Source organism: Styela clava, chromosome 5 (genome assembly GCF_964204865.1).
Source record: "Styela clava chromosome 5, kaStyClav1.hap1.2, whole genome shotgun sequence".
In the NCBI taxonomy this organism is placed as follows: domain Eukaryota; kingdom Metazoa; phylum Chordata; class Ascidiacea; order Stolidobranchia; family Styelidae; genus Styela; species Styela clava.
Window position 1 is genome coordinate 11841989 of NC_135254.1, and position 143486 is coordinate 11985474.

The following is a 143486-nucleotide window of genomic DNA, read 5'->3' on the forward strand; positions in this document are numbered from 1 at the left end:
GATGGCACTCTAATTTGATAATGCAACTGCAGATATAGCTAAGAAGAAAAGTCATATGAGCATCTTAAGTACTCAAACCCCACTGGGCTTGAGGTTGCAGTTATTGAATAAAGTCTCGGTCTGAAATGCCTTTCCTCAAACGTAATATATGACATTAGGCTTGATTCTGTGATACAAATTGGAAGCACCTCATATTGTTGAGCTGAACTGAAAAAACTGTGTCTGATATAAGCAAGTCAAGTTTACAAAAAAGCAATTGTCTTGCGACAAGTCAGCCGTATACCATTTAAAAGAAGTAAACTTTTAAGGTCCCAAAACACTGGAAAAGTTCAATACTTATATAAGGCACATTGACTTTGATGAGATATATTTTGCAATGGCGGTGATAACTACTGATTAAAATATATAGTTTTTTGAGTACGTTTCTCAAAATATGGTTTGAAATGATGTGATCAGTACTATTAGTTAACAAACAAACTATATGAGGTCAACACCAAAAATATCACTATATTACTTTGTGGTAGGTAATAATGAATCCTGTTTTCAAATCTTAAGATATAAACCCAAAAATAATTGTAAGCCTTGAAATGTTACCACCATTTGTGAATATAAATTTTTAAAACTATTTAAGCATTCGATTAGTGCAGCACAAAAACAAGCTGAATAAAAAAGTGAATCACCTAGATATGGACTATGAAGATGTCCTGAATAAAATAACCAAAATTAAATGGTTCTGTATCAGTCTTTAGAAACATACACAACGAATTTTTAGTGCAAGTATGGGATAAAAAACTGCATTGATAATTGTAATATCATTTCTAAATGAGCTTGTGTCTCAGCAACTTAACCAAATATAGAGTGGAAACATAAAAAAGCCATGACACAAAATGCCTGATCAGCAAAACGAGCACATTTTCATTGATTAGATACACATTTCCCTGAAATTATAATTTTGATGAAAAATATCATCATTTGCATTTGTTAGAAAATCACTTTGATAACAATCATAAAACGATTTTCATATGAAGTATATAAAATGTTTACTTACTGCAGATTATAATTGCGTTATCTCTAAAACATGAGGAAAATTCCACTACGAACATCTTGCATACTAACCATGTCAAAATGTAAATTCTATTAACTGAATTTGAGTGAATATAAGCTGCTTAAAAATTTCACATTGACTGCAAGGAAAAGTAGAGCTAAAAAAATATTCATTGTACAGTCCGAATACAAATTGCCATTATTTATTGTTGGATTTTATAGACCTATGGTCCAACGAGAGTCGTCAGAAGATTCTTGTAGTCTCCACTGGTATCACCCTGAATGAAACTGCCCAATGTTTTGCTATATGTACGCTGAAACTCTTGTTTGATTTCTACCATGTCAATCTAAAAACAAGAGAGCAAATATGAACTAAATGGTCAGAATACCTTTCCTTGTCGCAATGCCACATTATATATGATAGAATCAATTCATTTCCCACTTCACACCCAAATGTAAACATCATAAACGTTATCCCAAGACCTGCAGTTGTATAAACATTGTTTTAAAAACTCGTCATGGAGATATCAACAGGAAACATAGCTGCTCACTCAAATCTATTTGAAAATATGAAAACTTTTCCACATTACCTCGTTCAGAAAATGCAGAAATATTTTTAAATAATTGTACAAAATATAATCGGAAATTACCTCTGAACGAGAGACAACAATTCGAATCAGTGTGTGATCATCAGTTCCTGCACCAGACATAGATTTATAAAGTCTCTTGGCGAAGTACGCAGGTGCGCTACGAGCAGTTTCTACAACAGCTTTCAGCCCTTCCTCAATATCTCCTGAAAATTCTCCCTCAATAGATTTTGAAATATCTCTATTTGCAATCTGATTGAAAACAAGTTGATCAAGAACATGTTAAACTATTTTTACGAAGAGCCAATCTTCACAAAACAAAAAAGCACAGACTTGTTAAAAGTCTTGACATGAAATTTTGATAACTGCAAATCTAGAAATTGTTCATTGCATGAACTCCAAATTTCAGCTACAGTGCTACTACGGTATTAAAAGTACATTAATATAATCTAAAAAACAACAAGTCCTAATGGCACCTCCTCTGTTTATAGGACTTGATATAAGAATACTTGGTTCTGAATCAACAAGGTTTTCACAAGCAATATACCAAAAATATTTCCTACTTTGTGATACTCTATGAATGTCGCACGAAGTTGTGGAATACTTCTGGAACACATTATCATGTTGAATGTAGCCTCATCAGTTCCCCATTTCTTTTCACCAGCTTGATAGAGAGCCTGGGCATCAGCACGGGCCTTTCCTTGGTCAACAGAAGTCGTTTCGTTTCTTGATGCCTGAACGAATAAAAAAAAATTCAATTTCATAAATCTATGCTAGACAACATACTTCTTCAAAAATGACAAGGTCACCCAAATATAAGTTAATTTTGATGATAGACTTATAGATATAGATGGAAAAAGTTATATCAATTTTTTTTCTCTAATAATTCCAGTTTTATATGGCTATTTTTCTGAACATATTGACCCAAACTGATCAAGTACATCGTGTCGATTTGCATTGTGAACAATGATTGATACTATTCTTTACAGTCTCGATAGCTCTTGGCACTTCAGAGGCCATCTGTAATTTCGCTCAGATATCAGTTTTTATTGCTTCTGAGCTCCGAGTAAATCACATATCAACCTATGTCCAAATTACTCAGGTTTACTCACATTGCATAAAGACACAAGCAATCTTGAAAAATGTCCACTTGTCTCGCTCTTCAATGCTTTCTCCAAATCCTTCTTTCTCTCTTTTTTGAAAATTTCCTTAATCTCCTTTATCTCAGCATTACTTCTTGAAGTGAAGATTTCTATCAGTGCCTGAGTATACATCAATGAATATTTAATACAATATATAGGATTCCTATTATCAGCAGAACTGGAGAAGTTTTCGGTGTTCTGAAATTCTCAAAATAAAATAAGCCTCAGAAGTACAGTTCATAAATCACAAGATGAAATGTGCCTTATTTTCCAGAACCAGTTTTGTTAAACCATCAGGTTGTACCTTATTCTGTTGACTTAAGGTAGAGTTTGAATATTCATCCCAAGGGAGAGGAAAACTGATAAAACGACTTATTCATATTGTGAACTACGGGCTCTCGTCAGGTTACCTGTCCACTTCGAGTATGATATTAGCTAAAAGCTAGCCAAATATTTGTTTTTCAGATGTATATACTTGCTGGTGGAGGAAGCCGTAAACGACCAACGGTTATGTGAACCACCCTACAGCGGCAAGGAGTCCAGCAATCCTTCCACATATCAATATCCCTGAATGGGATTGGAACCTGCGAACCCACGCAAGGTGATTAGAGGTGCGGTCCGAGCATATTCCCAACGATCAGCATGATGCGTCACAACGCCAAAACCTAATGAGTTGTATTTCCTGGTATTGTCAATGGGCCATTATGTAACTCTTAGTGAATGAATGGTAAGCCTATTCATGGCTTGAAAAAGACATAGGGTTCAAATGACATCTGTTGTAAAAATAGACATTATCCTATGCTACTCGTATTATTACTTACAGATTCATCAGTTCCAATTCCGCTCATTGATCTTTCCAAACAATAGACATCATAATGTCTAGGTTTCATGAACATTGCCTTCACCAAACTTTCAAAGTTTCCACTCAGTTCAGACTTCAAATCTTTGATCAGATCCTGTTTATAGAAAGTTTCATAATATTATGATAAATAATTTATTGTCAACAAAATTCAAAGTCCTTCAACATGGTTTTCTGCTCTAAAATCATGAAAAAAATTTGAAAGCAAAAATACTTGTAGTACTTATAGATTTGCTTGCATAATTCAAATTTGATATCAATATCCAACAGGAATTAATTTAGAAATACCACTATGTGTCGCGAAGCTTCATTAAATTGTGGGATAAAGTTTACCTTGTTAAAATCAATCAGTACATGACTCATTATTAAGTAAACAATAAGGCTAACGTTTACAGTCTCGTCATCCTTCCTATAATTATTCTATTGTAATAACAACACAGGTCAAAAGGAAGTAGCAATAAGAATTGAAGAATTATGTACCGTTGACTCAATAAGTGCTTTTTCAACTCAACTGAGAGGAATATAAACAAATATAGATAATAGGTGAAAGTAAATATACCAGTCTGTATGAGCAAATACTTGAATATGGGTATTTCTCTTATCATATGATTATTGATTATCAGATGTCTATTCGAGAGATATTGGTAAAGGTGGCGGCTGACTGCCAAGTAAAACATTACTACAACCCTACGAGTGTTTTTTATTCACAGCATTCAATATCAAATCACAGAAACATCTGACAATATTAATTTCATTTTAATTGATTTGATGAAGATGAAGAAATTCAGGTTTCATTTTTATACAGATTAGAGTTTAATAAATAATAATAAATTGATAAATAATTAATAATAATTAGCAAAAAGTTACTTTTCCATAAGCTTGCTTGTAAGCAATTATGATGTCTTGCCTCTGCTTATTGTTGCGATGACCAATGACATTGATTATGGACTTTTCATCAGTTCCTTTAATAAAGTGAATAATCATTTATGAGCAAAATTTAAACTTTATTGAAAAATAATGTCCATTGCACATCAAAAAGATGGTATCATTATTGAAAGGAGATAGCAGAATAAAATAATATTACCATCGACTAAAGAGGAAATATTGATGGGATATGCAAAACTGGAAAGACACCAAGTTATTCCAAGACTAATAGTAGCTGCAGCTCCTTGTCCAAACCCTTGGTCAGAGTAAACCATTGAAACATAAAAAGTAAAACCTTATACAGTAGAATCACAATAGGATTTGTCTGAAACATTAGCCCATCGGAGGAATTACATAAAAACCTACCAATTCCTTTCATTGCTTTCCTCAGAATTTTTGCATCTTCTTCTGCGTTGAAGGAAGGATAAGCCTTAACTGTTCCGTGAGTTGCAATCGTCATTGCAGCCATTCCTGCCGCTAATTGTTGAGGATTACTCATCTTATGTGCTGGAAATATATAGTAACAGTTTTGCTTATTGAAACTATATAGGTGGTCAGAGTAAACCAAATTATTGTCAATTCGTAACAATTTGGATTTGGTGCAGTTTTTAACCCTTATATATTTTTGGTAAAATTCCATGCATTGAATTGAACATATAAATTATGATATTTAGTGTTTCTGTTGAACATTTTGTGAAAATATGAATTAAGCTCATTTACTTGTTACCACATTAATATGATTAAAATTTAACACATAAGCTATTAAATAAATGTACCACAACACAGCAAAATTCAGTTTGGAAATTTGAAATATCTCCATTTATCAGGAAATTTTATGCAATTTATAGGTATTGAATTGTTACGGTTATATCACCGAAATTTGGGCACTGCATTTCATCCATTCCAAATACAAAGGCAATGCAATAACATATCGATTTTATAGCACTTAGAGATTTAGACTAAAACAAAACAAACAATGAATCAATTTACAATGGGCTGAAATTTATTTATTGCTTGTATTCATTGGCATTAACATATCTAGCTAGTAGAATAAAATAAGTAGGAACGACACATTCCGACTTACTCAAGTTAACAAATCAGTAATTTAGATGTCTGCAAAAACCACGCACAAAATCTCAAACAAGAAAATCAAAACGAAAACTAAAAATCACATTTAACTGGCAAGATTAGTGACACTTTAAAAGACAACAGTTCTTGCAATAGTAAGTAAATTTAAGAGAAAGAAAAAACGATCACTGCTAATGCAAGAGCTGCACTCTTTTCTCAAGGTAATGCTAATAAGCTTAATAGCTTTAAACAAATATTATCACTACAAGCAAACATCACATAATGGAATTTTATCAATAAATGCTTAGTCTTATTTATTTAAACTAGTAATTAATGAAATTGGATATATTCACTCTAGCATGCTAATAGTTTAAAAACACTGAAACATGGAACCACTGCTGCACTGAGCAATATCTGGATATGCAAACAATCACATATTTTCATATAGTTAAATAAATGATAAAACCAAATTTTTGTTCAATCAAAAGTAGTAATAATAGTACCGTATATTCTCGAATATAAGCCGAGTTTAAAACTTCGAAAAAAAATTGCCAAACTAAGGGACCGGCTTATAAGCACATAACTCTGATCGAGCTTGCAAATAGTTATTCACCAAAGTATCATTCTTGCAAAACGATAATCTGAAATGCATGCAATGCAAAAAACACATTCAAAATGCAAAGTATTGTTCATTCAACTGACCTCACCTACCTTGTGGATAAGAAGAAGCCTGATAATCTAGAAATTATATTAAAACAAATTAAACAAAAATTATCTTGAGTAAATTTCCAAAATGTAACATTATTTATTTAACAACAATCACAGTAAGAAACTCCACCATAATGCTTCAAAATATAAAGCTAAAAGCTGACTAAAAAAATTTCCGAATTTTAAATTAAATCCAAGTTATCAAGTAGGTTTGATTCACTTTTACATTCCAAAACTAAGTCCCATGTGCAGACTAGCATATCATATTCACACACAATCTCCATAAAAATCGATACAACTACGTGACTAACAGTATCACATTCACATCTCATTGATGGATATGGATCAGTGATGCACAATATAAAACAAAAATAATTTCAATGTATTCTTATTCGAGAGTATCATAGCCACGTCATTGCCACACCTTATTATCTGGAGAATACTAAGTTATGTGATTGATAGTTTGGCAGTTATTATATATTAGGTCTGGATAAATCACTTGTGTTTGGGTCCTGGGTGGTTGGAATGTACCCGAATTTTACAAATAACATTAGGATATGCCCAATCAGTAAGGATCTGGTTTTCCCAAAGCCAAAATATATGTAAATAAAGATTGGCTACTCATGTCGTTTTCGTTTCACACAAACATTGGGAATGAATGAATTCAGAAAAAAAGATGAGAATGGTTGACTATTAAAATTGATAAACTGGTCCCAGAAAATTAGGATGGCTATAATGAACAACAGCATGCTCTTAAACTAAAAATGTGTACAAGTAGCTAATATGAATTATAATTATCTTGACTCTGATAGGATGAATAATTTAAACATTTAAAAAAGGTAACAAAGAATGTAGCGATGAATCATTTGTGATATGCACAATTAGATCATGTGATGTTTAGGTTTATTAGATTAAAGGTCTTTTATTTTCTTATTTTATACTAAACAATGTGGTTTGTTAAGACTATCATTGCAAAGCCAGTTTATTTTTTACGTTTGTTAATATTATTCATATTTTATACCACTTCTAAACTATGTTGTCAACAGGATGACCATGCCACAGGCAAATACAAAGTCATAACACCGGCATTATTATGCCACTATCATTACCTGTGGGCAAATCACAGTTACAATTATTGCTTCTTATACAATATCATACACGCAAGTTTAAAGCCTATTAAAATTGATTATTAAGTTGATGGCAATTCAAATATATAACTAGCGTATATTATCAAATCTTGGCAAACAATTAATAACACACCCACATCCTATTATTAGGTATGAATTTTGTCACATGATAATTACTATTTGCACTGCTGATTTAACAACACACATAATAATACAATCTAGTGATCATATGAGCATTGACAAAATGAACGCTTATCTTTTTACCACAATATGATTCTAGGATAATGAATCATAATATACATGATTCATAAAGAGGGCGTGGCATCAGTCAATATTAAGTTTATTACTTTGAAAGCACTATGGTACCTTAACATGATTACTGCCTCCTATTATGATACTAAAAACTCTGCTTATAAAAAATACTTATCAGTTTCTTAAGTCAAAATATTTTACAAGCTACATATCCTTGTTTTAGGCTGTCTGAACAAACACTTCTATTTTCATTTTGTACAAACTAAGCCTGCTAGGTATTCTACAAAATATTATGGCCTGAAAATGGACTCTTCACTTGAAAAATTTGCATTTTATAATACTGAGAGGTATAAGACAGCAGATCAATATCCATCAATCTATCACCACTATTATCAACTGAGCTACAGAGATATTAATTCGTCACAAAGTTGAATGGTTAATAGGAAAATGTCACATCAATCTTACAGAAATAAAGCCTGATTGGGTAACTGAAGATTTAATAAAATTAACTCCACAGGGGTCCAACAGCAAGAGACAATAAGCTGTTCTTTTTATGAGGCACCATGCCAAGTTCAACTAATTAAAACCACCACAAAAACCTCATTAATCGGTTATTTGGGATATTAAACAGCAAAACTGTCTGAGATAAGTAAATGTGAATAACCTACAGTGAACTTCGATAAGGGTAGAAGTGAAAAGAAGTATTGAAAAGGCGTGGTTTAAAAAAATCTCGTGATTTACTTGCAAAGTGCTTAATCAATCAAATTCTGCAAAAGCCTGCAATACCGCCCAGCTATTAATATACTATTATCAACGCCAATCAGGTCCAACAGAAATATTTGACATGCACCTCTCAGCCAAAAAATAAACTGTAAAAAGAATAATAAAAATTCAAACAATTCATAATTATCGTAAATTCTTTACAATCTGTGTTGTAAAATTAATTTCCTTGAATTCACAATGAATGGTTAATGTGAAATCTCTGTTGAAAAAGACCCATTTTAGAATATACTTGTTATTCCATAATGTATTTTGAATAGTCAATCACCACACAGTATTTTAACGAGAGTGATTTTCTTTCTGTTATTATTCTAAGGTGTGCTTTGTACTCAATCCCTGAAGGTTCATGAAAAACAGTAAGCAAACATTAAAGTCGATATCGGATGTCAGACATTATTTCTTAAACATATCTCTTATGGGGACACTCATGCACAAAAATAAGTACGAGAGATCAAATTTTTGAGTTTCTATGAACTTATTCCATAATTAGACATATTTTATTCATATTACAATAGTCATGGCAAATCAGGTATGGCGATACATTGAGCAATTAGAAAAGGTTTAACTGCACAATGTGTTACAGAATTGTTTGACGTTTATGAGAGTGTTAAAATTTTAATTGTGACAGATTAGTGTGAAATACTTTCTTTTACATTAGTGTGGAAGCAGCAATTATCTTATAGCCTACTTTCTGTGTGTTGTATTTCTGATTGATATTGTCCACGTTTTTAGTAATTATATTGACATAAAAAACTCAAACCAATTATCTTATATTGTTTACTGTGAAAAAATATTTTACAGCAAACATCCTAAATATTCAGATGATAAGAATGATATTTGTGATATAATTTGTCATGATGGAGAAGTTTCAAAATGAGCAACTGCAGAAATAAATGTATGAAAACGTTGCATCATCTGGTGATCTAATGATGATAAATTCCAGCGTCGATAAACCACCTGTTTTCTATTTTCACCCTATCATTCCGATATTATAATTAATAATATACCATATTTTCATTCCTGTCTAACATTTGAAACAATAAAATCCTGCTTTCCTGTTTAACAATGTCCCCAAAATTATTCACTAAAATTTAAAGTTGATCCAACAGTATCTACTCATCTTATTACAAGCCTTATTAACCAATCAAAATCAGAGATTATTAAACTTACAAAAGATTTTCAAACATATAGTTTAATATCATTTTTTGAAAAGTAATAACGATAGTAACAAATGCAATTGGAGGATTAACTATCCAGTTAGAAAAATATTCAAAAGTTTTCACATACCGGTAATCTATTTCAGTTTTCTAAACATGAATCTAAAGTAAGATCAGAAATATTCAAAATATAATCAAATACAAGCAATTCTGGATTAATTGGTTAATGGGTATTTTATCCTAAGATACTAAAACAAATTTTCTCAATAAAATGCCAATACCTGCTATGGGGCCACTGGTCAGTAAATTAACATTCTAAAATGGATACTTATTCCCAATTATTTTCAAGCTATAGAACACTAATATACACAGCATAATCAGTAAGGAAATGAACTTGACTAAATCTATACTTCAAAATACAGTACACATTTTAATATACAGAGTGAATTATGCATAATCGTTGATAAAGCCCAAAAAATATGTATAAATGCTTTAAAATGCTGCAATATTAGTATTGAAAGAACTAAAATGAAAAAAGAACTACTCTATTACATACTATTTCATTGGTATATCTCATGATGGAAATCATCGAAAGCAAGGGCAGAATATCTCATTATTATAAAAGCAAAATAAAAGTGAGTCCTATCTGAATAACTGTCCAACAAACTATATATGCTAGAACTAGAATATAAGCAAAGAATATAAAATACTACACAGGCCAAAATATGACGAATCGGAGATAGCTAGCTGTTTATCTGTTCCCATATCTCCAGGAATAGACTTTCAGATAGATGCAAATTCATAAAAAATTCATAAAAAATTCATCAACTTGGAAAGATGTAAAAAAAGTTATTCAGTTGTTGTAAGATTGAAAGTACCTTGCTAAAAAAGGCATTTTGCTTTATGACTATGAGGTATACAGTACTTCCAACTTTGTGATGAATTAGACTAAACTGATTACTATGGGATTGTTAAAAATGTGTTATGGATTATATTAAATATTTGACCAGTTTATTTAAACATGTTGCCCAAATTGATATTGACTAATATACATCTAGTAAATCATCAAGACTTTCTTTGTAAAAAAAAATCATTGAAAAATATGGTATAACGTATCCAAAATATGATATTTGCTTGAACAGCTATCAAAGATGGGATATGCTACAGAAAAAATCGCAAAAATTTTTTTAAAACTATTGGAAGCCTCTCACAACATGTTATGCATACAAAAGATCTAAATTAAAAAGTATAACTGTTCAATGAATTTCTAGTTTTAATGATTTCTCTGAAATCTGGTCTTCATAGCATATCTTTCTAAATGAATACAGCGACTTGACACGGCTTGTATTAAGTCTTTTTTTGTGAATTCGCATATTGGTATTCCATGTCCTAATGGAAAAACAAAAAATATAGAATTTTAATTCCAATCGATTGACTGTTTTCGTTTTTCCATCTAGGCCATGAATACCATCACACAAATTCAACAAAACAACAATGAATTTCTATCCTAGCTCTATATATACAAAACTATCTTACGGCAAAAATCTGTATATTGTTACTACAAAAACATTCACAACCAAGTATTTCAGCCAGAAAACATATAACTTTTCAAATATTTACCGTAGTTTCTAATTCGATGTCAACCACAAAAAAGAATATAATAGCCTAATATTCAAGAGAAATAGTAAAAGTGATTACTTACAAGGTCCTGGGGCTCCATACCCAGCTGGGGGGTGGTATCCTGCAGCAGGCGGGGCACCATAAGCTGGCTGGGCTTGAGGTGGATAGCCCGCAGCTGGTGGGTAACCCCCTGGTGCAGGTGGTGCACCATATCCATAGCCACCTGGTGGTTGGCCGTAACTTTGTGCTGCTGGTTGGGGAGGTCCAGCTAAGGCATCGAATCCGAGACCTGTGCAAAGTGAAAAAAATATCCGTTTGGATAAAACTTAAGTGACACTGACACTGACAGCAATTCAGATTTTATTAAACTGTCAATTCTCAAATACTAATTCATTGGGAACCAAAAACTGCACAATACACTATTCAAATTTGTGGTTTTGGACCAGTTTTGGTTCATAGAACTGTCTAAAATATTTCATGGTTAGTCAATTGTTTTACAGGTTAAAACATGATGTATATTCTACATAAATTTGACAGAACAAATAATAACAGATAAACGTGTGTAAATATAAATTATGCTTGAGCTATTCTATAAAATACCACAGCTTATTGAAACTCTTGGTCTATTGGTCTTGCCAAGACTGAAATACTATACAGGGTGTTTCAAAAGTAAGTTTACACTTTTAATTTTGATTAGCTTTTCAGGTACTCATCATAGAGCGTTCATTTCTTCAGGAAACATAGTATGGAGTAAAATTTAGGTATTGTGTTCCTTTTTCGACAAACCCCAGATAGGGATGGGCAATATGGAATACCGAATCCGGAGGATTGGAATCCCAAAGTATTGAATCCAACAGGATCCGAATCCGATAACAGGATCCGGTTTCTGCCTCTTCGGCGATTTTTGCGTTTTCCGCTGTACTATCTAGTTATCGTATAATAATAATTATTTGTGCTGACTGGTGATATTCCGATAAACTTATTGTAACAATCTTAATTTTTACAGACGTGCCTTGCTTCAATTTACATTATTAAATGATTTTCGTGACCAGCGAGTTTTGAGTTTTCCACAACAAAATGATGTAAACCAAAAGCCAGGCATCAAATGTTATGACATTATTTGCGATTAATTTAGATCCAATATTATTTGCAAATAGTTTTATTATTTTTACTAAACCATTTTCCGAAAAACGAAGTTATATCGCAGTACAAGGCATTTATTTTTCAATCCCGAAAGATTACATATTTTTGTTGTTCAAATCGACGAGTCTGTTTCTATCGTTCAAGATTGACATACGTTTGATCGAGTGTCTGTGGTATTTTAGTCAACGATAAATTTGAAAACCTATTGTTTAAGCAGGGCCAAGTCTGGGTAGATATATAACGAATTTCTGGGAAATGCCTGTTTTTACAATTTAAAATCTAAATCCAGCAATGTGCGAAATTCCCACTATTTGAATAGGTATAAAAATAGAATAGGATTCGGTATTCTGGATTCGATTTAACTATTCTAGAATAGTAAATTATTCTATATTGCCCATCCCTACCCACAGAATGACAAGGATATTAAACCAAGGAATGAGGTGCAAAATTTGGAAACTGGAACTGAAGTTGATGCACAAAGATCAGGAAGACCAAGGAGCGGACGCTCTCGAGAAAAACATTGAGACTCAGAGCTGAACTAATTCCAAATTCTCCGTTGAAGAGGCGCTGAGTTTGCTGACCGACTGGTCGATCGCGATCGGCTATTGGCCACCCTTGCTTTACACTGTTATATGGAAAAACAACAAATTTCCAGTTTCCCAAATAGCTACTTGAACAGTTATCACATCCTTATTAACACTTATTAAGATTATAAATACAAAACATAAGGTAAAAATAACCTGACGATTGTCCAGGTGGTGGATATGCCCCTGGTGCTCCAGGCTGAGGATAACCTCCAGCAGCTGGTGGATATCCAGGTGCAGGGGGATATCCAGGTGCTCCACCAGGAGCTGGTGGGTACCCAGGTCCCCCCGGCCCAGGTGGATATGCTGGACCTCCAGGTGCTGGTGGATATCCTCCTTGAGGGGGGTAACCTCCTTGTTGTGGTGGGTATCCTCCCTGTGGTGGATATCCTTGTGGTTGAGGTGGGTATCCTCCACCAGGAGGTGGTGCGCCACCCTGAAATAAAATGACATGACTGCATTATTGTAAAATTGATGGAAAATTTGAATAACCTACGTCACTACGACATAATAGGGCTTGTCAAAATATACGGATGGTCGTCAAAAAACGTGCAGATGATCATCAGAAATCGAGCAAGCTACGTCCTATACAGAGTCATACGCTCTCTCGTTTTCTCGTCAGAACAATCCAGATATCAGAGAGACTGTAGGCGTTCGTGAGTTCGTAATCAATATTTGCGATACTAAATTATGCTAGACCTGAATATATCTCATCTACTTGATACGATACCGAGAATATACAAACGTAGATACTGAAGGATTTCCCCGATTTAAAATCTTTAATTACCATATAGTTTTACCTTTATAAAATTCTCCTATACAAATCACCATAATATTGAGCTCCCATTTAGATAAATAAGCAATAAGGTAGATTAATTACCTGCTGATATGGGTATCCGTATGACATTTTGCTATCAACAGGCAATAGTACAGTCAGACAGTTGGGTGAGTTCTTTTTTAGGAGAAATTACTATAACTGTATAAAGCTGGCTAGAAAATTAATAAAAGGGTTAGTTAATATCCAATCAAACAAGGATCCCGAGTCACGGCTTAATAATTTCGCATATTCAACTGCTAAGATAGACACTCACTCACGTTTCAAAAGACGCCATTTACCGGTAGTTGTTAATAGGAATGGATTTTGGTGTGTTTGTGAAAGCTGGAAGGTGCAGGGTTTTCATTATCAGTGACTTTGTTATGTTAGCACTTGTCAGCACTGTTTAGGGTGGCTTACCCACTTTGCGGCCATGACCTATCTGCGACCATCAACTTCATCGATTAAATTAATGCCGAAAAAATTAACGAACCGCGCCGATATTTCTCACGCGTTATCGTCCACTTATCCCTCGTAGCTCTACGAAATCACACTAAAATGCGGCCACAAATAAAAAAGTTACGACCGAAAACCTGACCGAACAAAAAAAACGGACCATTTTACCATGTCGCCAACTACCCATTGTTCCTTCGAAAAAGGTTGAAAATCCATACAAATATAAGAGATAAAGAGATGAAACTTGGCAGGTGGGTAGAGTTGTGTTTCTTTTAACCATCTTTAAAGTTTCGCGTTTCTACCTTCAAAGGAGGGGGAGTAGGGGGGTGCGCATTTCCAATACGTCAATAATATCTTTGTCAACTAATTTGCGACCACCGTGTTTTTGTCTGTTTGATTGCTGTGATGCAGTGTTTGTTTATAATTTGAAGAATTTTGTTTGAAATAATCGTGTTCTTAAAATATATGACGGTCAGAAATGCAATTAGAAGCCCATTTTTTCATGCATGGCTGCGTATGCCCTAGTCTCGACGCAGCATAAACGATGTTCAAGGCTTGAAATCCGTGGTCGCACACTGGTCGTTCGGTCGCAAATACATCTTCAGAGTGTCGTACTTTGGTGGTTTGTTTAGCTTTAACCCCTGGTCGTAGAAAGTTAATTCGAAGTTCAGCGTGTAGAATAAATGCCAATGCACCTACGGTGAAAAAATTAACGGGTTAGAAATATTGGTTTTTGTTTTATAGCGGTTTGAATGAAATCGTCCGCAGACTGGCTACACCACCCTATTGGTGGATGACTCATTCCACCAACCACCAGACTGTCAGATATAATAGGATTTCAATCATGTGCATTTTCAGGGAGCACTGGCATACGGTACTCAGGCATTATGACATTACATTCTTTGTTCTTGTATGACATTTGATAGCCACCAATAAACATTACTGACAAATTCTGACTTTCAGACTTTATAAACTGAATGATTATAGGCAACACGCACCTTTCGGCTTTCACATACGCCAAAACCCATGCAATTGACAATAAAATGGGCTTGTCTACCTGCAGACCTGTCCTTGGGCACTACAGCACTAGGTTTTCTACTAGACTACCCTAACAAAACGGTTTATTGCGTTATGTTTGCGATTATTTGACCTTTGACTTATGCCAAAATATGCATCGTCGTCGTCGTTTTGGGTGACAGGACTGTGCAGAGAGTACAGTTATTAGTTCATTATATTACATTAGTCATAGGCTAGTAGATTTCGAAGATCATTTGAAGTTGATGTTGTTGCTTCAGCTGCCTCTGAGCGATTTTATGTTTCTGCTGTAGCCTACATATTTTTTTTAATCGAAACAGGTTCCTTATATGACTGTACAGTATGACATGTAACATTGCCACAGCATCTCTAATTACTCTGCTTGGGTTCTCAGGTTCGAATCCCATGCGGGGATGCATATGTGCAAGAGGATTGCTGGACTCCTCGTGCCGTAGGGTGTTCCACGTAATCGCTGATCAATTACAGTTTCCTCCACCATCCACAGATCCAGTCCATGATTCCAGAAACAAATACCGGTAGACTAACTAATCACATACCCGACATGGAATGGTAACTGGACAAGACAGGTGGTGGTTCGCCATAATACAGTAATAAGGTTAATAAGCCGTCTTATCGGCTTTCCTCTCCCCTGGGATAAATATGTGAATCCTATCTTATCCTAAATTTTTTCAACATCAGCATTTAGTCTAAATAACGTTTCGGTACCGGTATTGTTCCACTTTCAGACTTTACAAGATTGAAGTTTTGTACGGTACGGTACGGTACCGGTAGCTGACTTTCTTTCTGCCGATAATGTTTTTTAAGATACCTACCGTACCTATGTTTTACAGTTTTATGACAGCTGACAGAATGTGGTACCCTACGGTACCGGTATGTTGCTGACAGAAAACAAAGACACACTTTTTAAAACAATCAAATTTGCAGGGCCATATACGGTACCGGTACCGGTACCGTAACGGTATGAGGTACCGGTACCTGGTAGTCTCTGTTTCAGCTGTTTTTCTGAGATACGGTACCGGTACCGTACCGGTAATAAAAAAAACTTTGGCGTACAGTATCCAGTTACAGAGCTATAAAACATCTAAAGTCTGGAAATGTCGGCCCTGGTAAATCGTCCTCTTCTTCCCCAGCAAAGTGATTCCCAGCAACACTTAGCGCCGATAGCGGCACCTATCTTTCAAATTAGAACACCTCCATGGTACGATATGGTGTGGATGTTTCTCCGTCACAATTACAAATCAGCAATACGTTAACAATGACGAAACAAATGCAATTTATGCGGCCGCTCAGATACTTCTTTTGCTCAAACAGATATTTGAGCGTGATTGTAAACATCACAATTATTTGTTAGTTTTTAGTTTAGGCCGCGAGCCGAGGCACTGAAAAACGCCTAGAAAGTTGGGCAGCCTTTCCATAGCCCTGTTTAGTTATGCTAAGACGTTGTTAAAAAGTATAAGTAAGTTATTAAACACTTGTAGATCCTTACCGCGGATATGGGCCGTGAGACGAAGCCTTGAAAACGCCCAGAAAATGAGTTTCGTAGCGCACATTTGGTAACTAAATAAATTCTTCAGTTTTGTGTGAAGATGAACATACTGAACGCATTATAGCTTGTTCCACAATCCTGATGCGAAATTGAATATAAGAGGTTCCCGGAAATTCATTAACCATAAGTTTACAACACATACATAAGAACTATGCAGTTCGAAAGCCCTACAGCACACTAACACAAATGTATTCCTGTAACGTTTTGCCTGACCAAAATCAGACTTCCTCAGTCAATCATAATTTATCGGGTAGATTACGAAAATAATGGCATACATGTAACCAACAACAAAAAATACTCAATTGTGTGACAGGAGTCGCGAGTGACCTCGAGAGGTCTTCAAGCAGCGACACCAACAACGCTGATACACATTAGCGAATAAATTTTATGTAATAACCACAAGCAGTTTACAACAAGAACAGCATAAAAAGCTACATCCATTTTATAGAAGCTATCAAACGTATTTTTTTTTAAACAATGAAGTCACAAATTAACATCGTGTGCACGAAAACACAAATAAATCCGTTATTTCTCACATAGAAATTTACTGGAAAAGTCAAGAAAATTAAATGAATGTACAGTATGTACATAACATAGTGAACAGAAATATTACAATTAGTCTTTTTTTAGTTTATGTGGTTATGTATTTGAACAAAGGCAATATTATTTCTAGAAACAGGACAACGACACTAACAAATGTCCGAAAAAACAAACAGATAAATGATACTTATTAAATCAACTGCAATATCCAATTCACTTTCTTCTGAATTGTTTTCGAAATCCACTATCTCGAAAATCGACTTTTCCCCTATAAGGGTACTGTGATTTTTGCAGTCAATACGAAAACAAAAATCTGTGCAATTTAAGTTGATTTTGGCACACTCGCATAAATTATTTTGACTATTTTTCCCACACTTGCTTTTTTCCAACTCAAGAACTGATTTGAGGGCCACATGCTTCTTCAGTGAATCATTGTTGGATGGGAGAGTATAATCCTTGTGTTTGCCAGTGTTAAATAGACGTGCCCTGGCATCATTTACATTCTTCATATCCTTTTCATACAGTGAACAAACAAATTCCTCAGTTTTATTTATTAATGCCTCGTTGACCTCAAAAGATCTTCATAGTTGAGAAAAAAATGAATTGAAAACCTCAATGAAGTCTCCAACATGAGTTTGATGGGCAGTTCCAATTGCAGAAAAGTGCTAAAGTATTTCAATATGAATAGCCCATCTAAGTGTTTGCAACTATTATGATTCTCATATACCTTTAAGCTTCAAGACTTCTTGTTTAATACATTTTATAGCACTGATAGCAGCAGGGATTAGAGCCTGCGTTAGGTCGGATTGGCGGAACAGAAAATCATATTTGGAACAGCATAAGTGTAAAAATTCCCCTTAAATACTAACTAATACCTTGAATCAGTGGCGGCGCGTGGTCATTTTAACAACCGGGGCAAGCTACTGCGGGACCAAGTCACCCCCATCTACGGGGACAGGATGAGCGCTGTAAGTTCTCCCATCATTTTACGAGTATAAAAACCATTCCATCGGTAACAACCAATCGGCAAAAGCGACAATGTTTAACGATAAGAAAGTGTCTTTAAAACCGGTCCAAGTCAAGGGATTAATAAATATAGACATAGTTTATTTTGAAACCTCTTTCAAAAGGAAAGGCAATATTTACCCAGATAAATACAATGACATATTACCAGAAACTTCGGGAAAACAGACAAAACCTAAAATAAGGTTTAAAACGTTACTATGAAGAAAGGAAAGGTAATGCAAAGATAAGGACATGCGTCGCTCACTCATAGATATATATGCTGCTAGACTTCTACTGCTTGAACATATATGCAACACGCCGCGGTTTCTTGGAAGCAAAATGCTCAATAAGGCGCTGATTAAAGACATGCATCCCAGAAATAACGTCTCTGTGAATGGATAAAACAGCCAAGGAATTCAATCTATCTTGCTTCATTGTGTTTCTGAGATACGTTTTAATACGCTTCAGCGTGCTGAATGTTCGCTCTGCGTCGGCGGAAGAAATAGGCGTCGTCAAAATGATGTTCAGAAATTTTGCAAACGCCGCAAAGGTAGTTACTAGAGTGTTATCTATGAGGAACCCATAGAGCGCGCAAGTTGATGTGATGTTCAAAAAAGTTTGATTGGTGTATATACATCGCAATTCATTTTCCAATTTACCCACGTTTATCATGGGGTAAAATTTGGAGACAGTAGCCAAAAATGGATGGGAAATTAACGTGTAAATTTTGAAAAATTTTTGGGGTTCATCAAAGAGAACGCGGCAAAGTGTTCAGTGCGCAGACGATCGCCTATTTGATTCACCAGAATGTCACAGCATTCCTTTGCAGACAAAATCAAACGCTGCGTTGTTTGCCCGCGGCGTAAAGGAGCACTCCATGTGTCGTCGTATTTTATTGTTTCCCGGATACGAGATACAGCATCGCAGAAGTCTGAAATACACGACTGCACAGACGCTCCATCCATTAGCCTTGACTGCAATGCGCCGTATAATACATCCACGTGATAGAATATTGTGGAGAAAAAAGCGAGAAAAAATTAAAACTCACCATCTTCTAGTAGTCGCTTTAGACCTGCCGCCGCCCTCACAGAGCGTTCGTCCCAAACCGGAGAGCTCTGAATGCCATTGAAACACTCAATGAGCTCAGACCTATTTCGGACACGCCCTGCACCACGCGTGATTGGAAGTTCCAACGTGTTGGTGCACAAGCTGGGAGACGGCGGCTACATATCTGGCGAAGGAGGTCAGAGCGCTTCGGCGAAACGAAAAAAAATGAAGAAAACCCCGAAACATTTGCAAAAAACATACGGGCGGGAGGGGTATCAAGACACATATTTTTAATAACGAGGTTAAATTGGTGTGCATAACAATGTAAAAAATGCTCATGAGGAAAATCTTCTTTTATATAAACTTGAACACCATGTTTCGACCCACTCATGACTGCCGCGCCGTCATAAGTTTGAGCTATCAATTTTGACTTCGCGTTGTAAGGCTGTAACACTTCTTTCAGTACAGCCGATATCCCGCAAGCCGTGCGATCAACGATTGGTACAAAGCTGTGAAATCTCTCGGTAGGTTTAGCATCTTTCACAAACCGAAAAATCACAGCCAGTTGGGAAACGCACGTGATGTCAGTTGCAGTGGCGGCGCGTCAATAGGGCCAACCGGGGCAATGCCCCGGTTGTTTTTTCGGTATAATAAAAAATATTCGAAAAATACCTCAATATCGGTTGCACAGACTGTCTACACTAGCCATATTCTCCCGACATGGTTCATTTTTCGCTCGCAAAGCCTTCGCCGAACGTCGACGGGGCGACGCCGATTTTGCCCCGGTTGCTCATTGTATATCGTATTCTATCTTTTATCTTCCACTCGCCGCGTTTGTCTCGTTTGTTTTCTGTTTCTTTTACTACATCATCGGGGCTAGCCCCGAAATCATGATGACACAATGCCGACGTTTCTTACAACAACGTGTTGACATATTCACGCATTCCTTCTGGTTCGTTGGTTGCTTAAAGAGTTGATAGTTTCCTCGCCTTCGTTTTTGTCGCTTGTTTCGCTATTTGAATCAGTTAGACCCCTTTAGTCCATTTGCTTTCGATTTTCCACATTCCTTTTGAGCTCCTCACTTCTTTCCGGCTTCGCATTTCTTAGCCTTAGACCTCATAATGAATAAGGTTGATGCACTACTTCGCACTCCGTTTTCGCAGCTGCCGCTGGAACAAAAATTAGAGGTACAACGTCTTGGGCCTTATCAACCAAAAAATTGTTCACTGGAATAATCCCATGACGGAGGAAAGCGTCGGCGTACATTCTGCGCAGAAACTTGGTATAAAAAACACGAATGGTTGTGTTACAGCGAGGACGAAAATGCACATTTTTATGTTTTTATTGCCTACTTTTTGCTACCGCCCGTGACTCACGTTGGTGTAAATTTGGTTTCAGAGATCTTAAACATTTTTCCGAGCGTGCCAGGGATCATCAATCTTCTATGGAGCATCTGGACAATGCAGTAAAATACCGAACATTCGGAAATGTTAATATTGCAGCACAGTTGGATGAAGGACGCGCGGTTTCTATTCGTCGGCACAACCAAAACGTCGAGAAAATCCGTCATGTTCTCGGTCGATTGATAGATGTTTTGAAGTTCATTGGTTGTCACGAGCTGTCCCTCCGTGGGCACGATGAACGGGCTGGCTCTTCTAATAGAGGGGTATTTTTGAATATGGTGGAATACACCGCATCCCTAGATACAGTATTGAGAGATCATCTTGATGCCGCAACTGTTTCGAAAGGGACATCTAAGGATATCCAAAATGATTTGCTCGACTCAATGTATAAAATTTATTTACAACATTTGGCTCTGGAAATTGAGAATTGCCAGTTCCTTTCGATTCAGTCTGACGAGACAACTGACCAGTGGCGGCGCGTGTCATTTTGACAACCGGGGCAAGCTACTGCGGCCCATCTACGGGGACAGGATGAGCGCTGTAAGTTCTCCCATCATTTTATGAGTATAAAAACCATTCCATCGGTAACAACCAATCGGCAAAAGCGACAATTTTTAACGATAAGAAAGTGTCTTTAAAACCGGTCCAAGTCAAGGGATTAATAAATATAGACATAGTTTATTTTGAAACCTCTTTCAAAAGGAAAGGCAATATTTACCCAGATAAATACAATGACATATTAACAGAAACTTCGGGAAAGCAGACAAAACCTAAAATAAAGTTTAAAACGTTACTATGAAGAAAGGAAAGTTAATGCAAAGATACGGACATGCGTCGCTCACTCATAGATATATATGCTGCTAGACTTCTACTGCTTGAACATATATGCAACACGCCGCGGTTTCTTGGAAGCAAAATGCTCAATAACGCGCTGATTTAAGTCATGCATCCCAGAAATAACGTCTCTGTGAATGGATAAAACAGCCAAGGAATTTAATCTATCTCTATCTAATACGTTTTAATACGCTTCAGCGTGCTGAATGTTCGCTCTGCGTCGGCGGAAGAAATAGGCGTCGTCAAAATGATGTCCAGAAATTTGCAGACGCCGCAAAGGTAGTTACTAGAGTGTTATCTATAAGGAACCCATAGAGCGCGCAAGTTGATGTGATGTTCAAAAAAGTTTGATTGGTGTATATACATCGCAATTCATTTTCCAATTTACCCACGTTTATCATGGCATTGCGCCGCCACTGATGGTAAGGATATACAAGAGTTTAATATCTTACTTATACTTTTCAACACCTCCTTAGAATAACTGAACTAATAATAATGGAAGAAAAAAAAAACTATGGAAAGGCTACCCAACGCAACGCAAAAGCGAGCAGTAGTAAATCTGATGTTCATCCGACCACGGTGGATCCACCTACAGCTGTCTAATTTGTTGTTACGTCATGCAGAAGTCTGCGTTCATTGCCCCATGATACCGGAAAAGCAGAGAAAATAGGACAGATGGTAACACATATTTATTGTAGTAAAAGCGTCTTTTCTGTAAAACGTGCAACTTTTGGAAGTGGGAACAAGGCAATATTTGTTACTAAATTTCTAAGGAACATTTTAAAATCATTTTCAGATAGTTACCTTATGTGCGCTACGAAACTGAAAGATAAATGGCCTCGGCCTTGTTGTGTTTCCAAAAATAGGTGTAAACCAAATACAATAATTGGCATTATGTTTTCTAAAGACCTTCAGTTTAGTTGGAATAATCGAAAATTGATAGCGCAAATAAGTCAAGTTTTTTTTTCCAACTAGTAAAAAACAAAACAAAAAACATGCAAAAATTTAAATAAAAAATATAATTAAGGTTACTGGGCAGTTATCGCAGCAAACGCTGCGATAGACTAGCCTAAAATTAGCTATCAGTAGGCTACCTAAGCAACAGGTCATAAAAATGGTAGTTTTGGACATGTAAGCCAGTATGTATTCGCCAAAGTTTTGCAACGATAAAGAGAATCTCAAAGAGAAAGAAATCTGGAGAGAATCTCCCGGAAGTCAATGGTTGTGGAAACGTCTATACAATTTTCATATTCATACAAAAAATCTGTAATTCACTGGATAGTGGATACCAAAGTCAAAGTGACTATAACCCAAGTGAGGACATCGAGTGCGATGATTTTTTGCGTTTGTTTATATATTAAACCACTTATCACCTTTTCCGCAATGCGCAATCAAGCAATCAGTGTAGTTTTTCATGGCTTGGGTTTTTCTTAAAGCTTTCATGGCTTCATGAGTATTACTATCGTCGCAAATTTATTACATTCCACTCCCCACATTATCTTTGCATGAGATTGTAGGTATTGGTCATTATCAACGTAATTGTTGAAAGTACATCAGCCCGAAAGTTTAATACTATCGTGTATTTTGTTTAGGTTTGGCCCAAGCCGCATTTAAATTGGGCTTGTGTTTTGTGTGCGTGCTGATGGGCAGGCAAATGAGATACTTCTCATGTTTTAAACTTTTCATAGGTTTTGCTTGTCCTCCAGAATTCTCCATTTTTAATTTATGTTTGTTATGGAGTTTTCAAAATAAACTATCTATGCCTAATGCGGCTTCACTGCGCCCAATGCGCTGCTACTAATGCGCCTCACTAGGCGTAGTGCGCTGCTCCTAATGCTCTGCACGCAATGAGACTTTTATGTTACCACCACTGATGGTTCCGTTTGTCAGTTTGGCTGGAGATTCGTGATTGTTTTGAATTTTATTTGGGTAAGTTTAGTATTTTTTTTGCTATTTGTTATTAATGGAACAATACTGGTTCCGTGCAGTTTCGTGAAAGTTGCGATATTTATCCTATCATAGCTGTACGATCGAGGTGTAACTTATAAGTTAACACCCTGGGCACTGAACTGGAAATAGATTATAACGTTACTGGTGTATGGAACAATCATCTCTCTCGGTTCACGTTGTGTTGCCTGTTTTTCGTGTATGCTTGTAGCGAACAAGATAATAATGAAAGTGAGCAAAAATGGATATATCCGAGGACATTTCATATGCGAAATCGACTACAAGTACCATACTATTATCAATATCAGTTTTTATAGTCACTTTGGTGAATACGAAATGTACATGTCGATCGTTTTGTTGAATTGTTGTTGTTTTTTATTGCCGTGTTATTGAAAAAACGTACTGGACACAAAGGGAAACAATGGATCGATCTTTTCAGCAACTCATTTAAGGTCGTGAGAATTGCTCTATTGTTCGACACGGAGTGGCCTCCTCTAAATTTCAATTGCTTTTGTTGTTAGTTTTGTTGTTCTAGTTGCGTTGCTGTAATGTCTTATTGTGCCGCTGCGCAACTTGCAAAATCTACTGCAGGGCTACTCAACTGGCGGTCCGAATCCGGACCTTCCTAGTATTCTCTTCGGACCACCAAATTCTTTATTTTGGATCATTGGATGTGAAGGTTTCCTGTTATTAGATGACCTATAGTTTTGAAGGCTATTTTATGATATTTGCATCTGACTATATATATGACAAGAACTGTAACGCCATAATAAACAATGCGAATAGCGCTATCTTGATTAGCGAATACTTCATCAATCGGCCGAAGAAATGCTTGTTTATGACTGCCGAAATATAATTTCGGTAACGACTGGACCCCAGTAGTGTTGAAGTTTTGTTTACAGATTTCTGGTAAAAATAATTGAATAGCCCTGATCTACTGGATTAGTCATTCGGCCTAGAGTCGATGTAAAATACTGTCATTCTAGACTAGAGTCTAGACCAGATGTGAGCAAGGTTTTTGGACCAGGGACCAAAAAGTTTGCCCATTTGGACTGGCGGGCCAGGTGAGTGTAACGTAAAAATTCACATTTTATGAACAGAATTTCATTTACAGTGCTTCAAAAGTGGAAAACTAAATTTAATCCCAATCTCAACGAATTCATTAAGCTATTTTTAGATAAAACATCAAAACTTGGTTTTAGTTTGATTGTAGCAGCATCAGGTGGGCAAGATAGAACCACCCAATGGGCCTGATATGGTTCTCGAGCCGTAGTTTGCTCATGTCAGGTCTAAACAGTGAAGTCACAAGATTTTTTGTTAAATGACTTGTCAACCTAAATCAATCTGACCTGACACATATACCCCATGGATAACACAAGTACAAATCAAATTCAATGCTTGATATTCACATTTTTCGGTGTATAATATATTTATATAACAAATGATGAACTAGCAAACAAATTTTATTCCTCCTGAAGTATGCGCACCAAGATGGCGCACAACCTGAACTCAGGTCATGTACCAGGTTAGTGTTCAGGTTGTGCGACATCTTGGTGCGCATACTTCAGGAGTACCCAAATTTTTTCATCAGAATTGTGACAAAAATTTCTTTTTAATTATTCCTTTAAGGACAAATTTATAGTCAAGGTCTAGTTATGGTTTAGGAAGTATGCCGTTTCACGCATATTGTTGTTAAGTTTTCAATTTTCAATCAAATTCAGAAATGTTGACATCAGATGTGCATTGCTTCTCAAACCTGTTATAAAATATAAAGTCGAGAAAACTCGAACTCAATAGATTGTTTGTGATTTCGGTACGGGACAAAAAAAGTTAAATGGAACTTGGGATGTGTGTAGATGGCCCCGCGACCTCAACGAATGATTTGTGTATCGTCTTCGAGAACACAAAATACAAAAATGATATAAAATTCTCCTAATCATAAGTTCCGGGATGAATTCAATGATATTGTTCTGATACCAATTGGCGCACTCGATGGAATAGAAGATGCTATTTTTGTGAGCCATCTCACTTGTTTACCACAATCTCAATCGCATACCAAAGTGGAAACCCAATGGTGGAAAATTCTTACTATGAGTTACATATTATGTAATGAAACACAAGATTAAGCTTACCAGCAATAGAGCTTCGTAATCCGTCAAATATGATAGCTTTAATTGGTCCCGAATCTACAAAGTTCGTGTTTTCGTCAATTCGATTGGCATATGTTTCCAATCTATCTATAACCTTGTTAATAAAATCGGCGTCCGTTTTTGCCATTTTGGCAAGTCTTCTAGTTTCCATCAGTCCTGAAAACGTGGAAATACAAAGAGAATAAAATTTACAAGTTCCCAAGTTTAGTTCCTAAAATTTTCAGTCATTGCTCATTCTTGCCAGACTGCATTGTTTTAGCTATTGAGTTTAGCTGCGGTTGTCGATTTAGAATATATGTAATAAATAGAAAGATATGCGAAGGGCATTGTATTTCAGAATGATGAGATGATAATTTGTCTTTCACGGTGTGGATTATAATATTTTTAGAGGTAATACCCCATATAATGCTCCCAATTATTACTCACGTTTTGTGTGGCTATCTTCAAATATTACCACTTCGTTGCTCTTTGTACATTTTTTTCCCAAAAACTTCATCAAGACGTAACTCTAAAAGTGTTCAAACATGGAAAGCTTGAAAATCTAATTTATCCCCAAAATTAATACCGAAGAGTAACATATTACGATTGAGTATTAATACTTATTTCAAATAATTCCATATACAATTATCTCTTTGTGTTTAAAATATCTGGGCCGAATATGTAAATAATACAGTTAGAATAGTTGTGTTGTTTATAACATATTACTTCAACAGGAAAATCTTTACAGTGTATTAACCATTTCATCGTCGGTATTTCTTCAGGCGAACACACTTTGGTGACTTTTTTGCAGAATGATCTAAACATCGAAATGGGTAAATAAAGCTCAAAGTTTAGCAAAGACCAATCAAAACTGTTTATGATTTCAAATATTTCAAAATTTAAACCTGCATGGTTGATCCATTCCACAAGGCGAATAGTAAGCCAAACAGATGAATCTTTCGAGGACGTATCTGCACTCAACCTGAAATGCATGAACAAAATAAATTTCAGCAACAGTGTGGCTGTCTATAAAAACTCTATATAAACCATGGTGGATTTGATATGGTCTATCGAGGCAGATGAGTTATATTCCGATGATAAAATGTATAGGCCTACACCAAAAATGAATAAAGATTGGAGGTATATGATGGCTATCTCACCGACACGTGATTGGCGAGGTTGTCCATCCATTTTATCAAGTTTTGACGATAGGTATCATAAGACGTATTCCCAATTATTGTCCTTGTAGTATTGTAGCCAAAGTATTTGCACATCGGAACATCTAGTTTTTCACATTCTAGGTATTTGGTTGTAAAATTCATGTCTACATAGCAAACTTAATATAACAACCACAAACCATGATTGAAAATATGATATAACATAACACATTTGACGAGAAAACGATATGGAACATTGTTTAAAATTTACTTACGCCTTTCTGTGGTTTGTTTCGAATCGATACATTTCTATTGAAAATATAAAATAAAATACATTTGCTCACGTAATTTACTAAGGGCGTACTACTAAGACCAGTGAGGGTTGAATCCCAAATAATTTGATACCAAAAACCAATCACTACGATTTTTCTTAATTGCAAGTCTTGAAACGGACAGTATTCGACCATAACGAGATAAAAACATTTCAAATTATAAAAGAAATCACAGGTTTGGGTATTTGAAGGCTTGTCCATGGGAATGGGATGGGACAGCACACATTTGTATTTCCCATGAGACACAAAAACCGTATGATTTTCGGGGAAATGATGGTAAAACATTTCGTTATGGATTTCGTGTCCATATATTTGAGCATAGCCCTCTTGTTAGTTATGAAGACCAAAACATATTTAGCATTGCAAATATACTTCGTGAAGGGGCTGATGGACACATGCATCATAGTAAGAAATATACAGTTAACAAAGTCGGACGCTAAACCTAAATTTAACAATTTTTATTGAATATTATTATAATGGGAATCCCATGGGATGGGACAGGCATAATTGCTATGGGATGTATAAGGAATGAGAGAGAAAAAATGTCCCATGGACAAGCCTGGGTATTTGCTTTATTTATATATATTTGTAATGCTCCGTATTCAAAATATTTACCAATAAACGTTTTTAAGGAATACTCACTGTCTCGGAAAAGTTTTCACAAGACAAAGACGACGGCCACGTAAATCCGAAACTCTGCATTGCGCTGTAGCAGAATCGTTTAGCTTCTTCGCACATGGACCTGTACAAAAGACTTAAAAAAGTGTTCCGCTGAACAAATACAAGATTTCAGAAAAACTCTCTTAAATCATGTCGAGTAAATTAATCATCCAATACTCATACTTATCCTGTACTCGGGGGCGAGTCAAACTTTTCTGCTACCCGGGGCGTGTTCCTGATAATGATGCCTTTTATACTTAACTTGCAAAATAACTTGGGAGATAAACAAATTATAGATGTGCATGGTTATACATGATGATAATCAAATGTCAAATAATCGTGAAATTTTTGTATTATTATTATTTAAATCAGGGCTTCCCAAATATATTTTAAAATTTTTCACGGCCCGTGTTCACGCTAATTAGTTCGAAATATGCATTTTTGATATTTTATTGACACCGCTAATTCTTAACTTCTAGTAGGGCTACTCAAAAATAAAAAACAAACACACATATACTCAGATTAACGTTATTCGATATATTGGGTGCGAATGCTTTTTGCGACATAAAAGTTCAGCCGTGCCGCAATGTTTGTTTGTGTAGGCCTAAATGATGAATTACGATGTCTGGCCACCGAGGGCCTGGTCCTTATGCGGAATTGTTCACTCTTATTGATCAAACTTAGCATAAGGCAGCGGTTTGTGCGCACCAAACTATCAGGGAAAACACTAATGGCGCACCTCCACGAAAAATATGCTGCCGCAAAATAAAACACAATTTTGTCATCCTTAATAATATGTACTTTATGCCTTTTGAGGTTTATAAACATGTAGGCCTAAGGAATAAAAGCAAAAAGTTAACTTTTTTTCTTAACTCTGCCTAGTTTTATCTTTAAATTGCTTAATACTCACTCATGTACGATAACTCGGTTCAGAAATGAATAAACTGCGACCTACGAAATTGCAGCATGCAGGGTATCTGTTATCGTAACAATATACCCACGTAACAGAAAGAAAACACCAGAGAACGGTAAAATGAATTTGATTCATATACACATCATTTTCATTAATGAGAAACAATAAAACATTTAGAATAATAAAATATGTGATATGTTTCGAGGCGTACTTAGCAAATCGCCTTCCGGAACCGCTAGCTTAGTTATTAAACCCGGCGTTGTTACGCAAGCACACGAATCGGATCTTGCGATCAGAATATGCATTGGTATGCAAGCGCGATGATTCTACCGTGTTTCCCCAAAAGTTTCCCCCAAAAAGCCTAAATTTTAAAAATGATTTTAATAATATGAAGCGAAAAAAGATTTCGTCGATAGCGCATTTTTTTACCTAGTCCCATGAAAGTGCGTCGTTCCAATTCTGCTAGGCCGTCGCAAAATTTAGTGATGGTGTTATAATAAATAGGTTTAATTCTGAAAATTCGGGTTTCTGTAGATAAAGATTATTTTTCCCTGGTTCAAAAAGCGTTGCGCACCCCATCCTCCTTGCGATTTCGTATTTATATAAGACAAGCTTTTCTACCATGGCAACAACTACTGAGTCCTAGTCGATAGAAAGAAATCTTTTCTACTTTTTAAAATGTGAATGCTCAATAATATAAATGTAGCAGTTATTTTAAATGAAAACGTGGTATTAAATTAGTAAATAAAAACCGGTATTCATATTTTGTATATTAAAAAATCTCGTTATCATCTACATCCCCAAAAAATGAGCCCTAGTGTTCGGAAGAAACTATTATTAATCACTATTTCTAATAATTGTATTTCGAATCAAGAGTCTGTAAAAGTACAATTGATATAGTACTTTGTGTAAAATTGGTGTTTTCTTTGCGGCCTCTAGACATGCCTCTGCCTGTATCGCACTTTACTGAATTAAAAATATGACGTAATTTACCTGCAAGGATATATCACTTCGTGGGTTGGCGTACATTCTGGTAGATAGGAATAGCAGAGGAACTCTTGAAGATATTTGGAACATCCTATCTAAAAGTGAGTTATACATAAATAAACTATATAGTCAAATAGTTCCATCACGGGCACATAATGCATGTAAATATGAATTTCACATCACCGAGATCAACATGCGTAATGAGAGCACTTTGTCAAATATTGATGCTATTATATAAATGTACCAACTATTTTTCATCTTTTGCTAAATATTTTGAAATTAAACTATGTATATATATATGTATACGACTATATTCACACGGATTGCTCTACAGTGGCACATATCTAAAATTAGGTATAAAAATAGCTCAATATACAACAAATCTTCTATAACAGATTCTTAGCGACACGTGAATATAAATACCATACGATTTTGCCACTTCATTGCATTATCAATGAATTAAATATAAAGATCATCTGAAATACCTGTATTAAGGGATAAAACTGATGCAGCTCCAGTGTTGCGTCAGATTGCCGTTCAAACCTAGCAGTTGGAAAGCTGGTGAAGTTGTATTCCATGTTTCGGCACATAGTGGATTCAATAGGTTCACAATTTATAGCTGTTTATTTTTTATTTTAAACAGTAATGAAATGGATACAATGAAAATATTTTTTTTTTTAATGTCAATTTCACAGCAAATGAGAATTTTTAGATTCATTAAACAGTGCAGGCATAGAGAACACACGGGAATTTTTCCTGTGGTTTTATTTTGCCTTTTTTATTTCAAATCAAGTGTGATGTTATGTAAATTTGCGCAAAAATACACGTTGTTGCTATATACAAAATGGTATTTCATTTCGTGGTACAATCAATGAACTACTCTGAGTAGATAGTTTGAAATTCATTCCAAATCACACCACATAGTAAATTTGACGTAAAAACGATAAACCAAGATTGGAAACATTATTGAATTCACATATTTGCTGAAAAAAACTATATGAAACAATTGGCCAACAAATTTACTCACGTCTTGCAGTAGATTGTTGAGAATCGAGAGCTTTGCAATTCTGATCACGAGAAAAAGAATAGTTTACTTCGTTAAGTAGTTTTAATAAAACAACAAAAACTATCGAGCGGTAAATACCAATAAAAAATGACGTGATGTTTATTGAAAAACAATCACAAATAATCAATTGCGACACGTTTTTATTCGAAATTGCAAGTAACTATACCAAACGCGTCTTGAAGCTGATGGTATTCGGATAAAACAAGATGGAAACATTTTAATTCAAATTAGTTACAACTTTGGCGTATGCGCCGTGTTCGAAATATTTACTAATGCTAGTACTTAAAGAATACTCACAGTTTCAGAAAAGTTTTCACATGACAAAACCGACGGCCACGAAAATCCGAATTTTTCCATTATGTCTTCACAGCCTGGTTTAGCTTCTTCGCACATAGACCTGTACCAAAAAGAACAAAAACCTAATGTATAAGATCAGGGCAGGATTTACCATTTGGTGGGATAGACTGAAGCACAGTTGCCACAAACAATAGGTGTCTCGATATTCAATCCTGAGTCGTTTTTAAATTTCAGAGGCTTGTTTCAAATATAAACGGTTTGAAATTCTAAACTTATATTCATATTTTTTAAATCAGGTTAATAATTTGTGTCGTAATAATTTGCTTTTAAAAGAGTAAAAAATCGAATATGCTCGAATAAATAAATTTTATAAACTCAAATATACTAATTTCAACTACTTGAACAGTTTTTATCCTAACAATGACTTATGATTTTATGAAAGGAATAAGAAAATATTGATATTTAGATATACTAAAATAGCTACGCAACAACATATCTAAGCCCCGTAACAAACTTAAAGTGCCGGTTGAGTTACATTTTAATTAATTATGCTAATCCTTCATTGCACCAAACTGAATGAAAAATATGACTAAATTACCTGCAAGGGTAAATCACTTCGTGGCTAGCCGTACATTCTGGTAGATAGGTATAACAAAGAAACTCTTGAATGCTTTCTGAACATCCTATCTAAACGTGAGTTATATATAAATAGTTGTTACCAAGTGGTGGCTAATATAGTAAGTTACAAACAAAAAATTCTAATATTGCTCTATCAAGCAAACAAACAGTATGTAAATATTAATTTAACATTGCCAAGGTCAACATTCGCAATAAGAACACATTTCAAAAGCTGATGTTATTATATTATGTAAACAAATGTTTGCTTTGTGTCAAATGCTTCGAAACCAAGCTGTGTATATATAAGCCTGCAAATCATTTCGTGTATGGATATATATATTTATCATAAATACTAAGATACCTTAACCAATGGATAAAATTGATGTAACTCTAGTACTGCGTCAGCTTGTCTTTTAAATCGAGCAGTTGGAAAGCTGGTGAAGTTGTATTCCATGTTTTGGCACATTACGTATTCCACAGGTTCACAACTGATTTCTTAAATTGATTTTAATTTAAAATGCGAGTGAAATATTTACAAAATTAGGTAATGTTCTAAGTGATACAAAATCACATGTGCAGCAAGACTCTTGAATAGTTTAGAATAGCTATCTTCACTCTTGCAACAGCATCCTTGCATTATATGCATACGGATCCACCGGCGCAAGAGCATAGAAGACGGAGCTAGTCTCGTAGAAACCCAATCGTTTGGTAATGTTGTCTAAAATTTAATACACTTCGTGGTATTCAGTACTCGTTTTTAATTGGCTATAGTTCCCCTGCTCTAGAATATCAAAAAATCTGACAATATTATATACAACGGAAGTCATGGATGGGTATTTTAAAATTGCGAAACTAGTTACATGTAGTAAATTAGGTGTCTGAGATTATGTACTTAGTGACTTCAAAGTTCGATAACATTGCCTGTTTTGAGCTATTTTACCCAGCGTTTATTAAATAAAACTGGGGCTTACCATTATTACCTGTTGTCTGTTGTTTTTCTGTTACTATGCAATGTAACAAACATAAAAGTAGCTGAATTGCAACGATTAAGTGACTCGCTGTGTTCATCGTTTGTGAGATTTGGAATATGAATCCCTCCTTGAAACGAGAATACTTTTCCAGACACGGTTTGCTCGTATTTCTAATTGTTCACTGCAATGTACGAATACTTAACAATTTGAACGATATCAGGTTACTGCTTATTGAAATATCGGAATACGAATCAAGATATTAACAAATTTCAACCTCAAATGTCGCATACAGAGGCGCATGAAATGAACTACATAACACAATACGGTTAAACCCCAACAGCTAGCCCTAATTGCACAAAACTAGGTAGTATACTTTGCCTACATTGTTTAGCAACCATAGATTTATAAAAATCACAACCTTTTTAAAATACTAATTACGGAATATTGCCCCGCAATCACATGTCTTGAATTGCTGCCAAATTTACCTCATTTCAAAAAAAAAATTCAGTATTCAGCAAAACGTGATTTTCAAAATAGAAATGAAGTCGTTTGTATTTCACGCAATGCCTCCGGTATGTAATATGCCAACAATTTCCTCGATATGATCTTTGAAAAGTTCCCCAGCTTTTTCGCGGGTAAATTTATTCTGGTTAAATAAATATAATGTCACGGAAATAATCAACTATAAATTTTTTATTTGCAGATTTACAATTGATTTATTTTTAATAATAATAAACTGTATAATAATATCCACTGAAGTGGATATGTATGGTTTTATCGTGGAGTGATTTTTTAACATCACAGCACGTAACACATTACTCTTTACGCATTACTTGAATTTACGTAGGCATTTACGTTACGCGTCGTGTATTCGACATATTACGCTGTCGATTGTCGTGTCTCATTTAATGCATGGTACAATGCGTCACGAAATGACAAACCGTAGCTGCATACAAAGTTTCGTTTTTGTCGGCACTTTTGTTTAGTCAGACGGCGAATGCAGCCATACAATCAATGCTTGTGCAAACTATTCAAACCGCATTAAGTAGTCAGCCATATTGGGTGACGATGGTAAAACATTCAAACCAAAGCAAGTAGTCAGCCACACAACACAACCGCGTCGACAGTAAAAATTTATTCTGAAGTATACCTGTTTCAAAAGAACTGAAATGATACACGGGGATAATCAGGTGAGTAATCAATTTATTGTTGTGTATACTGGTACCTGGCTGGTATGACTAGTTTGATATTAACTATTTTGAATTTGTACTGTACTTTTTTTTATTACACACTTGGTTGTTTGCTTTTTTAAAACCGGTACATACTTTTGTACGTTTCGTTGTATTTCAGCAAATATTCGTATATTGTTATCTGAGAGTGACTATTACAGCTAAGCCCCTTTGTTTTACATTGCATATAAAATAATTCAGCAATGATCAAGTTATGTTAGACACGTATGGGCTGAATAACGTTAATGTAGCAAAGTCAGCTTTTATAGCAAAGATCAATATCCAGCGTGTATTTAAGTATTATATATTGCATTATATATAAATATTATTGCATTTGGATCAGAAATTTGACCCGGAAATAGATCACATGTATATGCCAAGTAAGTGGTCTAAGCGGCACCAATGCGAACAAATATTTTTGACGTACTTAACCAAAGAATCCAGTGACCTACGGGATGTATTGAAAGACTGGGTAGAGGTCGTGCGATATGGAAAGGGTCAAAAACAAATTTTTGAAATTTTACGGGACCCGGAAGTGAAGGAAGGTAAATATAACAAATATCTATCTATAACAAACTTTTTAGTAACTAAATCAAGAAACATACTAAAAATTTAACACTGACTGAAAACCGCTCAACTTCGCATATTCCACAAAACAGTCAATCATATATGTATTGAATTCTATCTATCCCTACAAGGAATTGCTAATCCATGCAAAAATAAAAGTAGACTGCTAAAGTCACCATCTCAGGAACACTTCGCTACCATTCTCTGTGAATCTTTCCCAATATAGTTTGTTTTTCAGATGCCCCAATTATGATCTTCTTGCACGGTGGATACTGGGTCGAATCAGAGTAAGTATAATATTGTGCTTATACGTAATTTCACAGTAAACGATTAATAGTCTTTACTTTTACATATTCTTTTCCATTCAAGTCGGGAGATATACCTTATTTGTGCCGAACCTGCAGCCAAAAGAGGATTTATAGGAATCGTTGTGGGGTATGATCAAGCACCAGACGGTGAGTCGTACGGCTATTTAAATTAGAGGAGCGGTCGCTCTAATTCTCAAGAGGAGTACGGAGACAGCAGAGGCTTAAGTTTTGCGCACATAAAACGATTCTTGCCATTTAGTCTTGTTTTTGTTTATTTTGCAGTTTCTCTGACCACAATTGTCAACGAAATTCGAGATGCTTATTTGTTTCTATCAAGAAGATACACAAAATGCCCCAGTATTACTTTATTGGGTCATTCAGCTGGGGGTCATTTGGGGTCAATGCTCATGGCTACAAACTGGAAAGAGTATAATACGTCTGGAGAAAAATTAATTCCAATTAAAAGACTTGTATCTTTGGCTCCGGTACTTGACTTGAGGCCAGTCGTTCATATTAGCTACAATTCATATCTCCATTTAACAGAGTAAGTAATAGCACAGTAAAAATTTATAATAAATCAGCGAAAAATGTTTCTATAGGAGTGCTTGACAAAGGCCAGAAATTTGAAACTAACTGCAATTAGGTTGAATCAGTTCAATTCCGTTTGTCAGTTTATACCAAGAAATTTAAAAAGACAGGTTTGTAGATAAATTGCTTATAATATATTCACGTATCGTTTCTGTTAATAGTATATTCTCATAGACAAGATTTTTGATTTGTATTCCGTATTTTTGTAATAATGTTTGTTTGCAGCGACGAAATTACAAACTTGAGTCCACTTCAACAAGTTGAAAATTCTGTTCATAACATGAAAATATTTGGAACTAAAGTGCTATCTGTGGTTGGAGAACATGACCCACCAGTGTTAAAAAAGAAGTCCGGAGAATATGCCGAAGTAAGTATGAAAACATATAAAGTAGCAACGAAATGATTAAGTATGGTCTCAATTTGTAATTTGAATGGACTCATTCCAAAAAGGCCACAGGGTTGTAATATATAAACACTTTCAAGCACATGGTTCAAATCGACGGCTTCGCGAGTAAGTAGCAGTTAGACAACAGCCATTTCTAATAGTCACTATGCGAAAATCTGACTTTCGATTGTCTGCTTTCTTCAGGCTTTAAAGAAAAATTCAATCGACTCCAAATACTTTGAAATACCAGGCCTTGATCACTTTGAGCCAATAGAACAGATAAGAGAACCTGATTCATTTCTTGCCAAGGTAACTTTTTTGTAAGATAATTAGGATATATTTGCAGATTTTCTTTTTGTGATTTTTCCATGGCTAATGTCTCACATATATAAAGTTATTCAACAAGACCAATGTCTTATGATATTTATTTTTTTTACTTGATTTATCAGTCACAAACACTTGTTTGGCAAATTCAATCGACACTCAATTCCTGATATTAAATACAGAATTATGTGATAAACGTATTACCGAATATTTTTTTTAATTGTAGTGCTTATTTGACGAAGACGGACCCTTGTGAAGATAACTTCGAAATTTGTATTGATGCATGTACAATATTGCTGTAAATTTAGGGCTCAGGCAATGTACAAGACTCATATTACAATAAAATGTTTCTCAGGGGGAGAAGACACAACATTCAAAGTCCAAAAGTGATTTTATGAATTCCATTTTAATTTGTTCTAGAGTTATGCAATTCTCAAAGAGTGATAACTGATTTGGGTGCTTTCTATGCATTTATGAATATTCAATCATATTCGAGAATGAGAATTTTATACAAATCGAAGTTTTTGATACTATTACCCTCTAAACTAATCATCATCAAACTAATCAACTATTTATCCCTCTTTGCTATTTTGAAGATACTGTCCTAATTGGCAGATAAAGCTCCGTTATGGAGTCACTCGATCGTTTTATAACACAAAACCCACGATAGTTCTTCGGGCGCTGGGAAGTTTTCCAAGAAGCCAAATATTTCGCCCGGGCATTGCGCTTGAAAAAATACTGCGAAACCGCGCAGAATTTAATATATTGTGTATGTATCGAATAAGATCAAATTTCTCATTGCATTGAAACCACATCACTTGCCTTCAACAGATACCGCTCAAAATATTTAAGTACTGAAATACACGATTGAAATACCAATAACACCCACAGTTTGTGAAATCATTGGTAAGGCTAACATGTTTTAACTGTAGTTCAACACTGTAGTAAAAACTTTCTGTTTAGCTATTCAGGCAAAAAAGCACAATAAAAAAAGGGAAATATGAAAATTTATTTATATACAGGGTGGGCCATAAAAATGTTACCATTATTTACATTCTGGATGTAAAAATGGTAACCTTTGTTTGGCGCAACCTGTATATTGTATCCGGAATGAATGGAATAACTGCGACATGACCATGGTCTACGTGTCAGTGGAGCCTTGCAATAGCTGTATAAATAAAATTTAACAATTTGTCAAAATTACCATGGTGTGAGTACACGATTTTGGACGAGATCACCCGATCCTGGTAGCTTAAGCAGAAAAATATATCAATTGACAATAGAAAACCAGAAAATGGAAAGGATCACCATTTATAATGATGAGGCAAATATCTGTTAACATATTGGCCCTTTCTTAGCCCTTATGCAGTGCAGAGTAGCCGTCTAACCTCTGCTCGTAAATCTACCCTTCTACCGTAAAGTGAACGACAAACTGCTCAAAAATTCGGATGCTTATTTAAAATTGAATATGATATCATGTACATCAAAATGGAAACGAAAAAAGCGTAATTAATGTTCCTTTGGGATCTCCACAACAACAAAAAATAAAATGTATAAACGCTATTTCAGTTGGTGTGAATCGAAAATATTTAGCGTCATGCTTTGTTATCAACAAAAAACGTACGCATTGAAAATCGAAAACGCAATTTCGTGCGCAATGCGCCCTTTCACCACCTGCCGATTTCAAACGAGCCTAATTAAAATTACCGCAACAATTTTAATCCGGATGAAATAAAATGTAATATATGTTCAACCATTTTGTACTTTATTCAATTAAATCGTATTCTTTGGGATCATAGTCGGGATAAAAGCGTCATTAATTAACATAGTCGCGCGTTTTCGTTGAATACTATTGTATTGTCGCGGACCGTATACATTTCGCAAAAAAATAAGTATATACAAGTTGGAAAAGTCAGGTCTTCTTTCACAGATGTCCTCAAAATTTCCTATTTTTAAAGCAAACTGCGGCGGACAGGATGAATTATCCTCTGTAGTTCGATGACTCATGTACTATTTATACAACACGTAATGCGATTTCGACACGAGTGGAAACATCTCAGCGATTCCTTAGGCCTAGGGGGAATTCCACCGCCCTCTTTCTTCATTTACCTCTATTCTTTTTGAAATCGCCTGTCTATGACATTTACCACCCTAACTTTAGATCTAGAGACCAGTGTTTCCAAAACTTGATGCAATATGTTTGGTTCAGACGACAAAGTATCCTCAGCGTATTTTGGGGTTAAATGTTTGTCTTTCGAAAATTCGTATAGCCAAATGAGAGATCTGATATTGCGTCATATCTCGCACAATACTTGACCTGAAACCTGATTTACACAAGAATATCGATACAAACAGTAATAACTTTAAAATAATTTCCTAGATCGTTCATATCAAATTCCCCAATTCTCCGCGCGTTTTTGATAAGGCAGACTACCCGTAGTCTAGTGTAGAAGATTTGATGCTACTTCATTTTGGTCCTCGTGTCAATGTGTTTAGGCATTGGTTATGTGAGTGTCCTTTCTTTCTATAGCCTATTTGGCAGCACTACCAAAACCATGACTTTATTTGTCTCTGGTACTGGTGTTTTCTTCAGAGCTGCAGGCAGTGATTTCCCTACCCCCCCTATAGGGGGTGAACACACCCCCTAAAATTTCAAACACCCCCCTAATTTTGAAGTGCGATTCGACACTGTTATTCCCATGTGCGATTCCACAGTCCACACTGTAATTCCTGACTCAATTATAATTGTATTCAAATAAAACGACTATGGAATATTTATCAGTGTAGATGAGGGGTTCCAAACCGCAGCCCGCGGGCCAATTACGGCCCGCGTAACGATTTAAAATGGCCCGCCGAACTTGAGTGAAAAAGTTTAACACTTCATGTGGTACGTTTGAGTTTTAGATTCCGTCTATCCTTACATCATTATCACAGTTTAAGCACTTTTATTTCGTAACAATTGAATTATACTGGTATATTACGCTCGTATGTATACGTATGGGTATTAGGATTACACACCGCAGTATTTTAGATACCATATTAGCCATATATTAAGAAAGCTTGCAGATGTCACAAAACAAAAAGTAGGCACTGAAAACAGACATTTTTTAGATGAATGGCAGTGTTTTTATTTCTTTATTGGAAAAAAATCAAACTTCAGCGATTTGTCTTCCTTGCCAACAAAAGATTTCAGTTCTGAAGGAATACAACATTATGCGCCTTTATGATCAGTTGACGCGCGTATTTCAAAATTTAATTCATTGCTTGATTCGTACAAAAGTCAAACAAACATGTTCAAAAAAATGTGAAATGTGTAACAAAACAAGCCATAAGTAGCCAAACATACGATGCCATATGCTAGATGAGCAAGTAACTTCATTAGTCACTATAAGTTGTAAATTACTTGCTGAAAGCCGTGCTTGTTATTTATTCCTCGGGAATTCTATCAGCTAAATATTATAATTATTAATTTCATTACATAACAAACTGCGATGCTAGGTGTATCTAAAATCAAGCTTTGAACCTATTTTGGTGCCTATTTCTCAAAATTTTCTCAGGCCGCTTAAGCGCGCCCTGAACCCCAGCCGTATCGTCGCGCACTTTTCCTCGCTCCCCTTTTCTGGCCCTACAATTTTATCCTGCTGTGTATTTTGGCTCGCCGACAATCAACTCGGGGGACCCCCTCATGTACATCGTTTCTTAAATACATACCAATTTTTGAGAATACAAATAGTTTCATCGCTAATAGCAAATTATTTACCACCCCTAAATTTCGAAACACCCACCCCCCCCCCAAAATTAAAAGCTGGGGAACATACTGGCTGCAGGTCCAATCCGTGTATGTCACAACTGCTAATTCAAAATGCCATTTTGAAATGCAAAACATTACGAGAACGGGTTGAACAAACTCTTTTGTAATGTCCGGGGCATTGCGCAAACAGAAAATGCGAGCTGTGCTATGTCCGTCGCATCTGCTCTTGGCCAACAGCTAGCTACTGGTAATAGAATGGAAAGTATTTTTATGTGCCTCTATTAACGACGTTTCACGTTCACTGAAAATCTGTAATGCATTTTTACAAATTGACCCATAACGTTGTAAGCCTTATTGACAGCCAAAGATGAATACCAAAACAGGCATAAACGTTTTTCTTAAACTGAAGGGAGAAGCTTTGACTTCCGTGCGTCATTGAAACCTCTTCAATCAGCATTCGTCTGATTCAGCTGAAATTGGCTATCATGTAACTACAATTTCACGACTACCGCTATAATCAACACAATTAACTGATCTTCTTGTTTAACTTTAGCTTTTATAAAGTGCATGTTAACGAATGACTGTATTGCATACTATGGAAGACAAAATAGCCTATTATTTCTCCATGAAAAACATCAACATCAAAATCTAGTTTCAGTTTAGTTGTCGCAGCATCAGGCGGGCCAGATTGAATTACCTTACGGGCCGGATACGGCCCACGGGCCGTAGTTTGCCAATGTCAGGTCTAGCCTTACGTGACTACAACATGACCCTGTGAACAGTTGTTTTTCAACAGCAACCAATAGTTTCACATACGGGCCACGAGCAAGGCAGTTTACGGGGCAGTCTAGCACGTAGCTTTCTCGGTACTCCTGAAGTATGCGTACCAAGATGGCGAACACCGGAGGGTAGTATGTGTACCAGGTTAAGATTTGTTTGAAAACTTAAGTGGATTGTAGCACTGAATGTAAACGTTCGTATTCAACAATATGTCTTGAAATGCCTACCTATCCAACATATAGTGAATACTAAACACAAATTGATCTAAATAAAAATAGCTTTAAGATGTACGTGAACGTACAGCCTTGCTCGGAAAGAATGGCCTGAATAAGCGCCGTATAAAAATATATATTATAATTACCAATATGATAATTATAATTATGAAACATATTTCCCAATATGACATATACAACGTTTCCTCTTTCTTTACCACTGCCCTATGTATGAATTCATTTGGCCATCTGTTGAAAAAAACCAAAGAAATAAATCATATATATATTATAAGAAGATTGCTATCACGAAGACACGCACTACACAACGTGAATTTAGCATTGAAATAGTTTCCAAAAATTGTCTCGGTAAAATATCTATCTGCAAAACACTATCATCATTATTACTTAGTGTTGCTTTATATAACTAGAGCGGGTTCATTTATGCTGTTTTCGAGTTAGCGCTGTGTCCTTTCGCGTGATCTTCATATTATTCAAAGCAACGAAAATTACGCATCGGAGGTCATTACGTCACGCAAGTTGCATCGGGTTGCAACACAGTGTTGCCATCCGGATCACGAGTTGGCACACAAAGTTGTTCGTCGTGATGTAATTCTTAACAACGCCAAATTGAGTGGTGGTGACAAAGATTTTGCAACGTGGAACCTAAACAACATTATCTTCTGTTAGAAAGTGAATGAAATAGTGAGATAACCTATATTTTCGCAAATAATATTATTATAATTTTAGCTGTTCCGCAATTTCGACGCCGCAGGTCATAATATTGGTTTGATTGTTGATTATGATGTTAATGAAGCAAGTTTTGATTTGAACAGCATAAAATCATCTGATCAAGCGTGAACTAACACGATGCAGTCCTTGTGATACATTTTCATGCTCGCTCGCTGCTGCAATGGAAAGGAGTATAAAACTTAAAATAACAGCAATTCCTATTCTTGTTACCATCGACAATATATCAGTAGCTCTTTATCACGAAAATTTAGTTCGCTAATTTTCCACAGCCTTATTTCGAATTTAAGCTCGGAATGTTCAACTTCGGAAGCATACAGATGAACAATCATATATAGTAATTCAAACATGATGAACATATATGTGACAAATGCTGTACATTTATAGAAACTATGTTCAACCCCTCTTCTAGTAGTTCCATCCTATTTTCTACTTCATTTCGTCTTGTTTACGTATGTGCATGCAATGAAACAATCTACGAAGTTGAAATAACGTGAATTGCGATACCATTTTATATGCATATTTTCAGAGGAATTTTAATGCGCTAGTGACACAAATTGTGATCGCGTGTAAAAGACGCATGAAATGTGATGACAGTTACTCACGAAATGGTTGCAAATACATTAAATCAATGATGTCAAATATATGAAGACACAAAGTTATATTTTGTTACACTTTTATTTTTGATTTTTGCAGTATATTTTTCGTTTATTGATAGCTTAACATTGCATGAAATACAAAATCAGTAGTTGTAAAGTAATCAATATTCGGAGTCATTTCTTGTTGTGGTCATAGTGACCGAATTGGTAAAAATTTAAAAAAATGTATAAATAAACAAAGTTCGAAAGTCAATCTTATTTCTTCCTTTCACATTTACTCTGCTACATTTCTTGGTTCCACCTTCAAATCGAAGTTCACTTCAGGAGCAAGGGTATTGGTGAATTTGAATTTCATGGGCGCCTCCTGTGAAAGTAACTTAATATGTCTTGAGTACGTCATTTTAATAACGTTAAATATACTTAATGAAAACAAAAAGACAAATGCACTCCCAAGCTGTAACAGAATATAATTGTATTATACATTGAAGTAATTTTTTGATTTCTATGAGTAACGTATAACAACCATATTGTCCACAAGAGCATACCCAATGTTTGTCATCACGTAAAGCCCGTATCAATAATTAACTTTATCACATAGCGTAACGAGATGATTCAATAAATAATTCGTGATTATAATGAAGCTAATATAGAAGTGTTTACAAACCGGTGTATTCTCTGCAGGTTTAATAGTAAACTGGTGTAAAATCTTCGCTAGTGCCATCTTGACTTCTATCAGTGCAAATCTCAAGCCAATGCAATTTCTCGGTCCTGCTCCAAACGGTTGAAACATCATCGGATCAATTTGGCTTATGTCGCGCATTCTGAAAATATCAACTCCAAATAAATGAGCGGTCAATACTGGACATCTACATTTTCATTTTTCATACTTCAAACTGTTATCATGCTTCTGGGGTTTTAAAGGCTACAAATCGCAATCGCTCGTGTGTAGGGAAAAAAATAAGAGATACTAGAATTGAACATATTGATATTTCGTATTTATCATAACAGAACAATGTGGTGAAAAACTGCAGTGCATTTCATAGTCGTCTCACGCCAAAATTCATTGCTCGCTTTATTTTACGAGCATTCCAGGATATTGATTCGGTTTCAGTTGGACTAACTACCCACCATTCCTCTGTGTTTTTATGCCAGTGGATCCATATGCATATAATACAAGGATGCTATAGCAAAATTAAAAACTACTATTCTAAATAATTCCATATAAATCCACCACGTGGTAATATTTTAAGTAATTCAAGAGTTTTGGTGCACATCTAGTGGCAAATCTAGCTCAAGTCTTGAATTATGTAGTTTAGTTGAATCATGTATGTCTGGGACGACTGACTTTGGTCAGATGAAACGTTCCAAAAATATCATTGTGCTAGTGTGAAGCGAAACTATTGAATTACTCGGAATATTAGCACGTGTTTGCTTTATATTTTCATGGAAATATTGGTCAATATTTAAATATCATATTTGACTTTCTCATTATACGAAATTGCTTGCTGTTTATACCATTTTTATCAGTTATGGCAAATATTACATTGAACTAAATTGACTATATTTAATGTCTATGTAGTACAAAAAAAATGGGTAATTCTAAATTAAATCTTAAGCTGCTCAGCCGTTGCTAAATGTTTATTGACCATTACTGTTTAATTATATAAATGAGTTGAATTGAAAAAAAAAAAGATACCTTTCCGGTTTATAAGCAAACGGCTCGTCCCAATACTCAGGGCCATGTGACAGTCCATACATCGGTATGGCAACCAACAATCCTGCTGGTATTGTGAGGCCATTGATTGTTGTTTCTCTTTCAGCTATGCGAGCCTTTCTAAACATAAATATTTACGATGGAAGGTTCTACAAAGAAATGCATTTTACCCATAAATACACTCATAATTCAGAACGAAAGCATTATATAACTTTACGTTGCACTAAATATTGCACACGGAAAAAACCTAAAATTTGCAAATTTTCATCCTATTGTTCAACAGTCCAATTTTTGGAGTTTCAAGAATATTTTTTAGTTCAAAATTGTTCGTACTATACAATTCGCCTTTTTACCCACAAAAAATAAAAACATTTAAAATAAAACGTACTTTATAATTGGCGTATAAAGTCTATAAGAGTTTCATTGATACACATGTCCAGAAACTTCAAGCCATTTATACCATCATAATCCAGTTTGCCCTGAATAATCATTAAAAATGTTATTATTATGCTGCACATCACGAATTAAGTATTGTGTACAGCGCATTGGGATCTTGTCACAAGTAACAAAAAATCTTTCCCATTTGAAAAACAAATTTGCAGGCATAGACAGTATGGAAGTCAATTTAATGTATTTCTGTGGCATTCGAAAAGCTTGATTGATTTTACGTCAAAAGGGTCCTAAAAAGCAGAAACTACATTAGAAATTAAATCTGTTCATAACATATATACATGAGTTTTTATCATTTCATCTCTTTCTTCTTGAACTTTGGCCTGTATTTCCGGATGTCGGGCAAAATTGAAAAAGAAACTAAAAACGAATTATTAATACACGGCGATAATGCACTGGTTGTAATTGTAATAGTATTTATTATTTTGAAGAAGAGAAATATTTATAAAATGTAGTTGTTTTATCAGTGCACGTTATGGTATATCTGGAGGTTCTGGAACGTCTGGACAGAAATTTTCAAGTTGTTTTGAGAATGTCAGAACACAATTTCGGAATAACATATTACGTGAGTATAAAGCGTTGATTAATTGCCTTTTATACAGCATGCTAACATTGTTTCACAGCTAAACTGCTGGTCATTAACTAAAGCACTTACTCTTTTGAATTGGAAACTCCCCCATTGTTCTCAACCTTCTTATTTAATGATACAATAGCGTTATCAGCACACCATTCCATTATCGTCGTCATTTGCCTCAACTTTGCGGAGGAAAAAGTTAGTGTCAGTGTGTTTCTATAACAATATTATTGCAAATATATTCGTACCAATATGGTAACATAATTAAGTGCATCGAAAACCAGGAAGCTTCATGAAGTCAAGTATTTCTGTTTTAATACAGACATTATACGTGAAATAAATATCAATTAGGGCCGGGTTTTGCAACCATTTATCTAATGTGTACATAAATAAATATTGGACCTCCTGAAGTATGCGCACCAAGATGGCGCACAGCCTGAACTCAGGTTGTGTACCAGGTTAGGGTTCAGGTTATGCGACATCTTGGTGCGCATACTTCAGGAGTACCTAAATATCACAGTAATGACGAAGAACTAATGGATATTAATAATACTACAGAAAATATAAATCAAAATTCCTCCATAAGAACAACAAAACTCTAAGAAGAACAACTCAACGTAGCAGATAAACATTATATTATAATATATACAGATTTTTTGTGAATCACAGTTACGATTAAAATAAAATAATGCATTTTTCTTTGGTATATCTCGTGATATCAATGTATACCTCATACGTTTCCACTGTTTTAGATCAACATTGGTTAAACTGTTGTTCAACTCTTCGCCGCTAATCTTCAAGAAACGACGCTAAACATATACAAAAAAATACAATCCCAAAGATGTCAGGCTAGCAACAGAAAGTTGGCAGTTGCCTAAGGTCCTATGTATCGCTTTATGGTAAATGATAATTATCATTTAATATATCTTTTTTTTACGTTTAATCCAAACAGCGATATATGATGGTGATTGAAAAAGTCACCCACTCAACAATAAATTTAACAAAATATATCACCACTCCACCTGGCGCATTGCAAAATTTGAAAACTCTTTTATGAAAATTTGTCTCAGTATGTCAGGATCATGAATGTGAATCGTTGGGGTAATTCTGAAGTAAGTCCTGAAAATATTTAAATTTGGTAAATGTACGAAGTACAGTTAGCAAATGAAAAATCTAAAGATTATCCATTTTGCTTTGTTAGGCGTTTCGCTTTTTCTCGTCTGTATTGATATAAAACGGCTCATGTTTTCCAGATAACTCTGCAACTTCACCGGTGAATTAGGGATTTTTGCCGTCAAGTTGGCGATTGGAGACTTTGTTTTAAGAATAATTGCAAAAAATTCCTTACTTATATAGAAGCAAAGTATTGAAAATTGTATATTGATGAAATTCACCTACCCGTACACATTTCCAAACTTTTCTTTGCATTTGTTATCATACCGCAACGCTGCCTGAAAAATTGAAATTCACACGGAAAATTTAGGTGTTTACGAGATTTTTATAACGACGCAGCAATAAGAGTGCAATGTAACTTTGGCCTCAAAACGTCTTTGAAAATAACACACTAAATTAGGGTTGCCATACCGTCCGGAAAATTCCGGACATGCCCGGAATTTACGGTTAAATTTTGCGTCCGGGAAGAATTTAAAAATTCTCAAATGTCCGGAATCCGGAATTTTACTGCACCTGCAATCTTACTATGCACACTGCTAATACAGAACATTGTTATTTCGTACCGCGCGCATATTTTCACTACGAAGTCATGAAAATAGTTATGCACCGTCCGGAATTTTGCTTTTTCAAATATGGTGACCCTACACTAAATAGTGAATGTGGCAATGCAGTTCAGGAATAAATTCGTTATTTCAGGTAAAATACATTAAAAAGACCGGAAATTGCTAATTTCGAATTTCTCCAAATTCATGAATTGGATCGATATAGGACCCGTTGTATATAGACAAACAGATGACAACCAAAAATATAATTGGATCGATGACATATGGTAATTAGTATTCCATACTCGAATCGATAACCCCTGATGGAATCGATATCACCATACGCACATACGTGGTATGGTTTCAATTGGATATTCAAAAGGGAGGTATTAAAAGGTCTGGTATTAGGAGTCGAATCGTCTGTATCAGTGTCGTTTCGTCATGTCTTCATCGTTTGTTCTCCGTGTCTATCTACAATATTAAACTACTTCAACAACGTTCAACATCGTTCTTCAACGTGTTTTTATTGGCTAAAATGGTGACAACGTGTTCTTTATTGGCTAAAGCAGTACACATAATTATAGCAACTATAAAATAAAAAGCAGGAGAGAAATTTATCCAGATAGTCATTAATAATTTAGCAGTTTTTCCGTCGTTACCGCAAGCTTGAATTGGTAGCCAGTTAAATATGCCTACCTCCGCTCCGAAAGTATAAGATAAGTGTCCAAACTTTCGAATTGAACAAGGCTCGTGTGGAATATTAATATTTTTCAGGTATTGCCATTTCCGATGAATATAATATCTGAACAAACGAAAAGAGGAAAATGAAACACACTGGAGAAAACTTGTGTACCAGACCATGGCTAAATATCTACCAAACACCTTTTTTAACTATAACAATGCCCAATTAAACAATTGCAATTTATTTTAATCAACTAAAAAATGGAAATTAGACATAAATGAATTTGATACATACGAGTACGACACAGTCAGAATGTAGCCAAAGCGTATAGGAAGCTTGTCAACGCGGATGGTGGCAAATGGCAAGCTTTACCGACCAAGAGATTACGTCATTCGCGGCGGTTGGAGGGTATGACAGGCATTGTCGCATTATACATATATGGGCACGACAGTGTTGTGCTCTCGAGCAAACAAGAGCCCGATGAGATGGAAATTGAATCTCGTTTACGATCCGAGCAATAAGTATAGTACGTTCCCGATATAGCTATATAAACACTATCCGTATGTTCTAGCATGTCATAGTTAATCAATCATCATTTATTCATCAAAACAATATAAGCGTATTATAAGAAAAAAAACCTTATAAATAACAAAAGCTTATTAAAAAGTCTGGGACATTCTGATACAACAATGATCACATTCATTTATTTTTTTTCTGCTAAAATAACAAAAGACCCAAGGAAAATAAAAATTTCTGGTCTGTGATTTACATACAACTAGTCAGCCCGGAGAGCATGTTGACTGGGATTGTTTCGAAAAACAAGTCGAAGTATTTAGTCACGTTTTGTGTTTCATTTTTAACCCTGCATTCGAGCCGCAATAACAGTAAGCACAGACGCTGCCAAGGTTCTGCGTCAAAACTTACTTTAAAAGATTATAAGATAGATATAGTCGTTTATGCGAACTTACCTGCCTAACGCCAATAAGCTGATGATTAAAACCCAAGTCTCAATGGATAGAATGTCCAGTGGAGTGATCATCTTTATGCTGTAGCTTCAATCCAATCTTCGAGGCCGATACAACTTGTCGAACCTCTGTCTGTATATCAACTAAAGAAGCTGTGTTCGAAAACCAACCAAATGCATGCGGGGTAAAAATAAATAAAATGTGGAACTGTTTCAAAACTGATACGGGCAGGAAAACATCTCGGCTAATTGAACACATTGATCTTTTTTGTATATTTCAGTAAATATTTGCAAGATATATCAAAAAGGTCGCTCGTTAATTTGATCTTTACCTCGAAGGCAAGTAAAGCTATTATTTCTCCATGAAAAACATCAACATCAAAATCTAGTTTCAGTTTAGTTGTCGCAGCATCAGGCGGGCCAGATTGAATTACCTAACGGGCCGGATATGGCCCACGGGCCGTAGTTGGCCAATGTCAGGTCTAGCCTTAGGTGACTACAACATGACCCTGTGAACAGTTGTTTTTCAACAGCAACCAATAGTTTCGCATACGGGCCACGAGCAAGGCAGTTTACGGCGCAGTCTAGCGCGTAGCTTTCTCGTTACTCCTGAAGTATGCGTACCAAGATGGCGAACACCGGAGGGTAGTATGTGTACCAGGTTAATCCATAATTTTAGGTACAAATACTCGTTAAAAGCGAGGCAAAATGGAAGTAGGCATTGAAGATGATGTTCTGGGTTTAGGAGCCTGGACACGCCACATGTGTACATTGGTTCTTTCCACAGCAGGCGTTCACGTGGTAGATTGCACCATTGAGTAACGTCGAGAACTATGTAAACCTTATGTGAATGAAGATGTGTGTATTTTATGACGAATAGATATTTTTATATTGGTAGACAATTATACATTCGAGATTTGGCAGTCGCGCGCTAGATACCGTTAACATATAAGCTCGCGCTGAGACACGGAAATATTTATTGCTCACGGTAGTAGACAACTCGGTACATTGCTTGAAAATATCGTATCGCCATTTGCCAGGGCCGGCGGTGACTAGGTTGCGTTGCATAAGTTGGTAAATGAGTTAAGGTGGAAAATAACATCAAGGGTTAACATAAAATTATTGGTACTAGACCAGATAAAAATAGAGATATTTCTCATACAATCATTGCGGAAACTTTACTTGGCTTCGAGGTAAAGATCAATTAACGAGCGACCTTTTTGATATATCTTGCGAATATTTACGGAAATATACAAAAAAGATCAATGTGTTCAATTAGCCGAGATGTTTTCCTGCCCGTATCCGTCTTGAAACAGTTCTACATTTTATTTATTTTTACGCCGCACGTATTTGGTTGGTTTTCGAACACAGCTTCTTTAGTTGATATACAGACAGAGGTTCGACAAGTTGTATCGGCCTCGAAGATTGGATTGAAGCTACAGCATAAAGATGATCACTCCACTGGACATTCTATCTATTGAGACTTGGGTTTTAATCATCAGCTTATTGGCGTTAGGCAGGTAAGTTCGCATAAACGACTATATCTATCTTTTAATGTAAGTTTTGACGCAGAACCTTGGCAGCGTCTGTGCTTACTGTTATTGCGGCTCGAATGCAGGGTTAAAAATGAAACACAAAACGTGACTAAATACTTCGACTTGTTTTTCGAAACAATCCCAGTCAACATGCTCTCCGGGCTGACTAGTTGTATGTAAATCACAGACCAGAAATTTTTATTTTCCTTGGGTCTTTTGTTATTTTGGCAGGAAAAAAAATAAATGAATTTGATCATTGTTGTATCAGAATGGCCCAGAATTTTTAATAAGCTTTTGTTATTTATAATGTTTTTTCTTATAATACGTTTATATTGTTTTGATGAATAAATGATGATTGATTGACTATGGACATGCTAGAACATACGGATAGTGTTTATATAGCTATATCGGGTACGTACTATACTTATTCCTCGGATCGAAAATAAGATTTAATTTCCATCTCATCGGGCTCTTGTTTGCTCGGAAGCACAACACTGTCGTGTCCATATATGTATAATGCGACAATGCCTGTCATACCCTCCAACCGCCGCGAATGACGTAATCTCTTGGTCGGGAAAGTTTGCCATTCGCCACCATCCGCGTTGACAAGCTTCTTATATGCTTTGGCTACATTCTGGCTGTGTCGTATGTATCAAATTCATTTATGTCTAATTTTCATTTATTAGATGAATAAAAAAAATTGCAATTGTTTAATTGGGCATTGTTATAGTTATTATAGGGGTTCGGTAGGTATTTAGCCATGGTCTGGTACACAAGTTTTCTCCAGTGTGTTTCATTTTTCTTTTTTCGTTTGTTCAGATATTATATTCATCGGAAATGGCAATACCTGAAAAATATTAATATTCCACACGAGCCTTGTTCAATTCGAAAGTTTGGACACTTATCTTATACTTTCGGAGCGGAGGTAGGCATAGATATTTGGCTACCATTTCAAGCTTGCGCCGGTAACGACGGAAAAACTGCTAAATTATTAATGACTATCTGGATAAATTGCTCTCCTGCTCTTTATTTTATAGTTGCTATAATTATGTGTACTGCATTGCCACATTCACTATTTAGTGTGTTATTTTCAAAGACGATTTAAGGCCAAACTTACATTACACTCTTATTGCTGCGTCGTTATAAAAATATCGTAAACACCTAAATTTTCTGTGTGAATTTCAATTTTTCAGACAGCGTTGCAGTATGATAACAAATGCAAAGAAAAGTTTGGAAATGTGTACGGGTAGGTGAATTTCATCAATATACAATTTTCAATACTTTGCTTCTATATAAGTAGGGAATTTTTTTGCAATTATTCTTAAAACAAAATCTTTTATCGCCAACTTGACGGTAAAAATCCCTTATTCACCGGTGAGGTTGCAGAGTTATCTGGTAAACAGTTTTGAGAAAACATGAGCCGTTTTATATCAATACAGACGAGAAAAAGCGAAACGCCTAACAAAGCAAATTGGATAAACTTTAGATTTCATTTGCTAACTGTACTTCGTACATTTACCAAATTTAAATATTTTCAGGACTTACTTCGGAATTACTCCAACAGTTCACATTCATGATCCTGACATACTGAGACAAATTTTCATAAAAGAGTTTTCAAATTTTGCAATGCGCCAGGTGGAGTGGTGATGTATTTTGTCAAATTTATTGTTGAGTGGGTGTTATCAATTAATTTTAACAACTTTTTCAATCACCGTCATATGTCGCTGTTTGGATTAAACGTAAAAAAAGATATATTAAATGATAATTATCATTTACTATAAAGCGATACATAGGACCTTATGCAACTGCCACCTTTCTGTTGCTAGCCTGACATCTTCGAGATTTTCTTTTTTTGTATATGTTTAGCGTCGTTTCTTGAAGATTAGCGGCGAAGAGTTGAACAACAGTCTAACCAATGTTGATCTAAAACAGTGGAAACGTATGAGGTATACATTGATATCACGAGATATTCCTTGAGAAATACACGAGAAAAATGCATTATTTTATTTTAAACGTAACTGTAATTCACAAAAAAATTTGTATAATCTAATGTTTACGTGCTACGTTAAGTTTCTCTTCTTAGAGTTTTGTTGTTCTTATGGAGGAATTTTGATTTGTATTTTCTGTAGTATTTATAAATATCCATTGGTTCTTCGTCATTTCTATAATATTTAGGTACTTCTGAAGTATGCGCACCAAGATGTCGCATAACCTGAACCCCAACCTGGTACACAACCTGAGTTCAGGTTGTGCGCCATCTTGGTGCGCATACTTCAGGAGGTCCAATATTTATTTATGTACACATTAGATAAAGATTGCAAAACCCGACCCCAATTGATATTTATTTCAAGTATAAAGGCTGCATTGAAACAGAAATACTTGACTTCATAAAGCTTCCTGGTTTTGGATGCACTTAATTATGTTACCATATTGGTACGAATATATTTGCAATAATATTGTTATAGAAACACACTGACACCAACGTTTTCATCCGCAAAGTTGAGGCAAATGACGACGATAATGGAATGGTGTGCTGATAACGCTATTGTAGCATTAAATAAGAAGGTTGAGAACAATGGTGGAGTTTTCAATTCAAAAGAGTAAGTACTTTAGTTAATGACCAGCACTTTAGCTGTGAAACAATGTTAGCATGCTGTATAAAAGGCAATCAACCAACGCTTTATACTCACGTAATATGTTATTCCGAAATTGTGTTTTGACATTCTCAAAACAACTTGAAAATTTCTGCTTAGACGTTCCAGAACCTCCAGATATACCATAACGTGCACTGGTAAAACAACTTCATTTTTTAAATATTTCTCTCCTTCAAAATAATAAATACTATCACAATTACAACCAGTGCATTATCGCCGTGTATTAATAATTCGTTTTTAGTTTCTTCTCTCGAATTTCGTTGGATGTGGTCTGCTCTGCAGCTTTTAGTACCAAAGTAGATTCAATTAACGACACTGAAAATGAGCCCGAAATTGTTAAGAAGGCTAAAGAGCTTATGAAAGGTGGAGGAGTTTTGAGCAAGATGTTTGTTTTACTTATAGGTAATAATTTATTGTTTTCAGATGGATATAATATTCTCATAAACATAATTGCACTTGGTCTATTGTCACTCAAATTTCGTGCAAAATAAGATTTCAACCACATATCATCTAGTTTTATTGTATTCTGTAGAGAAAGTGAAAAATTGTGCTCTTTGGCATCAAGTTAAATATAGATTTACATATACATTGTTCGTTGAAGCTGTTGAAGGACGTTCTGTTGATAAATAACAAATGATACCGCAAATATATTTCTCATGAGTAATACTGTTGTTGTATTTTGTTAAAGAATGTTTTGTTACATCTAGATATTTTTTCCGTAAATAGCTATTCACTGATATTTGATAAATTTATCCACATTTATTTATAATAAACACAGTGTTGTCTGAGTTTCTCGAGAAGGTCCTCGAAAAATTGAATATTCCGTTGGTTCGTGGTGAGTCGCTCAAGTACTTCAGGAGACTTACGGATCACGTGATAGAAAAAAGGAAAAATAATCCACATGATACGGTATTTCTTGATTTATTACTATACGAAATGTGTGTAGCAAAGCACAGCGGACAAATTTGTGTTGCAGCATCAGGAATGATACCTTACATATCATGATATGATACCTTACTCAAGTTTAACGATCTGATAAACTACGAAAAATATACACAGAATGAATATCTCTGGTAAACTTTTGGGAAACCCACAACTGGCAGGTGTAAATTTTCTTATATTTAAGCTATTGACATGTGACTGCATATATATACCATAGATTGTTTCCTCATACAGGGACGTGTTGATTTGATGCAATTGATGTTAGATGCTGAAATATCTCCGGATAAAGTAAAGGAGGGCGCCGAAAAAGGTTTTTGTTTCACTATTTTTTTATGGTTATGAAGTCAAGTAATTGGGTAGTTTTCACATGAAGACACCAATCCAGCAGAAACGCTTTAAAAATATAGCATGCGGATCTCGATTAATGTAAAGCCTGTCGGTCTCTATATATATAACTGAGTATTACGTGTAGGTTTCTTTTTTTAATAACGAATCATGTAAAACTCCAACATGGTCTGGCAGCCGAGCCATATCACACGCACATTTACAAAAGCCTGGAATTTACTGCAGTATGGTTTACCTAGGTTTGACAAAAATCGAAATCATTGGTAATTCTATGCTGATGATAATGGCTGGATACCAAAACACTGGAAACCTGATGAGTTGGACTTCCTTCAATTTTGCTCGACATCCGGAAATACAGGCCAAAGTTCAGGAAGAAATAGATGAAATGATAAAAACTCATGTATGTTATAAACAGATTTAATTTCTAATGTAGTTTCTACTCAGCTTTTTAGGACCCTTTTGACGTAAAATCAATCAAGCTTTTTGAATGCCACAGAAATACATTAAATTGACTTCCATACTGTCTATGCCTGCAAATTTGTTTTTCAAATTGGAAAGATTTTTTGTTACTTGTGACAAGATCCCAATGCGCTGTACACAATACTTAATTCGTGATGTGCAGCATAGTAATAACATTTTTAATGGTTATTCAGGGCAAACTGGATTATGATGGTATAAATGGCTTGAAGTTTTTGGACATGTGTATCAATGAAACTCTTAGACTTTACACGCCAATTATAAGGTACGTTTTATTTTAAATGTTTGTATTTTTTGTGGGTGAAAAGGTGAATTGTATAGTACGAACAATTTCGAACTAAAAATGTTCTTGAAACTCAAAAAATTGGACTGTTAAACAATAGGATGAAAATTTGCAAATTTTAGGTTTTTTCCGTGTGCAATATTTAGTGCAACGTAAAGTTATTAAAGTTATATTGAAATTGGGAATTGATAAGAACATTTTATATAATCACTAAGGAAGGTAATGTTGGTTAATTTGTCATGTAATTTTAGCTATATAGCCTGCCCTATATAATGCTTTCGTTTTGAATTATGAGTGTATTTATGGGTAAAATGCATTTCTTTGTAGAACCTTCCCTCGTAAATATTTGTGTTTAGAAATGCTCGCATAGCTGAAAGAGAGACAACAATCAATGGCCTCACAATACCAGCAGGATTGTTGGTTGCCATACCGGTGTATGGACTGGCACATGACCCTGATTATTGGGACGAGCCATTTGCTTATAAACCGGAAAGGTATCTTTTTTTAATTCAACTCATTTATATAATCAAACCATAATGGGCAATAAACACTTAAAGCAACGACTGAGCAGCTTAAGAATATAATTTCAAAATTACCCAGTTTTTTGTACTACATAGACATTAAATATAGTCAATTTAGTTTTAATGTAATATTTGCCATAACTGATAAAAAAATGGTATAATGAGCAAGTCAAATATGATATTTAAATATTGACCAATATTTCCATGTAAATATAAAGCAAACACGTGCTAATATTCCGAGTAATTCAATAGTTGCGCTTCACACTAGCTCAATGATATTTTTGGAACGTTTCATTTGACCAAAGTCAGTCGTCCCAGACATACATGATTCAACTAAACTACATAATTCAAGAATTGAGCTAGTTTTGCCACTAGATGTGCACCAAAACTCCTGGATTACTTAGAATATTACCACGTGTTTGATTTATATGGAATTACTTAGAATAGTAGTTTTTAATTTTGCTATAGCATCCTTGTATTATATGCATATGGATCCACTGGCATATAAACACAGAAGAAGGATAAGTAGTTAGTCCAACTGAAACCGAATCAATATCCTGGGATGCTCGTAAAATAAAGCGCGCAATGAATTTTGACGTGAGACGACTATTAAATGCACTGCAGTTTTTCACCACATTGTTATGTTATGATAAATACGAAATATCGATATGTTCAATTCTAGTATCTCTTATTTTTTTCCCTACACACGAGATGATCCCTTGCGATTTGTAGCCTTTAAAACCACAGAAGCATGATAAAAGTTTGAAGAATATTGACCGCTCATTTACTTGGAGTTGATATTTTCAGAATGCGCGACATGAGTCAAATTGATCCGATGATGTTTCAACCGTTTGGAGCAGGACCGAGAAATTGCATTGGCTTGAGATTTGCACTGATAGAAGTCAAGATGGCACTAGCGAAGATTTTACACCAGTTCACTATTAAACCAGCAGAGAATACACCGGTTTGTGAACACTTCTATATTAGCTTCATTACAATCACGAATTATTTATTGAATCATCTAGTTACGCTATGTGATAAAGTTAATTATTGATACGGGCTTTACGTGATGACAAACATTGGGTATGCTTTCGTGAACAATATGGTTGTTATACGTTACTTTTAGCAATCAAAAAATTACTGCAATGTATAATACAATTATATTATGTTACAGCTTGGGAGTGCATTTTTTTGTTTGTTTTCATTATGTATATTTAGCGTTATTAAAATGACGTACTCGAGACATATTGAATTACTTTCACAGGAGGCGCCCATGAAATTCAAATTCACCAATACCCTTGCTCCTGCAGTGAACTTCGATTTGAAGGTGGAACCAAGAAATGTAGCAGAGTAAATGTGAAAAGTGGAAATGAGATTGACTTTCAAACTTTGTTTGATTATACATTTTTTTTTAATTTTTACCAATTCGGTCACTATGACCACAATAGGAAATGACTCCGAATATCGATTACTTTACAACTACTGATTTTGTGTTTCATGCAATGTTAAGCTATTAATAAACAAAAAATAGACTGCAAAAAGCAAAAATAAAAGTGTAACAAAATATAACTTTCTGTCTTCATATATTTGACATCTTTGATTTAATGTATTTGCAACCATTTCGTGAGTAACTGTCACCGCATTTCATGCGTCATTTACACGCCATTAAAATTTGTTTAGTCACTAGCGCAATTAGAATTCCTCTGAAAACATGCATATTAAATGGTATCTCAATTCACGTTAATCAACTTCATAGATTGAATTATTGGGTGCTCCCGTAGTATGTGAATCAAGATGGCGGGCCCCGAAACGTAGTATGTGTGCCAAGTCAGGGTTAGGCCATAATTTCAGGTACAAACACTACGGGAGTCACTTGGATAGTCCCCGAACTCGTACCAGAACTAAAATAAGGTAAATTGGAATAAAATTATGGCCTAACCTTTACCTGGTACACGTACTATGTTCAGGAGCCCGCCATCTTGGTGCACATACTACGGGAGCGCCTTTTATTGCATGCACATACGTAAACAATACCTGGACTGAAGACCTGAAGTAAAAAGTGGGATGAAACTACTAGAAACATAGTTGCTATAGTATCCATCAAAATTTGAAAAATATACTATATATATTACTGTTAATCTGTATGCTTCCGAAGTTGAACATTCCGAGCTTAGGTTCGAAACAAGGCTGTGAAATCCGTAAAAATTTACTCCCGACTATGGGTTAAGAAAAATTTATACGACTCTTGAGTCCTAAAAATTTCGACTCTGGCTTCAAACTGAGAGCTATGTAGCAGGGCGAACCACTGACCCGCCACGATTTTCCGGTAAACCTCTACGCTATGAATTATTAATATTTCAGTGATAAATATTGAACCCTTTTGCAAGCGCATAAGCAAGGGGGGTAGTATAATGTTTTGGATGTACACGAGAATCAGATGCTACTTTGCTGTTTACTTTATGCCGTAAGGCGTGAACAATACCGAATTAAACAACATCGGAAGGTTTCCGCTTTCATTGGTCGATTAGGAATTACTTAGCTAGACCTAGTAGGCTATAAACTAATGAAGGTTGTGACAGATTAGAAACGCCTTGTGTTTGTCCGAACCGATTACAGTTGAATGACGACAGAATGAAAGCATTTTGTCGTGAAATGCTAACCCTCACGACGATTAAAATTTATCTACTGTAGGGTTACATTAGACCCGACATGTTTTGCCTGATTAGACCTGGGAAACAAGCAACAACTCCAAATTTAGAAATATAAATTTTCGGGATAAAGAGCTACGTATATTGTCGCCTTCAATGGTAAAGCATAGTAATTGCTGTTATTTTCAGTTTTATGCTTACCATTGCAGCAATAAGCGATCATGAAAATGTATTACAAAGAGTACAATGTGTTAGTTCCCGCAGGATCAGATGATTTTATGCTGTCTAATCCTAAACTTGCTTTATTAATATTTACATAATAATCAACAATCAAACCAATAATCGGACCTGAGGCGTCGAAATTGCGAACGGCTGAAATTAAAATAACATTATTTGCGAAAATACACGATTATTTCATTTACTTTCTAACAGAATATAATGTTGTTTATGTTCCACGTTGCAACATTTTCGTCACCACCACTCAATTTGGCGTTGTTAGTATTACATCACGACGAACAACTTGGTGTGCCAACTCGTGATCCGGATGGCAACACTGTGTTGCAACTTGCGTGACGTAATGACCTCCAATGCGTAATTTTCGTTGCTTTGAATAATATGAAGATCACACTAAAAGACACAGCGCTAACTCGAAAACAGCATAAATGAATCCGCTCTAGTTATATAAAGCAACACTAAGCAATAATGATGATAGTGTTTTGCAGATAGATTATTTTATCGAGACAATTTTTGGAAACTATTTCAATGCTAAATTCATGTTGTGTAGTGCGTATCTTCGTGACAGCAAACTTCTTATAATATATGATTCATTTCTTTAGTTTTTTTCAACAGGTGGCCAAAGTGAATCCACACACAGGGCAGTGGTAAAGAAAGAGAAAATGTTGTATATGTGATATTGGGAAATATATATGTTTTATAATTATAATTATCATATTGATAATTATAATATATATTTTTTTACGGCGCTTATTCAGGCTATTCTTTCCGAGCAAAGCTGTACGTTCACGTACACCTAAAGCTATTTTTACTTAGATTAATTTGTGTTTAGTATTCACTATATATTGGATAGGTAGGCATTTCAAGACATATTGTTGAATACGAACGTTTACATTCAGTGCTACAATCCACTTAAGTTTTCAAACAAAATCTCCTTAAGGCTGCGCTTCAGCGTGATTGGTAGAGAGAATAGCATATCGACAACAACACGAATACGTCACTCGCTACTCGTAGTAGATAAAATGTTTGCTTCCATTCCCTCATTATAGTGTAGAATAAGAATACAATGACGGTACTTGTAGAGCTAATATGCGACAATCTGAGAGTCTTTATTCAACATGTCTCTCAAAAGAAATCAAGAATCATAAGGCCAGGTGTAGCATAGTTATAGGAATCAGAAACCGATACCAATATCTAATTCTAGTTGATATAAATTTGTAAGCGGACATATATCTGTATATAATTCTAGTGAATGTTACAATAGGCTACTACATTAGCTCAAGATGTAAGGATTTCACACATAGGTAGTACAGTTGTGCCAATGTGCCAAGACTTTTGCTTATCACTATAATAACTTGAATTTTAGACTCTGACAAATTGTAATAATATAAACGAGTTCAACAGCTATATATATATGATGATAACTCCACTGGACATTTTATCTATTGAATCGTGGATCTTGATTGCAAGCGTGATATTACTCATCAGGTTGGTATGTACGATTCGTTACTGTCACTTCCGACTGGATTTGTATTACACCAGTAAATATATGCTCGAACTCTGCAATTTCTGGTGTCAAAAGAGAAACATCGTTTGCTTGAACCATTGCTATGTACGCCTATATATATTTTTATTCATTACGTAATGTAATAGTGATTTTCCATTAGTTAAAACGAACAGTTTACGATATGTTTTGGGCACTTTCTGATTTGAGCCAATTTTATTTTTAGGTATTATTTGAACCAGAAATGGAGGTATTTCGAAAAGCTCGGCATTCCTTATAATCCACCGTCTATACTTAAACTCGGAAATATACTTTCCGCCTTCGATAAAGATGTAAGTCGATTGAGTTCATAGGATTTGTAACTATAAAGTTGTTGCATAGGTGTAATTAAGATGAATTGGATGCTGAAATCCGTAATGCTTTATTTTCAGAATCATCTCAACTTCTGTAATTTATTTGTATATTTACGACTAATCAATCCTTAGGTTTATACACAGCGAGCTGTCAAGGAAACGAATCTTGTACAACGATCAAAAACGATTTTAATTTAGACATAAATTATTGCTCAAACAAATTTGAACAATAAATGCAGGCTTTCTCAAATACAAGTTCACAAAAGTACATACTATTGAATGAAAAATTGAATGACTGAAACATAAGTTAAGAATGTATTATGCAATAAAAAAATATTCCGATTAATTATCGTCCATTCATATTGAAAATAATTTGCTATTTAAGTAGGCTTTGGTTGTTAATGTTTATGTTTTAACGTACTGACAAATCGTCTTTTTTTGCCAAAAATAAAAAAAACACGTTATTTTTGTAGAATGCGTTCGAATATGACAACCAATGTAAGAAGAAGTATGGAAATATCTGGGGGTATGAAATTTTACTTATTAAGCAATAAATTCAATTTTGAATGTACTTGTCGACAGTTGCAGTGTGTAAAAAATACTGACATTCTTTGCTGCCCTATAATTACACGGTTATGTTAGTTAAATAGTTCGTTTCACATATTCAAGATTTAAAAAGAATGTAAGTAAATTGGAATAATTTTTTCGATCATGGAATAATATAATGAAATATTTATATATTGTTGGTTTTTATCACCTCATTATTTTTTACAGGGCATTTACAGGGGTAACGCCAAGTATATCGGTTCACGATCCTGATATTTTGAGACAAATTTTTATCAAAGAATTTCAAACATTCCCAGACAGACAGGTTAGTGCTTCTGATACGTCTATTTCAAATAATATCGCCTTTTTAATTGGATACACATTGGAATTTTGTGTATCAGCGTAGAAGAAAATATTTATAGGAAGATAAAAATTTGATAATGAAGTGTTTTATACCCTAACATTTTTAACATGATTATGTGTATACTGTATAGGATACTACTATGTTCGTCTAACTTAAATCTTCGCTGTTCCAATGCCGCTTGTTTCTAACGTAATATGCATAATGTATAGTGTATATGGAAATTCATTGGCAGACATTATATAGCCTTATATCAGCTCTTAGGTAAGGCCATTAAACTCTCTCGTTGAGCGGTTTCTGTTCAATACATTTTGTTGGTTAACATTTTATCAACTTCATTTAATTATACGCTATTTTAACTTTTAGAAAAGATTGACCAAGGTAAATGGCAAAGAGATGAATACTGGCCTAACTGCCGTGCAGGGGAATCAATGGAAGCGGATAAGGTAAGGATATAAAAAAAGCAATTTGCGGCCGTTCAATATGAAAGTCATACTTGGATATTATTCAAGTTGTCATTCATGTCTTATATGAATTGGAATCAGTCAACTTACCTTTTAATTACGGATGTCAATGATACACACAGTGCCAGTTTATTTCATGACAGTTCTATGGTTTCGAGTGCTGTTTTTCATGATACTGTGGTTTTAGTGTCGGTTGCTAATTAGATTTAGATTCTGAACCCCGTAATTTAAATCATGCGCATGCCAGAAGTAACTCGAAAATTTATTTTCTCGAAATATGTGGACAAATCAGAAGTGTTTTCATCATGAATTAGAAATAAAATGATTTTTTGTCAAAATGCTATATATTATTTTTACAGAAATACCATGACACCAACATTTTCTACTTCTAAACTGAAGCAAATGTGTGGTATAATCGACTGGTGTGCCGGCAATACTGTTGATGCACTGAATAGAAAAATTGAAAATAACGAAGGGGTGTTTAATTCAAAAGAGTAAGTTTTTACTACTTACTATTTTGTTTAGTAACTTGATGAAATGAACTTTTTTCTAGAATTTTGACAATAATGCATCAAGGTCATTCTAAAGATTACTAATTTTGTGATTCCAGGATCTTTTCCCGTCTTTCATTGGATATAGTGTGCTCAGCAGCATTCAGCACCAAAGTTCACTCGCAGGATGATAGAGTAGAAGAGCCAGAAATTTCCAAAAATGCCAAAAAGTTGTTTAGCGGATCAATACTCAGTCCTCTTATCATATTGTTCCGTAAGTTGAACTGGAAGTATGACTCAGATTGAATAATAAACTGTATAATTTTGCTGTAATCGACGCACGCCTTGGTTTGTGGATATGTTGCTTGTTTTACCTCTTCTGTAACGGGCACACGGACAATTAAGCAACGAAGGTTGTCAATTCGGCCACCACACTATTTCATTAAGCTTTCAATGACCAAAACTTTTTGGCATAGAATTTTTTGCGTCTAAATATAAATTATTGTGCAGCCGGTAAGTGCTAAGCAGAATTAACTTTATCGTCCAAATGTGATTCATCAGATATTTGCATGTTGTTATTCTCAACGACAAAAATATATTATTCATCCAGGACATTGTTTTTTGTGTTTATGATTTTAGTTATCTTTCCACCTCTTGAAAAAATGTTTGCAAAATTCAACTTCTCAATGATGGGCGGTAATGGGTTAAATTACTTTAAAAAACTAGCAACACACGTAATGAATCAACGACAAGAAAATTCACATGCACACGTAAGTAAGCGATTTTTCATTTTATAACTGAAGATATTTATTGCAAAAGGAAGATTCCTAATGTGTTAATTAATTGAGTGCACATTTAGTTGTTTTTTGGAGTGCCATGCCCATACGATATATTCGTGAAAGATTTTGTAAACATGACTAAAATCTGTATTCCAGGGCCGGGTAGATCTCATGCAATTGATGTTGGATGCTGAAGTATCAGAAGAGAAAATCAAACAAGGCGCGGAAAAAGGTAACTGATCTAACAGCATGTACAGTATATATGTGATTGTCACAACACGTTGCTGAAACTTTACTCCAAATCTGCAGATTTCAACTGTGCTATCTACCTATTTTATGCTTATTTTTAAACGAAAAAGGGGAAACATAGAAAATTAAATGTTCATAATTAGTAAATTTATAATTTTAAATAATTTCACTAAAACGATAATGGTGGCACTATTCGTACACAGTTTTTAGGTGATAATAGTGACGGAATATCACAGACTCATTTCAATCGAAATTGACGACGTTAGCTTGTTTTCAGGAATGACAAAAACAGAAATCATTGGTAATTCGATGTTAATGATTTTGGCTGGTTACGAAAACACTGGGAATACAATGAGCTGGACAGCTTATAATTTAGCCCAACATCCGGAAATACAGGTCGAAGTTCAAGAGGAAATCGATGAAATGATGAAAGTTGAGGTAAATACAGCTGAGCCTATTTGAGTTTGTAAACTATAACAACCTTCTTTCCATTCAACATCACGGAAACGGTTTTTGCTTTCCATTTTATTCTGGGCACAGCGAGCAAACATTTTTGTTCAAATAAATGACGTCGCATACACAAAAGCAAATAAATCGAGCATAAAGTGAAAAAACTTCCCACGCATTCGTGTAGCATAACGAATCGTACTCCTTATAGCTCAGATACGGCTGAACGCTATTGGTCCTTTCGATTATTAGCTTGAAAGCTTTAATAATATTTTATACAGGGTAAATTCGACTACGAAAGCGTGACGAAATTGAAGTTGTTGGACATGTGCATCAACGAAACCCTCAGACTCTACATGCCGATTCTAAAGTATACATACTTTATTCATAATAAAAATATTTTTCTTCAAAATCCAATTGCTTCAATAATCAATATGTGTGAATGGTTGGTTTTTCGTATAATAAGATTCATACGAATTCTACATGTCAATATACAAATGATCTTTGAAGTAGGAAAATTCGACACCTTGCGTTAAAAATGAATCTGTACCCACCGAATTAACTGGAACATTTCTTTACAGAAATGCTAGATATTGTGAGAAAGAAATCACTATCAACGGTTTAACAATTCCAGAAGGGATAATGATAAGTATACCATCATATGGACTGGCACACGATCCTGAATATTGGGACGAGCCTTATCAATTTAAACCCGAAAGGTAATTTATTCTTTTCAAAAATATAGTCGAATTTATTATCCTCCCGTGAGTAGCATCTGGGTTTGCTTACGAGTTTCTTTATACAATTTCGCTTTAGTATCTTCTAGCATTGCATCAGCAGAAATTGGCCCAGTGCAGTCTAACTAAACGGATCTCATATACTTTTTTACAAATAGTTTATTCGAAAATATTTGATGAATACTTTGTGTGGTATTTATTAAATCTGATTAACTCTTAAACATTGAGATTCATCATCAAAGATTTTCTACTTTATTGCCAATGCATTTTTAGTAGGTTTTTAAATTTCCGTAGAATATAATTTATGCAGTATCATAATTTTTGTTTGTAATAAATCATTTCAGGATGAGGGACATGAGCCAAATTGACCCAATGGTTTATCAGCCGTTTGGGGCAGGACCACGTAATTGTATTGGATCGAGATTTGCTTTGATGGAAATTAAGATGTCTCTAGCAAAACTTCTGCATACATTCACTTTCAAGCCTGCTGAGGACACACCGGTAAGCTTAATAAAATGCAAAAAACTGTTGCGTTGGTATCATGGAATTGATCCTGGCTTTGACATTTCTGTATATATTGAATAATACCCGACGTTCAGTATATAAAATACCGTATCTGTTTTTAGAAACCTCCTCTGAAGTTGATGTTTTCATTTTCTGTTCGTCCCAAAGTTGATTTCGATTTGGTTGCAGTACCTCGTCACACTGTTGCGACTTGATTTCAGACGATTTATTGTTGATGCCCCCGGCTAGAGTTCTCTTTGTGTATATTAACTACCTTCACATAATTTCTGGTTGATTTGTTTGTTCTCTAATCATACATTTTGTGTATTTTATTTTCCTATGTGCAACTTTACTCATGTATGACGTATTCAGAATATATTACTTGCAGTGTAACTGTGTTGGAAATCTCATGACTCTCAAATTGCATTTTTGTCTCTGAAACAACTAGTCTAGACCAGTGGTTATCTCAACCTTTTTCAGTTCGCGGACCGGTAAAATTCCAAAATAATTTTTGCGGACCGGCGGACCTTCAAAATTTCCCGAAAATGTCATGAACACAAAACATAACCAAAGGAATGCAATTAGGACAAAAGTAGGCGGTGCAGAAAAAAGCGATCGAATTTAATGATAAATTTGCTGCTGTCTTTTTTATATTAAACGTATTAAACGCTGTTCTAATGAAATTTCTGCAAGGCGAAGTATAGGGCCGTTTGAACTGGGTAATATTTTGCTGTTTGTTTGCCTCCATTTTACTATCAAATTTTGCTAAATTAGATATAGTCCTACTGGCAAATTACGGAACGTGCGAACTGAATATTTTTCAATAAGGTACCGTACTATGTAGGGTTGGGACCCCGGGAAATCCCGATCCCGAAATCCCGGGTTTGGACTGTTTTTTCAATCCCCATCGCGCAATTATTTCCTAAAAATCCCGGGATTTTAAGGCTTGTTATCCACATGTAGATATTCTCCCAAATTGTAGGTTATACCATTTTATTTAATACTTATTTTTAAAAAAGCCATCCACGCTTACAGTCTGACTAAGTGGAATTATTGTGCGAAATTTTACCAAGGAATTGTTATTTGACTAGTAGAATTGCCATTATTGCCAACTTATTCAGTCATAATTTGAATTCAAAATAGCATTCAGGATTCACGCAATGACTTTGCAGGGTTTTATTTCCTATTTAAGACGAAAATAAAACAGCCCCAATAGAAAAGTAAAATCAAAAAGGTCAACTATCGTCTTCAAAAATATCCGCATTCCGGCGTCAGAAATGATAATATTTTTGGCTTAAAATTAGGACAGTTAATATACACACGGTGACAAAAAGATCAAAGCCGACCCAAAAGATAAAAATTGGAATAATATCCCGAATTCCACCCAATATTCGACAAGTCGTTAAAATTATTCGATTCGATGAAAATATACTATTTTGCCCACCCGATTTGTAATCAAGCCAGCAATCTGGCAAAATGCACTCTGATGCAATGAAACTTAATAAAACCTTCATGAATTTAGTAAATTGAACTACTTCACGAAAGCGTGGTGTAAGTGAAGATTATTTCATATCTCGAACACAAAAATAGTTTAATAGTTTTTCGCAGTGGCGGCGCGTCAATAGGGCCAACCGGGGCAATGCCCCGGTTGTTTTTTCGGTATAATAAAAAATATTCGAAAAATACCTCAATATCGGTTGCACAGACTGTCTACACTAGCCATATTCTCCCGACATGGTTCATTTTTCGCTCGCAAAGCCTTCGCCGAACGTCGACCGGGCGACGCCGATTTTGCCCCGGTTGCTCATTGTATATCGTATTCTCTCTTTTATCTTCCACTCGCCGCGTTTGTCTCGTTTGTTTTCTGTTTCTTTTACTAAATCATCTGGGCCGATCGGGGCAGGCCCCGAAATTATGACGACACAATGCCAAGGTTTCTTACAACAACGTGTTTACATAATCAAGGATTCCTTCTCGTACGTTGGTTGCTTGAAGAGTTGATAGTTTCCTCGCCTTCGTTTTTGTCGCTTGTTGCGCTATTTGAATCAGTTAGAACCTTTAGTCCATTTGCTTTCGATTTTCCACATTCCTTTTGAGCTCCTCACTTCTTTCCGGCTTCGCATTTCTTAGCCTTAGACCTCATAATGAATAAGGTTGATGCACTACTTCGCACTCCGTTTTCGCAGCTGCCGCTGGAACAAAAATTAGAGGTACAACGTCTTGGGCCTTATCAACCAAAAAATTGTTCACTGGAACAATCCCATGACGGAGGAAAGCGTCGGCGTACATTCTGCGCAGAAACTTAGTATAAAAAACACGAATGGTTGTGTTACAGCGAGGACAAAAATGCACTTTTTTGTTTTTATTGCCTACTTTTTGCTACCGCCCGTGACTCACGTTGATGTAAATTTGGTTTTAGAGATCTTAAACATCTTTCCGAGCGTGCCAGGGATCATCAATCTTCTATGGAGCATCTGGACAATGCAGTAAAATACCGAACATTCGGAAATGTTAATATTGCAGCACAGTTGGCTGAAGGACGCGCGGTTTCTATTCGTCGGCACAACCAAAACGTCGAGAAAAACCGCCATGTTCTCGGTCGATTGGTAGATGTTTTGAAGTTCATTGGTTGTCACGAGCTGTCCCTCCGTGGGCACGATGAACGGGCTGGCTCTTCTAATAGAGGGGTATTTTTGGATATGGTGGAATACACCGCATCCCTAGATACAGTATTGAGAGATCATCTTGATGCCGCAACTGTTTCGAAAGGGACATCTAAGGATATCCAAAATGATTTGCTCGACTCAATGTATAAAATTTATTTACAACATTTGGCTCTGGAAATTGAGAATTGCCAGTTCCTTTCGATTCAGTCTGACGGGACAACTGACATCACGTGCGTTTCCCAACTGGCTGTGATTTTTCGGTTTGTGAAAGATGGTAAACCTACCGAGAGATTTCACAGCTTTGTACCAATCGTTGATCGCACGGCTTGCGGGATATCAGCTGTACTGAAAGAAGTGTTACAGCCTTACAACGCGAAGTCAAAATTGATAGCTCAAACTTATGACGGCGCGGCAGTCATGAGTGGGTCGAAACATGGTGTCCAAGTTTATATAAAAGAAGATTTCCCTCATGCGCATTTTTTACATTGTTATGCACACAAATTTAACCTCGTTATTAAAAATATGTGTCTTGATACCCCTCTCGTCCGTATATTTTTTGCAAATGTTTCGGGGTTCTCCTCATTTTTTTCCGTTTCGCCGAAGCGCTCTGACCTCCTTCGCCAGATATGTAGCCGCCGTCTCCCAGCTTGTGCACCAACACGTTGGAACTTCCAATCACGCGTGGTGCAGGGCGTGTCCGAAATTAGGTCTGAACTCATTGAGTGTTTCAATGGCATTCAGAGCTCTCCGGTTTGGGACGAACGCTCTGTGAAGGAGGGGGCATGTCTAAAGCGTCTGCTAGAAGATGGTGAGTTTTCATTTTTTCTCGCTTTTATCTCCACAATATTCTATCACGTGGATGTATTATACGGCGCATTGCAGTCAAGGCTAATGGATGGAGCGTCTGTGCAGTCGTGTATTTCAGACTTCTGCGATGCTGTATCTCGTATCCGGGAAACAATAAAATACGACGACACATGGAGTGCTTCTTTACGCCGCGGGCAAACAACGCAGCGTTTGATTTTGTCTGCAAAGGAATGCTGTGACATTCTGGTGAATCAAATAGGCGATCGTCTGCGCACTGAACATCTTGCCGCGTTCTCTTTGATGAACCCCAAAAATTTTTCAAAATTTGCACGTCAATTTCCCATCCATTTGTTGGCTACTGTCTCCAAATTTTACCCCATGATAAACGTGGGTAAATTGGAAAATGAATTGCGATGTATATACACCAATCAAACTTTTTTGAACATCACATCAACTTGCGCGCTCTATGGGTTCCTCATAGATAACACTCTAGTAACTACCTTTGCGGCGTCTGCAAAATTTCTGGACATCATTTTGACGACGCCTATTTCTTCCGCCGACGCAGAGCGAACATTCAGCACGCTGAAGCGTATTAAAACGTATCTCAGAAACACAATGAAGCAAGATAGATTAAATTCCTTGGCTGTTTTTTCCATTCACAGAGACGTTATTTCTGGGATGCATGACTTTAATCAGCGCGTTATTGAGCATTTTGCTTCCAAGAAACCGCGGCGTGTTGCATATATGTTCAAGCAGTAGAAGTCTAGCAGCATATATATCTATGAGTGAGCGACGCATGTCCTTATCTTTGCATTAACTTTCCTTTCTTCATAGTAACGTTTTAAACCTTATTTTAGGTTTTTTCTGCTTTTCCGAAGTTTTTGTTAATATGTCATTGTATTTATCTGGGTAAATATTGCCTTTCTTTTTGAAAGAGGTTTCAAAATAAACTATGTCTATATTTATTAATCCCTTGACTTGGACCGGTTTTAAAGACACTTTCTTATCGTTAAAAATTGTCGCTTTTGCGGATTGGTTGTTACCGATGGAATGGTTTTTATACTCATAAAATGATGGGAGAACTTACAGCGCTCATCCTGTCCCCGTAGATGGGGGTGACTTGGTCCCGCAGTAGCTTGCCCCGGTTGTCAAAATGACCACGCGCCGCCACTGGTTTTTCGGATTTTGAAACAGTAAATGCTATGATCTTTGCCATCAAATTATGCTCGGGCCTTGCACGAAATTCATAACGTGAAAAGATACGTCCAGCGGTGAAAATTGTTTAAAACAACTTTAAACCTATTTAGTGTTTTTAGCGATAATAATTAATTGTTGTAATGAAATGAAATGTAGAAAATGTTCGTGTTTTGTGATAGGTGTGCCGCGATATAAAAAAGGTTGGGAACCATTGGGATTATACGGCTAAATACCGGCATTTCAAAAACTGGCTCCGAAATCTCAACCGTAGTACTATGTGCTATCAAATTACTCAGTTATGACGTTAGCCGCCGTTATGAGGTCATAGACTTAACAAACATCCAGCCGTTCAGGACTTAAATGGGCAGAGGACCTCTCACCAAGTTTGCTTGTTAGGCGAATACCGGCACTTCGAATCAATAAGAGTTGAAAAAAATCATAAAATAAATGGACATGCCGTCAATATTTTGTATTTTGCAATTTGATTATAATATATTGATATTGGAATATATTTTGCGGACCGGCAGGAAGGTTGCCGCGGACCGGCGGTTGAGAAACACTGGTCTATTTCTAAACTGTTCTGGACGCCTTCTCTAGATTAATCGGAACGCCGATGTCTTGATTTTTCAGGAAAAAAATGTGCAATCTTTGTCGATGTTTCGTCATTTGTATTGGAGAACATCGAGTCTTCCACTTTATAGTTTACCAGCATGTTATGTATTGTTTCGAAGACCTCTATTCCGTGGACAGGCCTTTCACGCCAAAGCTAAGATACCAGATGATGACGACATATATTATATAAGCAAAAGGCAATTTCGAGATTTAGAAGTTACGGGCGAAAATGCAAGCTAATGGACCAATGTTCAGTTTTAAATTCTGGAATTTCAGACTGAACCTAATAAAAATGCTATTATTAATAAATTTCAATTTCTTTCATTTACGTGGCAGGAAATTAGGTGACAGCTTGACATACCAAAAACTTAATGAAAGGGAATTAAAGAAGAATTCTGATGATGCGTGACAACAACAGAGTTAAAAAAATCTTCAAATATCGAGAATGAAATACAACATTATGTTTCCAGCTCATAAGTCTAAATCAACATCACCCATTCGAGAATATAGTGAACCACGAGTCTCACTCTAAAGGTCGTTTCATGTGTATCACGCGAAGATAATATGGAAGTTGTAGATGCCAAATTGACGATTGGTCAGATTATTTGGAGGTAATATTATACATGGTGGCGGTTCACGCGCCTCGCATAAATTTAACCAGGGCCAGATATTAAGCCAGTTGTGTTCATGCGCTTGGTTACGATATCCAAGTAGAATAAAAATCAAGTTGATTTATTGCGAAGTTTAGGAAAAAATTATTTCATATTTTTCCCGCTTTTGTCAAGAGGATGATTTTCTGTTGCGTAAAATATTTCATCCGTGACCAATATCAGCATTTAAAACGTCTCGCCGAATTAATTTAATTCTGTTCAACGTAACTCGCGGCTGCGTCAAAAAACATTAACATTGACAAAATATTAATATATACTCTAAAATACCACGTCGTTTTTCGGACATAAAAATACGAGTATAATCAATTTTGATTTGCATCTTTGCGATCTTGCGAAGTCGTTTAAAAATACCAAGATTAGCGATAGAATCCCAATGAATATTTTTCATTACATTTAACACGAGTTAAAATGCAGATTGTTATTTTCAGTTTTGTACTCTTACCATTGCAGCAGTGAGCTATCATATGTTAGTTTCCGCTAGATCAGTTGCTTTTCTGCTGTCGAAATCTAAGCATGCTAGTCAGTGCTCTTTAACAGGGGTTCCGCGGAACCCTAGGGTTCCGCAACACATGCAGTGGGGTTCCGTGAGTCTATAGGGTTTCTTAGGGGTTCTGCGTAAAGGAAATTGACTGCTGAGCCAGTAAAGTTGCAAAAAATGATTATTCTTCGTTTCCGTTTTAGGATGAATTTTTAAGTGGAACATGGAAAGGATTATCTTTTGGTTTTTCTTCACAAAGAGGGTACAGCCATTGCAAAAGAAGCATTAAAACTTCTGTGTCAATTTCCCAATACCTATTTGTGTAAATTAGCATTTTCTGCTTTAACAACTATTAAAAACAAAAAAGAGGTTTTTAAAGAGTGTAGACATGAGTATGAGAATTGCTTTGAGCGCCGTGAAGCCACGATCCAAGAAGGTTGCAAAGTAAATGCAAGAACAACCTAGTCATTGGATTTCACGCTTGTTACCTTCTTTCTGTTTCGTTGTTGAAGTAGAAATATTTGAATTACAAATATTTCGTGTTACGAGTATTTCGTGTTTAATTTTATTTTTGTTATTTGGGATTCCATAAAAAATGATATCAGGGGTTCCGCAATAACAAAAAGGTTCAAGAGCACTGTGCTAGATCAATAACATAATCGTGGAAAAGCCGAACTTATAACAGTGTCGTCGGCGACGAAGTTGCGGAACGGCTAAAATTAAAATAATATTATTTGCGAAATACACGGTTATCCCATTGTTACATTCACTTTCTAACAGAAAATAATGTTGTTTGGGTTCCACGTCACAATATCATCGTCATCACCACTTAATTTAACGTAGTTATAAGTAACATCACGGTGAACAACTTGATATCTAACTCGTGATCCGATTTGTGTTGCAACCCAATAAAATTCCGACAACGTAAAAACCTCCAACGTGTAATTTTCGTTGCTTTGATCAATATGAAGATCACGTGAAAGGACACAACGCTAACCCGAAAGCAGCATAAATGAACCCGCTATAGTAATATAAAGCAATTCTGAGCGCAGAGTACATTGCCAAAAGAATTTATACGTAGGGTGGTGGTAACGAAAGAGGAAACGTTGAATATATGATAACGGAATTGGTGCAGGAAGTGAATTGGAGAATGTGTTTATAATTATAATATATATTTTTGTTCGACGCTTATTCAGGCCTTTCGTGCTCAGCAAGACCGTACTAGCGTCCACGCACATCTAAAGGTATTCTGTTTAGTATTTACTATATACTGGATAGGTAGGCATTTCAAGACCTACCGGTGAATATGAACATTGGCATTTAGTGCTTCAATCTGTTTAAGCTTAAACAAAATATCCGTATGGTTGTGCTGCAACGTGATGCGTAAAGAGAATAGCGTACCGACAACAACAAAGACGTCATACACTACTCGTACGTATAATGGATAGTAATGTTTGCTTTCATTCGCTTGTTATATTGTAGTGTAGTATAATGGCGGTACTTGTAGTGCTAATATAGGACGAATTCGTCGATCTGAAGGTCTTTATTCAACATGTCATTTAAATTAAACCAAGAAGCATGTGTAACAAATAGTTGGGCATTTGAGTTAAGTACCAACAACCGATACTAATATCCAATTCTAGTTACTGTTAAATGGCATGTGGACATATATAATCCTAATAGATGTTACAATACTGCATTAGCTTAAGCTTCATGGATTTCATACATAGGTAGCCAATTCTTAGTTTTCCCGAGTGTATCGAGTTGTCAACACGGGTAAACACGCTGTTTGGACAAACGTCTTACAGCCACTTGAAATATGTGAATAAAGCATAGTCTCGTTGACATACCCGGCAGACTTCATGCGGTTCAAAAAACCTATTGTTTTGACCATTTTATTCGCTCACAGAGGCAGTTCTATAAATTGTGTTTGTACACTACTCCAGCTCCAAAAATTAGTTTTCGCGATTGTCCAGTGGATACCGAATGGCGATTTCGTTATGCATTAGAGGCAATATTTAATTATCTATGGAGAAAATTGAATTACTGTATTACGACATGCGACAGTCATGTTAAACTGATTATAATTGTAATTATGCTTCTATACTTAGGTATGGATCGAGCAGCTTTTACATAACGATGGGTTGAAAGGGCTTTTGCTTATCACGATAATTACTTGACTTTTAGACTCATACAAATTGCACTAATATAATCACACTAAACAGCTATATATGATGATAACTCCATTGGATATTTTATCTATTGAGTCGTGGATCCTAATTGCAAGCGTGATATTACTCATCAGGTTAGTGTGTATGATTCTTTATTGTCAATTCCGACTTGATTTGCACTACACTAATAAATAGATGCTTGACCCCCGCAATTCCTGATGTCAAAAGTACAATATTGTTTGCTTGAACGTTTACATTTTTACTTATCGATTTTAATCGGTAAGTATGTTGAAGGGTATTTATCTGTCTGTCTGTCTGTTAGGTGCACGCGATATCTCACGAAAGCGAGATTGAATCTGCTTCAGATTTCGCATGTGCATTCATCATATGTCGGACCAGAAGCCTATTGATTTTGGATGAATTATGTCGTATAGCTAGCGAGTTATTAATTAATTAGTGATGGGACACACGGTGTCACTATGGAGTAAGAGCGCTGTTTTGAGGGATCTCTTACTTTCGATCGATAAGTCTTCGGTTTCTGACCGATATTCTCGTTTCTTAATTACGTTATTTAATAGTAATTTTCCATTTCGATATCTTATGGACACTTACTGATTCGAGTCAATTCTATTTTTAGGTATTATTTAAACCAGAAATGGAGGTATTTTGAAAAGCTCGGCATTCCTTACAATCCACCGTCTGTACTAAAGCTCGGAAATATACTTTCCGCCTTCGATAAAGATGTAAGTCGATTGAGTTCATAGGACTTGTAATTATAAACCTGTGGCATGGATGTAATTAAGATGAATTGGATGCTGAAATCCAGAATGCTTCGTTGCAACCTAATTTCTGTAATTTATTGGTATATTTGCGACTAATCAACCATTAGATTCATAGACATAACGAGACATTAAGATTGCAATCGCCAAGCAAATAAATCTTGTGCAACGATCAAAAACGATTTTAATTCAGACATGAATTACTGCTCAGAAAAATTTGAACAATAGATACATGGTATCTCAAATATAAGTGCACACACGTACATATTAGGAAAAGAAAAATTGAATGATTGGAGCATAATTTAAGACTATATCCGCTTTCGAGTATTCGGCTGCCCTAGCCATATTTTCACTGAGTGAGGATCTGACACCCATTGATATATAGTAAAAGTTTATTTCGATTACTTATCGTCCATGCATATTGACAATAATCTGCAATTTATGCTTTGTTTGTTATTGTTGATGCTGTAACGTACTGACAAATCGTCTTTTTTTTACCAAATATGAAGAACAAGTTAATTTTGTAGAATGCGTTCGAATATGACAATCAATGTAAGAAGAAATATGGAAATATCTGGGGGTATGAAATTTTACTTATTAAGCAATAAATTCAATTTTGAATGTACTTGTCGACAGTTGCAGTGTGTAAAAATACTGACATGCTTCGCTGTCTTATAATTACACGATTATGTTGAATAGTTCGTTTCACATATTCGGGATTTGAAAAATGGAAGTGAATTGGAATAATTTTCGAGGATTTCTATTATACTATTCCCGCTTCTATCAAAAGTAAATCACAAACTACTTATGCATGCTCACTCCTCGAGTAAATTTAAATTTATCAATCGAAAATGACTAAAGTCGATAGCTCGTCTTACACGAAACGTTGTAATATGTATGTGCGCACTGTACCCCTTTCAAAACCGAATACTGTTTGCGATCTTGAAATATTTTTATCCGGAAAAAATATCGCGGAATATTTATATATTCGTGGTCTTTATCACTCCATTATTTTTAACAGGGCATTCATAGGAGTAACCCCCAGAATAGCAGTTCACGATCCTGATATTTTGAGACAAATTTTTATCAAAGAATTTCAAACATTCCCAGACAGACAGGTTAGTGCTGCTAAAGATAAAACTGAATATAATCACCTTTTTAATTAAATTATTTGGGTACACATTGCAACTTTGTATATCAGCCCAGAAGAAAATATTTACAAAAAAATAAAAATTTGATGAAGTGTTTTCTACCCCAATATTATTTTACATAATTATGTGTAGGATACTACTCTGTTTGTCAAGCTTAATTCTTTGCCGTTCCATTGCCACTTGTTGCTAACGTAATATGCAAAAATGGACACGCATGTGCAAACGTCATATATATAGCCTTATATCACCCCTTGTGTGAGGCAAATAAAATCCCTCGTTGAGCGGCTTTTGTTCAATAAATTATGTTGGTTAAAAACTTATTGACTTTATTTAACTTTACGTTATTTTAAATTTTAGAAAAGTTTAATCAAGGTAAATGGAAAAGAGCTGAATACTGGCCTAACTGCCGTACAGGGGAATCAATGGAAGCGGATAAGGTAAGGAATAAAGATATCAAAAAAGCAATTTGTTTATCTTTTTATTACGGAAGGCAATCACAGCACACAGTTTTTCTCAAGTGCTTTTTAAGATGACTCTATGATTTTAGTGTCGGTAGGTATTTGGATTCTAAATCCCTAATTCAAATCACGCGCCGGCCAGAAGTAACTAAAATATTGATTTCCTCAAATTAAGTGGAGGAATCAGAAATATGTTTATCATGAATTGGAATTAAAATGAATTTTTCTCAAAAATGTTATATCTCATTTTTTCAGAAATACCATGACACCAACGTTTTCTACTTCCAAACTGAAGCAAATGTGTGGTATAATCGACTGGTGTGCCGGCAATACTGTTGATGCACTCAATAGAAAAATTGAAAATAACGGGGGGGTATTTAATTCAAAAGAGTAAGTTTCTACTACAATCTCTTTCAGTACCTTGATTCGAAATGAACCTTCTTCTGACATTTTTACAATAACGAATCACGTTCATTCTAAAGACTACTTTATTTTTTGATTCCAGAATATTTTCCCGTCTTTCATTGGATATAGTGTGCTCAGCAGCATTCAGTACCAAAGTTCACTCGCAGGATGACAGAGTAGAAGAGCCAGAAATTTCCAAAAATGCCAAAAAGTTGTTTAGCGGATCAATACTCAGTCCTCTTATCATAGTGTTCCGTAAGTTTAATTAGAAGTAATATGACTCACATTGGATATTAAACTGTATAATTTTGCTGTAAATCGTCGTAAGATTTGGTTTGTAGATATGGCTTGTTTTACCTCTTCTCTTACAGTCACACGGGCAATTAAGTAACGAAGCTTGCCAATTCCGTCACCACATTTTTTATCAGGCTTAGACGACAACTTTTTTTTGACAACATTTTTTACGTCTAAATATAAGTTATTGTGCAGCCAGTACTCGTGCTAACCAGCAAAAATCGAAAAATCTGATTCATTAGATATCTACATGTTGTTCCCATGAGCGATAATGTACGTTAATATTATCTTTCACTCCGGAACATATGCTTCATTTATGTGAAAATACTAATTCTCAGCGACAAAAATATATTTATTATTCAGAATATCAATTTTTGTGCTTGTAATTTTAGTTATCTTTCCATCTCTTGAAAAATATTTTGCAAAATTCAACTTCTCATTGATGAACGGTCATGGAATAAACTACTTTAAAAAATTGGCAACACACGTAATAAATCAACGACAAGAAGATCCACATAGATACGTAAGTAAACGAATGTTTCATAACTGCTGAAGATATTTATTGAAGAAAAAACACGACAACACAAAAAAATTGTGTAATACGTAACAAAAGTGCAATACGTTATATTCGTGGAGGATTTCATAATCATGACTAAAATCTGTATTTCAGGACCGGGTAGATCTCATGCAATTGATGTTAGATGCTGAAGTATCTGAAGAGAAAATCAAAGAAGGCGCTGAGAAAGGTAACTGATCTAACTCTATGTATATATATGTGATTGTCAGAACAAATTACTGGAACTCTACTCATAATCTGCAGTTCTCAACTCGGCTAGTTTCCTATTTCATGGCTATTTGTCAACGAAAAATGGGGAACATAGAAAACTAAATGTTCCTAATTAGTATATTTGCTCATTTTAAATCGTTTTATTAAAGCGAGCTTCATAAGCTTAATTTACCGGCTTCCAATTATTATAGGCAGGTGGTTAGTCGGATTGTCGCTATTTTTATTTACTATTAGCGGTGACACTATTCGTAGAAGTTTTTAAGGTGGTATTAGTGACTGAATATCATGGACTCATTTCAATCGAAATTGATGACGTTAGCTTATTTTCAGGAATGACAAAAACAGAAATCATTGGTAACTCAATGTTAATGATTTTGGCTGGTTACGAAAACACTGGGAATACAATGAGCTGGACAGCTTATAATTTAGCACAACACCCGGAAATACAGGTCAAAGTTCAAGAGGAAATCGATGAAATGATGAAAGTTGAGGTGAATATAGTTGAGCCAACGTAATCTATAACAACCGCCTATTTGACATCACAAAAACGGTTTTTCCTCTGTATTTGCACCACGAACAAACATTTTGTTCAAATAAAACTGACCACTTCGCATACACAAAAGCAAATAAAAGTGAGAGTCAACAATTGCTTGCGAATAGTATGTCAATTGTGCATAAAGTGAAATAAAACTTCATAGCATTTGTACAACACAACTCAGTCTCATACCCAAGATAAGAATATACGCTATGGGCTCTTTTGTTGATTAGCTTGAAGGTCGTGGAAGCAGAAACAATGTTTCAAATCTGTACATTGACACCACATTTAAACGGGATGGTGATACTTGCTCTGGTTGTGTCGTAAATTACTGTTACTCTAATGACGACAATTTTCGGTACGCGCGAAGTATGTGAACTAATATGGCGGACACCGGAACGTAGTATTTGTATAGTAGGTTAGGGTTAGGCCATAATTTTATTCATTTTTGTTCTATTACGAGTTCGGGGACTAGCCAAGTGACTCCGTAGTATTTGTACCTGAAATTATGGACTAACCCTAACCTGGTACACATACTACGTTTCGGTGTACTTGGTTCACATACTTCGGTAATACCTAATATTTTGGAGTGAAGATCTCACCTTACCCCGTAGCTCTGTATATAAACACATACTTGATTTGCTATCTACATAAGGTGGACCACAATAACGTGTAGTTTTATTTAATATAACTATTTTGATTCCATATTATTTATGCATATAGCTCATGGCCCACTGAAATCCACCAACCAGTGGACCTTTAGGGGGTCATGTAAGACCGATTGGTAACCACCGCGTTAAATGATGTAATCGTTTCATAAGAAATTGTTTGCAAATATGAGGAAAACATCTGGCGATAGTCTGAAAACAATAGAAAACCTATATGCCAATTTGCAAAGTAACCTTAACGACCCTATAGGGCGTTTTTCGTTTGTAGCCAACTGTTTCCATCCTGAATTTTGCTGCTTATTATCTTTTTAGATCAGGCACACCAGCGATTGAAAAATTTCACACTGTAAAATTAGCTAGCTTTACATCTATCCTCAATATATAATATATATTTTAATATAAATAAATATTATTACACAGGGCAAATTCGACTACGAAAGTGTGACGAAATTGAAGTTGTTAGACATGTGCATCAACGAAACCCTCAGACTCTACATGCCGATTCTAAAGTATACATACTTTATTCATAATAAAAATAGTTTCCTTCAAAATCTAATTGCTTCAATAAATAATATGTGTGCACTGTAAGATTCATACGACACGAATTCTCGATATCAATATACAAATGAACTTTGAAGCAGAAAAATATAAAATCTATCTCAAACCTTTTTATAGTTTGAATCAATTGCAACATTTCTGTACAGGAATACCCGATATTGTGAAAAAGAAATCACTATCAACGGTTTAACAATTCCAGAAGGAATGATGATATGTATTCCATCATATGGACTGGCACACGATCCTGAATATTGGGATGAGCCTTATGAATTTAAACCCGAAAGGTAATTTATTCATCTTCAAAACAGAACCGTATTTATTATTACTAAGAGGATCTTATATACATTTTTACAAATCAAATCGTTTATCCGAAAATATTTGAGACATACTTTGTGTGGTGTTTATTGAAACTGATTGTCTCTTAAACATTGTGATTCATCATCAAAGATTTTCTACTTTATGGCCAATGCAAATTTGGTAGATTTTCAAACTTTGGTAGAATATATATACAGTATTATAATTTTCGTAATAAATCATTTCAGGATGCGGGACATGAGCCAAATTGACCCAATGGTTTATCAGCCGTTTGGGGCAGGACCACGTAATTGTATTGGAATGAGATTTGCGTTGATGGAAGTTAAGATGTCTCTAGCAAAACTTTTGCATACATTCACATTCAAGCCTGCTGAGGACACACCGGTAAGCTTAATGAAATGCAAAAGATTGTTGCGTTGGCATCGTGGAATTAAGCCTGGCTTTGCTATTTCTGCGATATATATATATATATATATGAAATAATACCTGACGTCCAGTATATCGGATACCTTATCTGTTTTCAGAAACCTCCTCTGAAGATGATATTTGAATTTTCTGTGCGTCCCAAAGTTGATTTTGACTTGGTTGCAGTACCTCGTCACACTGTTGCGACTTGATTCCAGAGAATTTATGGTTGGTGCCCCCGACAAGAGTTCTCTTTGTGTATACATGTCAACTACTTTCTCATCATTTCTAAATGATTTGTTTAAATGCTAACAAAACATGTTGTGTATTTTATTTTCCTATATGCAACTTTACTCACACTATGACGTATTCAGAATATATATTATATATATATACTAATTTGCAAGGTGTAAATAACTCTGTTGAAAATTTCATGGCCGTCAGATTGCATTTTTGTCTATTGAGCAATTAGACCGAGAGTCTTCCACTTTATAGTTTACCGGCACGCTTTGTATTGTCTCGAAGACAGCTGCCTCTATTCCGTGGCCAGGCGCAGGCCTTTCACGCCAGATGATGGTGTCAGCGAAAGATATATATCCTTCGGGAAAGGATTTACATATTTTTCCCAGGTGGAGAGGAAAGCCGCTAGGGTAGCTGCTTGATCACATGGCAAACCACGGCCTCTCGTCCGGTTACCAGTCCATGTCGGGTATAGGATTAGTTAGCCAGTTATTTGTTTCAGACTCCAGCCTCAGAAAATCTCTTATTTTTTGTGCCTAAAATCGGGACTATGGAAAGTGAAAGATGTTTAAGTTAAGAAGAAAGAATTTTTTTTAACATAGAATCTACTCTGACAAACTGGAAATACAAATGTGTGAAAGAGGAAGAGTTATATCTAAAAAGTTTTACACAAAGTTGATTTTTACCATTTTTTCGAGCAGCCGATAAGATAAGTGGGCTATGCTCAAACATGTGGACACGGAGGGTAAAACTAACCTACAAGCATCTGTGTTAGGGTGCCGTGACGGTACAGTCCTAGCTTTTCTAGGTTATGTGACTCACGGAAACATTTGAGGTAATAGCATTCTAGCGCAAAATCCACATTTCGCCATGGCTGCCCAAAAAGCCGGCGGAACTATAGGTGTAAGGGGTCTATTTCTAAAGTACCCGGTACTTTAACTTTACCAACCTTGGTGCAACCTCTACACTAAAATGCCCAAATTCGTTATACAGGGAGTCCTCGGGTTACGACTTACGCTGTTTCGAGGTTACGAACGCACTTCCAAAAAAATATAATTCTGTACTGTAATATCTAAGCCCTTAAACTGGATAATTGTGATCAAGAAAATCAGTGCTGTGGGCTCATTGGTTTTCCTCATTTAAATCGTACTTTTTGCATTATTTGTACATTTTATTACTGTGCCATACTTTACAATACAGTACGATATGTATAGAGTAATTTATGTACTGTACAGTATAATGTTCCGACTTACACTGAAATTCGGGTTACACCGCGTCTCAAGAACGGAACAATGTCGTAAGTCGAGGACTCCCTGTATTTCAATTCATTGAGCAAACATATGCCTACCATCCTTTCATAAATTTTATGCCCACTTACTGTGGAGCGTATTGTATATATATATACATATCAACGTTTTATGATTTTCAAAATAGTGAGTCTTGTTGCAAGTTTTTTTATAGAGCTTACCAACTTCTATTCAATTAATCACTTGCAATTTTGTCTTTGGTGTAACCATTTTCCCCTCGCTTTTCGTTTGTCTTTTATGTAACTTATATACATTTATCCAAATATGCCTTTTTTATAAATTTATACTGGAATTTTTTTTTTATTATATGATTTTAGTAAAGTTGCGTTCGCTGCGAATTTTTTCAATGATTCAAAATATGTTCATCAAAACGACTATTGCATAGTCAATGTTTGTAGCAAATGTAGTTATTTTTTTACACTGAACCAGTAACAGCGCTTTAGGTGTCGCTGCTTGAAGACCTAATAAGGTCCCTCGCGACTTCTGTTGCACAAAATATCATTATTATTATATTTATTTCCTGTACCAATTTTTTGTGCATTTGATGTTTTTGTGACGACGAATAAATGATTGATTGATTAACAAACATATTTACCAGCAATTGTATGATGGATCGCGGTCAAGTTCTTAATGGGAAATGCCAATTTAAAAATCTGGTATTTTCAGACTAGACATAATAAAAAAGCTATTTCTAATACCTTTCAATTCCCTTATCCACTTGCCAGGAAATTAGGAATTAGGTAACATCTTAACGTGCCAAAAATTTAATGAAAAGAACAATTAAAGAAGAATTCTCATGATGCTGACAACAACAGAGTTGGAAAAAATCTCTAAGTTGCAAGAATTTAAGACAGCATTGCATTATGTTTCAAAATTGCTTCTTCGTCAGTCAGCACCGTGGATTGGAATGTTTTTATTCTTATAAACGTTGGGAGTCTGAATTACAGACTTGCATAAACTCGGATAAGCATGGGATTTGGATGCTGCTAGAAAGTTTTTCAGTATTTCAGTATTTGATTTTTATCTGAGATGTGAATTTTCCCACTCCAAATCACTGTTTCTAAAATTGAACGACATAATGGAAATCAACGGTCAGACATTACAGTCGAGTATATTTATCAAGTCAGTAAAAAAAAATGATAGCATACAAAAGTACTAGAAAAAGTTACACATAAGGTTCTATCTAATATGCAATTGTGATTTTAGAGACCTGGAAATTAATTCAGGTATTCCCAGTTTCATGTGAACTACACGATGCTAAGGCGGTAGTTTTACCGGAAATATTCGAGACGTTGAATTGTGAATCTTCTATCGTTTGAGCCTTGATGGCGTCGCGGCCTTTGGCAAGCGCGATCCACATATGTAAAGTTACTCTCACACAAACAGCATGTATGTCAACATGCGTACCATAGGCATTTACCTGTTGCTACAGTTAACCAATAGACAAAAGTTGGGATCCGGAATAAACACCAAGTGGCGCTTCTACAGAAAATCAGACAAAATATTTAGGAAAAATATACATCGGCACAAAAAACGAAACATCAGTATCTATGATTGCTTATTTTTCAAAATGTATGATCATGATGAAAGAAAGGACCCCACCTAACAACCATTTTCAATCTTCAAAATTCAACTTGCATTGCAAATCCTCCATTTGTGTGGACGAAAGTAAACTGGACACTATTTGCTTAGCAGAAGGGCGCTTGTCAGGATTTTCATCAGTGCAAACATAGAATAATGCAATAGGATCTTGGTAGCTTTCGCCGAAATCTGTTGGTGGTAGATGCGGCCTGGTACCTTTAATGTAATATGCAAATAGGATTAGCAGATAACAAATAATCCGAACAAAATTGCAACAGTCTTGATATTAAGTATACCGGTACTCAAAATATTGAGGAAGGGCAATATTTAATAACGGGTCTATTACTGGTAATTTAAATGAGCAGAGGTAGAAATCAAATGTTTTGACTACGATTTAAGGTTAAATAATATAAAACTTGATTTTATCATCCAACAACATATCTAACATTAGTAGTAGCTAGGACAGGAGAAGAAAGTGGAAAAATATCTACATCCAAAGACCAGATCCTACTTCCTATCCAATTTATATTGGTTCTGCACTTTTCAGAAATTACCACGTTTTTTATGTATATTGCAAAAACACAAACATGAAATGTAAAAAAAAAACTTCATAGTCATGGACATGGTATTGATAGTAATATGTCACATTTTGATCACCATAAAAACATTAACATGGCTACTATTCTCAAAGTCAAACCTACCAAGAAATGAAGGATAAATCTTTTCAGCTTCTTCAAATGCTTTTTCATATTCAGCTTCTGTTGGAAAATCATCCTCAATTGGAAAAATATCGAAATGCGGAATGTTGAGTGATAACATTTCATAAATAACAAGTCCATATGAATAAATATCACTTCTGTCAGATACATATTTGCCTGAAACATAGAAGAGAATTAATTAGCTGTTAGATCATGATCATAGATTGATATTCAAGATTCATAGCCTGGATTATTATGTAAATAAAGAATCTAATGGATATGCTACCGTTAAAACTAGTAATAGATACATGAGTGAGCAATTGCCAATGTAGCAATCTAGAATTTCATTAATGAAAATAATTAAATAAGTCTACAAGTCAATGCCAGAATCTTTCACTCATGAGAAAATACACACATCTGAATTGAGGAGATTTTCATATTTATCCCTGAGTAAAGAGGATAAAACGAATTGATCACATGGCTGTTGCCAGGATTCAAACCTGTGAGCCTGAACAGGGTAATTAGGTGTGCGGAGCCTGAACGGGGTAATTAGGTGTGCGATGGTAGTCGTGTTGCTAAAGCTTAACATGATGTACAAACCGCCAGGATGATATCATTAATATAATATAATCTGTGGGCGTTTGAACAAGTAATAATTTACCCAAGATATATTTTATTGTTAACTACAATATATCCCTACACATAGATAAACTCACCTCTAATGGCTTCCTTAGCTGACCATGATTCAGTCCCAACATAAAGTGAGGACAGAGCTTGAAGATTTTCATCAAGTTTTATTGCAACACCAAAATCACATAACTTTATTATATCGTATTCACCCTGAAAATATTTTTACAAAATAACATATGGAAGAGTAATATGATGGCGTCGTATGAAGTTGGGTGACATAGATGGCCTGAGATGAACAGATTGTAATAAATTGGATAGGCAATTATGATCAAGGCTGAAACTTTGAATAGAAAACAATCCCCTGAATCGGCTCGACTTAAAATCAATTGAGTTAAGGATACCTTTACAAGTACATTAGCACTCTTGATATCAGCATGTAGAAGTTGTTTTTCAGTGTGTAAATATGATAAAGCAGAGGCAATATCCGATGAAACCTTCAATATGAGACGTGGTGCAAGAGGTCCTAAAACACAAAAAAAGATGTTCTGCAGGTTGCTTACACAAAAGCATGTATTCCATTTCTATAACATGCATCGGATTAATTTTTGTGGATAGACCATCTCACTCATGGGTAATCTTACCAGACCTTCTATGAAGTAAATACAAAGCCTCATTCACGGTACAATGAATTGTTAATCTCACTAACCAATAACCATAACAAAAATTCAGTGATTGCATCCAGAATAGCCAACTCGTTAACTATTTTCAAGCCACATTTACGCTGTTAACCAAATAAGACAAAAACAAACGAATTGTGGTCTTTCATACAAGGCAGTCCATTAGGTGTAAATTTGAATTACTAATGCTAGTTTATGAAGAAGTGAAATATTTTTATCATGGCGACTAGTGAAAATGTGATCACAATTCTCCAGTATTGACACCTCAGTCTACACTAAAATATCGATATAGACAATAAAAGAATTGTGTAATATAGAATCCTGTTTTGCATTAGGATTTTGACCCCTAATCTACATGCTACATTGAACTCCACAAACTGCTTAGAAAATGTACCCTAACAGCAATATTATACCAAAGAGCAAACCTAAATGTTCCTCCATTCTCTCCTCCAAGATAGAGAATAAACATTTTTCTGCATCTTCAAGAGCCAAACACAACATTCCATCTTTTGCTTTGGATAATGCCCGGAATCCAACAATATTTTTGTGGTCAATCGATTTCAATATGTTAGCTTCTTCTTTTAACCTTGATTAGATAAGTATTTTCATAGCTAATCCAAATGCAAAAGAAACAAGTGAACTGCATGCATAAGAGAGATAATCATGTTTTGAAATTTATCAAAGAAAGTCATTAAGAAAAAATCTGAACATGTGAGATTACATGCTATTATTCCTATGCTACTCACCGATTGGCAAAAAGATTTGCTTTATTTTTCTGTTTTGATTTGTTAACTTTTTTTACCGCCCATGGTGACCGATGCATGCCTTGCCGTGGTGATCGTTCCAGAAGATAAACACTGACGCCTTCAAAACGGGATATTATAATATAAGAACACCTCACAACTTAAGCACTAGTTAACATTTCATTCCCATACTGTTATCAAAAGCAGTGGAAGCTAAAAACTAAACATGGCATTGACAAAAGAGGGAAACAGATACAAAGGAGTGAGAGCGTTGATCAAAACAAACTGCTCTAAACATATTCGGAGTTGGGAAAAATCAGCAGAAAGAATGCATAATTCAAAGGTTTGAAGCTTTATCACCATGAGAAAGGCCTTGAGAAATATCAATTAGTCAAGTGATTATAATAACTAAAACTTGAACCTGTGCCATATCCCAATCTTTGTAGCAAGGGTGATGCAGGCATATTTAAACAAGGAGATTGGCATTCCGCTCCAACCTGTTTTTTCTTGAACCGCATCACAGGTGTCTGCAATATATTTTCACTCATGTTTTGTATTTTAGACAGCTCTGCTAATATAAATGAAGCAGTGTGTATGAATGGCTCTGTACAGTCGCAGCTTGAATATCACAGATCAGGCTGACATTGCACTGTTGAAATTGAGTTCTAAAAAAAGAGAGCATTGGCAGAATAAGCTGATTGGGATCCTGTCAGGTACAGTACAATTTTATTTAGCGAAATTCAACCAAGATTCTTTACTATGAAATCAATGAACTAATGCATGACCTTTTCGCATTGCCACCAAGATATATCAAAATGTTGATTGTAGGCTAATTAGCTAATTCAGTAATTGGCATTTAGTTCACCACTGCATCAAGACTGTGACATTTGTCTTGAATAATTAAAATACACCGATACAGGAATAGGCCTGATACAATGTCTGCTGGAATATAAGGCTATCAAATTCCAGTTAGGCTATAAGTAATTTTTCTCTTCGATACAATTACAAAACTGTTTTTTAACGGTGGCAGCCAATTTACCACTGATTTGCGTCTCACTTCACACTGTCACAAGTTCAGATAACTGGATAATGAAAAAAATTGTTATGTCATAGCTACAGTAGCTATGATATAAAATTTGCACTAGATCCATACGTCAATCAAAGACCCAACTGCACTGTACCTACTGTCGTTTGCTAGCTCCGATAAACAAAATGCAAGTTTCTAACCAGGTGAACGAATGGGTACCGGTATAGTCTATTTCAGTATTTGGAGCAAAGACTAAAAGGATATTTTGATAGAATTTAGACTACTGCTAATTTTGATGCCCCTTGATCTACGCATAATGGTATGGACAACTATTACTAAGTCTCCGGAATGAAACCAAGGTTGGCACGTCCAAACCGCACCGCGAAGGTTTTTTCATTTTTTGCTTCAGATATGGCACCGGTATATGATAAGCCTAGTTATATCGGCCACCATAAAACAATATCATCCAAACTGTTATATTTATTTTTTTTTAATGACAAATAACAAATAAAATAATATCAAAAAGAATTTCCAACAGTACCGGTACATTATTAATACAGTAATATGTTATATGGTACCGGTACATGTTATTCATGGTTGTTCCAAGGAAGAATGTATGTATGTATGTATGTTTATTCGTCTCGTAAAAGCAATATAAAAGAGTAAGTACTTATAAATACTGAAGACGGGATGTATGCACAAGACCATATTGGCCTAAAACACAGATGTGCGGCATACACCCCTTTGATTTATATAAATTTTAATAGGGTAAATCAAATATGTACAATATGGTCCTTTATACAGGCAGTTGTGCGAGGAGGGTGGGTGGATGCGGTAACAGGGATATGGGTGGAGTGTACAAAACTGTTTGTACAAAGGAGTTTGTTAGACAAAACAACATCTATAAATAGAGACACAACACAACATGAAACACAATGCATATGAATATAGTAATAAAAAAATTTTCTAAAAAAAAAAAAAAATTAAGAATTTGGATGAATGTACAATACCATTGAGTGATGATACCACATACTATAAAACGCGGGAATGGTCAAGTTTAAAGGGTGTGTACATATATGGTATGCACCACTCAAGGGCGACAGTGTTATAAGTGGTCTATGGCTGTTCTGGCCAAAATGTGACCCTACAGGTTTTGGCGAAATATGATAATAAAGGTATGTATCAAATGACTCACTATTATAAGGTTTTTTTTGAAATTCTGGATTCAGCCAAAAACAATGAAGTTTCAAAAAAAAAATAAAAAAACTTAATAAAAAGCATTTCCACAAAACCTATTATGGTTGCATTTCAGCCAGAAGATTAGAAAGGTATAAAGGTACAGTGGGATAGGGAATGATAAGTTATAAAGAGAAGCCATTTTACAATGTCATGGAATTTACATTGGAAAAAGAATTCATCACCGTTCATTTTTTCCATAATTCCATTTTTTTCATAATCATCATTTATACGATTACAATTATTTGTAAGATAAAGCATGTAAAAACAAGTGTTTCCAATTATATTTATTTAACATTCAATATTGTTCAAACCTACTTGATTCTGTTACCGGTACCGAAATGTTCATGGTTAAAATTAAATGTCTCTGTTTAAAATCAAAACAATGGAATCCGAATTTCCCGCCCACGCTGATCCGGAGCTATGTTACGTCGGAGTCTCCCGGACTTCTGTCATCAAAACAGAACGAAGCTTGTGTTACCGCCCTAATGTTTTTATGATGTCAAAATTTTGTAACTCTCGTATTTTTCAGTATCTTCACTGTACGACTTTTGTAATATATGTTTTATTTATAAGTTTTGTGTTGATACATTAATCCGTGCAGAATAAAAAAAAACATCAGAAACTGTTGAGCTGAGATCGGAGTCAGAATTTTTTAAGATTTGGGAGTAGAATTACAAGACGAAACTTTTGTTATTCCAGTTAAACATGGCTTATATCCGGCGCGGGCAACCTTTTTTGGCTCGCGTGCCAAAATCGACTACATTTATTGACAAAATTCATCCGCGTGCCGACCAAAATTGTCGAGAGCTCACTCAGTTGTGACGTCATACTACATTTTTTTGTAGCTACCGTAAAGGCTCGTTTTAACGCCCGGTCTTGATTAAGGGCCCGTTTGAATAGCCGCCCGTGTGAACAGCACATAAAAATAAATAAGGGCCGGTGCTTGAATACCCGCCCGGTGTAAATTATTTTTTTTTGCGGATTTGTACCTGCGGTGCGTAGAAAAAGTCAAAATTTTCATTATCGTTTAAATCATACTTGAGAACTGGAATATATGTCATGAAAGGACCAAAAGAGTTTAATCTAATAACGGATTGCTAACAAACAACTATGAATAAGCGGACACAGAGTTTCATCAGATAAGAGTCTTAAAATTCTTGTGAAGTAGAATGATCTCGTTTCTGAAGCCTCACTCGCGTGCCGAATAAATGGGCTCGCGTGCCAAGTTGCCCACCCCTGGCTTATATCGTTTAAATTTAGTACATGAACATGATCAAACAACTCCATTGATAGTGGTGGTCGTAATTTAGTGCGTTTAAAGGTAGTTTAGGAAGTCCTTTTGAACTCTACAAAGTCTGATTTCCTAATGCCCTTTTAACCAGGACTGGATTGTGGCTTTAAGGAGCCCTAAGCACTTAAGACTTTGATGCCATAAATATCAAAAGTCATAATATCTGCAATTGATTATGTAAGTTTCCATATTCATCATTGGAACATTATTTTTTTCTAGCTTACATTAATGACATGTTCAGATGTCTGAAATCCTCCGAGTCAATCATGTTTGCTGATGACACTGACTTGATTCTTAATGGGAAAATCCTTGAAGATCTATTCACAGTTGCAAACCAAGAATTAACCAACATCCATAGCGGGATGTTAGTTAATAAATTATCTATTAATGCTAAAAAAACTGAATTTGTATTATTCCATCCAAGCAAGCATAGAAGTGTGAGTTGTACAAAACCACTACTGCTCAATGGCAATGAAATTGAAAGATCTGTCTTGGAAATCACAAATATCGCATGTTATTGGTAAAACAAAAAGAAACTTGGCAGTTGCTGCCAAAGTACCCCAGTGCGTTAATCAATCAGCTTTATTAGCAATGTTTCAATCACTACTACTCAGTCATATCCGATATTGTTGCTCAGTCTGGCTCCATGGTAATAAAACACTTGTCTCAAAATTGCAAAGTACTTTTTTAAGAATTGTCTTCAGGAAAAGTAAACATGAAAGTGTAAATCATTTCTATCAAACGCTAAATATACTCAAAGTCGAAGATATAATGAAATTTGAAGTATTATCGTTAGTCTATGATTTTCATAACAACTCCTTGCCAAACTGCTTTGACGACATTCTAACTAAAATTATTTCCAATCGAAGAAGTAGTTCTGATTTTTTCATACCTTTTATGAGTAAGTCTGTGAGCCAGCATGCCCTGTGTTATACTGGGCCCAAGCTGTGGAATTCCCTCCCCTTAAATTTAAAGACATTGAAATCCAAAAAAATGTTTCAGAAAAAAGTCAAGTCCCACTTGATATCCAAATATTAAAAGTTATTATTTCAGAACCACACTGACATAGTTTTTGTAGGTAATTAGATAGAACATCAAAAGAAAGACCATGACAGAATGTTGGGACACTCCTCACTTGCACATACTTATTATTTTCATGAGAATGTTGAACAGCCATAATATTGTTATTGTCTCTGAGATTGCTTATTATTTTTGAACAAGCAGCTAAGCTCTCCACATCTGTTTTGTTTTGCATTCTAGTTGGCTCTTTATTTTGTCCTATAGCATGCATAGCATAAGATTCTTCCGCATATGGCTGCTCATATTCTGTTATGTGCATGTTTTTTGTTGGGTTTCTGATATTCCACATGCATGATCTTTTATTTCTATTTGAGTGGTGTGTTTCTTTGTGAGGGTTGTAGGAGGTATAATTTAACTCCTGTACCTATTACTGTAATTAGGCGACCAGTCGAGATATATTGGATTCTCCCCTTCATTTTAATTTGCTGTGGTATTCCATGATTTGTTTTGTCTGTATACAAAATTTTATCCCAGGTCAAGGTTCTGCTGTGAAATTAACGTGAAGGCCAATAAAAAATGGTTAGTGTGGTTTGAGAGTTCTTGCATGGTTTGCGAAGATTATTTACCCTGTGTCCCAACCAGAATTCAACTCAGGTCTTTCAACTTGCGTTTTAAAGATAAATAACTAATGATTAATATTTACTCAAAATAATAATTTCTTCTCAACAAAAGTGTAGGGTAGTGACTAGTGAGTGTTATTTCCTAATATGAAACCCTTAAATATTTTACTCGCAGATTTTTTTTCTGTTTTTCAGGTCGTTTGTGATGACCAATTCCATGGCTAGCTTATTGAATATAAAGGGTGTATACATCATCAAAATTGGCAGTCTGATGTAGTGATGTCTCATTTATAATAACTTTGAATTGACAACAATTGCGTTACATTAAGTAAATGAAGAAATGATCCTGTGAAATAACAATCCTAATTCCCTTGTCCTTGCAGAAGTCAATATCTAAGATTGAAAAAAACCTTACTTATAACCTTGGTAACCAACATATTCCTATTCCCCGTTGTCCTACCTTAATTAATTATAATTACTTATACTGTTACTTGTACCTTTGAATACATTACACTCTGGACTATAATTTGGCAATAATAGGCTCTAGTTTGGGGAATGAAGTGGTCTAGCCCAGTGTTTCCCAACCTTTTTACCCTGGCGGACCGGTAAAATTAAATTAAATGTGTTGGCGGACCGGCAAAAAATCGAGATAACCGGAACAGAAACGAATAACATATATTTCCGTAATATAATGCAATGTCGGGCACCCAATATGCTTCTAGGTGTGCAAAAATACACACCTAAAAAAACACGGAGAAAAACTAACGCAGTAACTGGTTGAAAATACGGACAACAGTTTGATTGCTCGATTATTTAGCGATGGGTATTCGTTATCAAGAAATATCTAAAATTGTTTCAAGTAATTCTGTTTTAAATCTGGACTGTAAAGTTGAATCACAATTTTAATCAAGCTTTTTCTATTTCGTTGGGTTTATCATATTAATCCCTCTGCAGTTGATTGACGCCTTGAACGAATGAATTTACATTACAATGATAAAGTCGTTGATGACTTGGCACCAAGCTCAAAATCCTACTGTGTCTGCTCAAAATACTGGAAAAGATCTCTGCAGCCCATGCTTTTTTGCACGTCTCGTGGCCACCTGTAGGGTCGCAACAAGTTCATACATCACTGGAAAACTATACTGTTTTTGAATATGCATAACGTATGATATTGATGGTTATATCAATCAAGAAAAGCACGCAGAACAGAAAAGCACGCGTGCCGTTTTTTGGGTTTCTGAATCTTGCCAGATTTCATAGAGCCCATTCGCGACGAATCGGAGCCGAAAAAGCGAAAAGTGTGATTGCTCGGCGCCAAGATGTCGCGAAAGACGGCGCCATGATGTCGCGAAAGACGTCGCAATATGACGAAATTTCTCGCGGACCGGCAATAAAAGCTTCGCGGACCGGCGGTTGGGATCCACTGGTCTAGCCCACCTCTTCATGCACCCAATTCTGGTAACTTTGGTTGGGCATTTTTGGCAATTGACTCCAACTATAATCAGCTTGGCAATATATTTTTCATAATAGTTTATCTCTACTGTTCACTCCCATTTATAAAAGATATCAATTCGGCAGTGGCAAACGTTATAAATTTATTAATATGGTGTGGCAAGTAATTTTTATTTTTTTTTAACTACCCGTATGTAATTTATAACTTCTGTATGGTTGTGTGTGTGGGTGCGTGTGAGCGTGTGTGGAATATTTCCATTATTTTAGGTGAGTGAACACGTACCACTTCTTCTTGGCAAAACCTTCCATCTTGTATACATTCTGTAAGTTTTAAACCTTATCTAAGGTTTTGTTTGCTCTCCTGATTTCATAATCAGTTTTTATTTATTTTTTTTACCAATCATCTTATTGTTATGCTGATTTTTTAACCGGGTCAATACTAAGGTTACTGCACCAATAAACACTGAGACACTATCGAAAACTCAACTATGGAAATTTGTGTAGTGCTCTCTTTTCCTTGGTGCCCTAAGCACGTCCTAATTTGCTTAATGGTTCATTCAACCCTGGCACCACATCCTAGCATTATTGGACGCCTACAAATCATAATAGAGCACGACTAAATAGAGAAAGTCTGGCATTGTAACCCAAACTAATATCTTGTAAAATCGAATATTAACGGTAAAATGCTATTTAAACGTTTAACGATTGGCGCTTTTCAACAGTATTGAATTTACAGTGAAATGCTATTCAAAACATCCAACGACTGACTCATTTTAACAGTACTAATAAAAAGTGTCAGTTATTAAACGTTTAAACAGCATTTCGCCGTAACTTCAATTGAACGTTCAAATGGCATTTCACCGTTACTACAATACTATTGAAAAAGCGTTAGTGATTAAATGTTTAAATAGAATTTCGCCGTAATTTCAAGACTGTTAATGTCGTCATTCGTAAACGTTTGAATAGCATTTTTCCATGTATTTAAAAGTGTTTATAAGCGGTACTCGGTTATGTTTAACTATTGCAACACATTTTGATTCCTGTCTACTAACATTTATAAAGGTTTAAGATGATACTAGAGAACGAAAATTTTTAACCGGTCCAATATTGATTTCTGAATCGTCAGACCAACTTGTATTATTTCATTAAAGTCTCCACTAATAAGTTTGCGACTTGATGGTGACGAAAAAACTTTTTGTCTAAAAACGATGAAAAAAAAAAAATATATGTTATAATTGTTAGAGACATGCTTAAAGATTTGAACAATTGGCTCTATATATTTGAACAACTATTTACAAAACCTATATACATATTTTCACATTAAATATCATCTGTTGTGTTTGAGCGAGTAAAAATATATATCCTATCACGAGATTTCGACGTAGTCGTTTTGGAACTAGCGAATTAAACAAACAAACTCATTACATCAACCACCAAACTGAGATATTGTGCGTATTCGTGCCTATAGTCAATGATTAACATGCATGCACACAACAAACAAATATGTCCGATGTGAGACTTATCTATGTTTCATGCTTGCCGATAAAGCTTTTTATGATCTTGTCTTGTGACTTGAATGCTCTTTATCATTGTATTCGGGGAAATGGGTGATCGAGAGATTCATTTCAGTTTCACACGTTCGGTACGGCATTGAAAATAGTCAGTAACGCATCCATATTGAGAATTGGTAGATACATCTTCTTCGCAAGTTTTACTGAATTTTAATCAGTATAGAATATCTATATTCTACATCAACGTTCATTTCTGATGTCAATTTCAGAAAAACCTACGTCGAGTTTGAAAATGGAGAGTTAAAGATTTGCGGTGAGAGACAAAATACACTATAGAAAGGAGTGAATCCACAACCCAACTTTTTGGATTTAAAAGCTACTAAGCTAATTTGACAATCAGATATTTGGTATAAATTTTATTTTTCCATAGCGTTTTTAATCATAGATGTAAGATGGCAAATGAAAAAGCAGCTCTCGTTGAAATGTACAATGGAAGCCCAGGTCATTACGGTTTTCCACCAACTGACGGACAAGTCCAGTCATCTTTTGGAGAAGAACCATCGACTTCACACACTTCAGCTACTAACATGCTTGAAGATGTAGAACCACCATCTTACCAAGAAACAGCATTTGAAACGATTTCTAACAGGCCAACGTCACCGCCTCCTCGACCACCACCGCCTCGACTTAATCGTCAAACGCCTCTCCCGATGGTCGTTTCTAATCCACCTGCAGATATGAGCAATTTCAATCACGTTCACTCTGCCACAGTAATATTGAACGCGCCAGTAACTTCTCAACCAGCAATTGTTACAGTTAATGGTATTCCACCGGTGGCTGTGACACAGCAGCCATCAGTCGGCTTGCCACTTACAATACCACCCAATCAGGACATAACACGATATATAACGTACGGTCCTCGACCGTTCAGCAGCGGAATCTGCAATTGTTGTATGGACTGTCACACATGTGAGTACATTTCATATCTGCTATTGTATAATTGTAATTTTTGTGAGTGATATATATCTTGGCTATAGTTGAAACCCATGTAATATATCTAACAAAAGAATAACAACTCTCTGTTTAACTCAACATTCTTATCCTATAGGTTGTTGCGGAACATTCTGTACTTGTTGTTACCTTGGAGCAATCGGTTCGAAGTTAGATGAAAGTTGTATGACTGGAATATGCTGTATGGCTGGATTGATTCCTCTTCGAACAAAATTTAGAATACAACATAATATAACTGTACGTATTGTTACTAAGCATATATATTTCATCCCTTCTTATTTTAACATAAACGAATTATCAGGATTGCATCAAATGGTCGGGTGCCTAGCGAAAAAGTAATGAAATTTGAGTCGACTGGTTGACACTTTCGATTTTTAAGCTCATCGTTTGAAAAAGAATGATTTTTACTGTTACAAGACAAACTTGAAACTTTCATTTTACCATTTCTGAGTAGTGAATAATAGGTGACTGTAGTCAATCAGAGGCCGCCACAAATCACATATATTTATATATGTGAATTCAGAGACCTCAGTGAAGCAATGTTTCAATGTTTGCCATCAACGAACCATTGCTTAGTAAAATGGACATTTTTGTATTTTCTTTTCAATCCATAATTTTAATGAAATTATTTATTCCAGGGATCTATATGTGATGATATTTGTCTTTCCACGTTTTGTTCTTGCTGCGTTGTTTGTCAGATGGGCCGAGAGATGGAAGCATTGCACTACAAAAAGAAATGTTGCTGTTGTTAATTCCGCATGATGTCACACTGCATGCTGCATGGTTTCATTTAGCGCCATTTTTTTTACTTAAAGATAATGATAAATGACGATGTTGTTTCATCCGAAGTAAAAAATAATCCAAGTAACTAACGAACTCGATAAATTGTTCAAGTTGTGGCAGACAATATCGTCATGCCCATTTATTAGAGTTACTGTTTATATGAACATGCAATGCACTGTTTGCGGATTTTATATTACGATAGTCACGCCGAGCTTTATGTTTATAAAGTCCCACGTTTTGTTTGTACGTAAATAATAGTTTACCAATTTTAAATTCCTATGCACTTGCTCCGAGAATAAAACACTGTGCAAAAGAGAGATTGGGAATATATATATTTAGTATTAACTAAGTACAACTATGCAATGGGAGAATTTTACACTATTGAATTTGCACAAAGTTCATGTACTTTGTCTGTCATTGCAGACTTGAGAATCGACCCCTGAAAAAAAAAAAGATAACGATTATAGATAAAAAAAAAATTTGAACTGAACTGAAATAACATAAAAATTGACGCAAATATATCTGCTACAGTACTCTTTCAATATATGATGTATTTCGTTGATTTGGGTTCAGCATATCGTATAGATGGAAAAGTCCGAACCTTCCACACAGTGGTATATCAAGCAATTCGTTATGTCAGATTTATAATTAAAATTTTAATCAAATGTCTCCAGATATAGTATCGTTAGAAATTTGGTGAATTTTCGTGAATTTGCTACTGAGGCAACCCTAACCCTGACTTTAATGGTAAAAGAAAGCTAATATATTTTTATTCATACAAAATAACATTCCTGAGAATATTACGACATTAAATTTGTTTGTCAAATCATTCATGCGTTGTGCTATTTTATCCTATTATGAACAATTTCACGCAGAGTATTTTTCGGTTGCTTATGATCTCAACAAAAAGAAAATTCAACAAGGATTGAGAATATAGTATCATATATGTTTACACGGTAACGAACTTCATTCGCAACTCATGAAATTGATGAACAGTGAAACAGCATATTGCATCTTTTTATTTAGGAGGTTGAATATTAAATTTTGTTGCATATTTTGTTTTGTAAAGTGTTAGCGAAAGGATCCTGGAAAAGCCTGGCTTTAGTCTCCATGTCGAATTCTGGGGTAAAACGCTCGAAAATAAACTTAACCCGGAAGTATAACCTTTCGTCAAACCCTCTTAGAACTTTATTATCACCCGCGAATTTTAATTTAGCATCAACAAGATTCAAATGAATAGTTCACTGTCTCTATATACTTTGTACTGAATTTCGATATCATCAGTTCACACTTTTTTTTACATTTGTATATTAAATTCTAAATACGTGTATGGCCTACTGGATTTAGTGAAATGTGTAAAAGACTATTACTTTTGATAAAGTGAAAGTAGACACTGCGAGTTTACCATACTACGTGTTACAGATAATATTGTCCAGTATTTTTATGTAGATATACACGCAATGTTCAAATGAAGTTTCAAATATAGTTAGAATTAACAGTTCAAAAAGTCCTGTGTATACAGTAGGTTTTTAGCAGATACCTAAAGCCGAAAATATTCTGCCTGTATTGAATAAACATATCCGAGGTTTCAGGAGATGATATATTGTGAAATGTTGTGCTTGTTTGGGGTAAAGAAAAACCTTACGCGTCCTGAATACTCATTATTATCCATATTTATTATTATTAAAATTATATGATCGTTAAATTTGACTTGCCTAATAAGAAACCAGACCTCGTCGTGAACCAGTTTTCGCGTCACTGCATTTTTGCAAATTCACCTTAGTTTCGTGTCTCGTGATTTCTTACCTCATTTAGATCGCACGAAGCAAAATACTTAGAGCGGCGATCCACCTTCACACACCACCGATTTGAGGTGTTTGCTGACATGCACGTGATGATTCCGAGAAACTAATAAAACGACGGTAAATTAAACGAAACTAAACTTTTTAAAGGTTAATACTAAAAACACGATTACACAACAAACTACAATGTACGATGAAATATAAGATTTGAATAAAATAATAATGGAATTAGTGCTAGCAATAATGTAAAGTATAAAAGCAATTTGTATGACAAATTGTTAAGAACAGCTAATTTTTGAATACAACTGTCATAAACTAGTATTTTAGACAAAAACCTTAAATTTTTGAGTTTTATGTTACCAAAGCAGGAGTAAGCGTATGCTCGGGCTTATAATAATATATTTGACGAAGGTGACGTATTCGCGTGTGCGGTTTTTGCTCTGCTTTTATAAACAGCAAAATTCTTGTCGTTTTCGACATTGGTAAAAAACAGTATTTTTGAAAAGTTTGGAACGTTTTCATTGTTTGTAACAAAGTGAGGCCTCATGAAAAAGCGTTATTTAGATTGAATTTCGAATAAGTTATATAAATATTACAAAATGGTGAGATTGCAAGGCGTGAAAATTGTCCTAATCTGCACCTATTGAAAACAAATCGTGCGTAAGGAGAAGGGTTACGGTATCCCATGCAAACAAATACACACCCTGATAGCACAAAAGGCAAGAATTGCTGCCTATTGATACCAATAACAAACATGATAATGTGTTGAAATCGTCACTGTCTTATGACCAATACGAAATAAATTCTTTTATCCATCGTAAGAAAAAAATTCGGGGCACAAAGGAAGAATGGACTTTTGGGCGGTGCTGGTTTACGGGGCAACGCGAAACACATGAAATAGTTGTTTAATATTTGGACAAATAAGAAAATAATCCGTTTCACAGGTTTAATTTAAATGCAAACGCGGTCAAAATCAAACGTTTCATGATATTTATCCTTTCCTCGTGTTAAATTGGTTATATAGCGCAACATGAAACCAACGACCGCAATAAAAAGACATAATATTAAATGATCGTATTGCTATTTAGCTGCAAAACAAATCCAATTTTTTTTTTATCCAGTCTTCGAGATTGGCCGAGCACTAGATTTTGGTCAGCCGAGCATTCATTCCTGGAAATAACTATATTATTTCACCCACAAATTTTCATCGGATTTACCATTTTGATTTGAAAACTGAAAATATCTGTGTTTTGAATATTTTACTGACGTGGTCAAATTGAGATCTCGCCATACAAGAAAAAAAATTAACAAATGCTACTGTAGAAGACAATTCTTCAGATCAAGTTCAGACAAACAATTCTTCTTAGTCTAGATTTAATAAATATATTTTGTAGTAATGAAATATACAAAATAAAACAAAGGTAGCACAATGCCTGATGACTGCAAAAAGTAATAAGATTGAAGCACTACATCCGATGTATTACCCGAATTTAAGACCACGTGAAACAATTATCATGTTGGCTTTTCCTGGACCCATCCGTTCTGGTAATCGCACGTGAGACTTACTAGGTCGCTATATATTTAAATCGTCGTACCGGTTTTAATTTCCCGTATACAAACAAATTCAAATAATTAGACAAAAAAAATTCTGTATCAGTTGTAAAATCAGTATTCTTATCAACGACATGTCGTTGCCGAGATTGATATGAATACTGATTTTACAACTGATAGCGAATTTTTTTTGTCTAATTATTTGAATTTGTATGCGGGAAATTCAGTTTCACATTTTCTAGGATAGAATAGAATTTACATATTTATCCCGGGGGAGAGGAAAACCGATAAGACGACGTTTGGCGAACTACAGCCTCGCGTCTGATTTCTGTTTGCATTTTTCATAGAATACGCAATATGCATCGCTGCTATAAATTTTAGCTTCTAAGAACGAAAAATACGAAATTTGACCCAAACTTACGCATGAGTTAAATTCCATGGAAGAAATATTTAGGTAAAAGAGAGTTGCTAACAATAAAGACAAAACATGCTTGTTGCTAGGGCTTTGTCACGCAAAATGGTTTCGCTTCATTAGTATAGACCCCGAACAACCCCACTCTTGGCATTCCTGCTTGACGTTTTCTCCACACGTTAGGGATAAGATATCAAGCTAAAAATATTGAATATTAACGCCAAACTGAAATCCGTAAATGTTAACACTGACCAAATTAATATAGGAGCGTGACTTAATGATCGTTTCTGTCTCAATTTAGGTTTAATACAAAATGTTTAATTGTTAATCGATTTCTTTTGCATTAATTCAAAATAATAGAACATTTTCTTCGCAAATGCGAGTAGATTTTTTTAAATAACGAGCAATTATCAACCGAACGGAACACCCACACTTTTTATCTCGCCTCGCGGAACACCAAAAAATGAAAGTGTAAAATTGATAAAGAAAAACGGTGTAATGAAGCGTTCCCCAATAAGTTCTCGTGGCGAGTTGCCAAATGCGCCGTGAAAACTAACACAATTGCGTTAGATATACTTAAAATATGATTTATTATTTTATATATTGCATTAATTATAAATGTCTTATTGTTACTTAATTTAAATGCTGTGTATATGAATCAATTCATTCATTTTTCCATTCTATGTCGTTTGCTTCCCATTACGTAGTGTTTACCTCTAATGGAGATAGAACTACTTGTCGCAATTTCGCGAGATGCAGACTTGTAGTTTATTTATCTGCTGAACAGAGTTTAACGAAAATGAGTAGTTTTTTCGGCATTTCAAAGTTAAACCAGACAGAGATGGAGAAAGAAGAGTTGACTTTTTGTATTTATTCTTTAGACCAGGGGTCTCCAACTCAAAATATGTCGCGGGCCATTTTTTGAAATTTATTAATGACGCGGGCCGCAAACTAACAAATTATATACAAAATTGCTATACAAAAATAAACTAAGTAAATCTGAATATATTTGTTGAAATTATCCTTGAATCTTACACCAAGCGAGACATGAAACATATTCGTTTACTTGTGTTGGATATTTGGTTTTGTAGCGGTGAGACTCGATGTTGGCCTTATTTTGCCTTGTGGGTCTCGACTTCGAATCGTCTACCAGCTGTCTATCTGTTCGGTTGAAATTCAAGCCTATTAGAGCGAGAGAATTGTGCAATAATGTTTTTAAAAATTATGACGATTGCTTATTAATTCATCATCTTTCTAAGCCAGAAACAGCTACACAAGACAACCCCATCGTCTTTTAAACTTGATGTGGACTTTGTAGACTTTACGAATATCCTTATATCTATATATATATTGCATAATATTTGTTCTATATATTATTTCACAATTATTTTATTTATATGTTTCAATGTGGAGTTTTGGAAATTGACATTTTAAACAATAAAGGACCTCCTGAAGTATCAAGATGGCGCACAACCTGAACTAAGGTTGTGTACCAGGTTAGAGTTCAGGTTATGCGACATCTTGGTGCGCATACTTCAGGAGTACCCAATAATGTATAGAATTCATGCACGTAGCAAATTTTAAAATTTATTTTCATGAACCGGATTTTAAATTGAATGCCCTTTCTTTTAACTGCTCAGTCACCACCTATATTTCTGTCGTTGTTTTTGCTATTGCTATGACACATTCCGAAATGATTGTTGTTTGCACCTGCTTTTGTCATTTTTCAGTTTTGTGTGATTGGTATAATAAATTGAATAATTTCAAGAAAATCGACAATGAAATTGATTAAATAGCGTTGTTATCACGAGGAGTGTCGTGTGTTCAAGGCCAGTGGACCGTATAGAAAATAGACATTGTCGTTAACCATATCAAAACGAGATGAGACTAAAAAAACAATGCTATATATTTTCGTTCAAGCATGGTGATTTAAAAGAATGGTTTACGGACACAAAATATCTTTATTCCTGACTAGTAATGCAATGCCGGAATTGCCTATACTCTATTGTGTTTGAATTAAATATACCTATCTGAGTCTGACGCAACATTTGTCAACATATTGTTTTTAATTTGTGGAGAGTTTATTTTGTTTTTCTTTAACAATTCCAGTGGTGTGTTCCAGGATTCTCAATTGTCTATAACATAGAACTTGTATATATATATAAAATACAATGAGTTAAGCCTGCTCAATAATCTTCAATGCTAACGCAGAAAAAAGTTCAATATATTGAAATTTACCGAGACTGAACTTAGCTTTCGTCATTCGTTATTTAGTCTGGTATTAAATTTGGCACATCTACGATATCGCAATAGGGTAAGATTTAAAACGATGTTAGCTATGTCAAGTCGGTATTTAAAAAACTAATGTTTGCAGATTATATTGGATTCTCCGTAGTATTCTTTATGGAGATTATTGTTCGATTTTGTTCACACAAAAGAATCGTTTCAACAGGTCACCAACGAGAATATTTGTGTCTCACAAAGGTAGCAAGCACAAAAGCATTCATTCCTGCTGATAGAATAGAAATTGTTAAATATATACTTAACTGACCAAACTATTGTGTCGTACAAAGGAGTTAAATTGTACTAGATACAAAACTTTCTTGTAGATTATCCCAATATTGAATCAATTTGCTCTGTTATCTCCCTATGTTTATTTATTCTTCATTCTTCCTTCATGAAGTTTTTGCAATTTATGGGCCGAATTTACCCAGCAATTAAAAAAAGTTCTATATATTCCCTGGAAATGATTGATGAATTATATATATAATAATATAGTTCTTACTAACGATATTATGCAATTTAATCTTTTTTTGAGTAATATACTTGGTAACTTTTTTCTGGTAATTTCTGGTTCTCTGTGTTTACTACGTATTGCACAACCTGGATCGTATAATCTTTTTTTCAAGCGTAGTTTCTTACTTCATTTTTTATTTGAACTATGCGCAATCAGCTTCACCCCTTACTTACTTAGTTCTTACATATATATAGCATAACGCAGATATTCATAAATCATCTAAAAATCGTAGGTATCTTAATCATAATATTGCTATTTCGGTTGATGAAACCAGTTTATTTGTTTGGGTATGGTAAAGTAAAACTCGTTAATTTTGTTAGGTAAAACTATCAATAATTTTGGTATGTATTTCTTATTTGAACCATGTCTAAATGAACTCCATAAATGTGCCATTATATTAGGTTAGTTTCACGCTTGACAAAGTTGGCACATTAAATAGTTGTTGACGATGAAAGTGCCTTTCTTCTTGCTATATTTTGAGTTCCTCCCTTTAATCCTTACGTGTTTGAAAACGAGAAATTTAATATCAGTGAAAACAGTATTCGGCAAATGATGAAAAAATGAGAACAAAAGACATTTTGCGCAATCATCACGGGGAGAGCAAACGACAATCACGAGACAAGTGAGATATGGGTGACTGAATGAATGCGTGGGCGTTCGCTTGAGACGTTTGTCTCTACATATGTATAAGAGAGTTTCGGACAAAAAACTATTTTCTTCAAGTTGTCTTAGCAGAAGGCTTAAAGTAGCATGCAGGCAAAACGGTAACGTAGCTGCTTAAAAATTTATTGACTAAAGTTCAGCAGTTACAGCAATAGCGTGAACATTTGAGTATATCCAATCTAGAGTAGATCAAAAATGACACAAGGTATTTATCATTAATCAGATATCAGGTATATTTATATATTAAGCTAGCTGAGGCTTAAGCTAGTTCTTAATCCACTGTACTGTTTTTTATTGATATTTCAACATCGACATTAATTTATTGTAAGGTTGTGCATTCAATTCCTTGCGAAACAGTCTCTTGTGTATATGCAAAGAATGAGATAAAAATCGAGACAGTGCGAGCAACATCATAGAAACTACGGACAATATGACATAAAACTTTTACCATGGCGATTGTTCTTTTCAAAACTCTTATTATTCATTTTTTTCAGTTTTAATTGATTAATTTTTATGATTCTGTATCAATGGAAAGCAGATTTATGATGAAATTCTTCTTATCAACTCTTGTTGCATTGGCCCTTATGGGATCCGTTATTGGCCAACAAGTTGTTACTACCGCAGGTTAGAGTGTAGGATTAGGGCCACTCTGGGTCACTTTGGTATTCTATTTTATTTCCCATTGATTGAATTAAGTATTCCATGTTTCGAATCATCAACACTTATTTTTATTAATAAAAATCGTGGTTTATTTGTATATTTTTTATTTAATTTGAGCCACTGTTTTACAGAATCCATGTACTAATTTATACGTGATATTGTAATTATAAAAGTTATTTTAATAAATCACAAACTTTCTCCGTTTAAGAAAACAAGGTAATCCCAGTTAAGTTTTTGTGGCCATTCTTTTCCGATTATGAATTTTTTTACTTACCTTCAGTTTTAGCGTGCAATGCCACTTCATGCAAGAATGGCGGTGTCTGTCAACGCTTGGAGAACGGCTATGAATATTGTGACTGCGTGGGTAACTACACAGGTTATGATTGCGCTCTTCGAAAAGGTAATTTTTCCTGTTTTCTTCAATCACCTATGGGAAGTTATCGAATAGTTAATTAATTGGGGCTTCGACAATTTACTAAGTGCCGTAGTTTGATTAAATACTTATACTATAATCCATTATGTACATACACTTCGTGTCCAATAAACATTTTTTCATGGCTATTGTTTAAGAACTCGCACATGCAGTTCAGTCACTGTTTCGGACTGCGTTTGTTCCATAACGTTCCAAGTATTCTTTCGTCAGTTGTATCAAAATGTGAACTATGTACAGTAGCATTCCGTGTTAAACTTTAGAAAAACTGTCACTCAAATATGACATGAAAAAAAAACTATTTTTGCCCATGAAGTAAAAACACACAATGGCCTTTTTGTCGTCTTTGCAATGGCTTTTTTGTCGTCATGCATATTACCTGCTTGCCAACAAATTTGACAACATGTAAACATTTCTAGCGCCGATTGGTTCTTCTAATAATCTAATGTATATACTTGTTCTAACTTTGCAGGAGAATGCTCGGTTACTTCGTGCAGTGGCAGGGGACTGTGCCAACCATATGGCGAAGTTTATGTTTGTTTGTGCTTCCCTGGTTTTGGCGGATACGACTGCGAGATGACCGGAGGTAGCCTAATATTAGACAAATACTGCCTACTATTTATTTCTCTTTTTATATACGCCAAACGTTCTATGTCCTTCGCTTCGAAATGTCATGTTACATTTTTTAAAATACAGATTCCCGTAATATTAGGAGCTAGAATTTTACTTTATTACCGGGCTCTATTACTCCCACAATAAATTCAACGTTTATCAGTTTTGGTATATAGTATTTTCTGGTTTTCTGGTTTGCCGTGGTTCAATTCCAAGTAAATTTCAAATTTCATCATATTAAGTTGTTTCACATTTTACAGATACCAGAACCTGTGCTGTGCCGCACGGCGATGATGGTTTGTATTTATTTATTTGAATTTATCACTTATTAGTGCTTAAACAAAGTAATTTAATTATATCATGATTAAAAATAAAAATACTCCTGTCATCAAATGCAATTTCTTTCTATTTGGGTCAATAAATCAAAATGTTTTGCGGGATCATGTGATTTTTATTATTCATTTCGCATTTCTTACACCGTGGGATCCGTCTGCGGATTGGTTACATGCTTAATGCTCAATAGGACCGTATTAATGAGAATAAGATTTCTTTTTTGTTGCTACGAAAATTCTGAAAAATATCACTTTGTGTAGATTAGAATAAGACATATAATCCGGACGAAATGGAGATGTTGAATCATATATATAAAAAAGTGTGAAAAATAGATGATGATGCAATAGAATGAAAAATAACAATTATAAAAGAAAAACTCATATCAATTGTATTAAAAACTAGTTCAGCAACGCCAAGCAAATCGACCAATCATGACAACAATATTCATTTTGACAGTGTACTACTGTATTTCGGTCAAATATTTTGATGGGCTTTTTTACCTTCTAAAACAGAGAATGACATATAAGATTTTAGTCAAACTACGCTGGGTTGTGATTGCATATAGGAATTCCGACAGAAGGGATCATTTTTTGTCAATGCAATTTTTCAATATTTCACTTCTAGACGCCGTACTATTCCCGGCATGTTCATTGAAGATGACGTTATCAAAAGCATCGGAATGCATTAACGAGAACTTGCCTTTCATCGACCGAAATGGAAATAAAGTTGAATGTCTGTGAGTACCAAAAAATTATCCATTCTTGAATTAAGTAAAATTAAATATCGTTATTCTGTGAAACGTTGTTGCAAATATAATAAAGAGGAAGTTGTATATTGCAAATTTAATTTGGAAAAATGGAAATTCAAACCTATGGAGTCGTGTAACGAATAACAATTGCAGCAGTAATTTATTATCGAATTAAGCTAATTATGCATGTTTAGGAAATTTACATTTAGAGACGATAATTATTCATCTTTTGTCGTTTACAAATACGGTCGAGAAGTATAGTCTTTTAAACTGTTACTCTAAAAAGATAAGACCATTGCACAGATTTTGTATTGGAAAATTTGTACAATATTATTCAGTGATAGCAATTTTATCCTGACTAAAAATTTCCACTTCAGCAGTACATACAACAGATTTAATCAGAAAACATATGCATCTATTTATTTGTTCAGATCCAAGATGGTGAAAACCGTCCGTTGTATTACAGACGTTGTCTCTCATTGTTCCACGTTGGCATGTGAAGGAACAATTTGGGAAATCGATCTCTTCGCTCATTTTTATCATGTGAGAATATTTTAATTTTACTGATTTTGCCAAACATTCTATTTTTTTGTCACGGATGAGTTAGAAATTATGTCGCAACTCAGTTATTGTAGAGACAAAAAAATTGCCTTTCCCGAAAATCACAAATCGATTTTACAATTTTGTATGTAAAGATGAAAGTTGTTTTTAGAAATAATTTTTTTTGTTTTTATTTTATTCTTCTATAGGTATGGCAGGTTAATTTACCATAGAAATTTTTTTATCCTCAAAATGGACTTCCGTGTATTTGTGCGTTACTCTTTTGTTTACTCGAACAGTCTTTGGTTTAACTAATTATCAAGCTAAATACATAATAATAATAATATATTTTCAAAATTTTGTAACAGAATGCAGTCGTTAACACAATTTACAATATGAGTTCACCATTTATGAAAAATCTTTTTGAACATGTCGTTTGTCCTGACCTCACCGCTGACGGGGATGTTCTTAATCCGAATGTGACCTTTGATATTGGAGATCCAGTTTGTCAAAAAAACCTTATGGATAATTTGTTCACAATAATGCGTCAAACTTCAATGAAATTACATGTTGCTGTAGATTATGAACAGTGCAGGTGAAGTTACATTCATTTTAAAAAAAATCTCGAAGCTTCTGTTCAAACATTCGGATATGTTATGTTCAATTAGTATATTATTAAATTATGTAATTTGACTATCTGACGATTTTATTGAACAAATTGGTAAAGCATGTGATCGAAGATCAAGGCGTCCTTATTCCGACAGGCTTTATCTACTTTAAAATTCAACAAACCTTCTATTCTTAAATGTATGTTTTATTGATCTGTCAATATGGACGGCATTTACAACTTTTTCTTCTCTCCGAGAGGCTACTCTGACGACGATTTAAAAAATGGAATATGAGTGCCCTTTGGTTCATGATGCTAAATTGTTTTACTCTGGGTGATTGTGCATATGTCTCATTCCGATTTTAAATTCTTGATTTCAATATGTTATTTTTTTTAAAATATTGAAATTCCATTTTTTTATATTTCTTTATGTTGTAGAGTCTTAGACTGGACAAGGTATGCTATCTTTAACGAAACTCAAAAAAGTTGCAATTGGTCTAATATTGTGGAAGTATTACCAAAAAACGACACAATACATGCTCCAAGATTTGCTGATCTTCTGAATAAAACGCAACATTTTCTCTTGGAATGGGTTGTTCCAGATTGTCGAGGTAAATTCTAAAGCAGTGTTTCCCAACCCGAGTCTGCGGTCTCAAATGAGTCCGAGGAGCGTTTGAATGAGTCCGCAACGAGCCAGAAATTTACTGCGGGTCGCAAACGATTTTGCGGAACTTAACTATCAGCCAAGTTACGATTTACGTTAGAATTTACATAAAACATAATAAGCAAGTTTATTCACATAACATTAATCGAGTCAATAATTACTGGTTACTAAGTAGGGCTGCTCATATATTCGAAAACTCATCTATTAGAATATAAATTTACTATTCGAAAATTTGGTAACAAGTGACGCGACGGGTCACTTGCGCGCTGCTTAATCAAACGATCGGATTTACCAATTCATTTACGGATTTCCGACGAAAACACGAGTCTGCACACGCTTCGATAGATACCTAATGGTGTTTCGCGAGTTCGAACAACGAGGAATAGATTTTCTTTCTGATGCTAAGTGTCAATGGTGGTAACCCAGTTTTTTTAAATTGAAAAGCGGAAATAATAAAAATAAAACGGAGAACACCTTAAGTTTTGTTTTATGATGGTCCGCGATTAAAAACGCTTTTTTAGACACTACGAATTGCAAAATTTCGGGTGCTGCGGTAGTATACGTACCAGGGCATTTTTCCTCAGAATTCCTTGGATTTTTCTTCAAGATTTTTTGGATTTTCCCTCAGGATGCCTCCACATTGGTACGAACAGCTCAGATTTGTCGAATTCACAAAAATACGAATCAAAACAAAATATAATCAGGCACTTTCACGCATTTTTGTGTCCACGCATTGTCATGATATTTTCTGAGTAGTATTGCTTTTATTTCGTCAAGACGTCCGCAGATTAAAATGATCACAATTAAATTAATAATAAAGCAAGGCGATGAATATGTATATTTAATTCACTGATATACTTCAAATATATTTTTAATTTATATTTAAGTGCTAAATCAAGTTGCACTTTCTGGAAATTCATAGCAGATAGTAGGATTTTTCTAACGGCGATAACAAATTCGCAAGATCGCAAAAAATATGTATCCAAACTAAATATAATCTGGCAATATATTCTCACATCATCATAGTCCCAGAATGCCTTGCCATTTTAAAGCAGTAATGCTTTCATCGAAGCAACCGCGAGTTACCATGAACACAAGTAAATTAAAACAAAAGGACATTTTAAATTCTCGTCGTCGTCATTGGATTGAATATTGTGCGACAGAAAAGGCCACTTTATACACTAAAAAATTCGGCTCTTTTAACGAACGCGTAATTGCGGCGAATTTCCGATTTTGAAATTCGTTAAAGTTCTGTTATGTTTGGTTTTATTGCTTTTCACACAGAGTACGCTTGCAATAAACGCACATTGAGTCCGCAAAGGTTTTCGCCGGTGAAAAAATAGTCCGCGACCAAAAAAGGTTGGGAAACGCTGTTCTAAAGTGTTAATTCGTGATATACAATTCATCTTGCCCACATTTACTCATATAGAAAAAACATAGTGAAACAAAATGGCGAAATTAGATTCTGACAACGCAGTGCGCTTTATTATTATATAAGTAATGAGTATTTAAAGGGGATTTCATATTTTTCAAAACGTTCTTAATATATCGACGATAGCTAGTGATTATACACTCGGCCAAGGTTTTTGCAACTATATGTAAATACTTTCGCACTGTTTTGAAAAAAAAACTTTGTATTTGTAAAAGAATTGTGTATCCGACCGGATATTTAAATTTTTACATCTAAAATTTTTTTTTACACACAGTTATTTCCCGATCTCTCATGTAAATAAATAGTTATTTACGAGATATATAAATTCTTTTAATATTTTTATTTGTAATTTGTATTCCTTTCAATTAACGAATGTAATTTGTTGAAGAGATTTTGAAATTGTTTTCAGATACTCAACAATGCCTTATTGAATGTCACAATAACGGCACGTGCATGTCGATGGGGGGCGGTTTAGAATATTGTATTTGTAAAGATGGCTTTGGCGGACACGATTGCTCTCTTAAAAAAGGTATACAGCATTCTATTTTTCTGTGGATTAGCCAATTGTTTATCTTCCCTTCGGATTCACTAAATTTTGAGTCAGTCTGTCTGATATTTGGTAATATTATTCACTCATTTATAAATTCCCAATCTTTACCGCAAAGAAACGCTGATGGATATTGTCGAACTTTATACTTTCGCAAGAGGAGATGCCACATTGGCCCTAAATTAATAAAAATGATTACACTTTGTAAATGTCAGGTTATCAATCCAATTATTCGTTGAATGTTTTTGACAATTTTGCTTTCTGTTATTGACTACAAGTGAGAACTACGAGCATGGGCCATTTTTATTTATGAAACAAGATTTTCTGCCATTTTGCAATACTCGCGTACGTTTGAGAAAAATAATTTCAAATGTGAAGATCAAATAACCATGACAAAAATCGAATTGCGAATCCGACTTTGGGCGCAACTGTGCTTACAAAACTAGTGATTGTTAATCTCCCACCGAGCACATTTGTAAGAGTTTACAAGCAAGAGTTTACACATCATTTCGTGTCGAACGTAGTCTCTCACACGTCGTTAGATAGCAGTGATCGTTTGTTGAGGGCCTTGCTCAAAGCGAAAGACGAAGATAATTTTAGTATAAAAAATGCGACAAGATAATTCAGTACTTGAAGCAAATGGGAATATTTTCATTAATATATTTGTAGGAAACTGTTCATCAACTGATTGTAGTGGAAACGGATTATGCCATCAAGAAGGCGACTTATATACATGTTCGTGCTATCCTATGTATGATGGGTACGATTGCGAACGTTACGACGGTAAGTTGGTATAATTGGAATATCATGTGGATTTATGTGATTGAGGGGAACAATGATGCTACGTATTCCAATCAAGTATACATATATATATATACATTTCATAATTCGTTTTTTATCACTATTTCACATTGCACACATATTTTCAGTTCTATTTTCATTTAATTCGTTCAAATATATATATTCAACTTTCCGCAGAATCCAGACGCTGTGCTGAACCATCGGACAACGACGGTAGGTTTCATATTACATACCTATTTTTTATTTTCATTATAAGTTTTAATCACAAGTGTTTTGATAAATTTACTAAAGATAACAACCCGTTATTGAAGCCTTTGTGGGTTCGGGTATAGCGAGCATTTAAAAATGTTACGAAAATCAGCTTTTCACTATTTTGGTGACATTATTATAATACCACAATTGAAACGAATCTAGACTAATGAATTAGCATTTTGATCCCTTGTCTACGATGACAAATTCAAATCTATAATAAATATTTTTTGTTCCATTCTGAAAGCTATACGTTCTATCTATGTTTCTATATTATATTAGTTCGGGACACGAAATACACCATTTTGAATTTTTATTTTATACCATTGTATGATTATAGATGCAAAACTCTTCCCCGCTTGTTCTTTGAAGACATTCTTAGACCATGCATCAGGATGCATCAATGAACAGCTACCATACATCGATCAGCATGGCCTCCGTAATGTTTGCAAGTAAGTATACAATTATGACTCTACATTTTTATTTTTTATTCCCATCAAAATTTTTTGGGAAATTGTAATTTAAATTCGTAATTATAACTCAAATACTTTTTATATTCATTACAAAAATAATAAAAATAGTGTAAATTCAACACGGGGTTATATGTAGATTGCGAAAATGTAGTTCATTGAGGTGTATTCAATTGGTGTATTTTCATGTTGGTAAAAACTGCGATATTAAATTATATTATTTAGTCTAAATCGAATGAAATTGATTGTTTTTCAGGACTAAAATGATAAAAACTATTCATTGCATGACGAATGTACTTACACGGTGTTCAACATTGGCTTGCGCTGGTTCAATCTGGGATTTACAGATATTCCAGGATTTTTACAGGGTGAGAAGCGGTTGTCTCGATTTCCATCTCATCACTATGTATGACTGTATTTATAGCATGAAATTGGAGTAAATTTTCTAAAAATGAAAGCGATACAGTTGACTAGATTTCATGGCTCTTAAATCAGGCTGTGATAACTAAATATACCAAAGTCGGGTAGGCACAGAAAACGTTTAAATTTTTGTGTGGAAACAATCTTATCTTAAAGGACTTAATTGCTCTACTAAATGGGAAAATTGGCTCAAACAGAAAGTATACTCAAAATGGAGTAGTTATATGAGCCCGTTTATTTGAAGTAAAATGCCTCGGCTAGATTATAATTTTATTCAAATGATTACGTTTTCCAAAAATATTGATATTTATTTATTTATACAGAATACAATTGTTCCGGAAGTGTTGAGTATGAGTTCTCCATTCATGGTAGACCTATATGAACACGTCGTTTGTCCAAAACTCGGCCCCGACGGAAGTTTTCTTTCATCAAATATTACCTTCAATATTGGAGGCCCAGTGTGTCAAAAAACCCTCATTGATAATTTCTTGAAAATTCTTCGTCAAACCGGCATGAAATTGTTTGTTCCAAATATGGGTCATGCTGAAACATGCAAGTACGTGACTAAGGATTAAAAAATTATTTTTTTCTATGTTGATTTGATTGTGCAGAAAATCGATACATGTTTGTAAAATACATAAATACAGCCTGTTTACGCATGGATGAGGTTGGAATTGATAAATTCTTTCAAAAAAAATGTATACCATATTTAATTAGATAGATTTCATAAATACCTATTTTGATAACTAAGGCTCTACTCATATTGTTATATAACAATGCTAGAGCTGTAGATCTTTTCAAAATAATTTTGAAGTTTGTGCAAAAATGTGGCGTACTGTGGGCTGACTGTCCGTCGGGTGACTTTAGAACATCGTGTGCTTGTTTGTCTGCCCTGCAGGTGTACACGTAATATAGCGGGTGAAAAATCGGGAACTTGAGTTTTGCAAGAACTTCGTTTTAGGTATATAACCATGGTGACCGAGCGAAATATTATTGAAATATTAAGATGTCGCCCACAGAAAAAAATCATGTCTAGTTCGTCTTCACCACATTTAATACTTCGATCTTTTGAGCACGGGCAAAAATTAACATGCAAAATAAAAAAAAATAGAAAAAGTGTCGCTACCTTTGTGTTTGGGAAAAATTTCGTTACAATTTAAAAATTGACGTTTCGGATTCAACATTGATTAATAACAATATTATTGACTGTTTGTAGAGTTTTCGACTGGACGCGAGTAGCCATTTTTAACGAAACTCAAAAAAGTTGCAATTGGTCTAACATCGTTGAAGTTTTGTCCAAAAATGACACAGGACTTGCTCCAAGATTTGCCGATCTACTGAACAAAACGCAGCACTATTTCTTGAAATGGGTAATTCCAAAATGCCGAGGTAATTTTAGTTGATGCCATAATTGTGGGAATTTATTTTAAACATTGACATACATTTCAAAATCATTGATAACCGCATTTATGATAATTCATCTGTTTTTTACATCAGACCCATGTTTGCAAAACAACCCATGCAAAAACCAAGCAATCTGTGATGGATCAAGCGGATGGGTGTTTTGTGTGTGCCAGGAGAACTGGGTTGGAGAACATTGCGATCAGTATGACAGTAAGTGTTTATTTATATACATCCATTGTCTGATGCTAGCTAGGATAATAAATTTTTACTAAACCAAAACCGGTCATAATTAAACGAACACTTCCATAAGAGAAAACTTTTGTAATTTAAAAATCGATAAATCATAAATATTTTAGTACCAGTCTTCTTACAATGGAGTTTTAGATTAAAGCCAAAGTAATCTTTTAGTGGTGCATGTTGAAGAATTGTTCCTATTTGCTCCTTTCAATAGTTCAGATTTTTTAAAAGTGTGTTTCACCTGATTGAAAGGAAAAACCTGTCAAGTACTGTTGTGATGTCTTTTTTTTGACTAAAAATTCAAACGTACTTATCTTGGACATTTTGATTTTTAAAAATTAAATACTTTGATAAATAAAATAAATTAAAAAAATACCAAATAAAATTATTTCCCTTGTTTCAGTGACTGCCAAGTGCCCAGTTCCAAAAGAAGACGGTATGTTGATATTGTTGCGTTTTATTTCCAACTATCAAATAGAAATTATCGACTGAATCTTTATATCAAAAGTTCAAATTGTCACACACAGCTTTACGAATGTCAGTCATCGAATGCCTACTTGTCGGAATTTCATTTAACGATATTTGGACGCTGACTGAGCTTCCTAGGAACTTTTTATTTCCAAAACGCGTCAAATAAATAATAGAATTTTCTGATTGTTTCTGATGTTTTCGATCCTAGCTGTATGTAGTTTTACGTTTAAATCACTTTTATCTGTTACTCCAGACTATTACTTCCTCCCTAAATGCACAATTAAGACCACAGCTCAAAAATTAACTCGATGTTTTGATGGAATGGACACATATATCATGCAGCATCTCACAGGACAAGTTGACATGCGGGAATGCACGTAAATATATATTTTTAGTTTGTTACTCGATAAGGCGACTTAGGATTAGTAACTGTTAATTATACAGCTGTTAGGTGTTTAAATCGTTTTTAGTATTTGCTATTGAGAGCAGAATTTGCAAAAGCTAATTTACCTGAAAAAAATTCTGATCGCTCCCCTTGTTAACTTTTTTGCCTACATAGCTTCAACATTCGTTTTAAATATTCTTTCTTTTTTACCACTTTTTACTATTTTGAGACACGGGCCAAATTTGAATGGAATACACAATTGATTTTTTTACTAGTCAGTTCATGCTGTTTGACAGCGTTTTCAATTCTTTCTGCAACTTGGCTATGGGTTCATATTTATGCAAAATAAGCTTGATAGAGACATAAAAAAATATTTTACACTCTCAAAGTGTCACAAACATTGATAATTTTTAAAATGGAGCAATAAGTCGAATATTTTTCTCAATTTTAGTTTCTTGCCGACCAAACAAATATTCCTAAAACTTTGTATCCAAGTTTTCTCCAAATATTTGATGTTTTTCTATTTATATTTAATACCTTATCGATGTCACTAGTTTACCATCAGATTGAACTAATACTAATCAAGCCACATTTTTCAGCGATGGTGTAACAAAAACCATGCATTGTATTGGAGAAACTCTTACCGATTGCTCTAGAATGGCATGTACAAGCATTTATAGTCTTCCTCATGTTCCCGAAATAATGACGGTAAGTTTAGTATTTATCTTTGTTTGTGCATGTTGTACGTGTAAAATGTTTTCAATAGGACGGCAGTCAACAATGTACGAGAATTGTGAATTTATTTTTAATGTTTTTCTAATGAGCAAAACTACATGCCTTGTCAATTCACTTCATGTGAAGCAAAGTTTTCTGATAGTATGTAAATTTTGCGACGAAATCTTCATTAGAATTGTGATTCAATCAAATTCAGTCAGAAAAAAAACTTTCAAATCTTTGCTTTAAAATGGTCACACTGGAATGCAAACCATAAGCAGATCTAAACCAATATCGAAAAAATAAACACCGAAAGCGATAAAACCAAGAGCATTATCGATTTGCACCAATATTAGCGTAGAAATATTCAATTTGCTGTTGGAAATTTTCTCATCACCAACCAATTTAATGAAAAAAGGTAAATGTGTATAGATACACTGCTTGAAAAAAATACAATGTGGTTATGAGACGGTCCATCGACTACGGGGAGACATGCTTCATACATAAGTGATACATACGTGTGAATGCTTCACAGTTGTCTTGCTCGAGCAGGTAAAAGCCACAATACCAAACAATGTGGGAAATAAATATAAATGGTATTTAAGGACTGGAATTATTAGGGTTACGCAGAATAGAAACGACCACCTGAGTTGCAACACCATGTAAACATCGGATCCATATTTCTTAAATATATATTGAAAGGTGTAATCACTGGTTAAGTTGGAAAATCTTTAAATCGTAGTAAACAAGCAAAAGAAACGCCGCCAGCAAAATCTTAGTTCCCGTCTGGTAATCAAGAATTAAAACTGGCAAGACACAGCTTTCTAGAATGATACTTGGTATTGTATTGCCTCCAGACCTTTTGTAAAACACTACTGGAAAACTTTTTTATTGAGGGTTGTCTAGTCTAATTCTAACTTCAAGGTGTGCGAAACTCTTCAATTCCTGCTACCTAGAATGAATATCTTGATAATTTTTTAAAATTATATTTTCATCGCGCTGCCTGAACTCTAGTTTTGCTGCAACATTTTATGACCATATTTTTACATTATGAATCCTCATAATTATGGATGCAATTTGATATGTTTGAATAATGGAATGTTCGGTTATACGCATTATCAAACCATCATCTGATATGATTGATCATATGTTTTGGCTGATCGATTTCAAATATCACGAATATCAACGTTATTTTATTCGTTTTTAAAGGGGTACCAAAATTTAAATGGAAGATTTTAAGCTTAAGATTTTACAATCATAGATTGCTTTCATATAATATAAACCCCAAACGTATCGGCAAGCACTCAATAATAATCGAATACTCTACGAATTGAAATTATATATAGGTATATCAGTTTTCATCGGAGCTAAAATGTTCTCAATTTTGAAATTTATTTTAGTTATTTTTGGGACCATTTAATTTTTGCAGGGTCTTATCGGAGCCATGTACAATCAGTCGATGGCTTACGTCATCTCTCACGCCATATGTGGCCCGCGACCAGCTGGTGGATGGTACCAGATGCTTAAACAATACAACTTGACCTTGTCCATGCCACTCAACATTGGCGCTCCTGTGTGTGCCAACACGTTCGTCGATGATTTGCTAAATGCTTTGAAAGATCTGGACATGGATCTGGGTTCAGTTCATGACTTGGGCGGGGTGTGCAGGTACATTCATATTAATAATATACTTTTACTATTCGTTTGCTCACAAGAATATGTTCATAGGAAGAACAAACTTATTCGAATGTTAAGTTACAATAAATTACTACCAGAATAGATATAAAATAGCAAAGTTTTACGTTTTAAATGATTTATTAAAACATGATAATTGGAAATTAACATAAATGATATCCGGTTGTTTATAAACGAAATATCAATGAATAATGAATTATACACATAACGGGAGCCGGGTGCCGACAGGATCAACGATTACCGTCAAGATCGTATTAAAATGTGATCAATTTAATAAGAATTCAGAATATAAATATTTTAGCAAAATATATTAAATACAACTTTCAATGCGAGATGTTGCCGAGCACACAAACTTATTTGTCAAAGTGGATTTTCTAGCTCTGTAAGCTATTTAATTGTTTTAAAGTCATGTTGAAATATATTATGCAAAACAATTTTTCTCGACTTTTTCAGAGTTATGGTTTCAGCTAAATCAAAAATAGTTGCAGCTATCTCTACTTGCAACTTAGAAATGATAAAATATATTCCGAACTTACCGGGCAACATAGCAGGCCATCTCAGTGGAGCGGCCAAAGCAGTTCGTTCTCTAATTATGAATTTAGAACTTCCATTCTGTTCAGGTGTGTTTTACTTTACTTATATAATAAAAATCACAATAGGGCGTAATATGCATTAGATTGATAAATAATATTTTCTTCCAAATTTTCAATTGTATGTCTGATTTAATTAAAATTGAACTATTTATATTTAAAATTACTTTCGTAGCAAAGCACCAAAACTGTTCAACAATGAAATAAAATTAACATTAACATTAGAAACCTAATCGACATATTTTCAAAGCGGAATCAACAACAAGCTCCTTTCGTAAATTACATGCCCTTATGCATTTTTTATTGCAAAATGATTGCATTATACTTTGATTAAATTACTCTGAAAATAAAATACACATTGTGTTTTTTTCTCTTCCACAGGCCACGGCGGTAATGATGAATGTCCAGAAATTACTGCATACAGTTCTGGATGCCAAATGCGAGAAGCTTACATGTGTCAATTAATCAGTTACCGCAAGAGTCTCATAGAATGGCAAATGAGATTTATGGACTGGTGGTGAGCTAGAATAAATGAAATTGTAATTCATAAACAATAAATTATTCAAATAGGCCAATTTCAAGTGTTTATTTGTACTTGATTTTGTGTAACAATGCGTTGAATTCTAGCAACAATTTTAGTTATTCAATTAAACATTTTGATCAATAACCAATAGGGTTGTCTGTGGCTGTTGTCGAGCAATAAATGATAGTATTTTGTTTTATCTATTGAAGAGGTTTTGTTGAGTTGTGTCTGTTGGTGCATGGAACAAAACAACGCCTCATATGCAGCTATTACTTTTTTCAAATTTTATTTCGACTATCTGGCTCGAACCCCAAACTCTCCCAAAACACATCAAATATATATTGGTTTTGAGTAACATTGCATCGAAACAAAGCTAAATAAGCTAATGCCCAACACCGACTTTTCGTCAAACTATTCATAGAAGGTATTTTATGTCTTTATTTTCCATTCGAAATATAAAATTTTTGAAATTTAGGCAGAGTTGCTCCAATTTCGCCGAACGTGACTGGGATGACTGGGCTTATACAATGAAATTAAAGCGTGGTGATGGATACATGGGTGACGATCAAGGGTATCGAAGTCAGAACAATAACTACCAAGATCCAGGTTACGGCCAAATGCCAAGCGGAAAAGGCAAGAAAGGATTTATGAGGATGCTGGCAGCCAATTTCCCGTGTGCCAAAAATCTCAACGTCAGATGCAGAAATGGAAATCCAAAAGAACTTACTACTCCAATGGGATGCAAGGTTTCATATTGCGCTACAGGAGGATACGAAAGTACGTATATTTATTATAAAAATATAGATGTAGATGATGGGTGTCACTGCAAATAAGACTGTCAGATCGTAATACTATCACAATTGGTGGGCGTTGAATCACAATTCCAGATCTGTAATATTTTACGACATCAGGATGAAAAATAGATATGTCAAAATATAAATACCGTATATAATTAGAATAGCTGAACTTTTAATATTTTAATTTTTGAGCGAAAAAAGGCTCAGTAGATTTTTGTAAAAGTTTTTATTTTAAACCGACAGATTTCAGCTTTGTTATTCAGATATTTTATATTGTTTCAGGTACTGGCAACGTAGCTGCAGGTTGGTCAATGTTGCACATGCGTCATAGAAAACTCATGGTTATTTTCAACGCTTTGTCTAAAGATTGTTCAGGGTAAGTATGTTGTGCACTCTTCTTTTGCATTCAAATTGGACTTCATAAACAACATCCTTGCGTCGTCCTGCAATTGTCTACCATAATGCTAGAATGTAAATGCAATGTAGCTACTGTATATTGTTTCAGGTCCATGTCATCATGTGAGTTTGACGGCGGTTCCGGTCCTACTGTATCATCTACCACTAGTATGCCCTACACGACACAATGGCCAACAGCCACTGTATGGTCCACGGGTTCTCAGTGGCCAACCGGTACACAGGACCCATCTTCGCAATATCCAACCTATGCAATGACAACCGATCATATGGGTTCATCCGACCCAATGGTTTCTACATCTGCCAATCCGTCTATGACTTCATCAGGTCCATCTGCTTTTGCATCTGCCACTCCGCCTTCGGCTTCATCCGGTGCAACTGCTCCTGCCAATCCGCCTATGACCTCGTCCGATTCACCTCCACTGACAGGGGGCCCATAAGTAACTTATCACTCTCTTCCGAGGTAATTTTAAAAAAATAAAGGCGTCAAATGACCTGTTTTCAATAGCCACAAAAGCAATTATTATAACATATAAAAATAAAAGGATAAAATATAACAAACGACATAAAGCCAAGAATAAGAAAAAATATAAGTTTAATCGCTATATTGATATCATTGCAGACAAACTTGTCTATAATGTTTAACTGGGATAATATGTTGGAATACTCAACAGCTGAAATATAACATCCTATCAATAAATATGACCCAATCATCAGTTTTACGTATATCTCAAGTGTATATATATTTCACTCGGTATATTGCTTCCAAATCCAATTGATTCATTTTTATTTTCTCTTGCTTTTTCGACGAACATTATCATAATAAACCTATCATTCTGCAATGCCCAAGACTAATCAACCTCTACCTGTCCTATTCCTCTACAGTACCGTCTGCTCAATTTTTGTATATAACATCGATTTTGCAATGTAGAGATCCTCCTGTACAAATTCAAACATGTCAATGGTTGCATGCACCATTCAATTTACATTCATCCAGGACATTTTTCGAAATGATTTATTCTGAAAGAAAATCTTAAACTTAATTCAAACAAGATGAGCCTTTGTCGTAGAGCGCAAGCCATGAATGCGACGATGTTATAACTAGTTCAATATATTCCTATGCATGCCTGGTAAACTTCAATTCTGATATCGAGTTGAGTGAAACATTATTATGGAAATGTTTCGGATTCTAGATACATGTTATTTTACACTGGATACATCTGAGTATTTTTCTGTACCTTCATGTTTCTGTGTGCTATTTAGATATGTGAATCAGACCTCACAGCTTCACAATATACAGCTTTTAATGTAAAAACAAACATTTTGAGTTTACCACGAAGGTTTCCAGTAAGTAATGTAGTGCTAATAAATAATCAAGTAAAAAGTGTTTGTTTCAATTTAGCATTTGGGATTTTCAGACGATTATTCAACATGACTTGGAGAAACTTAAATAGTGAGATAGATTTAAATAGATAAGGAACAGCAGACAAATGGGGTAAAAACATGCAAAATGAATTTTATAGTAAAATTGTCGGTACAGGTAACGCTCATGATTTAAATGAAACTAAATGGCGCTGAGGGGTAGTAAGCGTTTTTGAATAGATTCGTGAAGCAAGTTCAGATAGAGGCAAAAAATCAGTCTGTCTACTCACCTATATTATATGAACACGAATCGTACATTTTGATGACTGAAAATGTCTTGCATCAGTAGCAATATTAAAACCTCATAATTCCTACAAATGACGTAGAGTCAATCTATTTCAATATATATAAACTGATGGACTTACGTCGAAAGTCGCTACGTCGGGTGTTTAGAATGAAAATGTGCAATTCGCAAAAACGCGAAAATTTCGTTGCAATAAATTTCCTAAAAATAATAATAATCAAATGGTTTTGTATCGCCATCCTTTTGGTGACTGTTTATCACGTTTTCATAAAAAGTAGTTGACTATGTTGTGTTTTACCGTGCAAAGTAATCCAAGTCCGTTTTGGAGCTAAGAATAGAGTTATAATGACTAATTCATCCATCTAAATGTGAATATAAATGAAAAATGAACAAGGGAGCTATGCTCAAATATATGAACACGTAGCGCCACCCAGTGGCAATAATTTTGATGACGTCATAGCGAGAAAAAAAGTAATAGCCTTCTGGAGAAAAATTTTATCTTTAACCACTGAAAATATCAAAGCAATTGGTCCAGTATTCCAAGAGAAAAGCGATTTTTCAAAAATGGAGACGGAGACAAATAACAATAACAACAAGAGAGCTATGCTCAAATATATGGACACGTAGAGTCACATAATTTTGATGACGTCATAGCGAAAAAAAAAGTAATAGCTTTCTGGAGAAAAATTTTTTCAAAGCAATTGGTCCAGTATTCGAAGAGAAAAGCGACTTTTTAAAAACGTGTCAAGCGGTACTGAGTTAGCAGTCAGGCAGCATCTTACCTGGACACTGTAGGCCATATACGGTAATTGATAGATAGATAGATAGATAGTTTATTTCGAAAACTCCATAACAAACCTAAATTTAAAATGGAGAATTCTGGAGGGCAAGCAAAACCTACAAAAAAGTTTAAAACATGAAGTATCTCATGTGCCTGCCCACCAGCACGCACACAAAAACACAAGCCCAATTAAATGAGGCTTGGGCCAAACTTAAAAAACAAAATACACGATAGTAATAAACTTTCGGGCTGTTGTACTCTCTTTCAACAATTACGTTGATAATGACCAATACCTACAACCTCATGCAAAGATAATGTGGGGAGTGGAATGTAATAAATTTGCGACGATAGTCATACTCATGAAGCCATGAAAGCTTTAAGAAAAACCAAGCCATGAAAAACTACACTGATTGCTAGATTGGGCATTGCGGAAAAGGTGATAAGTGGTTTAATATACAAACAAACGCAAAACCATGGCGGCAAATTCGGTGTGCGGACACTCGTAAAAGCAATTATTAGGAAAAACACTAATCACACGTGAGCAGGTCTGTAGCCTAATACATTGACGTGGCCAACATTGTTAAAACAGTACCGGTATACACACAGAGAGAACAAATCAAAAATATGCCACTAAATGAATGTTTGAAAATGTTACACTGTAAGTTACACTGCAAACTATTTACACATATATAGTTGAATACTCAGTATTCAAGCGGAATTTCTAGAAATAGCAGTATATCATACTCTTTGTCACAAAATAAAATATCTGAATCAATCCCTGTTGTATTCATCTTTCGATTCTGTTATGATGTCCGTATGTTGCCTTTATGCTGCCATGTAATTTCATATTTCGGCCTTTACTTGTTGATATTCCTTAAGTGCTGGTTCATTGTTGTCAATCTAATCTTTCTGCGCCGTTCAAAAATGCGACCGCAGCCGACGACTACCAAACACAAACTTTAAATCCAATCTTTTATCCATAAACTTCTTTAATTCCGGTGGATGGGCCTTGGTCATGTTGATATCACGAGATACAAATCTAATAGTAAATACCGAAACACACAGCGCGTAGCATTCTCAGTCCAACAGCATTGATTGATCTTTCATCTAACAGAGCAACAAAAACACGTCCGACCCAGACGGCAGTCTGGCAGAAGTGATCACAGAACAGTTGTTCCCTTGCAAATTTTATGTTGTTTACACTTTAGGACAGATAATTGATCACAGAACAATTCTTCCCTTTCAAATTTTATGTTGTTTCCAGTAGACTCTCATCAAAATAAACAAATATAGTAGGCTACAAGTGCTACAACGCTTGCATTACTGCACTGGTAGGACCGTGAAAGAATAAGTTACGGTAATTTCATTGTGGTAAGACACCGGTACCGGCACCAGTACCAGTATCGTACTTACGTACTGAGCTACCAGTACCGGTTAGCAGTCAGCCAGCATCTTACCTGTACACTGTAGGCCATATACGGTAATTGATCACAGAACAGTTGTTCCCTTGCAAATTTTATGTTGTTTACACTTTAGGACAGATAATTGATCACAGAACAATTCTTCCCTTTCAAATTTTATGTTGTTTCCAGTAGACTCTCATCAAAATAAACAAATATAGTAGGCTACAAGTGCTACAACGCTTGCATTACTGCACTGGTAGGACCGTGAAAGAATAAGTTACGGTAATTTCATTGTGGTAAGACTCCGGTACCGGCACCAGTACCAGTATCGTACTTACGTACTGAGCTACCAGTACCGGTACCGAACCTGTAGGTCTGATATTCCGTTCCGCATACGATAGGCTATAAAACTTGCATTGCAGCATTAGTAATACCGCGGAAGGAATAAGTCAATTTCACTGCGTTACGGTACCTGTATGGCAACTTACCAGTACCGACCTACAGTAGCTGTAGTACTGAGCAAGACAATCGATCGCGAAACCGCTTGAAATAAGTGTAAAACAGTGTTCCCATGAGTAAAAATAAATACCGCGAAATTTTGTATGAAATATCATATCTCATAGGATTCATATAAAATTTAAGAATAAACAAAAGCAATAGCCTTCTAGCGAAAAAATTAATCTTTAACCACTGAAAATTTCAAAGCAATTGGTCCAGTATTCGAAGAGAAAAGCGACTTTTTGAAAACGTGTCAAAGAACAAGAACAAGAACAACAACAACAACATAATTAGGCCATGGGCCGAAAGCCGTACGGTGTCGGTTGGTGGTGACTGTTTGGGGGGAATGTCAACTTTGTATCATTCGATTCAGAAATGATTCCTGATTACGGTAAACTAAAGTTGACATCCTCAAAGTGGAGCAATTACGCGCAAGAGGCGCCGAAACTTGCCTTGTCGCGCCATCTTAATCGGATTAATGACGTAAAAAATCTTTCGTCACGCTTGGTTGGTTTGCGAATAAAAACGTAAAATAGACGTATTTTGTAATTCTTATTTTATATGTTTTAATATTTTCCAATTTATATAACTTTTTTTTAATTGTAATACCGTTTAAAAACAACCAGATGTGAACGTTTACGCGCAATTTTGTAATAAATCTCCGCTATCCGTCGCTATCGTTGCTAGGCTACGGGCGAAGCCGCCGACTGTCGTCTGCCAGTAGTTCGACTGCTATTATTTTTACGTTCCGTTTCAGGTTCAGTGTTCGGTGATTTCAATGAGATTCCGATAGATATTAAACTATGTCAGAAACCACATGCTGTATACACTACCACGACTGCGACGATGGCCTTTTGACTGAGATATCGATCAAAAGTTGTAAAAGGATATGGTATAGTTCATTAGCCTGGAAAGATTTGGAATGTGAGGTAGATAAAGAAATAGCAATAAATATTTTGAAGTTGGATGAAGATATTCTTAAAACTAAGCAATGCCACAAAAAATGTTACTCAAAGTTCACGAACATAACAAGAATTAACAGAGCTCGTTCTAAAAAGAAGCCCATAGACACCGAAAATAGATCTGAATTAGGAATCAAGCCAAAAAGAACTTCAAGCGAAATTTTTGCAGATATTGGTAACAAATTTGCAAGACGGAATAAGAATGTTCTTTCCAAAAAATGCATTATATGCAGAAAAGAAAAATTTATTAAAAGACATAAAGCACATTCAAGAGAAAAACTGTCATGTTGCGAATATTCGTCTGGTAAGATTTTTTCAGATAATTCAGTATAGATGAGGGGGTCTGGCATGGATATATCATTTATTTTAACCAGGCCGTGGGTTGAACACTAATTCAATATTCTTGTTGCAAATTCATAAATAACGCTATAAGGTAATTTATATAATCCAGGCAGTTTATAATTGAGTGTCAGGATGAGTAACATGTATGAGTTTGTTGTATAGCTGATTTTTAGGCACACATAATAGAATTCGAATAACATATCAATTTAGTTATTGATGTTAAAGCATTTGTTTAGTATAGCAACGCACATGTATTACATGATTTTAATTTAAAAGTTCGAGAGAGATTTCTCATTTTAGTTCCATACTGATGTAGGCAATATTTTATTTCAGGTGGCCTTTTCTACGAAGCTGCCCTGGCAAGAAACGATGAGTCTGTATTGGTGCAAATCAGAAATAGAGACTTGGTAGCGATCGAAGTGCGATATCATCCGTCGTGCTATAAAGAATACATAAAAATACTAACAATCAAACCAATATCTTCGTCAAATATCAACAACGAAAATGTATACACCAAACATTTTGAAAATTTTTGCACATCTGTTGTTAACTCTATAATAATAGAAAATGGAAATCCAATTACACTCATTAAATTGAAGCAGTTGTTCGTAGAATTTGTCGCCAAGGATGGCCTGTACATAGATAGTGACCTACAAACGTCATATTTTAAGCAAAAGCTGAAAACATGTTTACCAGCATTACTTTTTTTACGACCATCAATGCGCAGAAAAAGCGAAATTGTGTATTCACCGGAAAGCAAAAAACTCATCGCAGAATATTTGGAAAGTTTGGAAATAAATGGAAATGACTATCATTACGATGAAACATCTCAAGTAGATTTTATATCCGAAGTCAAACGAGACATGTATAGATCTGCCATTTTCCTGAAGAATGTAATCAAAAATTACGAAGGATGTGAAAAGACCTGGCCACCAACATCATCGGATTTCGAACTTCGTAATTTACAGAAAAGCATCCCAGTAGAACTTTATAATTTTTAGCATGGATGGTAGGAGCAAGTGAAGATATTAGCAACGAAGGATTCCTAAATGTCTCTGAATTCTACAACATAAGGTTAGTTTCGCTTGCCCAAGATGTCATCTATCTGGCTTCAAGGGGTAGAAAACAAACACCGAAACACTTAGCGTTAGGAATGACAGTTAGGCATTGGACCGGTTCTTCTCGACTTATAGAATTGCTCCACGGCCTTGGCCACTCGGCATCCCATTCTGTTGTGCTGGAGCATGATACTGCATTGACCGAATTGCAACTGCAAAAACACACGATTGTTCCCGATGGGTTTCTACCGCGCATTCCGTCAACAATTGTTTGGGATAATAATGATTTCAATGAAGAGACAAAATCTGGAGAAGGAACGACACATAATACAAATGGAATTTTAATACAGGTTAGAGAAACTGTTGTTGCCTCTCAATCACGAGAAAAACTTGCAAAATCTAAGCGACGTTCTGTTCCAACTCGATCGGAATTCATAACTCCGTACCGGGGTTCAAAGACTTCCGAACCTGCTAAGATTTCAAAAGAAATTATGTATTCCACTGCCTGTTCTACGATAACTTCCAAATATTTGAACATAGATCTTGCATACGTACTTCTTAAACTCCCAGAAGTTTCAAAAACAGTTGTTCCGGGCTGGACTGCTTTTAATACCATTCTTAATAAAAGTGCTGCCCGTGTGTCGAATATTGGATACTTGCCGGTTATCGACGCACCATCTACAGATATATCAACAATTAACACAGTACTCGAAAAAAGTGTTGCTATTGCTGATGAACTTGACTTACACTCTGTTGTGGTGGTATTTGATCAGGCCATATACGCTAAGGCCCAAAAAATACGTTGGAGCAATCCACTTTTCTACAAAAGATTGGTTTTGCGACTTGGAGAGTTCCATACATGCATGTCATTCCTCTCTGTAATTGGAAAACGATACGAAAGCTCTGGTCTATCGGATATATTAATAGAGTCCCGTGTCGTTGCTCCAGGTTCCATTAATAGTATAATGCATGGTCGCCATTACAATAGGAGTATTCGAGCCCACAAACTCGTGTTTGAGGCGTTGCATAGGATGCGGTGGAACGTATTCATCAAAAACCAATCATTGCAAAGCAAAGCCAAGGTTTTCGATTTGGCATCAAAGCTGAATAATGCTTATACAGACCCTCAACTATTCAAACAAATATGTGAAAGCAAAGAAGTGAGGAGTCTAATGGTGGATTATCAGCTTTTTATAGAGCATCAGAGCAAGATGAATAAAACATTTAGTTTATGGAGTTCTTATATCGATATGGTTGAACTTCTGCTGCAATTTATTCGCGCTACTAGAGACGGCTTATGGGATCTCCATCTTGCTACACTTCATAAAATGCTACCCTGGTTTTTTGCATATGATCATATCAATTATGCGAGATATGTCTCAGTCTATTTGTCTGAAATGGAAAATTTGTCATCAAGTCATCCTGAAATATATCAGTATTTAAAGCAGGGAAATTTTTCCGTACAGCGTCATGCTCAATATGGTTTCAGCCAAATTGCCTGCGATCAATTAATTGAGCAAACTTTGAACAGAGATTCTAAAACCCGAGGAGGAATTCGTGGGCTATCTTTAAACAAAAATGCTGTAAATAGATGGCTTCTATCACACCATCAACGCGCTCTTATTTCTATGGCATGCAGGGAAATGGCTGGAAAAGATTCTACTAGACGACAACGCAAAGACCTTGATTCTGCTAACTCAATCAGAGATGAACAAAACGTGCAATCAATAGTCGATACGGTGACCTTCATGACCGACCCGTTTGATTTAGAATGCGACTCTCTGATGAACCTTTCTTCGGGGTCCGTTGCATCAGATGCTATTAAAATGGATATGGAAGACGCATTTAGACTGGGAAAAAACAACGCAGATTTATTTTGCCAAAACCGAATTCTTGCTAATTCAACTGTAAGTATATTTACTCCTATAAAACAGCTAAAATTAAAAACATTTGCTTCGGGTAGCGCCAAAATTAACGAAAAAGTACCACACTTCTCTAAAAAATCAGAAGATAATTTCTATAGGCTTCTACTTATTGGAAAATCGAAAAATATAGAACTGCAAGAAATGCTAGAATATCCATTAACTGCTATCCCCGCATCTATTGGATCACCAAACGGAACGCCGGTGAGAACTAATAAAGCCAGGCTCTTGCACGAATTGGAAAATAGTGTGCCAGAAGTATTAGTCAAATCATATCCATTGAATGCAGCTCTTGTAATAGATGGTATGGCTTTATTGCAATCTTTGAATAATATTCCGGAAACTTTTGGAAGACTCTTAAATATGATTTTCGACAGAATAATTAATATGGCAAAGTCTTACAATTGTAACAGGGTTGACTTTGTGTGTGACACTTATCCAGATATTAGCATAAAAAATTTTGAAAGGTGTCGAAGATCATCGAATGAAAGCGAAATCATCAAAATAGTAGGATTGGAACAAAAAACGCCTAAACAGTTTAAAAAGTTTTTGTTTTCCGGCAAGAATAAGGAGGCTCTTGTAGAATTTTTAATTTCGTTTGCTCCGAATTATCAACCTTCATGTTCTGTAGGGAAAATGAAAATTTTTATCGGCCACGGTGCTGAGTGTCACTGCATCAATTTCAGGCAATTCCAGCTTTGCGTATCGGGCGAGCCTTCTTTGGTCAACGATCACGAAGAAGCAGATACCAAGCTTTTATTACACGCAAAGCATTGTTCATCGGAATTTAACGACGTAATTATTAACAGTCCTGATACCGATGTATTGATATTGTCATTGGCACATTCTTCCGATATTGGATGTAATTTGTATTTTTTAACGGGAAGTGGTTCGCAGTCCAGGATGTTATCAATCAGAAAAATGGTTAACTACTTCGGAAATGTCTTTTGCAAAGCTATTCTGGGTCTACATGTATTTAGCGGATGTGACACCATTAGCGCTTTCCGTGGAAAGGGAAAAGTGAAGGGTATGCGACATTTATTGAAATCAAAAGAATTCATACAAGCTTTTTCAAAGTTAGGAGATCAGTGGTACATTCCAGAAAATATTTATATTCAACTTTCAAAGTTTGTTTGCACTCTTTATGGTTACTCTGATGAGATGTCTGTTAACAAAGTACGTTTTGAAATATTTCAAAATAAATCGTTAGACGAACCCTGTATGCCCCCATCTGATGATGCTATCGTACTCCATTCAGCACGTGCAAACTACCAATGTGCCATACACAGAAGAGCACTGCAAAATTTTATATCTGCTCCAAATCCTGATGACCACGGATGGATAGTAAATGATAGCAATATAAATATTAAATGGATTTCAAAACAAATTGCCCCAAACTCAGTGCTAAACCATTCTAAATGCAGATGCGCCAAATTAAATTGCAAGAGCAGCAAATGCCCTTGTGTGAAGTCAGGGTTTTCATGCTCCAGTTTGTGCAGCTGCAACGATTGTAGCAACGCGGATGTCATACGTGAGGAAGACGATGATATTAATATCGAAATATGGTTTTAACTTTCATGAAGTCCATCCCAAACAACTAAAATAGTGACATACATTCATTATACGAGATGACGAGCACGAATTATTTCAATTTAAACATATTCAATAGTGATTATGCACCATATTAGCCGCTTGCTTGTTCATTTTTTATATTTTAATTGCTTTTTTTTGCAATTCTTACAATTGTTATAGTAAATTTTATAGCAGGTGGGACATGAGAAATATTTTGCCTTTTGTTTTTTTATTATTTCTGGCCAAACGCGCTCTTGCTCTCTCTGCACTCGTTTTGTGTTCTTTTCATAGCATAGTGTTTTTTAATGTTTAGTTTTGCCATAATCAGTTTTGTTACTTTTACGGAAGAATATGCCATAAAAAAACTAGTTTTGAAATATCCGTTTCTGTGTGTATCGATAGGAAACAGCAGGTATGGTCATTGCAGATTACTTAGTCTCCGCACAATAACAGAAAAAAAAATGTTGAAAAGCAGTTATGACGTCACATTTGACCAAAGAGCAAATTGTGACGTCACCTGTACCAAAACTCACCCCTCAAAAATTTTATTTTACGAATCCGTCAAAGGTTTCGGTATTGGACGTACAAATCTCAGGTTTAAGTAGAATATTATATGGTATATATGGGTTGAGAGGGCATGTGACGTCATCGTTAATTGTGACGTAATGCTCCACTTTGGAGATGTCAACTTTTTATATTTAGTAAATTAGGCTTATAGCTTTTTGACCCACCAAAATTTAGGTTCCCCCTCGAGGGTCACCACGAACTCGATTTTTAAGCGCTTTACAGATTTCGGCCCATGGCCTAAATATTGAAACGATCGTTATGTCCACTACGTGTCCAATAACAACAAAATTTTGAAACGAACGTTATGGCCACTAAACGTGTCCAATAACTCTTGTGCGAAGACTTGATTTATGATAGGACAATATAACATTACAAATACTGTGCCCTCAATAGACATTAATCACACTGTTAAGCATGTTAAGTATAACATTAAAGTATTCTAGGCGGATTTGCTGAAGCATGTTCAGTCATTGCTTGATTGTGCGAATACCTGAGTCAGATGCGCGTGTGTGATGCTTATGATTATAATGGAATCTGTTCGTTAATTGCAACATGACGCAAACATTGTCACAAGATTTGGCGTTCATTGATGATTTAAATATGGAAATTTTGATTTTATCGTCATTTGGATAAGAAGACAACAAAGAACTAATGTGAGTAAAAGTTTCTAATATGATTTTCTTCAGTTTGTATTGATGGAAAAATCAGGTGTTTTGCAGATTGAACTGAAAACTCAGTAACTATATCAACTATACTAAGCATCTGTTTGCGAATAAATAAACTATCGATTATAGAAATAGAATAACTCATGGGAAAAAGAACATTCCTTGAATTTTCTTATTGCAGAGGCTTTGAAAAATCTCATATGCAAGTGTTTCATGTAGTGAATCATGAAGCCTTGTTACAAGGTTGTATTCACCATTTAAAGCAGGGGTCGGCAACCTTTTGTCGCTCGCGGGCCAAAATAAAGGGGTGCAAGTCATTGGCGGGCCGCACATATTTTTAGAAAAGTGAAAACCGAGCGGTTGATACTTTTTATAATAAAAATCAAGCAGTGATACATCTCTCGAATATAATATAGTTTATTTCCTCATTGGATTGCATTTCAAAAAATTCCATTTGATTCCGAATCCGGCCCACCGGCTGTAGGTTGCCGACCCCTGATATGAAGTAACTGCTTCGATAAAACGAAAATTGTCAGAACAATGAGTAAGGCAATTATCAGTCAAAAAAGTTCATTTTGGTGACAAAAATATGTCTGCCCTAGCCTACGTTATAGGCTATAGATTATTAACACATTATTGTGAATATTCAAGCAGTTCTTCCGCGATCTCAAAAATAAAATATTTAAGATCAAATGGGATTTAGTTAAATACTTGTCGGCTGTAGAAACGTTGAAGTCGCTTATATTACTTTAAAATTTAACATTGTTAATTATTATTTATTTTATCAATGGGCTAATTGCATCATGTATAAATAAAAGCCCCTTTTTCCATGCGAAATAAAAAAAAATTAAAAAAATAAGATTCTGTATTTTGATATACGTTTATATACATACCCTTTTAAAGCAAATATAGAATTCAGGTTGAAAAAATATTTGTTATTATGAGATTCTTTCTTTGAATACAGAATATTGTCGCAAAGATATATTTTCTATCCAGTTGAACTCCGCAATTACTGATGGATACTAAGAGGATATGCGTTTTCATGTTTTTCATTTTCGGTAAGATCAACTTGTAAAAATTAGATGAGATAAAACACTTAATATGGGTGGATTCATGAAAATGAAATGAATAAATGAGATATTATGGATTGCACTCATTGCAGTAGGGTGTACCTATAGCTACTTCAACATTTTCTGTGCCTTTATGCCAGGGGACCCGTGTACTATAGCACGAAAGGATACTGTATAGCATGAATCATCTATATTCCGTGATTCAAAGGTCTTGTATCAGAATTACATTTCCGTGTGATGAGTGACCTTTGCACCGCTCAATATAACCGAGTCATGTTTGATAATGTTAACCTGAAATAATCGTCTTGTTAAACAAATGTACCTGGCTATGACGTGGATGCAAATACTTCCGCGTGGGTTCATGGTGGCGCCCGAAAGTATGACATTATAACGATAGGTTGAATAAATTCCATCTCAGTGGTGTACATTTTCTTTATTCAGGTCATTTTTTGTGCGTACCTTGAAGAATGGAATGGCAATTTTTAAACAACGCTGCCGCTTGCTTACATTATTACTACTTTTGCATGAACATTATTTCTGCCAGTAGCGAATAGAATACACGGTTATTTGCAGGCACAATGAATTAGGACCAAAATACTTCCAATGACATAATAATTGGATCCAATTTGCCTATGTAGAAAAGCAACAAGGTCATTCTATAAACGTGGACGATATCACAACTAAATGGCACCTGGTAACCTGCCATATTCTAGTGCTTATAACAACTAAAATCACTATACTAAAATGTTTCTTATTTCAATAAAGATATCGTATCGGTCTCTGTCGCTGTCATCTGTGATAACATTACGATGTCGGAAGCTAATGGAACAATTGCATCACCAGCATACCCCGCTGGGCCGTTAAGCGTTGGAAACTGCACAGAATGGACTTTGCCGCGTAGAGACAACCACTTGAAATCTACCCTGGTGATTCACTTGAATAGTACCAGCCTACACTACAAAAGCAAAGGGTCAAAGAAGTTTACCAAAGCAGATTTGGAAATAGGAGGTAACATTATCGAATTGAAATTAATAAGGAATATGAAAAAGATCAAAATAACAATATTCTGTTCAATAATATTTTAACAGTTAATCATTTGTTTTTTTTAATTTCCGTATATTTGCATATTCCAATGCATGCCCAGTTTTGTGATATATATGAAAGAACTCATTTTCTGAGCTATACGTATGATAGTATCTGATATTTACGGGATCGCAGTCATAACGCCTCCAATCGTACAGTTTTATGTTCACAAACACATATATATAGTCTATACCAGCTTGTAAAGATTGTTGTGATCAGCTCATATATACTCACAATCTCTTTTCCATTTAGCCTACAAAATAGTTTTCAACATGTCTCTATGAAACGATGATTTAAAATACGAGACACGATTAATCGATATGAGATATTTATTATGTCTAATTAAACTGACGTAGTGGATAACAACTCAGTAGAGATATTTACTATATTCTTAATAAAGATTTAGCAGAATTGTGCAAGTGGGACAAGTTGGAGACGTGGGACAAGAAATATTTGAGACAGCCGAATTACTGTTAATCACTTTTTGTGTTTGCCAGGTGTGAGAATCACAAGTCTTCCTTCCGGCACTTGCTTAATATTTCAACCAAATTCAAAATGTAATATCAACAAGGGGGAAAATTGTTCGTATAATATTTACTATTTTGACGATGTTCCGTCAATGAAGATTAAGTATTCAATCAATTGGTTTCGGAACGCTTGGGGTCCCCCTTCATTCGATTTAGAATATAAATTTATCTCCTGTACATTGGAACATGAAGTCAAAGGTATGTATTATAGTTTATTGTATTTGAGGGAAATAACAAGTTGTAGTGTTTTGCAATTGCACGTTGCAACTTCGGTAAAGGCAATATTGACAAAAATATGAGAAAAATGTCCAAAGCTCGCGCATCGGTACTGGTACTACCTTAGCTGAGCACCCCGTTTGCCGAAAAGATCGGCGGATAAGCGCGACAGAATAATTTGTTTCCATATATCATAATGAGTGTTCCCATGAATTAAAATAAACAGCAAAAATTACGGGAAGACTTCGAATATTATTGTACTCAGAGGAAACTTTAAACATGTGAATATTATTTTCAGTAATTTCTTATATTTTAAAATACTGAAAATTGAAAAACAATGGGAGCAATACCACTTCATTCTATTATAAAATAAGTCACTCTAGGATTAGGCAAATTGGTACCGGCAAGGCAAAATTTTATACAATTTTCAGGTACTTCCATACCCTATACTAATTTCAATAGCAATACCGAAAAAAACATAGTTACAGAAAGTTCCACAAAAGGTGTTTATGGAAGTCTCGCAGCTGCAATTATCTTTGCTGTCTTAGCTATAATTGAAGCGGCGGCTCTCGTGGTTATTTGGATTATAAGGTAATTATATTCATTTGTAATGTATGCATCGGTATTTTGATTTTTGTTCAACGTGGTTAAAACACGATCCAATCGAACAAGTTTGTTATTGGATACTGAAGTGAATGCATGGTCAGTGTATGTGGATCATTTTTCTAAATTATTGTTGTTGTCGTTTTTGTTGTACCCGGTGATCATTTAGTTGTGAAAGTGGGGTTTATCTGCAACTGCAGAACCAATTAATCTCGAAATTTCCCTACTGGAAAATATAAAAAGTCGCAAGAAAAGTATTACTTCTATTTTCCTATTATTTCTGGGGCTGAGGTTGGATACCCTATTAAAATTGAGCATCCTACCTCAACTCCATAACTAAACTTTAATATATTCAGAAAGAGGGATCAACAAAGCGAATCTTTAAACAAAAAATGTAATGGAATCATAAACTCACAATTTAAACCTGATAAAAAGTGGATTCACTGTCAAATGTTCAATTATCAGAACCAGAAAATATTTACGAAGCTCCCCTTGATAACGATGTGTATCAAGTTACATCTGGTAACCTCAATACATCCCCAGCTGACGCGTCAGATGCCTACGATATGGCCCAAAGTCATGAAATGGTATACAATGAACTTTATACAATGCAGTAACTACTTTTACGTGGAGAAAGTTATTAAAAGACACCAATAAGACGCCCGAATTGGTGAAAGAATGTAGAAAGCGTATGGGCACGACTTACGTCAGCTCGAAACCAGAAAGAAAGTCGGTAAAAACGAGTTGCTCAAGTATACTTTCCATCAACAATCATTTGTTGGCCATATCATTTGTTATTATTGTGCGAGACTTTTTTATACACTTATATCCAAAATTACTTATACTTGCAAGAGTAATTATTTGTTTGGACAAAATTAATACTAGAGCATAGCATAAACCGCAAAACTAAAAAACATTTACAACACCGAATTTGACAAAGAAAATAGAAAAATTGCACTATGCAATTCAAGAGTCATCGTTACCCGCGCACTGTTTGGGTAGTATTGAGCACCATTCTGTGCTACGACTGAAAATAAGACGACAAATCTCAAAAATAAGGACGATCTTGAAGTCTTGTTTGTAAACTTATAAACTAGAAATAGTCAAGAATCATTACCCTAGATGAAAATGATAGGAATTGTTACAAATGATGTGATGTTTTAATTCAACAACGAATATGTCGGAACTTTAAATATCCCAATGGATTAGAGTCTCGTCGAAAATGCATAATAATATTTCAATTTTTAGTCAAGGAAAGGTAACGCCGATGGTATGAACTATTTTATTTAGGAATTAAAACGAATTTCATGATTTTATTAATCTTAACCATCATATTTCCGAAGTGCACTTACTATTTTGCTTGTTTTAATAAATATATTTAAGTAGCGAAAGTACATCATATCAATATCTCACATTCCATATTTTCTATTGCATTCTCATTAACTAGTCATCCTTGAAAGTTCATTATATAAGATTTTCATTAGATGATGGTATGCAGTCGAATTTTCCATTACCTGATCATTGAATATTGTATTGAAAAGGTTTTTTCAAGCGAATATCAAGCGAATTAAATCGAATATCAAGCGAATTAAATTTTCAAGTTAAATAAAGTTTTGAACTTACAACAACTTTTTTTAAAGTACAGAACAAACAAAACCAACAATGATACTGCTGCAACAACTTGATGCAGTCAGAATTTTATTCAGCAAATGTTGTGATTAGTTTTTGATAGGATGATTGTAATAACTACGGTATTATGACGGTAATATTTCCATTTGACTCAAACAAAAAGAATTTTGCCCAAAACGTCATTTTTATATGAATCTACTTGTAATGAAAATAGCTATTAAGCTCAAACCGTATCGAGGTAAAGCAGATAACAAAATACCTGATCAACATAGCTCTCATTCCGTTTATTCTATTTTATTAGGACATATATGAGGCCTCGAGGTAAACCTGAAATCAACGATATTGATAAAGGATCCTCATTTTTTGGAAAGTCCGTGGTTTAAATTTTGGATGAAAAAATAATACAGATTCTAAAATAATAAATCAGACAGATATAGAGCTGGATTTGTAGTAGCTTCTCGTTATCAAGGTTTGAATGTGTATGTATGAATCGGCAATCAATGGAAATGCAATAAAAAAAAGAAGGTAAATCATGAATACGTAGAACCTAATCGTAGATATGGGGACAATCGGTGTTATATCAGCAGACCATGAACCTGAAATATAATGAAATTAAAAAATTACAGCTTTTTTCAGCAATAGAAGATAAAATTTTGAAAATAAATTATTGAAACTCGATCACATGAAGTTTAATTGGTGAAATGTTTTTGCTGATACCAAATAATTAATTTTTTTGTTATTGGCATAGAAAAGTCAAAGTACCATAAAAACTAATATTTGACCCAAGATGCTTATTCAGGAAAACAGCAAAAATTTTTACTCAATGAACTAGTTTTACTAATTTACCTTTCATGATATATTGAACTAATTGTGAGAGTAAGCTATATTACGATAACTCCGATTTTTATCCACTCTTGGAGGCATAAGATAGTTGTCAAATTTTTGTAGATAGCTCAGTTCAATTGGAAGTTGAATTTTGTATCATACTTGTTAGTGCTCATACATAATACACATGTTAGAAGCATAAAATATATTTACAGCAGGCCTAACCTCAATCGCAACCTTCGATGACCTTTTGTCTCATATCCTCCTGATTGTCACAAATTCTAAGTTTTTGAAGTTTGCTTTTGCATTTTGGGCTTTTCTTCCTCTGTCCCTTGCACTCGACGCGGAATTTTTCAAACTTCTCGCACTTATCTCTCGACAGAGTTCTTTCAATTACGGCATCTTTATCGAAATAATAATCGAATCTGAAACAAATGGAATACTGTTAGGAAAAGTTACCGATATTATTAAGTTCCGATAAGTCGTAAACATATTCGGAACAGTCGAACCCGATTTACTGGTAATTCATTATTAGTCACCAATTGGAAATGGGTCGTTTTGCTAAGTTGCGATTTTGACGAATCTTGCGGACATTGTTAAATTTCTTCAAACAAATCCGCCATATTTTGTGACAAAGTCGGTTCTCACTATCGCGGTACGGTCTTACCGTATCGATGTGAAATTACACTGCAGTGAAACTTGATTTGCAATTTTGATTCGATTTAAATGATTAGAGGACACATTTCAGCGTAAGTCGTATAAGCTACCGGTACCGGTTACTCATCAAATCTTCGTTCATTGCTTCTTAGTACTATTTTACAAAACATGAGCATTGAAATCAATGTTGTTAAAAAAATAATAAGGTAAGTTGTAATCCCCGTACAGTACCTATTCCCGCCACTAGATTTGACAATTTTTTCCGGTTCCCTGCCTCGGACTAAATATGATCTTCCGGCAGCAAAATAATTTGAGTCCTGTTAAAATGAGTTGCAACTGTCAGTTCTAGCAATTAGCAATTCCTCATTGACCATCCGTACACACAGTGTTTGAGGACGTGTGCATAAATATATATACATATAATATTAACTGGATATTGCAGGGATCTTTATGGTTATTTTCCAACCTTTTTATATATTCGACTTACACACATTTACGATACCATCAAACGTTTCTATTTGGAGTTGCAAAATTAATATCCTTCACGAGGATCAATGGTCTCACCAGATCCGTCAATTTTTATACACTACAAACATTATTTGTACATATACTGTAACAATGTATTGTATACCCTTGTCACAAACAGAAAGTATATATTATATGGGAATATCTGATGTTTTGAATATACTTCATGATATGTATTCGGCGCGAAGGCTAACATAAAGAGATATGAAATGAATATTATAAACAATATATAATGTCTCACACTAAGGATCTTTACAGAAACGTCATTCACAGAGCATCTATCGAAACAATCTTTACGAATAATAAATGTCCTTATTCTGTTCCTTGCGACATTAGAATCCTCAGCTAAAAAGGATAATTTAAAGTGTAAAAATGCAATAAATCCTAACCATGCATGCCACAAATAAATTAAATGCAATTTGATGTACAGGCAACTATAATGTGAAAGTAATAAAGTTATATTACAATCAAAGACCACTACAAAAACATTGGTTACTGATAATTTGATAATATCAAAATTATAACAACTTTGTCCAGAATGTATTTATATTAAAAACAATAAAAGTGGGTTCGAACTCAACGTAATTCAATCCATTGAGTTCTTGGAGAATGAATTTTTCTTCAGCGCTTATATAGTAATACAAGAAGCAATTATTGCATCATTAGTATAGACTCCATAAAGCATCTTAAATTATTAGTTTTCGTTCGGTGAATCTACTCTCTGTCTGATCGAAACCTCAAATCACTTACACCTTCTGTGAATAACTTCTTCAACAACAGCAGTCATTTTGACAAATTGTGGCATACTATGAATGTCTACTTCAGTAACATTGACAAAAAATCCGTAATTTCTGAAAGAAATATAAATAAATATTGTTTCAACTATAGTCTCTTGTGCTTATACTGTGTTGGAGTTTATACGCTTTAATTACCAATAGCGGCATATTCGCTTTTAATTTGTAAATATTGAAACACTTTACAAACTAACAGAAAGCATGAAGGTAGCACGAAACTCCCAATCCTTACGCGAATTAATTCTGGTCTAACAGAGAGCCCTATTTTTGGAATTACTTGACAACACAGTACAATAGCGAGATGAATATCACAACTAACAACATCAACAACTATCTACATTTTTTGTGTTTGAAATAATGAAAGATTTATTTAAATTGAATTTCATCTTCTGAAGAATTTTTGAATTATATATTACCTGCCGCATATGCTTCGGTGTAGGTCGTGACAATCGGGTGAGCGATTAGTTGTTGCGCAAGTTTTAACAAGTTGTTCTTCTCTTGTTCTGTTCGAATAGCAACAGTGCAGTTCAAGCGATAAAAACGGAATAATATTGTATATATTTTGAATAAATTAGATATAGGTAGTTTAAGACCCAGTAACTATGGCGTGTAAACTGCTCCTTGAACAGAGTCCTATTCAGATCGAACTAGTTGGGCAGTTCTCGTTTAAACAGCAATCGCTAAAAATGGTCAGCAAATGTCTGTGATTATGACAAAATAGGATTTTGTGCGATTGAGCTGTAAACAAATTTTGTGTTTGCATGAACAATTTTATATTCCCGATAATTCATTGACAGATTTTCAAACTAAATCGCTAATAATATTACCTGCAAGTTGGACAAGCACCTTCCGCGCATTTACAAATTTGTTGAGTAGAATCGTCAATAGAGGTCGCAGAGCAACTTGTTCGGATCGTTGGTGACCCACCTGGTAGAGAGTAGGACTTGCTACAGGTGACCTAGAACCAAGAAAGTTTTCAACTGAAGGAAATTCTTTCAATGTAGAAAACATGTATTGAAAAAAAGTAAACCTCAATACGTGCAGATTTATTCAAATCTCACACAATAATTGGTTAGCAAGATGCAGGACTTGGATTATTGGTTAACCAAATGTCAGTAACAGTGAATTTAACCTGCTATAGGAATACGAAGTCAAAATATACAGTAATCATTGAAAACATTTCTTCTTTTCTACATGCTGCTATGTCTCACAAAATTACAAGTTGTTTTTTAAGTTGTTTGACGCAAATTAATTAGCAGTTTGACGATGTTTGACGCACAATAATCAGCCATGAGGAATTAGATGCACTTTTGTAGCTTGATTGAATAACTTCTAGAATCTAGATTACTGTATTGTACAATATACTTTAATACCTCTGCTATATAGATAAATGTGATTCTAATCACAATAAATATCATCAAACCTCGTCTGGCTTGTAATAATCATACACGACAATCTTAGCCGGGCTTGCTCCTTTCACGGCCACTGCCTCTTGTAATTTAAACCCAAGTGTTAAAGAATCTTTGCTTTGATTTGGAATCTTCTCAACATAAATGATAACTTTTTCGTCATGGATTTCATAATCGTCAACTGGAATATTAAAAACCTTTGTGTATTTGTTCACCATTGCAGATGAGTGATGAATTGTCTTTGCAACCTTATAATTCATGCTCTTATATTTCGTTTATATTAATACAATCTATTCAGAATGATGAATATTAGTTAACAATAATTCATGTTATAGATAATTAAGAAATAATCATGGTTTACCTATAAGGCAATCATATCGAATGAAAATGAGAGTCATTTAAAACAAACAAACTTCTAATCCCTAATATAGTCTTTCACTAAATTTTTTAATTTGATACTTAAGGTAAATCTATTCTCCAAGGTAATCTATTCAAAATTAGTTTACAATTGATGAATAAAGCGCCCGGATCCGAAATGTCCGTATGCATCTTTTTGTATTAGGTAAGTCTCACGCAGTGGATATATTTGTCTGTGGGAAGTTAGGAAAGTGTATTTACTTACTGAGGCCATCTACAGTATTGCCAATTTTTATTGCATCCAGAGTTGATTCAATTGGCACTAAGCCAGATATTAATCCGATATCTATTATTGCCATGCCTGAATCACCATCAGATAGCTTTTGAATATCCAACTGGAATAAGATCGAGAAAAATGTGAGAGACTTACTAAAAATACGAATGCCCTCAATAACAGATGTCGTTTTTAAGACTGATTGCATTTTAAGCATGTCGGTATCGCCAATGGTTGACACATGGCTTAATATGGTCAAAACTGTCTTGCAAATTTGGCGGAAAAGATTTCACAAAGTGAGGAAATAATTGATATATGAAAATTTGTTGAAAAACTCCGCAAAAAATATGTATATGCAAGCAACAAAACACTTTCGCACCACTAATTTGAAAACGTTTTTTCCTTCTCCCGGCGCGGCCTCTCCTTCCCCATCCTCTGCCATATGCCCAACCAGTTCTGTTGTTGCAATGATGTTGAAGTCACAGACTTCGGAATCTGAGGTTTGTCTGTAGATGCACCGATAGGACAAAGTGCCTCGACCTTCGCCTGTTTTATAAAATCGAAAAGTTGCAACGAAATATCTAGCAGAAATAGTATAAAAGTTGCTGTATGGAGAGAAAAATGACGCTATTATCTTAAGGGCTGGGCATTTTCACTGATCCAATGATTTCAGAATAGAATATTTTTTCAAACGAATCTCGAATACTTCAGAAAGATATTCAATTGTACGTTACTTTTTTTTTAATTGTGATGTGTCCTCCACGCACAAAAATTACTGAAAACGCGAATTCAGCCAGTTTGGCAAACTTTCGCATACAATAAAAAACGTGTTTCATTAATAACTAATTCGAAAGAACAGTCATGTGCAAGAATTCCATTGTAAAAATATCGCTTTAATAAAATGGAGAAATTCCACCTGACATTTGGCGGCTAAATGAAAAACATGATGGCAGTAATTCGAACTTTTTATCTGAATCGATTCAAATATTTAAGTAGTCAATTCGAAATGCCAAGTCTTAATTATATTATGATATTTGATAAACAAATTTCAGAAAATTTATAAATGATAAAAACATATTCGTGTTGACCTCTTGGAACAGCAACTTGAATGACGCGAGTTTCCCGAATAACTTCCGCAGGAACCTCTAACTCTTTGCGATAAAATTCATGTCTTTCATCTATGTTAAATGGCAAACCTCTCCTCCATTCCTGATTTCCAGGCGCAGTTAGTACAATATTAAGATGGGGATTCCTCGGCTGTGGTTCCTTATAAAATATACGAGTTCATAGTAGATCCATTTTCTATTTTACTATTACTGACATGGCAAAAGCTTAAAGAAAAATAAGTTTGAATAACAACACACTAGAAGAAAAATGGATTATCGTCTATTTTTATTTTGAAGTGAAGGAATATAAACTATTCGACAGGTGCATCTGATATGGGAGTAGACGTCATTTTAAAAGTTATAGTTATAATTTAGAATTTATTTACTCGGTACCATTGGGCACATGACCTTTCATAGGCAGTTGTTGAACAATCATCAATAACATTTCGATCTTCATGTGAAAACCAAAATGGTGTAATTGTAAAATTGAACGATGCCCCAAATTTGATTTTTGTATATATACTAGAAAACCACGGTTTGATTTCATTTCATTTTTTTAATTTTTTTTAAGCATAAAATATCATAAATTCTTATTCAATTTTTCTGACGAAAAAAGAAAAATCAACGTGGAGTGGATATTTTATCCTTACTGCATCTTCAATCCATTTGGCATATTCTGTCATAGATTGTATGGCAACTACAGTTGTTTGAGATGACTGAAAACCACCTCGATCATTTTGCTGATTCACCATCCATCGTGCAATGCTGTTGATCATCTGAATTGTACCTTGGTTAATGTCGCTACCTGTTTATTGGAGAAAACGAATTTATGTTCAAATTGTAAATGAACAAAAATATTTTCAAGCACAATTAAATCACCTCATAAACACACCTTGCAATTACTATTGCAAACAAACCTTGCAAACTACTATTATTCAGACTATGCCTGATCCTTATTCTTTGAGTAAATGCCACAGATATTCATATCTAGGAAAACTGGGGGAGAAAATACGAAGCGATGGCATCTAGCGGACGGCGCTATATGTGAACTCTAGCCGTAACATTGGTAACAAGAATATTAATACTAAATAGCACATCAGTTCTACAAGAAAAAATAAAACCATTTTCTAGAGAAAAAGAGAGGGAACGGTTATGAAAAGTCACAGGTCTAGAGTGGGAATAGTGTTATTTTATAGCGGGTTCAATTGTAATAATAATATAGCCTATGATACCTTCTTGTGCCAGTTTCACTTGGGCCAACAGTGCGTAGGCTGTAGTTTCTATATCAATTGGTGTTTGCTTCCTACGTCTCCAAGTTGGTATGTTTCGATTAGATTGTTGTGGACCCTTCCAAAATATTTCATCACCGTTTTGTCGTTTCAAATTCAGAAGCCTGAGATAAATATATTTTTTTAATGACATAAAAATCTATTACGCTATTCATAAATTGCTACTTGCTTTCGATTTGCAGCTAGAGTTGCAGGGTGTCTGGAATCTGCCAACGCTAGAGCATAAGCGGTAATTGCAGCTGTATAGGGTATATCGGGATTCGGTACCCCACGAAGATATGTTTCTGCTTTTCTCCTGAAAAGACAACACATCATTAATAATTTTTTTCTAAGTTGGGGAATTGAAACAACTGGTGATTTAATAAAAGTAAAGTTGACCTATAGATCGTTCCGTTAATTTGTTGTTATTGGATTTTCTAATTGCTGATGAGAAAAAATCTCTGTTCCAATTTACTAATGGACTAATGTATTTCAAACGACTGTCAACCTTTTTTCTATTTTTTATTTATATGGCATTTTTCACATCATAATGTTACCGTTTTATTTTATTTTGTTATGACACTTTCATTATAATAGATGAGCACGGTATTCCGATACGCATATCTGCTTTCCGATACTCTTTTCAGTCAATCTTTTCACAAAACTCAGTGCTCAGCTGGACAGCTAAAGTTTTAACGTACTGGTAACAACGATCGGTCTTGTTGAATATTGTGATCATGTTTGAAATTTAAAAATAATAATTTTTGTTGCTTATTTTATGCCTATTAAAGTACTTTCTACAGGTGCAAAAATGTGTCTACAAGTCATGATCATACATCATTGTATTAATCCGACTATTCAATGATTTCTCAGGACATTCCACATAAGTTTCAGCTACACTAATAAGAACGTATGCTGTTAGTGCAACCTCACCGCCTTCCGCAACCTGAAAACAAATTAGTAATATTAAAAATCAAAGCAAAACACGTAGAAATAGAAAATAGGAAAAATGTGAAGTTTAGTGGTGGTTATTAAATACTTACATTAACCCAATAATGTCTCGAATGTGCCTGTTCAGAAAATGCTCCATTTGGTTTTTGTTGTTTTTCAATCCAGTCTAATGAAGTACAAATCGGCCTTATATCCATCTCGGACCACACTTCCCGAGAGTGCAAGAACACTTTGTTAACGTACGCATTCAACCTGGGAGGAAATGAAAATAATGGTTTAATGAAAAATCATATTTCAAAAGACGATTTTCTAATAATATTGAATAAAAAATCACTCAATTCAGGAATTCGACCATAGAAATGAAAAACAAAAACTCATTCGTGAGTGACGTCTCAAACAATCACTGACCTCGTCCAGATCTAGAAATAGTCCTGAAAATAAGTTAATGTGTGTCACGTTCTTACCAGATAGTAGGAGCGTAGTAACTCCAAATTGCCCATTTACCATTGTTCCTGTGACTTTGCTGTCTTGTGTATCCTGAACATTGCAACAAATATTTTTTTTA

At 34.9% G+C, this 143486-nt stretch overlaps 12 protein-coding genes and 1 pseudogene across 20 annotated transcripts in view; 8 read left to right on the forward strand and 5 right to left on the reverse strand.

The window, feature by feature from the left end:
• Positions 1–350: 350 nt before the first annotated feature.
• LOC120345191 (annexin A4-like) lies at positions 351–14009 on the reverse strand. Of its 2 annotated transcripts, XM_039414622.2 has the most exons (11): positions 13876–14009; positions 13152–13431; positions 11351–11557; positions 6336–6362; positions 4923–5063; positions 4500–4594; positions 3595–3729; positions 2744–2893; positions 2195–2365; positions 1695–1883; positions 351–1391 (listed from the first exon to the last, which is right to left on the reverse strand). In XM_039414622.2, the coding sequence occupies exons 1-11, from the start codon at positions 13900–13902 to the stop codon at positions 1269–1271; spliced, it is 1545 nt and encodes a 514-aa protein (XP_039270556.2). In that variant the 5' UTR covers positions 13903–14009; the 3' UTR covers positions 351–1268. The 2 variants fall into 2 exon arrangements, with proteins under 2 accessions (XP_039270556.2, XP_039270557.2); XM_039414623.2 differs by lacking the exon at positions 6336–6362.
• An 11062-nt stretch (positions 14010–25071) lies between these two features.
• On the reverse strand, positions 25072–33317 carry LOC120344696 (uncharacterized). Of its 4 annotated transcripts, XM_078112880.1 has the most exons (16): positions 33259–33317; positions 32774–32954; positions 32164–32297; positions 31783–31871; positions 31185–31284; positions 30849–30888; positions 30307–30440; positions 29828–29916; positions 27904–28003; positions 27205–27238; positions 26933–27069; positions 26678–26754; positions 26499–26589; positions 26220–26301; positions 25776–25949; positions 25072–25399 (listed from the first exon to the last, which is right to left on the reverse strand). In XM_078112880.1, exons 2-16 carry the CDS (start codon positions 32868–32870, stop codon positions 25344–25346), a joined length of 1434 nt encoding a protein of 477 aa, XP_077969006.1. In that variant the 5' UTR covers positions 32871–32954; positions 33259–33317; the 3' UTR covers positions 25072–25343. The 4 variants fall into 4 exon arrangements, with proteins under 4 accessions (XP_077969006.1, XP_077969005.1, XP_077969007.1 ...); XM_078112879.1 differs by lacking the exon at positions 33259–33317 and having other exon boundaries at positions 32774–33006; XM_078112881.1 differs by lacking the exon at positions 33259–33317 and having other exon boundaries at positions 32783–33005.
• A 431-nt stretch (positions 33318–33748) lies between these two features.
• Positions 33749–39960, forward strand: LOC120344698 (kynurenine formamidase-like). Its single transcript, XM_039414006.2, has 8 exons — positions 33749–33963; positions 34346–34547; positions 34808–34856; positions 34939–35024; positions 35160–35421; positions 35691–35832; positions 36055–36159; positions 36401–39960. The coding sequence occupies exons 1-8, from the start codon at positions 33943–33945 to the stop codon at positions 36428–36430; spliced, it is 897 nt and encodes a 298-aa protein (XP_039269940.2). The 5' UTR covers positions 33749–33942; the 3' UTR covers positions 36431–39960.
• A 2365-nt stretch (positions 39961–42325) lies between these two features.
• Positions 42326–48998, reverse strand: LOC120344968 (cytochrome P450 3A56-like; annotated as a pseudogene). The gene is made up of 10 exons (XR_013475408.1): positions 48367–48998; positions 47413–47518; positions 46400–46452; positions 46024–46120; positions 45536–45810; positions 44709–44787; positions 44366–44456; positions 43960–44097; positions 42928–43084; positions 42326–42627 (listed from the first exon to the last, which is right to left on the reverse strand). The product of XR_013475408.1 is annotated as a cytochrome P450 3A56-like (transcript).
• Positions 48999–49081: 83 nt separating this feature from the next.
• Positions 49082–56705, forward strand: LOC120344967 (cytochrome P450 3A5-like). The gene is made up of 14 exons (XM_039414317.2): positions 49082–49882; positions 50717–50822; positions 51091–51143; positions 51436–51532; positions 51764–51843; positions 52363–52497; positions 52793–52953; positions 53330–53460; positions 53728–53803; positions 54078–54238; positions 54492–54580; positions 54955–55092; positions 55927–56083; positions 56384–56705. The coding sequence occupies exons 1-14, from the start codon at positions 49812–49814 to the stop codon at positions 56471–56473; spliced, it is 1545 nt and encodes a 514-aa protein (XP_039270251.2). The 5' UTR covers positions 49082–49811; the 3' UTR covers positions 56474–56705.
• A 2638-nt stretch (positions 56706–59343) lies between these two features.
• LOC120344193 (cytochrome P450 3A5-like) lies at positions 59344–65269 on the forward strand. The gene is made up of 14 exons (XM_039413307.2): positions 59344–59489; positions 59732–59837; positions 60332–60384; positions 60633–60729; positions 61132–61211; positions 61589–61723; positions 61840–61994; positions 62360–62490; positions 62656–62731; positions 63026–63186; positions 63477–63565; positions 63777–63914; positions 64277–64433; positions 64559–65269. Exons 1-14 carry the CDS (start codon positions 59416–59418, stop codon positions 64649–64651), a joined length of 1545 nt encoding a protein of 514 aa, XP_039269241.2. The 5' UTR covers positions 59344–59415; the 3' UTR covers positions 64652–65269.
• A 6659-nt stretch (positions 65270–71928) lies between these two features.
• LOC120344219 (cytochrome P450 3A5-like) lies at positions 71929–79784 on the forward strand. Of its 3 annotated transcripts, none has more exons than XM_078112382.1 (15): positions 71929–72111; positions 72979–73172; positions 73676–73781; positions 74345–74397; positions 74839–74935; positions 75326–75405; positions 75682–75816; positions 75932–76086; positions 76518–76648; positions 76796–76871; positions 77243–77403; positions 78536–78624; positions 78820–78957; positions 79216–79372; positions 79513–79784. In XM_078112382.1, exons 2-15 carry the CDS (start codon positions 73099–73101, stop codon positions 79603–79605), a joined length of 1545 nt encoding a protein of 514 aa, XP_077968508.1. In that variant the 5' UTR covers positions 71929–72111; positions 72979–73098; the 3' UTR covers positions 79606–79784. The 3 variants fall into 3 exon arrangements, with proteins under 3 accessions (XP_077968508.1, XP_077968509.1, XP_077968510.1); XM_078112383.1 differs by having other exon boundaries at positions 73055–73172; XM_078112384.1 differs by lacking the exons at positions 71929–72111; positions 72979–73172; positions 74345–74397 and having other exon boundaries at positions 73688–73781.
• A 2251-nt stretch (positions 79785–82035) lies between these two features.
• Positions 82036–87950, reverse strand: LOC120344214 (lymphokine-activated killer T-cell-originated protein kinase-like). 2 transcript variants are annotated; one of them, XM_078112385.1, is made up of 9 exons: positions 87851–87950; positions 85691–85934; positions 85273–85390; positions 84952–85112; positions 84251–84372; positions 83936–84059; positions 83223–83396; positions 82543–82737; positions 82036–82422 (listed from the first exon to the last, which is right to left on the reverse strand). In XM_078112385.1, the coding sequence occupies exons 2-8, from the start codon at positions 85815–85817 to the stop codon at positions 82556–82558; spliced, it is 1008 nt and encodes a 335-aa protein (XP_077968511.1). In that variant the 5' UTR covers positions 85818–85934; positions 87851–87950; the 3' UTR covers positions 82036–82422; positions 82543–82555. The 2 variants fall into 2 exon arrangements, with proteins under 2 accessions (XP_077968511.1, XP_039269264.2); XM_039413330.2 differs by having other exon boundaries at positions 82036–82737; positions 87851–87874.
• A 5592-nt stretch (positions 87951–93542) lies between these two features.
• On the forward strand, positions 93543–95390 carry LOC120344223 (uncharacterized). Its single transcript, XM_039413343.2, has 3 exons — positions 93543–94398; positions 94538–94677; positions 95079–95390. The coding sequence occupies exons 1-3, from the start codon at positions 93882–93884 to the stop codon at positions 95190–95192; spliced, it is 771 nt and encodes a 256-aa protein (XP_039269277.2). The 5' UTR covers positions 93543–93881; the 3' UTR covers positions 95193–95390.
• Positions 95391–102932: 7542 nt separating this feature from the next.
• On the forward strand, positions 102933–119575 carry LOC120344172 (uncharacterized). Its single transcript, XM_039413280.2, has 25 exons — positions 102933–103072; positions 103389–103508; positions 104011–104124; positions 104411–104446; positions 105108–105219; positions 105663–105774; positions 106140–106366; positions 106817–106989; positions 108884–109003; positions 109691–109804; positions 110000–110035; positions 110412–110523; positions 110798–110909; positions 111285–111517; positions 112178–112350; positions 112459–112575; positions 113006–113038; positions 113327–113450; positions 114058–114166; positions 115602–115840; positions 116321–116487; positions 116839–116974; positions 117456–117757; positions 118060–118153; positions 118283–119575. Exons 1-25 carry the CDS (start codon positions 102976–102978, stop codon positions 118629–118631), a joined length of 3561 nt encoding a protein of 1186 aa, XP_039269214.2. The 5' UTR covers positions 102933–102975; the 3' UTR covers positions 118632–119575.
• Positions 119576–123342: 3767 nt separating this feature from the next.
• LOC144422864 (uncharacterized) lies at positions 123343–128627 on the forward strand. The gene is made up of 3 exons (XM_078112762.1): positions 123343–123805; positions 124177–124800; positions 124845–128627. Exons 1-3 carry the CDS (start codon positions 123343–123345, stop codon positions 128393–128395), a joined length of 4638 nt encoding a protein of 1545 aa, XP_077968888.1. The 3' UTR covers positions 128396–128627.
• Positions 128628–129318: 691 nt separating this feature from the next.
• LOC120344218 (uncharacterized) lies at positions 129319–134517 on the forward strand. The gene is made up of 6 exons (XM_039413335.2): positions 129319–129615; positions 130592–130685; positions 131463–131705; positions 132278–132505; positions 132955–133114; positions 133483–134517. Exons 2-6 carry the CDS (start codon positions 130643–130645, stop codon positions 133781–133783), a joined length of 975 nt encoding a protein of 324 aa, XP_039269269.2. The 5' UTR covers positions 129319–129615; positions 130592–130642; the 3' UTR covers positions 133784–134517.
• Positions 134518–134789: 272 nt separating this feature from the next.
• Positions 134790–143486, reverse strand: part of LOC120344170 (A.superbus venom factor 1-like) — a 24138-nt gene continuing 15441 nt past the window's right edge. Inside the window, exons 27-43 of the mRNA XM_039413277.2 lie at positions 143386–143458; positions 143014–143173; positions 142807–142916; positions 142161–142286; positions 141935–142095; positions 141353–141507; positions 140685–140862; positions 139976–140142; positions 139588–139717; positions 138980–139146; positions 138384–138514; positions 137973–138059; positions 137513–137613; positions 137004–137107; positions 136469–136554; positions 135806–136005; positions 134790–135351 (exon numbers count right to left, since the gene is read on the reverse strand). Coding sequence (XP_039269211.2) covers positions 135807–136005; positions 136469–136554; positions 137004–137107; positions 137513–137613; positions 137973–138059; positions 138384–138514; positions 138980–139146; positions 139588–139717; positions 139976–140142; positions 140685–140862; positions 141353–141507; positions 141935–142095; positions 142161–142286; positions 142807–142916; positions 143014–143173; positions 143386–143458 — 2135 coding nt within the window. The 3' untranslated portion in view covers positions 134790–135351; position 135806. The remainder of the gene's footprint in view (positions 135352–135805; positions 136006–136468; positions 136555–137003; positions 137108–137512; positions 137614–137972; positions 138060–138383; positions 138515–138979; positions 139147–139587; positions 139718–139975; positions 140143–140684; positions 140863–141352; positions 141508–141934; positions 142096–142160; positions 142287–142806; positions 142917–143013; positions 143174–143385; positions 143459–143486) is intronic.

What these genes read in the sequence shown, in the direction of transcription:
- LOC120345191 (XM_039414622.2), bottom strand. Translation starts at nt 13,902, where the DNA reads ATGTCATACGGATACCCATATCAGCAG. An exon ending in GAAAGCAATGAAAGGAATTG is followed by an intron (nt 4,595 to 4,922) that starts GTAGGTTTTTAT and finishes ACTTTATTAAAG; the next exon opens with GAACTGATGAAAAGTCCATA. An exon ending in CATTCATAGAGTATCACAAA is followed by an intron (nt 1,884 to 2,194) that starts GTAGGAAATATT and finishes GTTTTCAATCAG; the next exon opens with ATTGCAAATAGAGATATTTC.
- LOC120344696 (XM_078112880.1), bottom strand. Translation starts at nt 32,870, where the DNA reads ATGAACACAGCGAGTCACTTAATCGTTGCAATTCAGCTACTTTTATGT. An exon ending in ACAGACAACAGGTAATAATG is followed by an intron (nt 32,298 to 32,773) that starts GTAAGCCCCAGT and finishes AATCAATTTAAG; the next exon opens with AAATCAGTTGTGAACCTGTG. An exon ending in AATTTTATCCATTGGTTAAG is followed by an intron (nt 31,872 to 32,163) that starts GTATCTTAGTAT and finishes ACTCACGTTTAG; the next exon opens with ATAGGATGTTCAGAAAGCAT.
- LOC120344698 (XM_039414006.2), top strand. Translation starts at nt 33,943, where the DNA reads ATGATACACGGGGATAATCAG. An exon ending in TGATACACGGGGATAATCAG is followed by an intron (nt 33,964 to 34,345) that starts GTGAGTAATCAA and finishes CATTTGGATCAG; the next exon opens with AAATTTGACCCGGAAATAGA. An exon ending in AGTCCGGAGAATATGCCGAA is followed by an intron (nt 35,833 to 36,054) that starts GTAAGTATGAAA and finishes TGCTTTCTTCAG; the next exon opens with GCTTTAAAGAAAAATTCAAT.
- LOC120344967 (XM_039414317.2), top strand. Translation starts at nt 49,812, where the DNA reads ATGATCACTCCACTGGACATTCTATCTATTGAGACTTGGGTTTTAATC. An exon ending in AAGTTTGGAAATGTGTACGG is followed by an intron (nt 51,144 to 51,435) that starts GTAGGTGAATTT and finishes AAATATTTTCAG; the next exon opens with GACTTACTTCGGAATTACTC. An exon ending in AACCAGCAGAGAATACACCG is followed by an intron (nt 56,084 to 56,383) that starts GTTTGTGAACAC and finishes TTACTTTCACAG; the next exon opens with GAGGCGCCCATGAAATTCAA.
- LOC120344193 (XM_039413307.2), top strand. Translation starts at nt 59,416, where the DNA reads ATGATGATAACTCCACTGGACATTTTATCTATTGAATCGTGGATCTTG. An exon ending in AAGAAAATTCACATGCACAC is followed by an intron (nt 62,491 to 62,655) that starts GTAAGTAAGCGA and finishes TCTGTATTCCAG; the next exon opens with GGCCGGGTAGATCTCATGCA. An exon ending in TATCAATTTAAACCCGAAAG is followed by an intron (nt 63,915 to 64,276) that starts GTAATTTATTCT and finishes AAATCATTTCAG; the next exon opens with GATGAGGGACATGAGCCAAA.
- LOC120344219 (XM_078112382.1), top strand. Translation starts at nt 73,099, where the DNA reads ATGATGATAACTCCATTGGATATTTTATCTATTGAGTCGTGGATCCTA. An exon ending in AAATATGGAAATATCTGGGG is followed by an intron (nt 74,398 to 74,838) that starts GTATGAAATTTT and finishes TATTTTTAACAG; the next exon opens with GGCATTCATAGGAGTAACCC. An exon ending in ATGAAATGATGAAAGTTGAG is followed by an intron (nt 77,404 to 78,535) that starts GTGAATATAGTT and finishes ATTATTACACAG; the next exon opens with GGCAAATTCGACTACGAAAG.
- LOC120344214 (XM_078112385.1), bottom strand. Translation starts at nt 85,817, where the DNA reads ATGAGTGAAAATATATTGCAGACACCTGTGATGCGGTTCAAGAAAAAA. An exon ending in AAGATTGGGATATGGCACAG is followed by an intron (nt 85,391 to 85,690) that starts GTTCAAGTTTTA and finishes CCCGTTTTGAAG; the next exon opens with GCGTCAGTGTTTATCTTCTG. An exon ending in GTGCTAATGTACTTGTAAAG is followed by an intron (nt 84,060 to 84,250) that starts GTATCCTTAACT and finishes AAATATTTTCAG; the next exon opens with GGTGAATACGATATAATAAA.
- LOC120344223 (XM_039413343.2), top strand. Translation starts at nt 93,882, where the DNA reads ATGGCAAATGAAAAAGCAGCTCTCGTTGAAATGTACAATGGAAGCCCA. An exon ending in TTGTATGGACTGTCACACAT is followed by an intron (nt 94,399 to 94,537) that starts GTGAGTACATTT and finishes CTTATCCTATAG; the next exon opens with GTTGTTGCGGAACATTCTGT. An exon ending in GAATACAACATAATATAACT is followed by an intron (nt 94,678 to 95,078) that starts GTACGTATTGTT and finishes TATTTATTCCAG; the next exon opens with GGATCTATATGTGATGATAT.
- LOC120344172 (XM_039413280.2), top strand. Translation starts at nt 102,976, where the DNA reads ATGGAAAGCAGATTTATGATGAAATTCTTCTTATCAACTCTTGTTGCA. An exon ending in TGATTGCGCTCTTCGAAAAG is followed by an intron (nt 103,509 to 104,010) that starts GTAATTTTTCCT and finishes CTAACTTTGCAG; the next exon opens with GAGAATGCTCGGTTACTTCG. An exon ending in CGACTGCGAGATGACCGGAG is followed by an intron (nt 104,125 to 104,410) that starts GTAGCCTAATAT and finishes CACATTTTACAG; the next exon opens with ATACCAGAACCTGTGCTGTG.
- LOC144422864 (XM_078112762.1), top strand. Translation starts at nt 123,343, where the DNA reads ATGTCAGAAACCACATGCTGTATACACTACCACGACTGCGACGATGGC. An exon ending in ATGTTGCGAATATTCGTCTG is followed by an intron (nt 123,806 to 124,176) that starts GTAAGATTTTTT and finishes ATTTTATTTCAG; the next exon opens with GTGGCCTTTTCTACGAAGCT. An exon ending in ATCATCGGATTTCGAACTTC is followed by an intron (nt 124,801 to 124,844) that starts GTAATTTACAGA and finishes TATAATTTTTAG; the next exon opens with CATGGATGGTAGGAGCAAGT.
- LOC120344218 (XM_039413335.2), top strand. Translation starts at nt 130,643, where the DNA reads ATGGATACTAAGAGGATATGCGTTTTCATGTTTTTCATTTTCG. An exon ending in TTTCATGTTTTTCATTTTCG is followed by an intron (nt 130,686 to 131,462) that starts GTAAGATCAACT and finishes ATTTCAATAAAG; the next exon opens with ATATCGTATCGGTCTCTGTC. An exon ending in ATTGGAACATGAAGTCAAAG is followed by an intron (nt 132,506 to 132,954) that starts GTATGTATTATA and finishes TACAATTTTCAG; the next exon opens with GTACTTCCATACCCTATACT.